At 33.1% G+C, this 144,179-nt stretch overlaps 3 protein-coding genes and 1 pseudogene across 5 annotated transcripts; 2 read left to right on the forward strand and 2 right to left on the reverse strand.

The window, feature by feature from the left end:
* Positions 1-4,179: 4,179 nt before the first annotated feature.
* On the reverse strand, positions 4,180-56,327 carry SH3YL1 (SH3 and SYLF domain containing 1). 2 transcript variants are annotated; one of them, XM_012539908.3, is made up of 10 exons: positions 56,255-56,327; positions 34,322-34,432; positions 32,239-32,352; positions 25,969-26,033; positions 15,776-15,888; positions 14,953-15,081; positions 10,518-10,680; positions 9,844-9,922; positions 8,713-8,769; positions 4,180-5,274 (listed from the first exon to the last, which is right to left on the reverse strand). In XM_012539908.3, exons 1-10 carry the CDS (start codon positions 56,271-56,273, stop codon positions 5,084-5,086), a joined length of 1,041 nt encoding a protein of 346 aa, XP_012395362.1. In that variant the 5' UTR covers positions 56,274-56,327; the 3' UTR covers positions 4,180-5,083. The 2 variants fall into 2 exon arrangements, with proteins under 2 accessions (XP_012395362.1, XP_012395363.1); XM_012539909.3 differs by lacking the exon at positions 56,255-56,327 and adding an exon at positions 55,726-55,855 and having other exon boundaries at positions 4,181-5,274.
* Positions 56,328-62,626: 6,299 nt separating this feature from the next.
* Positions 62,627-98,829, forward strand: ACP1 (acid phosphatase 1). Of its 2 annotated transcripts, none has more exons than XM_012539912.2 (6): positions 62,627-62,730; positions 78,690-78,763; positions 78,885-78,998; positions 93,362-93,423; positions 97,181-97,286; positions 97,437-98,829. In XM_012539912.2, the coding sequence occupies exons 1-6, from the start codon at positions 62,688-62,690 to the stop codon at positions 97,512-97,514; spliced, it is 477 nt and encodes a 158-aa protein (XP_012395366.1). In that variant the 5' UTR covers positions 62,627-62,687; the 3' UTR covers positions 97,515-98,829. The 2 variants fall into 2 exon arrangements, with proteins under 2 accessions (XP_012395366.1, XP_012395367.1); XM_012539913.2 differs by lacking the exon at positions 78,885-78,998 and adding an exon at positions 79,046-79,159.
* Positions 69,518-73,680, forward strand: LOC111718623 (annotated as a pseudogene).
* Positions 98,830-104,465: 5,636 nt separating the features above from the next.
* ALKAL2 (ALK and LTK ligand 2) lies at positions 104,466-117,360 on the reverse strand. Its single transcript, XM_003757908.3, has 5 exons — positions 116,844-117,360; positions 114,810-114,863; positions 114,640-114,720; positions 109,753-109,818; positions 104,466-104,595 (listed from the first exon to the last, which is right to left on the reverse strand). Exons 1-4 carry the CDS (start codon positions 117,100-117,102, stop codon positions 109,754-109,756), a joined length of 459 nt encoding a protein of 152 aa, XP_003757956.1. The 5' UTR covers positions 117,103-117,360; the 3' UTR covers positions 104,466-104,595; position 109,753.
* Positions 117,361-144,179: the final 26,819 nt, after the last annotated feature.

A 144,179-nucleotide genomic window follows, 5' to 3' on the forward strand; every position in this document is an offset into this window, starting at 1 on the left:
CAATTTGCATAATGTGCAGATAAAATGTCCAAGTTAATTTGATTTCCATTCCCCTTGTTATTAGTTATGTGAAGTATTTTTCATGTGTTTATGAATGCTTTGCAGTTCTTTTGGAAACTGTTCATAGCCTTTGATCATTTATATATCGTGGAACTTACATATATGGTCACTTGTTTATATATCCAACATACCAAACCCTTTGCAGAGAAATTTGATAAATTATTTTATTATTATTATTTTGCTGAGGCAATTAGGGTTAAGTGACTTGTCTGGGGTCACACAGCTAGGAAGTATTAAATGTCTGAGGCCAGATTTGAATTCAGATCCTTCTGATTTCAGGGCTGGTACTCTATCCACTATGCCATCTAGCTGCCCTGATTAATTTTTTTTTTCCATTTAACCACTTAACTTTTTATTCTAGCTGCATTAATATTGTAGAAACTAATTCTATATAAATATGTGCATATTTACAGTGTTTTTCTTCTATATAGGTAATTGTTGGATTATGCTTTCTAATCCATTTTTTCAGATTCTTCCATTTAACAAATGATATTATCCATTAATTTTATTTTTATGGAATTGATCTGCAACTTTTTTTTAATCCCTTTTTCAAAGCTGCTCTATTTCTTTCCTTTCTTCTTGAAGTTGTAAAGTTAATAGTAGGCATATATATATAGCTTGTAATCAAATTTAATGAGTCTCATTCTTTCCTTTCTCTTTCCAAACTAAATGCAATTCATCAGGTTTGTTGTCTAGTACCTTTTCATAATAAGATTGCAATAGCTGGTTTATTATGCTTGAGTTAATTCTCAACCACCAATCTTGGGCATCTCTTTTATGTCCCTCCCTATATTATCTCTCTCATTGTTTTTCCTTTTTGCTCTGATTTTTCTCTCCCAATATGGTTCATAAAGCAATGTATATTAAAAATAAACTTACTACAATAAACAAACAATTCTTTTTGCTTTTGCTTTGTCTGAGATGATTGCTATCCTTCCTTTTTTTTCTTTTTACTTTAGTTGATGCATAAGAGATATAAGATTGTGAATTCTTTTTTATGCTTACTTTTTAACAATATTTTTCTTGTATTTGAAAGTAAATTTTCCATTCAGTTCTGGTCTTTTCATTAGACATGCTTGAAACTCTTCTCTTTGCTGAAGTATTCTCCCTCTCCCCAAAGGATTATACCCAAGTTTTACCCATTATTTTTTGTTATAACACCAGCTTTTTTTCCTTCTTAAATATTACATTCTAAACCCTCCACTCCCTCAATCTGGTAGCTACTAAATTTTGTGTGATTCTGACTCTGATTCCACAATAACTTAAATTCTTTCTGGCTGCTTGAAATATTTTTCCTTGATGTGGAAGCATTTGAATTTGGATCTAATATTTTTGGGAGTTTCATTTTGGGATCTCTTTCAATTGGTGAGCAGTGGAATTTTTCTATTTTAATTTTATCCTTTAATTTGAGAATACCAGGGCAGTTGTCTTTGACAATTTCTTGAAATATCTAGTCTTTGATCAAGGCTTTCAAGTAATCTAAAAAATTTTAAATGATCTCAACTTATTTCTAGATCAGCTGTTTTTCCTATATTAAAAATTCTTTTGGCTTTGCTTTCTTGTTTCTCTATGTCTCATGGAATTACTAACTTCCACTTGACCAATTCTAATTTTTAATGAATTATTTTTTTCAGTGATCTTTTGTACTCCCTCTCCAAAACTTGATCAATTCTTCTTTTGTAAGGAATTAGTATTTTTAGTGAATTTTTCAACCATTCCCCTAGGTTGTTCAACTTTTCTAAGTTATTAATTTCTTTTGTATTTTTTATGCCTTTTGTACTAAGCTGTTATCTCTTTTTTTTTTTCTTCTCCCTGAGAGATCTGGGGTTAAGTGCCTTGCTCCAGTCACACAGATAGGAAGTATTAAGTGTCTGAGGCTGGATTTAAATTCCGGTCCTCCTGACTTCAGGACCACTGCTCTATCCACCGTGCTATCTAGCTGCCCCAAGCTGTTATCTTCTCAAAATTTTCTTCCATAATTTTCATTTCTTTACCTAATGTTTCCTTTATCCCTCTAACCTGATCCTGAATTTTTCCAAAAATTCTTTTTGGGCTTGTATCCAATTCATATTTTTTCTTGAGTCTTTGCTTGTAGATGTTTAACTTCATTGTATTCTGCTTAATTTGTGTCTTGATCTTCTCTGTCAACACAGCTACTTTGTATTGTCAGGTTCTTTTTTGGTTATTGTTTGCTCATTTTCCTATCACATTTCTTGAATCCAAATTTTATTTTAAAGTTAGGTTCTGTTCCTCCTTGAGGCTCTTGGGGGTGGGGGTGGGGTCTTCAGGCTTTTTTGTACTGCTGTTTTCAGAACTAGTTCTAGACATTTAAAAGTTTTTAGTATTTCCAAGATAGTGTGATATGGGGAGAGCTGTGGTCACTGCTATCTGTTCTGCACTCTAATTCTTACCCAGAAAGGTCCACTAATCACTTGGTATTGCAAATGATACTGCTCCTTTGGTCAGATGCAATACTGTTCCTCAATGTTCCTGACCCCTTGGGACTAGAAGTGTAACTTCTACTCCCTCAAAAGAACTCTTCCTTGTCCTTGTGCTATAACCTAGATGTGGATATAGGTGAGTTATTCCTCATGAATTCTACATTATTCTGACCTGAAAATGTTCTTTTTCACCCTTGAACTATGATGTAGAACAAGGCTTCTTAAACTTTCTCCACTCATGAAATCTTTTTGCCAGAGAAATTTTTATGTCAACCTATCTTGAATCTGAGCAGAGATGTTTCTGGCATTCATCTATATCCAGTGCAAAGTATACATGTGGTATGTTCAGAACCAAGGCTACAGTGAAGTCATGTGATACACCATAGGCAAGCTCTGTCAGAAACACCTCAGCTTCATTATGCATTTGATTTTGAATTAACTTTTGGTTGTTGTGGTTCAGAAACCCTTTATTGTTGTCAAATTTTTTTATGACCTCCCTTACAATCAGTTATATAACCCCCATAGCTTAAGTAATTTTTATGTAAAAAAAATGGGTATAGATAATGGTATTGCCAAACAGCATTTGGTCCTATGTTCTAGCAAAGAGATTTCCTACAGTTTCCTTCTGACCAATTTCTAGGTGTAATGTCTGGGCTAGCTTTCTGAAGGGCCTTGGGACTAGCCTTGGTCTCAGCAGAATAATCACCAGGAGAATATCAGGAATAAAGCCCAAAGTCTTTATTGTCTCCTTCACAGTCTGTCTGTCATAGTCTGACCCAGTCTCCTTTGCCAGTCTGCTGGTTTGTCAGTCTGATCTTACTGCAGGAGGCAGGAGAGCCACCAAGAGGAAGGTCAAAAATAAGAATTTCTATGGCTGACTTTGTCCTCAGTTTAAATACCCTATTACAATTACATAGAACTATTACATTATCATGCTAAGTACTAAGTATATGTAAACTAGATAACCATTGTCTCATCAATTCTACTGAGTTAATATCTTATTTCAAGTATACTTCTCCAAAGTTCCGCCCTCTACAGCAAGGTTCCCATACTCTCTGCCTTGAGAATTGCCAAAGCTACAGAAGTTTCTGTCACCACTTCTTAGTCCCATCATTGGTGTTTTATCCACATGGGCTCTGGGACATCTTCCCTTATGTCAAGGATCTCTCTGAATTCCTGTTTTCTTGGGATTGAAGAATGTTTTACTTTAACCTTTTGTTAGCCCTAGCACTCCACAATTCAAAATATTACTTTAAAGCTGTTTGGAGGAGAATATTGGAAAGATTCAGCTGAGTTCTTTCTCTATCACACCATCCATGCTCCCAGGCAATGTATTTTTTAATTAAATAAGATACAAGAATTACAAAAGATAAACTAAATAACTTTGATTAATTGAAGCTGAAAAAAAAAACTTTTACACTGACAAAATTAATGTATCTAGGATAAAAAAAGAAGTAATGAAATAGGGAAAATAATCTTGGTATCAAATTTCTCTGATAAAAGTTTGGTAACTAAGATATAGAAATACATATAAACATATATACATCACACACACACACACACACACACACACACACACACACACAAAACTAGTACTTATCTCCCAATAACTAAGTCATCAAAGGGTATTAAGAAGCACTTCTCAAAAAAAAAAAAAAAAAAAAAAGAATTGCAAAGTATCCACAATCACATGAAAGAATACTCCAAATCAGTAATAACAGAAGAAATGCAAATCAAAACAAGCCTGAGATTTTTCATAACATCATGAACACTGGCAAAAATGACAGAAAATGGCAACAGTTAATGTTGGGCTACTTGTGGAATCTTAAGCACACGAACACATTTTTAGTAGTGCTGTGAAATGACAACCATTTTGGAAAACAATTTAGAATTAGGACAATAAAATAACTAAAATGCCTATAGCCTTCAAAACAGAAACTCCAAACTCCATTAACTCCATGGAAGTCATCAACACACACACAAAAAAAGTCCCTAATTGAGTAATTATTAAAGTAGCATTGTTTATGATAGATAAGAATTTGAAACAAAGCAGATGCCCATAGATTGAGGAATGACAAAACAGAATAACTATAATTAAGTGGAAAGAACTATATACCCAAAAAAACCAAAAAAGTAAAAAGTAAATGAAAAGATCAAGTAGCAATAAATTGGAGAGATATGAGAAGACATCCCAAACTACCCTTTTTGTAGATAAGAACTCTACAAGTGTTAAATGTGTTTTCAGACTGTTTCAATGTATTGAAATGTACAGATTACCTGTGCTGATCTTTTTTTCCTCTCTAAAAAATACTATTTATTATATGAGATGGCTCTCTGGGAAGGAGGGTGGGGATGAATATTTGGACTAACTATGATGTTGTAAGAAAGAAAACATTTTTTAAAAATCAGTATATATATTTATATAGATAATATACAATTTCACATACTTAAGATTCAAAAGCACATATTTACAGTTTCACCACCTAGTTATAGAATAGTTCATAAATGATTAGTCTTCCTAGCATGATAGTGGCATCATTTTATTTATTAATTTTACTAAAGAAAAGAGAAATGAATAATGCTTAATCCAGTGAAACATAATTGGCTGGAAAAATGCCAGTTTGACCTCGAAGACTTCCTTCCCACCAGTCAAAATGTGATTTTGTTTTGGATATTACTGTGATCCGGTCTCCAGCTTTGAATTTCAAATCCCCTGGTTGCTGCCCTTCAAAAGAATATAGTGCTGTTACTTCTACTGGCTGACTTGAATTACCTAAAATGAGGAGGGAAAAAAGGGTATTTTTGATTTTTGTGAGAAGAAGGAAGAACTAAAATATTCATTTTATTGTCATGGTTTAACATTCTTCTGTTCTGGACTCATCAATTGACTCTGAATTTTTTTAAAAAATAGTACTCTTTGGTTTGAATATCACTTTTTCTTATGATAGCCAAATTTATACTTCTTTGACCACTCAAAGAAAACAATACATTTCCTGGGGGGGATCACAAGTCTGTGGGACAAGACCTCACCCTTCTGGAGCCCCAGAATGTGCCAACAATGCATCACAAAATTAGCTCTAATTAAAATTCTCCTATAACTTAGAAAATAGTCTTTGAGAACTGGTACTGCTGAAAATGCCACTACCAAAAGCTCCAGTGACTTTCCCCTAAATCCTTCACAATCTGACTCAAGCTTTTTATTATACATTATTTTGTTAGTTCTTGTAATAGGTAGTTGAATCAGATAAATTGAAGGAATGTATTCCCCTGCTGAATGTCTTGGGGCTTATAGTTTGTCCCTTCTGCTTAGACCAAACACACACACACACACACACAAATATGCGCGCGCGTGTATTTGAGAATGAATTAAGAAAATTCTGGGGATGATGTCACCAGCTTTTTTTTTTTAATCTAGCTATCTAAGTAACATGTCTCATTTTATTTTATTCTTTTCTGCTTGTAAAAAATTTGAGTGATACTTTGGACAATTTGCCAATCTAACCATTATATTCAAAGTTAATTAAGACAGAGCTTATTTTTCTTTGTCTAAATCATGGCTAGCCTTAATGAGACAGAGAGTCAGATTCTAGTCAGTATATTCTGATTGGCAAGGCTTCCCAGCAGCACAGATTAGGGTTTCTGGGTCTCAAGGTATATTTTACTTTCATTGAATCTTAGAAAGGAATTTGCTTTCTTGAGGGATTCTGCTCATTTTAGAACACATGTAAAACTGGATATTCCTTGTTTAATGGAATCATGTTAGATGAAATACTTCAAGAAATTCTCTAATTGATACAGTGAGGATAGTAGAGAATTACTAGCCTAGACTAATATTCTGATTCACTGTAGTTTAAACTCTTTAAAGTTTTCCAAGGAATAAAACCCACACAGATATCCTTCCTAATACAAATATACTAGTTGAAATCTTAATTGCCCTAATATAACAGAAAAAGATCTCATTAAAAATAACAATAATAAAATTATAGTATCATAATATTTAGAGCTGGGAGTTCTACTTAGAGGTAATCAATTTCCTCCTTTTATAAATAAAGAAACTAAGACCTGAAGACTTGTCTAAGATCACAAAGTAATTGTCAAGGCTAAGATTTGAATCCTATATGTTTTGTACTTGGACACATTTTTGTGAGGAGTTCATAGACTTCACCAGACTACCAAAGAGTCTATAACAACAACAACAACAAAAAAAAAACAAAATATAGTGGGGAGAAAGCCTTTGAAATAGCAATTACAAACCTGGTGTATTGAATCTTAACTATTATTCTATTATATTACTAATATTTAGAATCTTATTTTAACTTACATATAATTCTAATAACCTTTAAAATCCAAATTCCCAGACAACAGAAGATTAAGAAGTAATTTATTCACCAGAAGTGGATAAGGGAAAGTAAATAAATGTACATGTATAACTTAACCAAAATAAAACAAGATCTCTCACTTTCTTAGCAAAATTCTTAAAGTTGAAAGAATTGACTTGCTATGGTAAAATTATGACAAAACAAGATTTTATGCAATAGGACTTTATGTGGAATTTGTTTCTGAATGTGAAAGATACAAAGAAATATTTTCATCTGTGTGTGTTGGTGTATATTTGCATAATGGAATTACTATAACTAAAAACCCAATATCAAATATTTTACACTACATAATTTCAGAGTTAGAAGGGAACTCAGTGGCTATCTAGACTAGTGGTTTCAAAAGAAATGAGGGTCTCAAACTGTACAAAAGGATCTCTATGGGCCCTATATTAACTGAGAAAACCACATATTAAAATTACATGTTTTACTATTGACATATTTGTTTTATTGTTGTTTTGTGGTTTGTAAGATGTTTGACATCTACAATCTAAATCAATCCATATCTACAAAAGAATTTCTACTATAAACTATCTGAAAAATTATCAGTTTAGCCTCTGCTTCAAGAGCAGGAGGAAGAGAATGAGAGGCATCTCACTCCACCTCTGTATACTGTACCTCTTAATTGTTAGCAAGGTTTTCTTCCTAAGAAGATCAAGCTGAAATATGCCTCTTTGCAAAATTTTCAGCTGTTCCCAATTCTCACCTTTGAAGCCAAGTAAAACAAACCTAATCCTTCTGCTATGTGCAGGCCCTTAAGTGCTAAAAGACAAATATCATGTGATTCCCTAAATCTTCTATTCTTTAAATGTTGTCTCTGTTCTTCACCCTATCCTAGCTTGTCTTTATCTTTTGGCTCCATACAGTCCCAGTCATTATCTTCAACACACTTTACCTTATCAATATCCTTTTTAAAATACAGAGTCCACAACTGAACATGGTACTCAAGCTGTGCTTGAATCAGAGCAGAGTGCAAGCAGCGTAATTTTTACTTGTATGCAGGGTAGGACTTACTTAACAGAATACTTGCACATAGGAGGGGATCAATTAATATTTATCGATAACTCTAATTGGTTGCAATGCTTCTCAATATAGCTAGAATAAATTTATTTAATTCTTTTAATTTGCCACAATGTATTTTAATTTTTAATCATCATTTTTTGGTTTGGAAATCTATAGATATCAAGTTTTAAAGCTTAATATCAAGGGAGATAACTTATTAATCCTACAATACCACTTGAGCTCCATTGGAATAAATAACATTTTATCTTTCTGTTCTCCAGAATTTTGGCTCAGATGTTACTGGTACAACAATGTGTATGGGGGCACACATACACACACATGCACTATCCCTAGGTTTTTTAATAGCCATTCTCATTTACCTTAAATAATAAATGTTAGCAGATTAATACAAGTTTTTGTGTTTCATAAGTATGTTCAATGTAAAGTTTCATTTTGAGCTACAGAAAATATGAAGAAAATTACCTGAATCCATTCTTATCACATATAACATGTAATAATAACAATATAACATTTATGTAGTGTTTACTATATACCTGTCACTAGGCTAAATGTTTTATAATTATTACCTCATTTGATCTTCACAACAACCCTGAGAAGAGTTGCTATTATTCTCATTTTACCAATGAGTTTTACCAATAAACAAGGCAACGAGAGTTTAAGGTACTTGCCCAGTTACTAGCTAGTAAACTAGTAAGAGGCCAGATCTGAATTCAGATTCTAATGACTCCAAGTCTAGCACTCCATCCATTGTGCCATCCAACTCCCTGAATAGTTACATTGGCATTATATTAAATGGGAAAGAGTTTAATTACCACCAGTGTCTGGATAACAGGGAAGTTCAGGATAAAGTTTGTGAGCATTTCTGCTACCTATAAAGAAAATAAATGTACAAAGTAGGTTATTATATATACAGTTGTAGGGTAAGAATTTGGCTAGAGGCTCAGTATAAACATTATATGTACAGGTCCCCAAACCTTGTTAAAGCAAATTATTTAAAAGCATACAACCAACATACCAAAAGCATACCATAGGAAAGTGCTGGATATGCTTAAACTTTGAGATTCAATATAAATCTAGTCCCAGTAAATGTCAAATTTTAATGAATTTTTACTTTTTCGGTGGTGAATAAAACCAAGAATATAAGAGGAAGCCTTATGTACTTCTAGGAACATATAAGAATCAGAAAATCATAGTTGGATACATAGAACCATGAAGTAATGATGGTACTGAGGATGAAAATTATCATCTATATCAGCATATATATATACACAATAATGTAAGTATATATTGTATTATATCAAATAAATAATATAATAAAGATATATAATAAATCACAAGAAGTGGCACTGATAGAATAAAGCAAGAATTCCATAAAAAGAAAACTGGAGCCAAAAAAAGGTGACTTTGATGAAGATAAACTTAAGGGAAAGAAACAGAAATAAGAGGAAAGGAGGATAGGGAAAGGAGTCACAATTTCATAGTTGGAAGGAACCTTAGGGATCATCTAGTTTGCTTTATACTTGAATGAAATATCCTCTATAACATTCCTGAAAAGTGATCATCTAGACTTCACTTGAAAATTCCTGTTCAAAGAGGTTGTCCATTTCATTTTAAACCAAGTCTAATTTTTGAGGAAATTCATTCCTAAAAATATAGAATCAGAAAATATGTTCACATCTTTTGTAGACGTTATTACAAAGATAAATGAGAAAAGACATATTAACCAACGTTCTGAGTGAAATGATGACATATCATTTTAATGAGAATAGATACATATTGACATTCATAAATGTGTGTCAAAATATGTGTTAAATTCAGTTTTTTTCCCAGAAACTTTCCAGTGTGATAGTAAGGACTGATCAGAAAATCTTGATTTCTTAGAAGGTTTTTTTTTTTTTTTTTAATGAAATTACCTTTGAACTAATTACAACAAAGTAATTTACCTTGTGAGTCGGAGTTTGACTGGAGGGATGCAGGTGTTTTCTTTGGCCTAGAGGATGGTCTGACAGGTATGTCTTTAGCCTGAGACAGAAAAAAAAAGCACACTATAAAAACTTGGATTTAGCGTGTGAGTATATTAAATCTTTTCATTAAAATGATTATGCAGATTGCCTAGAAGAATGACAAATAATTCATCAATTACTGTCCCTATTTACATTGATAGCTCCAGAGTTTTTGAGTCAGGAGGGGAAAAAAAAACATGCTTTCCTAATTCTAATTCGAAAAGGCAGCTTTTACCAAGTACAATTTTATCATTGAAATTTATAATTTCAAGCAAACTACGTTAGTCTATGCTTATAGCTTTTTCCATTTCAAAATTATGCAAAATACTATATTATTCTTTAAAGATTGAGATGTGTTTCTTAAGTTTCCTTGTCAAAGAAAAGCACTTTCAAAATATGTCTATTCTATGCTTAGATATTTTATTTTTTTAAAGAGGAAATGTCACCGTGGTACAACATTTTTACAAGGAATTTATGTAAATAACATTACGAAAGGAAATTTATTCGGCTGTCAAGAATCAAATGCCAAGGGACAAAAACCTCCAGCAAATAAAAACTTTTAGTTTTTAAACTAGATTAAAGCAGTGAGGGAAAAAAGCAAATTTTATACAGGCCTTCCTCTGTTCCCTTGCTGCTTTCCTTGCATTAATTCGTTGCTCTTCATTTTCATATTTTTCAGTAAATGAGTCAAGAATTTCATAAAGATCTTCTGCTTGAGCCGGCTGTGGCATGTCTCCAAATAAAATGTCACTGGCACGAACATCCTGACAGTAAAACCTAACAAGAAAGATCAGAGAATAAAAGATTTCTTAGACACCCTTAGGATTACAGCAATGGTCAAAACTATCTTTCTTTTGCACCACTCTGCCTAGGAAATCCACAATTTCTTTTAAGAAAGTTTCTGAATTTATAATATATTAATGTATAGAAAACAATTATTATTTCCTCAGATGTAAATGTTTCCTACAGTCTAATTTTATATATTTTAAACAAATAAGCCCTTTCTAATTATGCTTTATCTGTACAGAAAATTTTAAATCCATTAAGGGGAAGGGACTATTTCAGATAAATCTGTACCCTGAATAATCAATTATATCTGACAAATAGAAGGTACTCAAAGGCTGTTTACTGATTTAATTGAGGAGTTAAACACTTCCTTGAACTATTATAATTTAAGGACAAAGAAAGCTTATTTTCTTAAGTATAAAACAAATTCCAATTAGATCATGTTTTCTTATGTTTCTCTATTTTATTTAAAATTTGAAGAAAATCAACATGTATAGATAGGGAATTTCTGGATGAGGAAATTTCCTTTAGAAAAGCAGTCTGCAACTTACAGTTTCAGAAAGTTTCCTAGGGTACCCATAAGTTAAATGATTTACTCAGGATTATGTAGATAGCTGGTATTAGAAGTGGATTTGAACACAGGTCTTCCTGATTATACTATGAGTAAGTATAAATTATCATTTGTTGGTTTGAGGATAAAGACCATATTTGTCTTTTTTGGGGGGGGAAATATAGATTTCTCTTTTCCCTTTCATTTCTAATTTATAGAAAAAATTACTATTTTGAATTTCTGATCTTGTTTCTTTTAAAACAAGAAATCTCAATGATGGCCTGTTCAATGTTTTCCCTTTACATTGGTTTACTCAAATTGACATTTCTTGCTTTGCTAATTTGTTTACTTTTTATTTTATCAAAACAATCATATATTTGTTTTATAATTTTAATTTTGGGAGCAGCTAGGTGGTGCAGTGGATAGAACACCAGCTCTGAAATCAGGAGGACCTGAGTTCAAATCTGGTCTCACACACTTAACACTGCCTAGCTGTGTGACCTTGGGCAAGTCACTTAACCCCAATTGCCTCAGCAAAACAAATAAACAAATAATTTCAATTTTGCTGGAATATTATTGTATCAATATTCAATTAGACGATGTCTTATTTGGGGTTTGTTTCTAGTATATTATCAAATATTAGAATGGCTCACTTTTCCTTGCTGCTAAAAATGTTCAGATGTAAAATTTTACCTGAAAGTGGTTTCAATGGCTTACAACCAATTTTCATATGTGGTATAATATGTTGTACTAACATTGTCACTGATATCAATATAAAAATCATCGTCTATATTATTTTATTTTTGACAATCATTAAACATGATAATTCATTGTTTAAGCTTACAATATGCATATCATTTCCCCTTATTCATCATAATTTTATTATATTATTGTCTAGAAAAACTGTATTTAAAATTTCTGCCTTTCTAAAGTTATTCTGAAATTCTTTCTGCATTAAAACAAGGAATTTTTTAATAAAATTTCCACTTGTATTTGAATAAAAGTAAATTCTCTACTTGTTCCATTTGATTCATTCCAGAGAACCACTAGATGAGGTTATTCCCAATATTCCATTACAATTTATAAATTCTATCTTAATATCTTCATATTGGATTTATCACATTCCATTAGTAAAAGTGAAATTTCTTCTTTTTTCTGCCTAAATTCCACACCCCCACCATTATATCAGTTCATCCTTTAAAAATTTAGTTGATATACCATTAGGTATATATAATTACAACTCTGATATTTTTTCATAATCAATGTATCTTTAAGCATTCTATAGCTTTCATATTCTCTCAATCTTAATTTAAATAAAGCTTTTCTAGATCTCCCAAGAGCAGTTCCCACTTTTCTCTATTTAACTTATACAGAATAGTCCATGTCATTTTAAATCTATATGTATCTCTATTTCAGGTATGTTTCTCATTGGAATATATTTTTGTGTTACATTTTAAAATCTATTCTATAACTCTTTCTCTTTGGATAGCTAAATCTGTGTATAGCTATTATTGTAATAGTTAAATTTATCATTTCTTCTGCCTCTATTTTATGATATAGCATTTTAAATATTTATTATACTCTGTCATACATTATATAAAAGACTATCAGGAATATTATAAAGGGATTTTCATTCTGGTTTTAATTCTTTATAATAAGCGTGTGTGTGTGTGTTAGTGGCTAGATCTGTGATTTTATTGATACAGGAAGCCCTAAATGAAAAAACTTCCTCTATTAATACAAATCAGAAATTTCTTTGAAAAATTACAGTGTTAAAGAAATGTCTAAAGCAGTTGGCCCAAGTTACAAACTTAGTTCATGTCAGATGTGGGATTTGAACCCATGCTTTCTGAATTCTGAGATCAATTCTTTATTCCCTATTCCAAATTGCTTCTAAATATCGAGTTTATGTGGTGATATTTTTGTTTAAGACTGTATATATGTTTGCATAATGATGATGATGATGATAATCAACACCTAAACAATACTTACTATGTGTCAGATACTGTAGTGTGTAATTTACATTTTTTATTTCATTTGACTTTCATAACAACCCCAGAATGTAGATGTTATTATTATTCTTTTTGCAGATGAAGAAATTGAGTCACATAAATATTAAATAACAAGGGCCATACATCTAGTAAGTTCCAGACTTGGTCTACTATTTACCATGCCACTTAGATAAGTGTGTGTGTATGTATGTGTGTGTGCATATACACTCACAAAAATATATATATGTATGTGATTATATAGATATATGAAAGGAGAAAATATATGTGTATACAAATGCATTTAAATTTAAATAAAACCCCTTTGTTTTTGATAGAACATAATGAGGCCAAAATATCAGGTATTAGCAGAATAGAATTTTCCCTTGAATTGGAAATACTTATTAATATATTATCAGGTATAAACTATCTTTTCCACTTCTTTTACAACATTTTGTAGTTCTCCTAAATTAAGTAATATTTTCCACTTTCTTTATAGTATTATGTAATTCTCTTAAATTATCATATTCTATTTTCTATTATAATTATTCTATATACTGGCCCTAGCTGATCTGTGAATGTTTCCTTATAATTCCCTTGGGACAGTAATTTTCATCAAGATCATGGGTCTTAGAGCTAGAAAAGACTTTATAGAGATCATCTATCCTAAATTATTCATTTTATAGATAAGAAAGCTGAAATTTAAAGATCTGAATCAAAACAAGCAATTCTTAAGCTTAGGGCAAATTCATTTGAGACATGGAGGTAAATGGGCTGGCATAGAAGAGCATCTGACTACAGACACCACTGTGTAAAAGAGGGAGTGGTGTCCTCTATAGTCTGGCTCTTTGGTCTCAATGATTTGGAAATGACAGAGAAAGTAAGTGACAGGAGAGGGGCATAATAAGATTAGATACCCGGTGGTACTGATAAGCTTGGGGTTATATTGCACATGGCTGTGTTAGTGGCTAGATCTGTGATTTTATTGATACAGGAATCTCTAAATGAGAAAACTTCCTCTATTAATACAAATCAGAAATTTCTTTGAAAAATTACAGTGTTAAAGAAATGCACATGGCACTGGGGAAAGAAAAATGCCAGCAAATATGACAATGTGTGTGAGTTAAAACATGAAGTAAAAATGAATTCCTTAGAAGGAAATGCAATGACTTTTCCCTAAACCTGACCTGGTCTCGAACCCTACCAGAGAAATTATTGTCTTTCCTGACCTCCTAGCTGTTAGTGCCTTTCCCTCCAATGTTACCTGTAACTACTTTATTTGTGTTGGGTATATATTCATAAACCAATATATATATATATATATACCTATATATTTCTATCGTGGCTCCCTGATTAGTATATAAGCTCTTAGAAAGCAGGAAATATTTGGTCCTGTCTTTCTACACATATTATTGTCTGGCATAAAGTAAGTCCTTTATACATGTCTAATTGATGTGTAAAAGGAACACATTAAACAGGCCATCAATGAGTTTTCTTGTTTTAAAAGAAGTAAACAAGATCAGAAATTCAAAAGTGAATCCTATCAAAAATCTAATAGATAGTCATTAATTTTTCTACAAATTAGGGGCATACCCAATGGTACACTACAAACAGATAACTTTAAAATGTCTATTTGTTTAGGCTTACTAGATTTTTTTCTATGATTTCCATCAGTACTACAAATTTTTTTTCAAATTCATTTAAATTAATTTGACTTGAACTTACTTTCTATTAGTTTCTTTTCTTTCAATCAAGTAGCTTCCTTCTAAAGATACCCCAGCAAACAAACCGCGTGACTTGCAATATGTGTAGACAGCAGCTGAGCTTCGGATTGCAACATTTCCTTCTAAATTCCTAAAAAAGCATAAGATTTTGTATAACAGATCTGACCATGGCTTTGGCCCAAGATTATTAGAATTTGGATACTATTACATTATTTGGCCAGAATGATCTGATTTTGTAATCTGACTGTTTCTATTTATTTTATGTATCTTTATGGTAATTCAACCTAAAGGTTACATCTTTAAAATAATAGTCTGAAAGTCACATAAGGAAAAAGGCTAAGACACACAGAAATAATGAAATTTACTGGTAGGAATTCAATTCAATTAAACAATTGAGACAATTTTAGATAGTATCAAGAAAAATATAAAGTTTATATTTTTAATATTTCTTAATAAACCATATTGCAAATATATAACCCGATTTATATTTTATGGGATTTGAAACTTTGTAAGCTTTTGTATAGCTTCACTAATAATATATACTCTCCTCAAACAAACTGAATTCAGGATGTACTAAAATCACTGATTTTAATAATTTTTAATCATTCTACTTATTCTTCCCCTCCCTTCCTCAGTGTGTACAGTTTAATTTATAAAACCATTCCTTGCTCTTAAGAAAAAGAAAAGATTCTTTAAACCTTATGAAAATCCCTCTCCAAAAGAACTTAGCCATAGTTTCATTTAAATGCTTTCTGAAGTACACAATGATGTATTATATAAGCTTACTCCATCAGGTATTTAAAAGATGTTTTAAAGGTACTTACCTTCCCAAAGGCCCAACAGCCACAGTAAAATTTCCACCAAGTGTAAGGTTACCACCTTTTGCAAAAGCTTCCACTGCTCTATCATAATTTAATATAATGACTAAATCTGACACCTAAGATTAAAAAAAGCACATTCATTTGAAAATTACATAGCAAAGTATAAAATTTTAAAAGCATCATCTAAAATATCTTGACCATATCTCATTAATACAAAATATATATCAGGAATGTTTTCTTTTGGCTAAATGAAAGTAATTAATGAATATTCAATAAATTTTAAAAGCTAGAGGAAGACAATAAGAAAAGAATCATTCTTTAAAGTCAAATGAAATGTCACTTAGTTGATAAATCTTTCTCTAGTCTTTCTATTTTTCTCTCTTTTTCTTATTTGTAATATTCTCCTCCTTTGGACCTCATGTAGCTATGTAGCTCTTTGATTTACAACTCTTCAATGCACTTATCATCTAATATGTATAATAATTATGGTTTCATTTTATCCTCATTCTAGAATGCAAATACTATAAGGTTAGGGACTAAATCTATTTTAGGTTTGGTTTTTGTTTTGTTTTGTTTTGTTTTGCTCCTATGCTCCTATTGCCTAGCATAATGCTCTACATACAAAAACTACTTGCTAAATGTTTATTGAGGAAAGAAGGGAAAAAGAAGAAAATATGGAAGTAGGAATAACTAATAAAATGGGGTAGGATGAAAAGGAAACAAATGGCATTTACAGTAAATCAAGTAGATGAATATTGCAGTTGGAAAAACTAGCTTATATTGATGTAGTACTTTTATCTTCCTCATACGCAATCTCAGTTTATTATAACAACAACTTTGAGAGGTAGGTAAGAGGCATGTTAGTATTCTCATTTTAGAGATGAGAAAAACCAAAGAATAGAGAGGTTAAATAAATTACTTGCTCAAGGTAAAACAGCTTCGAAGCTACTGAATTATTAAGTTTACTTAACTGCATTGCTTTATTAAAGAGACCTCTGACCAAGTAAAAGTAATAAGTGAATGCTTGTAATGTAAAAACAAAACATCAATTAAAAAAATATTGAAATAGACAAATAGAAGACAGATGATAGATAGATATATACAAGACAAAACAGGGCTTTAAATCAAAATCTTATCTCAGCTTTTTTTTTTCTAGAAAGGTATTAATAAACACAAGAGATGCTTCCAAAGAAGAAACAACTTATTTCATATTCTACACAAAAGACTAATTTTTTTAAAATGGTTTATAAGATGCCTTTTTTTAATCACCATAATTTTCTGATATCCTCCTTCCCATCTCCAAGAAAGCCATTCCATAAAACAAACAGAATTTTTAAGACAAAAAAAAAAAAAAAAAAAAAAAAAAAAAAAAAAAAAAAAAAAAAAAAAAAAAAAAAAAAAAAAAAAAAAAGGGAAATCAAAAGAGAAAAATAATCATGACTGGTCAATATGTCAAAAAAAAATGGAAATATGCACAATGTGTAACATTTGTGGACTTCTGCTCTCTTTAAATGGATCAAGTAATTGGGGGTGTACTCTCATATCTTTTATTTCAAACTATGTTTCCACAGTTCTAAATTCCTTTTTTTTCTTTTAAGAATAATTGTATTGATTCATTGCTCCACTAACAATGCATTAGTGTGACTATCTTCCCACAACCCTGCCAAAAATGATTTCCTATTTCTGTCAATTTTTGTTTTTCTTTATTAGTGATGAGAACATTTTTAATGTGATTGTTAACAGTTGCCTATTCTTTTTAAAAATATTAAAAATATCTTTTATAGGTTGTCCTAAAACTGTTACTAAAGTGTTTTTTTTTTTTCCCCTGAGGCAATTGAGGTTAAATGACTTGCCTAGGGTCACACAGCTAGGAAGTGTTAAATGTCTGAGGCCAGATTTGATCTCAAGTCCTCCTGACTTTAGGGCTGGTACTCTATCCACTCCACCTAGCTGCTCCTAGAGAAGTTTTTAAGCTTAAGTTACTTATTTATATAGTTTAGACAGCAAACCTTTATCAAAGAAAGTTGATACATAGGGGTTTTCTGTTCCAAACCCCTTTCCTTCTTATCCTAGGTGCATTAATTTGTTTATGCAGAATAGTGATTTTTTTTTTCATGAAATGAAAGTTATTTATTTTATCTTCAGTAATTTCTTCCATTCCTTGTTTGGTTAAGGATATAAGTTTAATCATGGCTGTGAGAATTATATGAGATCTCCTTCTTTTAATGTTTTAAATAAAGTAACCTTTAATATTAAGGTTACATATTTAGTTATAATGTATTGTAGTATATGGTATATGTAGTATATGGTATAAAGAGTATAATTTCTCCCAGATTGCCTAAGAGTTCTTTCCTGAGTAATTTATGTTTTCTAACTTAATGAAAAATGATTCATTGAATTGATTCTGTTTCTCTCTTGTCTACTCTTTTCCATTGACCTATCTCTTTATTGATTTAACATTTTTAAAGAGGGTTGGACAAATGTTGTCTTATAAAATGAGCTCTTTAGATGCCATTTCTCCTTTATTTATAAATCCTTTAATTATTTCCCTTGATATTCTAGCTTTTTATTTTTTTTAAATGAATTTTGTTATTTTATGGAATTCTTTAAAGCATTAGGGTCAAATGCTCTTCTAAATGGCCGACAGCAATTCCAAGCGCTACTGAAACATAAAAAAGCAATTGGGAAATATTTAACAAAATAATTTAAAATGCAATAGAATATAGAAAATGTTAATATGTGATTTTCTAAGATACTATATGGGAAAGGATCCTGATAGAGAGTTTAGTGATCCATGCTTTTATTTGAGTTTGTCTTCACTGCTGTGAAGTTATTAATCTGATTGAGATAGCATTGAAACTGTAAATTAACTTTGGTAGTACTGTCATTTTTAGTATTTTAGTATGACCCAGCTATAAGTATTAAATTTATTTAAGTTGTTCTTTATTTCTTTAAGGATAATTTTGCAATAAATTCATATAAATTTTTTGTGTACTTTAACAGAACAAAGCCCAGATATTTTGTGCATTTTATAGTTATTTGAAATAGGATTGACCTTTATATTACTGTCTCTTGGATTTTGTTACTATAAAAATGTTATTGAATTTTGAAGGGCTATTTTGTAACCTGCAAATTTGTTGAAGCTTTTAATTATCTCAATCAATATAAACTGCTTCCTTAAGATTTTCTAAATAAACAATTTTATAATTGCCAAATTCTCTATGTAGAGTTATGCTTTTAATTTCTTACTGTAATCTACTGCTAGAATTCCCAGACTATACCATGTGACTATTTTATATTTATTGGGGAAAGTTCCATTGTTTCCCCATTGTATATAATGTTCACTACTAATTTTAGACAGATGGTTTTTATAATATTAAGAAGATCCCTCTATGCCTTTACATTGTAGAATTTTTAGTGTAAATGAGTTTTGCATTTGTTAAAGGATTTTTCTGAATATATTGGGATGATGACTTTGTAATTTCTGTTCTTAATATTATTAATTTTGTAGACTGTTTTCCTAATGCTGAACCATCCATGCATTCCTGGCATACATTCAATTTGATCATAATGAATAATTTCTTGTGGTCTGTTTAACAAGATTTTATTTGAAGCTTTTGAATCAATATGCATTGATGACACTATTTTATAGTTCTCTTTCTGTTTGTCTTCCCTGCTTCAAGTATCAGAACTACATTTATACCATAAAAGGAATTTGGTAGGATAATTTCTTTGTCAGTTGTTGAAAATAATTTATGTAGTATTGGTACTTATTGTTCTTTCAAATTATTATAAAATTGTGAATCTATCATTAGAAACAGGAGTTGTTCTCTTTGCTTTTGGTAGTTCCTTTGCAGAGTGTTCCATTTTCTTTTCTTTGACTGGCTCATTTAAGGTCTCTGTTTCCTGTTTGTTTGAGTATTTTATATTTTTAAAGTATATTCCTCTATTTTTTTGTTTTCTCTATTTTGATGGTATATCAAGTATTACTGTGCACCGTAGATTCTATAATTATTCTTATTTTATTTTTTTCTGATTTTACTTTTTCCTTTTCTTTGTTTATTTTATCCCTTTATTTTAATTAACTAAAGGTTTATCTATTTTTAATAGTTTTCACAAGAGTTTTTAGTTTTATTTGTAACTTCTATAGTTTTATTATGTATTTATATACTTTAATCTATTTCTCTAATTTTTGATATCTCACATTTGTGCTTATTTTAGGCTTTTATAAGATTTATTTTTTAAATACAGAAACATTTTAGTGGTCTATAACTTTAATCACTAAGTCATATCACTAGGCAGACAAATCTAGAATAAAGGTGGCATATTATCAAGATACAGATACACAGAGGTACAGAGATGTTCCAAAAGGGGGACTTAATAGACCCCCAAAGAGGCATATCTTAGTGTAAGACTAAAATTAGACCAGCTTTATATAAGTGTATAATCAAACAGACATCATTCTTCCTGTTTTCAGTCTATCGTTCCTGTTCTGGTTCTTACTTTCCCGCTTTCGCAGTTTTAACTGTGGTTAACTGGTTCAAAAAGTCACTGATTATTACCTTTGAACTGCATTGTTCTCTTTTTCTTCTATTATGGATAACAGAGATCTCCAAAGCTAGCTCATGGCTGTTATTTGCCTTCCCTATTCCTCCTCATGCTGATGGAGAAAGTTACATAATTACACCAAATGGGGATACTCCACAATGAATTTGTCTAACTCAACTGGGTCCTTCTTGTTGTATGACAATAATTTATTATTTCCTTCTCTATAATATTCCTGCCATAACAGTTATTGCAGACTTTCTTCACTTCCCTTAAGATCTCCAATTCTACTTCTATATCTGTGAAGATCGCATATTTTAAAATCAGCCGGAGTCAGGAATTCAGGTTAGGGGAAAATCGTCAGTCTTTATTCTCAGTGAAGAAAGATCGGAGGTGGAAGAGAATAGGCAATAGCAATGTGTGCAGTTGAGTCAAGAAGCTAGCTAGACCAGCAGCCACATGACCAGCAGCTAGGAGTATGGAACCCAGGCCAATCTCTCCCAGCTTCTCTTCCTGTCTCTCTCTGCCTCCACCCACCAAAATCGTCATTTCCTATACAACACATCAGGACTTGCATGGAGAATGGGCAGGGGGCCATTCTTTATCCAATCATGTATATTAATAGAGTATAGCCCAATTACTATTTAGCCTCACGTACTTGGGACCTCAGTGCATCAACTCAAACCTCAGCCCATTACATCTAAGATCTTTTTCTTAGCACATGGATTCCCTTTTTATTTTGCTGAGAAAATTATCATTCTTATTAGTTCTTTCATCTTCCCTACTCTACAAACTCTACATTTTTTCCCTCCTCTATGCCAGTTTCTAACTTCTGTTTCACTAATTCCATTAATTTTGATCTTCTCTGAAAGTTTGGTCCTTTTTGATCATTCATGTTTTCTCCTTTCTTCTTCTCATCAGTGTCTCTTCTCTATTTCTCCTCTCCTTTCTTCTTCCTCTTCCAAATTATTGGCTTTCCTTGTTGTGTATAAAAATGCTGTTTTCCTCCTTCTAGAATCTCACAGAAATTGACAATCAAAATGAACTTTAGCAACCATCTTAACTAACCCATTCTATAAAAAATAAATAAAAGGAAAACCTATACAAAGCTAAAATCCTTGATTTGATCTTGTCTTTTCCAAATTTATCAACTTTCTTCTATTCTGTGTACTACCAAAGTCCCATAGAATTACATATATTCACTGACTCTGCTTAATTCTCAAACAACAAAATCTGGTTTTCAACCCATTCTTCTGAAACCACACTCAATAGTTAACCACTAATTTTCTAACTTTTAAATAAAATCAACATTTTTTAGTCTTCATCACTTTTGCCTTTTCTCTGCAAGTTTTGGCATAAATGATTTTTTTAAATGGACTCTCTTCTCTTGGCCTTCAGAACACCAATCTCTTCCATTTTTCATTCCATTCCAGAACATCATAAATATTCCTTCTCAGGCTTTTTTGTTTTGGTAGGATAATCATCCACCTCATGTTCTTCTACCTGATTATTTCATGAAAATCTGAACCTCAATATTTTTAAAACAGAACACACCATCTTCCTAAGAACACACTTATCCTCCAGAGTTCCTAAATATGTTGAAGGCACAACCAAGCACACTACACAATTTTTTATTCTTCCCTAAGCTTCATTCCTATATAAATCAATTGCTAAATTCTTCTGATGCTACCTTTACAACATCTCTTGAATCCATCTTCTTTGTTCTACTCACCAGGCCATTTTCTCCCTTTCTTCTCCATTCCCTGATCAGTTTGTTTTGCCTTCCATCTGGATTATCATAATTAGCCTTAAAATTATTCTGTTTCAAATCAATTTTCAGCCTTCGACAAAGCAGTTCCCAAAACACAAGTATGACCATACTATTTTCCTGCTCAAGATCCTTCAGAGGTTCTATATCATCTTTAGGATAATATACAAATTCCTTAGCCCAGTAATTATGACTAATTAATTCATAATCTGGTTTGATTCAGGATTATTTCATACTGACTCCTCTTAAACTCTCTACTGGCTAGCCAAATAGTATTTGTAGTATTTCTTTAATTCAGCATGTCATCTGCACCTTTGTGCATTTGCTCAGTATATCTCTAATGTCCTGGATGCATTGTTTATTTCAGCCTTTTAGTTCCATTAAGCAGCTCCAATTGTATAATGTGACATATTCAGCAGATCACAATAAGGGAGGTATGTTTTGAGGAATCCTAGAAACTGATAAAACTAAGTTGTCTGGTTTATGATGAAGTCATGGGATTTGGGTCTGAACCAGACTTGGAAGACCTATTCTGATCTACTCTTGTCAAGTTCAGCCAGAAACCCCAAATTATTTTAGACAATGCCCATTTCCTTTGATCTTTGGAGAGAAGGACATAATTCTATATTTCTTTTATAATTCTATATTATGGAAATACAATTTTATCTTCTCAGGACTACCTTCAGATTTTTCAAATAATGATACCCAAACTCAGAAGACTCAATACCAACTTCCGTGTGCTTTCAATTTTAAAGTAGAGCATAAATTTCGAATTAACTAGGCATCAAACATAACTTCCACAGTCAGATAAGAATCTTTACTTCTTTTGTGAGATAGCACTAAGTTTAATGGGAAAAAAAATATATAAAAGACTGACTTGGTATTTATTGGATCTGATTTCTTATCTCTGCTCTGCCAGGAAGTAGCTGTGTGTAACTTTGGGAAGAAAAACTTTTACTCTAAACCTCAATTTTCCTATCTATAAAAAATGAAGGTTAGACTAGGTGTTATCTAAAGTCCTTTCCAACTCTAACTTTCCCTACTTACATATTTTAAAGTCAAAACAACAATGGCACACAACCCATTATCCTTCCTGTCTAATACCCCTCCCTCACACACAAAAGTACCACAAGTTAAGGACAGTGCCAATGAAATTGAAATTATCTTGAGCTCAGTCCAATAGTGATTGTCTATAAAAGATACCACATTTAGCTATGTAAGGTGCCCTCTTAATAATACTTTCTTGGAATGTTCTCTTTCTATAACCTAAGGCAGCATCAGGACTCTGGAAGGGGGAGAAAGACATCTGAAGGATAATTGTATTCAATATAAAAGTTCTTTAAACCTTTTGGGATCCTTCTAACACATCTGGGTTGCAAATTTACTGCTCAAAAATATTACATTTTTGCTAAAACACTAAACAATACTTCATCCACATTTTGAAAAGTTACACTATCACTTAATTTCATAAGTTAGACATGTATACCCAATGATCACCAAGTTCTGTCTGGTGTTGCCAATTAATTCCAGTGATAGACTAGCAAAATTAGCATAATTTGATTCAACTGAAAAAAAAAATTTACTAAGCCCTTTATTCAAGGCTCAGTGCCAGGCACCAAGGCGAATCTAACTAGGAAAAAAACATGGTCCCTGACTTAAAAGATTTTAGTCTAATGACTATACATTGAGAAATAAAATATCTAGCATTCACAGCATGATTCACAGGTTATAGGGCCTGGCATCTACCCACATGCCTGTAAAATGATTGGTAATGATGATAATTTTCTCTTTAAATCACTCAGCTGAATAAAATTCTTTTAGGGTTTATACCTAAGCTAACATAAATTTTATCAAGTTACTATTAAAATATATCATGATATGACAAAAATAAGTCATAATTGATCATATATATATATATATATATATATATATATATATATTACATAATTAATAACTAGTGAGGTGCCTGGCATACATATGCTTGTCAATTGATCAACTACTGAATCATGACATAAATAAGGCTCAAATTTTCATCTATACATGGATGAGGGAGGAAATCTATACATTTTGGGAACTGAAGTTGGGTGGCTTGCATGAATGCAGAGAGGAAATGAGAGATAGCATTTGGAGATAAGGGAAATGCTCTAAATCATCTATAAGATAAAGAAAGGAGAATAATATTAAATAAGGTAGGAAAAGTACATTGGAATCAGATTGTGGAAGACCTCATATTCTAAGTTAAGTAGTATTATTTTATAAGGAGTAGGTGGCCATAAAAATTTTTGAGCAAGAAAATGACATTATGATACAAAGTCTTGGTACATGATGGTTCAGAAATGCCAGTATAACAATAATAGCAAAGACATATGTAAACCTAAGGACAAATGCTAAAGGATTATCTGCTGAAAAGAAACTGACCACAGGAGGGCAATATTTTCAACTGACTTTAGCTTAGAGAAAAGTATACAAACAAGTTCATTTGAACAAGAGAAGGCAAAAGATTTTTTGACATTTGATTTCTGCAATGACAGCAAGTGAAAGGAATCCCAGTAAGAAAGATAAAAGAGTAAGTGAAATTACTTCCTTTAATAAGGCTTAAAGAATTTAAAACTATGGCAACAGAGAAACCTCATAAATGAATGGATAGCTTAGGAAAAAATTGACTGAAACTTGAGAAGAAAATGAAGATTTTTAATTTGAAAACAGTAAGTATTAGGAGCCTAGGCTGACAAGTGACTTAGATAGCAAGAGGGGAACAGATGACAGATTAATATGATGCATAAGATGTACTATGTGTAGATCTGATGTAATTGATCTTAGTGAACAAGCACATTTTAGAGAAAATAATTCCCAGTCCAGATGCTCAGGCCAACAATCCCATCAGAGGCGTAGCTATGAATGGAAACACCTTGAGGTCAACCTTTATTTATCAAAAGAGGGCATAAATCTTGACCTACTTCTATATCAGGCATCACAAATTCCACATGTTAAGGGCATTTAATTATATTTTAAGATTCTACTTTGTATAGTGGTACCTAGAGTCATGATCTCTCACAGATGGAATCAATTAATGAATAAAATAGTGTTATCTTCTGGTAAACAAACCATCTACATTTTCCTGTCTGTACTCAATAACCTACAGATAATAAAAATAGTTCATGTTTTTAGAGTATTATACAGTCTGCAAAGTGTTTTTCTCAATCTTTTGAGGTAGATAGCACAAATATTTCCCTCCCTATTTCAACTATAAGGAAGCAGAGACTATATTCTCCTATATTCTCTGTGATTAAGGAAATTAAGGATTTAGCATTAAGGAAAAGCCTTGTAGCTCAACTCCAAGTCTCCTGAGCACAGTACTCAACCCTTCATACTATAAACAAATTGAAACAACTATAGATTACTAAGTATAGTTTATAAGAGGCTGAAATGATAATTTAGAATCGATTAGAATTTAGAATGAGAAAAGAACTTAGAGACATATAGTTCAACTCCTATTACCCCATATTTTACAAATGAGTAAACTGAGAAAGGTTAATAAGTTCAATGTTATACAAATATTATGAAGTAAATATGTAGTTTTCTGATTCCAAATCTAATGTTCTTCCTACATTTAGTATCTGCTGTAAAACTATGGGAATCACTGTAATATTTTTTAATGCTTTTTGTATATACTAAAAAAAATTATTTCATTGAAAGAAGTTTAAGAAGGGAAGAAATGAAAAAGGCTCAATTTAAAAAAAAAAAGTAGAAATGATATTAAAACAATGTTAAAGTTTTTGAAAGTCTTCAGAGATGTCAGTAGCAATAAAACAATACTGGGCAGCTAAGTTTCCGGTACTTTTCAAGGATAGAGCAAATATAAAGTAAACCTTAATATACAAACCTCAATCCCAATTTCGAATCCACCACCAAGTCCAGCTATTCCAATGGCAGAAGGGGCAGACCATTCTTAAAAGGGATAAAGAAAGGGGGAAAAAAAATTAGATACAACTTTATTTCCAGCTTAACACTACTAACAACAATAATTTCAATTAGTATCAATTTTCTAGTAATTCATTTGCAGAACTTAGGAAGAAACAGATCCATGAAAAGAAAATACTGATTTTACTGAGGATGAAGAGATGGTACTAACCAGTCCTTTAGACTGCAAAAGAACAAGAAATGCAGATGAAGAATATATCAAATCACTGTGTAGATCCTGGAGGTTTCAGAATTATTAGAAATAATTCACATTAGCTTACTTATGTCTAGTACTTAATAGTGTATTATTTTTTTAAACCATATTCTTTATGAGGTTAGCAGGACAAATATTATTCCCATTTTACAGAAGATGAAATTAAGGTGTTTGAGATTAAATGACTCAGTCCTAGGCCAAAGGTCTAGTAAATATTAGAGCCAGGATTCAAAGGCTTTGAGTATAAAAATCTGGCTCTCCTCACTATACTGCACTGCCTCCAAAACATTTGCCTTTAGTCAGGCTTTCTGCATACTAGAAATATGAAAATGTCAGATTTTAGTTTTAAGAAAGCAAAACATGTTTATAGATTATATTTTTGATATATAGTTCAGATAACATCATATAGAAAAGTTTATACATTTTCTAAGGAAGATAAATGCTTTGGAAATTTTTAGGGGCATTACAAGAAGTATCCTTCTTGTGAAAAGTTAAACATAATCATTTTGTTAACCAAGATAATTACATATTTGAGGATTCATGTTTTGGCATTTTTATGCCAAGCACATGAGGAAGCCAGGTAGCACAGTGGAAAGAATATGACACAAGGAGATCTAATTTTGAAGTGGATTACCTATGAGTTTATAGGCAAGTCACTTAATCCATTCTGGCCTCAATTTTCTCATTTATAAAACATTAGAATTGGACTAAATGACATCTAACACTTCCATCAACAATAAATATAGCATCCTATGGTGATGAGAAACACAGCTAATTTTTCTTTTAGTAAAGACAATATTTTCTGAAATGGTTAATAATTCTTTGATTTTTTGAACCCTCTTTTTCCTTGGCACTCTATGCCCTAGAGAGTAAGAAAATGCTCACAGACTTTCAGAACTGACAGATTTTTGTTATATTTTGTAATGAGAAAAACATGCTTGCTGTTAAACAAATTTTTCTTTTCTTTCTTTTTAAATCCCCTTTTGTATTAGCAATGGTCCTGTTCAGGGACCTGCTCCTGTCCTGTAGGGGTACTATCAGGATACAAATGAAACTATCCAGCCTTAATCCTCATGACCCAATTGTAACTAATTTTGGACTAATTTCAAACAACCCCCTCGTGGCTCAGTTGGGACAGCTGGGCTGCTGCTTAAATTGGGATGAAAGGAGGGGTTTTAGGTTTTCAAAATTAGGAGACAGGTCCCTCCTGGGATTCTTAAGAGAAACTCCAGAGTTCTTACTGCTCTTTAACCTTCCAATTTCAACCAGCCTGACAATGTGGGTCAGCCAGAATGGGGCAGAAGGCCTTGGGAATGGATAACTCACAAATTTTCAAACAAATGTTCTCAGTGTTATTTCACTGAATATTTTTCTTTGAGCAAATCTTTATTTTGGTTGTTTTCATTGCTGAAATATCTACTGGAAAGACCTGTCTTTTATTGAAACAGGATAATTCAGCAACAGGCACATTGTCCCAGTTCTTAATTAGTTGATTTTTTTTTTCATCCATTGTGAATATAACCTTGCTATAAAGTATCAAAAAGCCAAACAAAGAGGCTACTGCAGTTGTAAGTACTACTTCAGCTTCCTATTCTTCCTTTCCATTTCTAGTGTCTTGGATATCAAAGTTCTGTGGGATTTGAGACAATGAAGTTTTCAATCATGTGGCTCGGAAGAGTTGACTGAAGTCAACCTCATACAATTCAAAGAACATACCATTCTTTTTTTTTTTTTTTTAATTATAGCTTTTTATTTACAAGATATATGCATGGGTAATTTTATAGCATTGACAATTGCGAAACCTTTTGTTTCAATTTTCCCTCTCCTTCCCCCCATCCCCTCCCCCAGATGACAGGTTGATCAATACATATTAAATATGTTAAAGTAAAAATTAAATACAATATATACATATCTAAACAGTTATTTTGCTGTACAAAAAGAATCGGACTTTGAAATAGTGTACTATTAGCCTGTGAAGGAATCAAAAATGCAGGCGGACAAAAATAGAGGGATTGGGAATTCTATGTAATGAGAACATGCCATTCTTAACCATTCTGATTACTTAACATTATATAACTGCATGGAGAGCAGATTTGGCACAAGTTTAGAAGAAGACCTCTCTTAATCTTTTTCTTTTTCTTTTTGCTGAGGCAATTGGTCTTAAGTGACTTACCCAGGGTCACACAGCGGGAAAGTGTTAAGTGTCTGAGACCAGATTTGAATTCAGGTCTTCGTGATTTCAGAGCTGGTACTCTATCCACTCACCACCTAGCTGCCCCTCACTTATTCTTCTGAAAGAGGACAAACATATATCTAAGTCCAGACTAAATGAGAAAACAACATACTTTGGAGGAGAGGACCTGAAAAGGAATCAGTGCCTCAATAATTCCCTAATTTCCAGGCTTGCTTCTCTGAAAACTTTAGGGAATTTCCTCATAGGTGAGATCAAAAACTTTCTCTCAGGTAAGCTGAATTGAGTTATAAATTTTATTCGGCTGGAAATGACATAAAATCATTTGTTCTGCTATACCCCAATTGATTGTAAACTAAGAAATTAACTTTGTCAATAAAAAAAAAGAACTGTTTTACATATATATATATATATGTGTGTGTGTGTGTGTATATAGATATTTTTCCTTTTTTATTTCTTAGAAGTACAGTTGTAATAGTGGTATTTTGGGGTCAAAGGATATGCACTATTTACTGATTTTGGCAGCTTAGTTTTAAATTACAGAATTGCTGTTAATCCATTAATTGTGTCTGTTTTCTCTCAGCAACTCTAACATGTTATCTATTCTAATCTAATGGGTGAGCAACAAAACTTCAGAGTTTCTGTAATTGGTATTTTTCTAATTATTAGTCATTTGATGCATATTTTTCATAAACTTGTTGATAGAGGAGATGGAGAGGAAGAGGAGAAGAAGAGAAGTAATGATAATAACTTCCATTTATTCACTATAACCTTGTAAGGCATTTTCAAGGTATCCCAATTTCAATGTCATTTCATCCCTCATAAAAATCATCATATATATTCTTTCTAGATTTTGGTCAAGATGGCTATTTGAAATGAAGGCAGCACCACATACTTATACAAATAAAACCCTGAACTTTTCAGCAGACTGAATAATGACCAAAGAATCTAGTGACAATTAGTTACTTCTTGAATGTCAGAACTACACAAGATGTCAGCCAGAAGCCCAAATATAACAGTAAAAGCCTGAAAATCCATAGTAGCTCCCAGCATGACCACAGATGTTCCAGGGACACATGTTACTTAAAAAAATACTTGTTCCAGCGGAAGCAAGAGCAGAGGATTATTTCAGCAAAATTTCAGAGTATTCAGAAAGCCTTTGAATGATCAGAAAGCCCTAGTGTATGGATCTTTGGAAGCCCATTGGAGTAACAATGCAGCATTGCAGCAACTCAGACCAAGATTCCTCTTTGTTCTGAGGTTTTGAGTAGGAAAAGATAAAAGTACTAGATTGGTGTAGGAAGGAGGAAGCAGATAGAATTTTCAATTTCTCTTAATTGGGGTACATGAGAGGAAAAATATATATGGAGGAAAAAAGGGAGAAGTAGGCAACAGATAAATCTTTTTTTATCTGAAATGAAAAAAAGTTGGGATGGAGTAAGATTGAAGACAAAGGGTTTTGGGTCAAATTACATGAAATTAAACAGGTAAAAAGTAGAGATAGAACTGTAGAAGGAGGATAATACTGAGGAGATAGTCACAAGCAAAACAAATTTACTGATACCAAAGTGGGGTTTAAAAGAAATATAAAGAATGGCAAGAAAGTATAATCTAAGAGGAAGCCTCAGACTGCCAATTAGGGAATAATTGAAAAAACTGTCATATGTAAATGTAACAATGTTATTTTGTCATAAGAAATTATGAAAAAGATAATTTCAGAGAATTCTGGGTGTTATAAACTGATGAAGAGGCAAAATAAATAGAACCAGGAGAACAATTTAAATGAGGATACCACTACTAAAAAGAAAAACTTTGAAAGACATAAGAGCTCTCATTAATGTAATGGCCAACTATGTCTCCAAAGGAGATATGTAATGGGGCCACATAATGAAGCATGTTACTCATCTCCAAAAAGAGGTGATGGGCAAAATGTATATGTAGAGACATATAATTTGAATAAGGAAAAGAAAAACAAAAATAAATGAGTTTTTTACATAACTCAGTACCAGACCAACTTTTTGAATCAAATGCTAAAAAGAGGTAAAGTAAGATTGTCCTTCTTCCAAAAAAGAAAAATCCCTTCCTTTTTTGAAAGAGTATTATTGACAAGGAAATGAGATATCTAAACCTGTACTCAAAAACAAGATTAGACTTTACATGCCTGTAGCTTCTTACTGAGGTAACTGATGATTAGTCAGATTCCAATTGAGTGATGATAGAAAACTCTAAAAAGAAGGAAGAAGATAAATAGATATGTTTCCTTCCTCTAAAAGTGCTAGAGTCTCTAAATGTGTGATGGAACTCGGCTTTATTTTGCGAGCTTTACTCCTTAACTCAAGCATTATTCTCTTTGGAGAATAGTAAAGACTATTTTGAGTTTATGCTCTTTTATTCTTTCCTTTTTCTCACAAGACATGTTTCAGGACCAGGTGCCAAATGTTGAGGACCTTGAGAAGTTCAGAAAGCAGAATATAACTTTAAAAAATGCTGGATTTGGAGTTAAATTACTTTTATAATATCCTTGTTTGGCTATTGCTACTTATATGATCTTGGAAAAGTCACTTACCCTCATAGATTTTATTTTTCTCAATTGTAAAATGATGGATTCAATATCTTTTCCAGTATTCCATCTGTGATCTTTCTCAATATATGTAGTTTTCTATATTCTTTTTTTTAACTCTTATTTTTCACTTAATAGTATTTATTTTTTCCAAATACACATAAAGATAGTTTTCAACATTCTCTTTTGTAAGATTGTGAGTTTCAACTTTTTTTTCCCCTCCCTTCTTCCATTACCCCTTCTCTCCTCAAGACAGAAAGCAATCTGATATAGGTTATATATGTACAATCATTTTAAACATATTTCCTTATTAGTCATGTTGTGAAAGAAAATCAAAACAAAAGGGAAAAATGACAAGAGAAAACAACAAAAAATTAAAATGGGATGCTTTGATCCTCATTCAGTCTTTATAGTTCATGTGGATGTGGATATGGATGGCATTTTCCATCCCAAGTCTATGGGAACTGTTTTAGATACATGGGATTGCAGAGAAGAGTTAAGTCTGTCATAGTTGATCATCACACAATCTTGCTGTTTGCAATTTTCTATGTTCCACTGACTTTTCATCTTATATTCACATGTATGAAAGTGCCTTGCTCTTCTATCAATCACCAACATCAAGGAAACAATTATGTTGGAAAAGAAATGTTAATGGGAAGAAATATTTATTAAGTATGACACATTCATAGCATTTCTCCTTCTAGAGATTTATGCAAACTATAACATTAAGGCTTTTTCCGCTTAAAAATACAATTGTAGCTTTTCACAATGACACAACTCAGCCTTAGCAAAAAGAAACCAAAATATAATAGTGTTATATTCTTCAATAGAAATGGCAGAAAAATCTACAGATGGTTCCTTATTCTCAACTCTACTTCCAGATAAGAATTATTAGTTTTACTGTGATGCTGGACAATAAGAATGCTCATTTGATAGAAGAAATTCAAAATCTAAATTCTGTTTAAATATTTTCACACTTAGAAGAATGACAACATTTAAAATTTAAAGTAAGATTTATACATGGAATCTCTCCCTAAGGACTTTAATAAATAGAAAACATCATTTTCTTCTTGCTAGGTTTATTCACACAGAAAACTGAGGTGCCTTGAATAATCCAATTGGAGGTTATATAAGGATACCTATTATATTCCTATGAAATCTACCCAAGATAGAAATAGGAAAGAGAAGAGCATACTCTAATTCTCTAAGTAGGCAAATATCAACTTACTTCCATCTGGAAGGCGAGCCAGTACAATCCCACTGCCACCTCGAGCAGTAACCAGAAATCCAGCTTTTATCACTGAGAGGATGGCAAGACCTTTAGCCTTGGCAATTACATGGGCTATAAACATTTAAAGGGTAAGAGGATAAATCATTATCAGTATATACTTTCCATTAAAAAGCACACAATCTAAAATTACAAATAGGATTGTCAACCCCAGCACACACATATTTAAACATTTGAATGACTACTTTTGGGGTTCTAATTAAAAATCTTAATGAAATGTATGTCATGAATTAAAGCTAAAATTAAAAAAAAAAAAAAACAGATGGTCATGAAGACTATACTCCTACCTCTTTTTCCTCTGGTTATTTTTATATAACTAAATTTAACATTGTAAATGTTTTAGAATTCTGCATTTACCATGGAGAGTTGGATATTTTAGATCAGAGTTTTGATGTAGGGATTTGAATCAGGGATTGATTGCTTTACTACATATGCCAATAGAATAAGGTTTTCAAGATATCAATTAATTCAGAAATTAACTCCAAGCAGAAAATTCAAACTAATCCTTCTACCTGCCCTCCCTCCCCCAAAGGTTCTCACAGTATTAATGGAATTTTTCTAGGGGTCTCAGGGAACACACCTGCTCAAGAAGACCAGACAAAGACAAAACTAGATTCAGTGTTGGATTTGCAAATCTTTTAAGCAGAATCAGACTACAAAAATTAGGAAATAGAATATAAATGGATTTGGGAATTATTACTTTACAAAACAACTTTTAAATGTTATGAAAATTAGGAAAAAATAGGCTTTGTGTTTATAAAAGATTTTATGATATGATTCCTTTAAATAATTAACATTTACATTAGGTGATGAACCCTCACTTAAATTTTGTAATCCCTACAATGCCTAACACAGTGCATTCATGAAGTAGGTAGTAATAAATGCTTTTTGAATGAATGAAACTATAATGAAATTTAATGAAAAAAGTTGGCTCACATATATCTTTCTTAATATATCACACAGTCAGGTACATGGCTGTCTGTGTATCTGTGTGTGTGTGTATATATATCATAACATAAATGTTCTGCAGCTTAAGAATGAGATAAAACACAAATTTCCTAAAGAACAAGCTATACTTCTGTTTCATGAATCCTCCATATGCTTCTGGTCAAATGAAGTTCCACAGGTATTTGGATGAATGGGATTTCCAAGGAATAACATGGAAAATTTAGGTCTGAACACATCAGGTAAAATCAACCAACTAGAAAACACATGATTAAGACAAGCTGCTGTTCAATATTCTTTTGAAAATATTTCATTATTATATCTGTCTGAGAATTTTTGTACCACTTTAGTAAAAAAGAAAAAAAAAATCAGCTTTTGAATAACAAAACATAATTGTTACCAAAGAACAATGTGATAAGGATGTCTCCATGTAATAATGAGAGACAAAGGGAGGGGGGGAGGGAAAGAGAGGGAGATATGGGGGGGGGAGGAAGAGAGAGAGGGGGAAGAGGGAGAGAGTAGGGAGGAAGAGGGGGGGAAGGGAGACAGAGAGGAGGGGAGGGAGGGGGAGACAGGGGAGAAAGAAAGAGAGAGGGGAGAAGGAGAGGGGGGAGAGAGAGGGAAAGGGAGAGGGAGAAGAGAGATCAGAGGAGAGAAAGAAAAGGAAAAAAGGAAAAAGAGAGGGAAAGAAGAAATGAAAATAAAAGAAATGAGAAGGAAGAGAAGAGGAGAGAAAAGAAGAGAGGGATGAAGAAGGAAGGAGAAAATGGGAAAGGAAGGGAAGAAAGGGGAAGGGAAAGAAACTCCATAGTCCCTCTTGGGTTATTTCAAAAGTCAATGATCAGTATTTCCAAATTATCAAAGAGATTTTCTATATAACTCCCAAATTATTGGTGTCAACTTCAGTAAAAATGATTAAATTGCTTCCCTTATTTATATATGTTCATTAATCTAACAGAATAGGTACAAAAACCAAATAACTCATTACATAGAATCACAAAGGTTAAAGCAAATTTGCAAAGGAAAACACATTTTTAAGGAAAATATGGAAATTACTAGAAGGACTTTATTTACTAACCAGGAATGATCTTATCAGGTCCATTTCTGGAAGTTATTTCTGTGAATTCTCTCAATATTTTGGCAGCTTTTTTTGCTTCTGATTTCAAGTTGGATGGTATAGGGTTATTCACTAAAAGGCAAAAAATAATTTTAATTTATAAAAGGCAACCAATAAAATCAAGCAAAAGACTTAATGGAAATTTTTTTTCTTTTGTATAAAATAAGATTTTGTATAATTTTCTAGAAGAATGAGCAAAAGTATAAATGTTTTTCCAGTAATTGACTACTTAATTCCCAGCTTCACTTTTAATAAGCTGATGCCACTGAGACATAGTTATTGACAAGTTTTAAGCATGAAGTTATCAGAGTACTGAATTATTACAAAAATTACAAAATCATAATTCATGATTTGTTTAAAAGACTCAAAAACTAACAATCTTTAGTCAAAACTGACTGACATATACAGTCTAAATTTTTTAAAATAACATAGTAGGCACATAAATCATTCCTGGGAGTTTTCATTCTGGGATCTCTTTCAGGAGGTGACTGAATATCAGGATAGTTTTCTTTGATAATTTCTTGAAAAATAATGCTCAGGCTCTTTTTCTGATCATGACTTTCAGGTAGACCAATAATTTTTAAATTGTCTCTCTTGGATCTATTTTCTAGGTTGTTTGTTTTTCTAATGAGATAGTTCATATTTTTCTAATTTTTTTTTTCATTTTGGAGTTTTGCTTTATTGTATTTTGATTTCTTACAAAGTCATTAACTTCCATTTGCTCAATTCTAATTTTTAAGGAATTATTTTCCTCAGTGAACTTTTGAACTTCCTTTCCCACTTGGCCACTTTTACTTTTTTAAGGTATTCTTCATCATTTTTTTTTTCTTTTGTATTTCCTTCTGTCTTACTCTCAATTCTTTTCCTAATTTTTCCTCTATCTCTCATACTTGACTTCCAAAATCCCTTTTGAGCTCTTCCATGATCTGAGCCCAATTCTTATTTTTCTTGGAGGCTTTGGATGCAGGAACTTTGATTATCATTTTCTGTTTTGATATTGCTTGTCACCATAACAATTTTCTAATGTCAGAAACTTTTTTGTCTGCTCATTTTTAGTAGGTACATAAATCAAATGGTCACTCAAATAGCATCATGGAACTTCCAGAAAAGACTGATAAGCCTCTATTCCTCTAATTTTACCATTATATTTCCATGCGCCTTAGATTTCATCAACATGGATATTCTTTATGATCTTTTAGATCACAATCTACATGATAACTCTCATCTTGGGCAACTTGTCATTGTCATCCTCGAAATACTTAAAAAAAAATTATATTGTGAAGTTAATCATAACAATACAATCATTTCTATATACAATGAGAAAGAAGAAAGAGGATAGAACTTTGAATAACATGTACAATTAAAAAAAAGAAATATATGTATATCAAATAGAACAAGTTTCAGCTAGATTCTCATTAGTATGAATAATGAATTCTCTGAAATGGCCACATTATTTAAATTTCTACCACATATTTACATTGGGCTGAAACCACTGATTATATTTTACAAAGTTATAACCTCCAAACAATGTTAACTTGAAAACACTTTAGGGCATTCATTAATTTTGCTAATTGAGAAGAAACTATAGTAAGAAATTTGTTTTAATTGTGTTCCCTTCTGTACACGTAAATATATTCTTATGTAATCAAATATTTTGTTATTTTTCTGTATATTTGTTTCAATTAATTGATATAACAGCCTCATTTCAAAGTTGACATACTTCCTCACAACAAATATGTATAACCAAGTAAAAGAAATCAATATATTGACCTTATATAAGATTGCAATCTGTTAACAGAAAAGTCCATTATCCCTCTATCAAGGAAATGAATATTTCATTATCAAACTTTGGAAGTTTGGAACTTACCAAAATAAGGACTTAAAAATTAAGGAAATCATAATTGTATGAGTAGAACATACCATTGTAATGCAAATGATTTTAGTATTTGTTAATTTATAGATTTGGTGATAAAATACTCAAACTACCAAAGAACTAGGAAAAAAAATAAAATTTATCTGAAATATCATAAGATCAAAAATCTCAAGGGGGAAAAGATGGATTGGGGAAATAGAGAAAAAAAAAAGGTATATTTTGAGTCAGGGGACCTGGCCTCAACTACCATTTCTACCACTTAGAAGCTACGTAACTTTGAGCAGGTTACTCTCCTTGAGCTTCAGTTTCTTCATTTATGAAACTGACAGGGTTGGTTTTCATAAGATGATCTCTAAGGTCTTGTCTAGCTCAAAACTTTGGAAACTTGCATACTTAGGATTTCTTACAGAAAAAAAATGGGATTGTTCTTTTGATTTTGAGTTTCTTGTTCTCTTTTTATCTTGCCTTGTGTTACATAATTTTTAAAATTTCATATTCTGCTACTGGTCAAGTAAAAGGTTTAGTAAAAAGCAATGAGAAGATACTTTCTAACATACAATCAATTCATTCTTAATGTTCAAATTAGGGAATAAATACTCAGGCAAGAGGGCAAGTTTCATTTCCACCACAAATATTTCCACCTAACTGCTAGGGAGGAAAGAAGGCCAGAATTCATGGAAATCTCTAACACCTACCAAAAAGAGATTCTTATAGTAAATGGAATAAGTACTTAATTTGTAAGTCTATAAGGCTCATATTTTATTGTACATCTGCTGATGTACAAATACATCAAAAGTCCAAAATTTGCATTGACTAACATATTTTGTTTTATGAGTTTTAGATGAAATTAAAGTGGTATGACCTATATTTTCACAGACTGAGCAAGATATGCACAATTGTTTTTTTTTTTTAAACAAAACTGTGTGATTTAATTGTGTTCCTTGTTGTAGAAAAAAAGATTAAATAATGTACTTTTTGCCTCATTGCTTAGGTTAAAGACTAAAATTTCCTTGTAAAAAATGTTTTTAAGTTAACAAGCCTTTATTTTTTTTTGCCATCCCATTCCACCCATCATTGAAAAAAAGTCAAACAACAAAAAAAAAAGATCCCTTGTATATATATATATCCCTCTACATCTATATATCCACCAATTTGAAAATGACTGAAGAAATTGTGATATGACTAGAGTTGTTTCATGTCAGATTCAAGGGAGTGTTTTACAATCCCAATCCAAATTAATGTTATGATCAAGATACTCTACATCCTGATGCCTTTCTCAGGTAAGAATGCCTACTTAACCAGGTTTGTTTTATTTTTAAATTATTCATCTACATTTAATTACTCAATCAAAAAGTAAACAACTGTTTCTAGAATTTGGATTAAATTTGATGATGAAATAAATTGGGATTGGCTGAAAGAATCAGACATACATCTGTTATCTTTCTAAAGAAGAAAGTTCTAACAAAATTACTGTTCCATATAGTGATTTGCAAATTAAATTTCCATAGTGTTTTGAATAGATACTCCAAATCTGTGCACTTATACCCCAACTCTTCACCATGACTGTTCTATAAGGTTACAAGGGATTGAGAAAGAGGGTCACCTCAGAATATCAATTTCTCCTTTCACCTTTCCTTCTTCATTAACACTGGCCTAGTAACTAACAATGCATCTATAATATAGTAACGGAGAGAAGATAAACTAAATATACAAAAAGAAGTACAACTTCAGGGTTCTGCAAGGGTTTCAACTTTGTGTACCAGCACAGAACTACATACAACCCAAGAATTACTTCATTTAAGTAGAGTTATCCCTATATTATGTCTGCTCTCAAAGATTGAATCAACTTTCCTTTGGACTTTATATGTTCTTATGAGAGAATATACCTAAGTATTTTTGAAGAAAATTTTTGTACCAATTATTCTTACTTTACTTTCTTACTAAATAAACATTTCCAAAAATTAATTAACTATGACTGGTTAATTGTTATCAATTTATAGTTACTATTATAATATGTAAGTAGGGAATCAGGAACTATAGTACTAGAAAATATACCAAGCCCTTCAGGATGACCCCTACCAACTGAAGGGAGTAGTAATCAGCTACATTGTCGAGTTGAGAGAAGTTTGAAAGTAGCTCTGGAGGATATGTTTCCATTTTTGTATAACTGTCTTTGGAAGTAATACTCTCCTCCCCCTCCCCCCTCCCCAAAGTGAAAGGAACAGTTCTTAAGGGGAGGATATCAAGGATATGGCATTTTGTATTTGATGAAGTTACTGTTTCTTTTTTGGTTACAAGGAAAGACTTCTGTGGGGATAAGGTATATCTGGAAATGACAGTGGCATAACAGAACTCAACAAGAAATTGGTTAAAAATTATAACTCCCTTTTTTAATGTTCTTCTATACAAGAGCTCAAAGGTTTTTCAGATGACATATAGGTCTTGATGCCCATTAAAATATACAAAAATGTCATTTTATTTAACATTATATGGAGGACTACATTAGTCAGTCAGACAAAGGATTTTTCTACTTTTCAAAGCTATTTAACTACAGATGTATTATACTTAGAGAGGAAGCAAATTCCACATTTGAGAACCCCCCACTGCAAACATCCTGCTGTAGCTAAGGTCATAGCCTCTTTCATAAACAAGGATGGAGGAAAAAAAACAAAAATACAAAAAAATTTCCATTTGGAAATTCAGATCCATACTTAGATACTTGTAGATCATAAAGCATGGAGCTAAAGGCTAAGTACATTTATCTGCTTGACTTAGAAAGACTACCTTAGATAACCTCTGAGGTCTTTTACAACTTTATATCTATGATATAAAAAATTCTCCTATCTACTACTCTCTGATACAATGCTCTTGGGCTATTACATAATTGTTTGACTTACCAGATTAGTATTATCTTAAGTATGTTTGGCAAGCTTTCCAGTAAGTACAATTAAAAAAAAAATCCAATTCTTAAAAATATTTCAGGCAGCTCAATGACTGAATTACACTTCTGGTTAAATCATATCTATATCTATCTATCTGTTTATCTGCCTATCTATGTATCTATTCATCTAGTGATATATGATATGTTTTTTTTTCTAAATAGAGAAAGCCTTTAATGTGATTCTAATACTTGTCCCCAGTTCTTAGATGTTAATAAGATTATGCCATATTTATTTTACTCTACACCAAAAGTTCTATGTTAGGTAGATATAGTGAAGTCAGTAGCAGTCTTGCTATTGTAATCTATTATGTTTTTTTTTGGCCTGGGGCGGAGCCAAGATGGCGGAGAAGACACACGCGTCTTTCTAAGCTCTTCTCTTACCCTCTTTATCAATATTATATCGAGCCTCAAAAATAGTCTTGACTGCTACAATTCGTAAAGATAAGAAGTAGAACAACTCACTCAGCGAAAAATCTGCAGTCTCGCCAAAAAGGTTGGTCTCGGGGCCAGGGGAGATCAGGCAGACTGGGAGAGAATTAGGTTCCGAGGAGAGTCTCAAACCGAGGGTGAAGGCACAGATCTTAGCACTGCCGCAGCCCCAACCCGCAGTAAGGGGCTTTTCCTTGGGCAGTTTGATCCTGCACGCAGGAGGACAGCCGGTTAGCCTCCAATCTGGGCAGGGGGAGCTCGGCTTGGGGCCAAGAGCTTTTCCAGGGCCGATTTGCATCAGGTCAGAGACACTGGGCAGAGTTTGTGGCTGTTCATGCTCTGCAGTCAGCTGCTAATACTCACAGTCCCACAAGAGGCTCCGCCTGGCAGTGACACTTTCACCACTTAGTCTCTAGCCGAGGGCAATCGATAATCCACTCAGCCCTACTAAGCAGTTTGATAGTCGGCCAGTGCTGAATCCACCTCCTGTTGGGGAAGGGAAAACTCACACAGAGCACTCATACCTTGGAGCCGAAATCGGTTTACATCTCCCTATTCTGCAGAGGAAGCTGGTAACCTTGCCTAGGAGACCTACCCTAAAGGCTTTAAAACATGAATAAAAGATGAAAAGAACAATCGACAGCTTCTATGCAGAAAAGAGCAGGTCAGCAAACCTGAAGAGACCTCAAACAGCAAAATGCATCAGACTGTCCTCCTTTACAGAATGCTCTACAAGAAGAGGCCATTAAAAGTCTCAAAAGAGAGTTAGAAGATAAATGGGAAAGGAAGAGAAGCCTTACAAGAGAGCAACAACTTCCTGAAATACGTAATTGGAAAAATAAAGAATTCACTACAAAGTAGGATTTGTGATTTGAAAAGACAAAGAACTCGCAAGAAAGTAGGATCTGTGAATTGAAAAGAAAATCAATTCACTAAAAAAAAAAATTAGTGAAATGGAAAAAATTCCACAGACCAAAACAATACATTCAAAAACCTCAATTGGACATATACAGAAAGAAGTAAAAAGCTATTGAAGAAAATAATTCTTTAAAAAATTAGAACTGAACAAATTGAAACTAATGATTCATTGAGACAGCAAGAATCAGTCAAGCAAAACAAAAAATGACAAACTGGAAAAACCACGATTATCTACTTGCAAAACGACAGACTTGGAAAATAGATCGGAGAGATAATCTGAGGATTATTGGACTTTCTGAAAACTATGATGAAAAAAAGAGCCTAGATACTATTTTCACAAGAAATCATCAAAGAGAACTGCCCAGATGTAATAGAATCAGAAGGTAAAATAGGCATTGAAAGAATTCATCAACACCTTCTGAAAGAAACCCTAAAATAAAACCCCTAAGGAATATTGTGGCAAAATTTCAGAACTATAAGATTAAGGAAAAAATTTTACAAGCAGCCAAAAAACATTTAAATACGAGGTGCCACAATAAGGATCACCCAAGATCTGGCTGCCTCTACATTAAAGGAAAGAAGGGCCTGAATATGATATTCAAAGGCACAAGAACTTGAGATGCAGCCAAGAATAAACTACCCAGCTAAGTGAGCATTTTCTTCAGGAAGAAGATGGACATATTAATGAAACAAATGAATTCCATTTGTTTCTGAAGAAAACCAGAACTAAACAAAAAATTTGATCTCCAAGAATAGAACTAAGAGATGCAGAAAAGGTAAAAATAACTCTGAGAATTGTATTTCTGTTGTGGATATACAAAAGAATACATGTATAATTTGATTGTACTGATATAACATAAAAAGGAAGTAGATATGGAAAAGGGATGATGGCAGAATAAGGTGGGAAGGAGGGATAAAGAGGGGAACCACATCCCACAAAGAGGCTAAGAAACTTATCATATCTGAGGGAATTTAGAGAGGAGGAACATTGTGAATCTTACCTCATCAGAGTTGACTCAAAGAAAAATAATTGACATTTGTTTTAGAGAAAATTCTCTCACCTATTAAAAACAGGGAGAGGAAAAGGAAAAGAAAAGAGTAATAAGGGAAGGAAGGGGAAAGACCTCAAAGGGGGAGGGAGGGATTATAAAGAGGATAAGTATCGTGATACAAGAGGGTACATAAGTTTAAAAGGGGAAAGAGGGTTGGGGAGGCAAAGAATAAGTAAAGCACAATCTGAGGGTTATTAGGATGGCAGGAAATACAGATTTAGTAATTCTAACCGTAAATGTAAATGGATGAACTCCCCATAAAGAGGAGGCAGATAGCAGACTGGATCAAAAGTCAGAACCCTACAATATGTTGTTTACAAGAAACACATTTAAAGCAGGGGGATGCATATAGAGTAAAAGTAAAAGGCTGGAGCAAAATCTATTATGCTTCAGGTGAAGTCAAAAAGTAGGTAGCCATCCTTATCTCAGATCAAGCAAAAGTAAAAATTGATCTAATTAAAAGAGATAAGGAAGGTAACTACATCCTGCCAAAGGGTAATAAAACAACGAAGCAATATCAATATTAAACATATATGCACCAAGTGGTATGGCACCAACTCCTAAAGGAGAAGTTAAGAGAGTTGCAAGAAGAAACAGACAACAAAACTGTATAAGTAGGAGATCTCAACCTTGCACTCTCAGAATTAGACAAATCAAACCACAAAACAAATAAGAAAGAAATTAAAGAAGTAAATAGAATATTAGAAAAATTAGGTATGTTGGATCTTGGAAAAATTGAATGGAGATAGAAGGGATATACTTTCTTCCAGCAGTTCATGGAACCTATTCAAAATTGACCATATATTAGACATAAAGACCTCAAAATTAAATGCAAGAAAGCAGAAATAGTAAATGCTTTCTTTCAGATCATGATGCAAATAAAACTACATTCAACAAAAGTTAGGGAAATAGACCAAAAAGTAATTGAAACTAAACAATCTCATCTTAAAGAATGATTGGGTGAAGCAGCAAATTATAGATACAATTAATAATTTCCACTAAGATAATGACAATGATGAGACATCATACCAAAATTTGTGGGATGCAGCCAAAGGTAATAAGAGGGAATTTTATATCCTTAGAAGCTTACTTGAATAAAACAGAGAAAAAAAGATTAATGAATTGGCTTGCAACATAAAAAAACTAAAAAGACCAAATTAAAACCCCAATCAAATACTAAATTGAAATTCTAAAATTAAAAGGAGAAATTAAAAATATTGAAAGTAAAAACTATTGAACTAATTAATAAAACTAAGAGTTGGTTCTATGAAAAGCCAATAAAATAGATAAGCCTTTGGTAAATCTGATTAGAAAAAGGAGGAGGAAAATGAAATTAGTAGTCTTAAAATGAAAATGGAGAACTTTCCACCAATGAAGAGGAAATTAGAGAAATAATAAGAGTTATTTTGCTCAACTTATGCCAATAAATTTGATAACCTAAGTGAAATGGATGACTACTCCAAAATACAGACTTCCTAGACTAACAGAGGAAGAAGTAAATTGCTTGAATAGTCCCATTTCAGAAAAAGAAATAGAACAGGCAATTAAACAACTCCCTAAGAAAAATCCCCAGGACCAGATGGATTTACATGTGAATTTTACCAAACATTTAAAGAACAATTGGCTCAATGCTATATAAATTATTTGATAAAATAGGAATGAAGGAGTCCTACCAAATTCCTTCTATGACACAGACATGGTATTGATACCTAAACCAGGTAGGCTGAAAACAGAGAAAGAAAATTATAGACCAATCTCCCTAATGAATATTGATGCTAAAATCTTAAATAAGATATTAGCAAAAAGACTCAGAAAATCATCTCAAGATAATACACTATGATCAAGTAGGATTTATACCAGGAATGCAGAGCTGGTTCAATATTAGAAAACTATCAATATAATTGGCCATGTCAATAACAAATTAACAAAAACCATATGATCATCTCAATAGATGCAGAAAAAGCATTTGATAAAATCCAACATCCATTCCTATTAAAAACACTTGAGAGTATAGGAATAAATGGACTTTTCCTTAAAATAATCAGCAGCATCTATTTAAAACCATCAGTAAGCATCATATGTAATGGAGACAAACACAACCATTCCCAATAAGATCTGAGTGAAACAAGGTTTGCCCACTATCACCGTTACTATTTAATATTGTATTAGAAACGCTAGCTATAGCAATAAGAGCTGAGAAAGAGATTAAAGGAATAAGAATAGGCAATGAGGAAACCAAATTATCACTCTTTGCCGATGACATGATGGTATATTAGAGAACCCCAGAGATTCTGCTAAAAAGTTATTAGAAATAATCCACAACTTTAGCAAAGTTGCTGGTTATAAAATAAACCCACATAAGTCATCAGCATTCTTATATATCACTAACAAATCCAACAGTCAGAGTTACAAAGAGAAATTCATTTAAAGTAACTACTGATAATATAAAATATTTAGGAATCTATCTGCCAAGGGAAAATCAGAAACTTTATGAGCAAAATTACAGACCACTTTTCACACAAATTAAGTCTGATCTAACCAATTGAAAATATTAAATGCTCTTGATAGGGCGAGCAAATATAATAAAGATGACAATATTACCTAAACTAATCTATTTATTTAGCGCTATACCAATCAGACTCCCAAAAAACTATTTTAATGACCTAGAAAAATAACAACAAAGTTCATATGGAAAAACAAAAGGTCAAGAATTTCAAGGGAATTAATGAAAAAAATCAAATGATGGTGGCTTAGCTGTACCAGATCAAAACTATACTATAGAGCAGCAGTTACCAAAACTATTTGGTATTGGCTAAGGAATAGATTAGTTGATCAGTGGAATAGATTAGGTTCAAGGATAAAACAGTCAACAAATATAGCAACCTAGTCTTTGACAAACCCAAAGATCCCAAGCTTTTGGGATAAGAACTTACTGTTTGATAAAAATTGCTGGGAAAATTGGAAACTAATAGCAGAAACTAGGCATTGATCCATACTTAACGCAGATACCAAGATAAGGTCAAAATGGGTTCATGACCTAGGCATAAAGAATGAAATTATTAATAAATTAGAGAACATAGGATAGTTTACCTCTCAGACCTGTGGAAGGGAAGGTTTTATGACCAAGCAGAACTAGAGATCATTACTGATCACAAAATAGAAAATTTCGATTATACCAAACTGAAAGTTTTGTACAAACAAAACTAATGCAGACAAGATTAGAAGGAAGCAATAAACTGGGAAAATATTTTTACAGTCAAAGGTTCTGATAAAGGCCTCATTTCCAAAATATATAGAGAATTAACTCTAATTTATAAAAATCAAGCCATTCTCCAATTGAAAATGGTCAAAGGATATGAACAGACAATTCTCAGATGAAGAAATTGAAACTATTTCTAGTCATATGAAAAGATGCTCCAAGTCATTATTAATCAGAGAAATGCAAATTAAGACAACTCTAAGATACTACTACACACCTGTCAGATTGGCTAAGATGACAGGAAAAAATAATGATGATTGTTGAGGGATGGGAAAACTGGGACATTGATTCATTGTTGGTGGAGTTGTAGAACGAATCCAACCATTTTGGAAGTAGTTTGGAACTATGCTCAAAAAGTTATCAAACTGCATACCCTTTGATCCAGCAGTGTTACTACTGGGATTATATCCCAAAGAGATTATAAAGAAGGAAAGGGACCTGTATGTGCACGAATGTTTGTGGCAGCCCTTTTGTAGTGGCTAGAAACTGGAAACTGAATGGATGTCCATCAGTTGGAGAATGGCTGAATAAATTGTGGTATATGAAAATTATGGAATATTACTGTTCTGTAAGAAATGACCAACAGGATGATTTCAGAAAGGCCTGAGAGACTTACAACGAACTGATGCTGAGTGAAATGAGCAGGACCAGGAGATCATTATATACTTCAACAACAATACTAGATGATGACTAGTCCTGATGGATCAGGCCATCCTCAGCAACAAGATCAACCAAATCATTTCTAATGGAGCAGTAATGAACTGAACTAACTATACCCAGAAAAAGAACTCTGGGAGATGACTAAAAACCATTACATTGAATTCCCAGTCCCTATATTTATGCACACCTGCATCTTTGATTTCCTTCACAAGCTAATTGTACAATAATTCAGAGTCTGATTCTTTTTGTACAGCAAAATAATGTTTTGTCATGTATACTTATTGTGTATCTAAGTTATATTTTAATATATTTAACATCTACTGGTCATCCTGCCATCTAGGGAGGGGTGGGGTAAGAGGTGAAAATTGGAACAAGAGGTTTGGCAATTGTTAATGCTGTAAAGTTACCCATGTATATATCGTTAAATTAAAGGCTATTAAATAAAAAAAAAAAAAAAAAAAAAAAAAAAAAAGTAATCTATTATGACCTCTTCAGAAAAATATGGGAGATTTCAATGAAACTGCACTTATTTGAAGGCATGAACAGCATCTGAACATAGAAATTTTCTAAGAATCTTCATGTCAAAGATCAAGCAAATGATCCATAAATATTTGGTTTCTTTTTTAATGGGGAGGATAACTGCCAAACCTCAAACTAAGTAACATGAACTTGTAAAGTATTCCTAGGAAGGCCCCTATCAAGCATACAGAGCAGAAAAATGTACTTTTAAAACCTCAAAACTTTATCAGTGAATACAATGAAATGACTTGAATTCTGTCTCCAGATTAGCTCAATTAACTGTGCTATTTTTAATGTTTTGATAACAATATATCAAAATTGGGCAGTTAGGTGGTACCGGAGGAAGACTCCTAGCAGTTTCTGAATTCAATCTGGTCTCAGACTCTTAGATTTGTATGATCCTGAACAAGTAACTTAATCCTGTTTGCCTCAGTCCTCACTTATAAAATGAGCTTGAGAAGGATATGATTTTAACCATTACTTTAGGTTAAAATCATTCACTCACCTTGAGAAATTAATTTTTAAAACATGTCTATGGAGCCTATGGTTAAAGTTAGCTCATTGATTTTTAGAACAGTTCTAATCTCCAATGTATCCTTGGTCTTTTTCCTTTGAATAATTTGTATCTGATTAAGTGTCAATGTGAGATAACAGAGAAAACCGGCAAAGATTTCCATGACACTAGAATATAAAAGGGAGAACAACAGACTTGAAGTCCAGAGACCAGGTTTCTCACTAAGGACCTAGCCAACTGTTAGAACTCAAGTAAACTATTTAGTGTCCCGTCTCCCACGCTCTTTTATTTATCTATTTTGTAAACATATGTATTTAATAACTTTATATTTATGCTGTATTTTATGTGCAATTGTTCTCCCCTTCTCATTTTAATATAAATTCACTGTTAAGTAGGTATTATTTTATTTTTTGTAGTCACAGTGTCTGGTATGTAATAGACATTTAATAAATATTTGTTGACTGATAGATTTAATCTTTTGAACCACCATTTCTTAACTGTAAAATGGGAATGGTTTATTCCTGAAGGTTGTCATGAGGTTCAAATGAGATTATAAATGTACAAACACATAGGAAAATATAAAAGAAGATTACAAATATGCAAACACATAGGAGAATATAAAAGAGAGGAAATAATATGATTAAATACAGTCTTCATATTAGCCTGTTGAATTAGTTGGTATACTGATGTAGTAACTTATCCTGTCTGGAAAAAGACATCACAATGTCATTTAAATTTGTTATTGAATAAACCAAAGTCATATAGAATCTTTTCTTTTTTTAAAGCAAATATATGTGATTGATACTTTTCCCATCAATACTGTAAATTACACAATACTTATTAATAGATCAAGTGGCCAGGTGTTTTATGACACTTAAGTTATGGAGACCATATCTCTATAATCTCTAAAGAATTAAAAAATGAATACAATTTAGGGCAGTTGAAAAGCTTATGATACAGTTTGTAATATGTAACAAATAAGGAATTACAAAGAAAAGCTGAGACTAAAAATGTAGCAAAAGACATGTAGGATTAATAATGATGAGACTGGCATGTACTGACAGTAAGGGGATAACTGATATGTCTGTAGTTCATGTACTCCATTCATATCTTGCAATGTTAAGGGAAAGCAAGAGTGGCCACAAGCAGGTTGATTGGATACAAATAATGGAAGACCATAACAAAGAGTGTCTTAGAATGAATGGGTATAGATGCACTATGAGCTGCATCACTGGAAGGAACATCAGCATCCATGCATTCATAGATCCATTTGAGTATTTGGGTTGACTTTTATAATAAATAAACATGAAAACAGGTATCCCAGGCAATAGATTTTTAATTTACTTTTTTTTTCATGAATAGTATGGGTAAGGAGAAAAAATAATCACTTTCTGTTTAGGAAAGGTATTGCTATAGCTCATAATTTTATTCTTTGGTGAAATAGCCCAATTTGGAGCAATTATCTTGTGCTAAGGATAAGAAGAAATATGTTTTTCTTTCACTTAATTTATTCATACTAACTGCAGTAAATGTAGCATGTGGGATTCACTCTGAGATTGAATAGGAACTGAAATCATCCAACTGTTTTTGCAAAGTCTTCCCCCCACCAGAACACATTCTGTTAGAAGCCATCCCTTCACATTCATCTGAGCAATTTTTTGAGCTGTTAGAGCTGAGTAACAACTAAATGATGTAGTCAGTGTTTGAAAAGGCTGTTTTCTTTCTTTTTTTGAGTTTAGCACAGGAGCACAAAAATATAGATTTCAAGGGATGCTAAATGGAAATAGCTTGGGGAAAATTAATCTTAGAAATAAAAAGCACATTGCATGTTTACGTAGTTTGTACTTAAGCAAGAGCAGCTGCATGATATGACTGGATTTCACATTTATTTATATCATATACTGAAGTCATTGGGGGAAAAAATCAAAAATATTTCAAAATGCTGTGGAAAGTACAAAGGTAGTTAAATAATAAAATATGCAGAGAGAGACTTGGAGAAGGGGGGATTTTACTTCAAAAATTATTTCTAAATGATATATTTCATCATTTACAGTATATTTTCCATAGAAGAATTATCTAAAGAAGGTCCAATGAGGAACATGCTAGGACTTGTACTTTCCAGTGAGTTGAACATATGAAATATTCCATGTCTGTTTTCAATTGATAATGTGGTGTCTTGATTAACACTCTGGTTATGAACTGTGGAGTGATAAAAAGTCTTCTATTTGGCTGAGGAGTAGGGAATACTTATAAGCTGAGCAAGAATTGAGTGTGAATACAAATTTTAGGATGGATTATCTTACTTGCTCTTATCTGGTGGCTTCTCAGAGAACTTGGTACAGTTTGCATCAAGAAGAAAAGAATGGCCAGGGTTTACTATTGAGAAACCCTTCTGCCCCAAGTTTTCTCTAGATATGTATCTCACTTGGAAATCTAAGCTCATTAACCCCAATGATCTTGTGTGTACAAGAAAAGTATTCAACCTTTGGTTTGGGGGAATAGTTTTGTACCTCGTATCCTTTCTACTCCTTCTCAGTAAATACCCTTTCTATTAAAAGAAAACAAACTAAATACCCTGGATGTAAAATGGTTAATCAACATTGGGAAATACATTGAATAAGGACTTCTGAGTCCCTCAAGAATACTCAGTATAGAATCCTAAGATGAGAAGTAAATTTCCTTCTGATATCTAGCCTACCCATGGGAGTGGGAATTGTGGCTCAGTGCTATTGAAGTACTATTGAGTAGTTTCTATCCTGTCCATCTATTTGTGTCTTTATTTGTGTGTGTGGTTTTTTTCTTTTTTTTGACAAAAATAATAGAGTGGTTTGCAATTTCCTTCTCTAGCTCATTTTATAGATGAGGAAACTGAGGCAAACAAATTAAGTGACTTTCCTGGGTCACACTGCTACTAAATATCTGAAATCAGATTTGAATTCAGGAAAATGAGTCTTCCTGACTGTAGGCTTAGCATTATATTATGTTACCTAGCTACTCTACTGAGGTAGTACATATATATTTTATGTACTGTGTTACTGATATATAAAAATGAGTATCTCAACCTATTCATGCATTTTCATCCCATTTCATGGGATGGCTAAATTTATTTCCTCATAGTTTCAGCAAAATTAGCTGTGTCAAAGAGGTACAATTATTTAATTGTCTCTTTACAAGAAATAGAATACTGTAGAAGAAATAAACTTTAACCTAGAATGAAATACCTGGGTTAGAACCTTGGGTCCAATACTTACTAGCTATCTGGCAATAGTTATGGTTACAATTCTTTTGGGCCTTAGACTTCATCTATAAAATAGGGTGTTGGATGAGACAATCTCTAAAGAATCTTTCAACTTTAAATCATATTATGATCTGGTTTAGAAAGAAGAACTTAAAAACAAGCAGTTAGAAAGAATAACACAGCAAAGATCAAATTTTTTGACAACCTGAAACAGCTCATATCCAGAAATGATAAAAGACAAAAGAGAAAGAAAAAAAAAAAATCAATAGACTGCAGAAGAAGTAGTAGAGATTAGGAGTAGAAGTTAAGTGAGTAGCCAGCACTTTGATAAGAGAATCACATGTTTGACCTAGAAGGAACTATAGAGATCATCTAATCTTCATTTTACACAGAATAAAAAACAAAGCTCAGAAAGGTCATGATTTTCCAAGATCATAGTGTTGGAGTCAGTATTTGACCCCAGATATTCTACTTCAGGCCCAGAATTATTTCCACTCTTGCAAGCTTGTTTTATTATTATTATTATTTACTTTTTAAATCAAAAAGAGATCTATTTTTTTAAAGGCAGAACAAAGTGCAAATTTGTGATAAAGAAACCATCATGTCCCTATTATGGCCGGCTTGCAAACAAAGAAATACTAAATATAACTTAGTTTAAACATTAGGAAGAAATAACTGTTATGTATTTTAATTTAAAAAACCCTAAAGGTCTCACTAAGGTACAATACTTTATATTAGTAATAATGACCCTGAATCATAAAAAAAGCTCACCCTATTATATTCAGTACACCATTTAAGAAGGCAAAGAATTATAAAACACCTTTTACAAAGATTTTCATGGGATTGTAGATTCAGAGTTGGAAGAGATCTTAATAATCTCTGACCCTTAATTTTATAAAAGAGGATCTGAGCTCCAGAGAAATTAAGTGACTTGACCAGAGTTAGGGTGGTATTAAGTGGAAGAATTTGGATTCAAACTTAGGTCCATTGATTCCAAATTCTGTGCTTTTTATTGTGCCCAGCTCATCTCCATTCTATTTTTAATTGAGTCCAATCCAAACCATGCAGTTAAGTTGCCTAAGTGGAAAAGAAAATGACACCATTGGTTAACCCCTACAGGTTCAGCACCAGCACTTCTTCAAGATTTACCAATTCATAAGAGAATCATCACAATATAGTAGAAAGAACTCTGGATTTGAAGTCATATTCTAATATCAGTTTTCTCCTTATAATACCTGTAGTATTGAGTGAGTTGTCCTCTTTACCCTTTTTAGATTACCACCCTATATAAAATGAGAGTTGGGCAAGATTATCTTAAAGGTCTCTTTTCAGTTTTAAATCCCATGATTGAAAATAAAGGCTTACAGGAGCTGGAAATGGTAAATTGGTGTAGTGGTTAGAAACGAATCAAATAAAGCTTCATTGGAATAAAATAAGAAGAGCATGCTTGGAGCCAAGAACAAATCTCACAAATCCATTCTAGAAAATAACTAGTTACTTGTAAATATAAATGAAAATAATATAAATAGAAACAGTGTACAAAATGAATACAAATGATCAGTCATACGACTTAGATTAGAAAGGGCTTTAGATATTATCTAGTCAATCCTCATTTTTCTGATGAAGAAAATGAAACCTAGAGATGTGAAACCACTCATCCAGTCTTATGAATAGCAAATAAGTGTTAAAATTTGAATCCCCATGTCCTAATCCCAGTTTCCTGTAATTTCCACTCCACTTCCATCACATCCAGCAATGTTGTATAAAAAAGAAAAAAAGAAACATAAGGATATGCAAAAAGAAGTGTTCTATAAGCCTCTTATAATAATCAAGACAGGATCTAAGCAGGATTCTTAGGATTCCATCTCAGGAAGACTAAAGCAAATTAGATAGATTTGAGAGGAAATACATGTAATTACTAATGGTTTGAAAACAAAGAATTAGGAGAAATTTTAGACTACAGGGAAAAGGAACCTGAGAGATGAGTAATATTCTTCAAATAGGACAATTATCTTGCATTTGCTTAGTTTTTCAAAGTATTTTTTGAGCATCATTTTCATTTGATCCTTTTAAGAACCCTATAAAATAGGAAAAGCAGTACAAAGCAGATACTACCTAAAATACATATGTACTGTGTGAATGAGGGCAAGTCACTTGGACTTCTATTTGCTACAGTTTTTTCAACTGTAATAGCACCTACTTCTCAGGGTTGTTATATCAAAGATGAGATAATATTTGTAAAGCACTTTACTGTCTGACATATAACAGATGCTAAATAAATGATAGTTATCATTTTCATCATGACCATTACCTATTTACCAGATGAAGAAACTGAGTCAGAAAGAACACGTAACTGGCTTAGATTCTTGTGCTACATAAGAACAGAACAAGGAATAAAATCTACGATGTCTAAGTTCCAGTCCAAGATTTTCTAGTATGTCATGTTGCCACCGTTTTTGTCCAGAAAATGTCATGACCACAAAATGGGTTCATGACCTAGGCATAAAGAATGAAATTATTAATAAATTAGAGGAACATAGGATAGTTTACCTCTCAGACCTGTGGAAGGGGAAGGTTTTTATGACCAAAGCAGAACTAGAGATCATTACTGATCACAAAATAGAAAATTTCGATTATACCAAACTGAAAAGTTTTTGTACAAACAAAACTAATGCAGACAAGATTAGAAGGGAAGCAATAAACTGGGAAAATATTTTTACAGTCAAAGGTTCTGATAAAGGCCTCATTTCCAAAATATATAGAGAATTAACTCTAATTTATAAAAAATCAAGCCATTCTCCAATTGAAAAATGGTCAAAGGATATGAACAGACAATTCTCAGATGAAGAAATTGAAACTATTTCTAGTCATATGAAAAGATGCTCCAAGTCATTATTAATCAGAGAAATGCAAATTAAGACAACTCTAAGATACCACTACACACCTGTCAGATTGGCTAAGATGACAGGAAAAAATAATGATGATTGTTGGAGGATGTGGAAAACTGGGACATTGATTCATTGTTGGTGGAGTTGTGAACAATCCAACCATTTTGGAGAGTAGTTTGGAACTATGCTCAAAAAGTTATCAAACTGTGCATACCCTTTGATCCAGCAGTGTTACTACTGGGATTATATCCCAAAGAGATTATAAAGAAGGAAAGGGACCTGTATGTGCACGAATGTTTGTGGCAGCCCTTTTTGTAGTGGCTAGAAACTGGAAACTGAATGAATGTCCATCAGTTGGAGAATGGCTGAATAAATTGTGGTATATGAAAATTATGGAATATTACTGTTCTGTAAGAAATGACCAACAGGATGATTTCAGAAAGGCCTGGAGAGACTTACACGAACTGATGCTGAGTGAAATGAGCAGGACCAGGAGATCATTATATACTTCAACAACAATACTAGATGATGACTAGTCCTGATGGATCAGGCCATCCTCAGCAACAAGATCAACCAAATCATTTCTAATGGAGCAGTAATGAACTGAACTAACTATACCCAGAAAAAGAACTCTGGGAGATGACTAAAAACCATTACATTGAATTCCCAGTCCCTATATTTATGCACACCTGCATCTTTGATTTCCTTCACAAGCTAATTGTACAATAATTCAGAGTCTGATTCTTTTTGTACAGCAAAATAATGTTTTGGTCATGTATACTTATTGTGTATCTAAGTTATATTTTAATATATTTAACATCTACTGGTCATCCTGCCATTTAGGGAGGGTGGGGTAAGAGGTGAAAAATTGGAACAAGAGGTTTGGCAATTGTTAATGCTGTAAAGTTACCCATGTATATATCCTGTAAATTAAAGGCTATTAAATTAAAAAAAAAAAAAAAAAAAAAGAAAATGTCATGACCAGCTGTACTCCATCTCTACAGAGGACCAAACAAGAACTGGATCTAAATTTCAATAGCATTTAAAAAGAAGAATTTCCAAACAGTTGAAGATTGTGAAACATTCAGATGGTCAATTAAGGAGGGTTACATAATTATCTTCTTGGGGAAAATGATAACATAATCTATTTTAAATGGATAAATTCTTACCTATTTAGAATGTTCTGGGTATGATACTGGTTTATAAGAATATAAAGTTTTACAACATAGAATCCTTCCCAAGGTAATTAATGAATCTGTAGGAGAACTAGAGTGTTCTCTAAGAAAGTAATATTATCAAACACCCTGTTTATGTAATTAAGAATTTAACATACTTTGGTTTTGAGTTACAGGAACTATTTCCATGATCATGGTTCATGATTTTACCATCTAAAAGATGAGTTGCATATGTTTGTAATAGCAATTTTGTTTCTCTTATTTTTTTTTCAAGAACAGTTGAGAGGTAAAGAATATGAAAATTTAATTTAAAACAGATATACAGCTAAGACTCTCTATGGACATAAACAAAGTGAACAACTTCTATGGACAAAGCATGGTTCATGGAACTAAAGGAATTAGAACCAGTATCTCAGAGCTAGAAGGAGCCTTAACAGTTCTTTTAGTCCAAAAATCAGAGGGGCTTGCCCAAGGTCATATAGCCAGCACAGAAAAAAAAAAGATTTTAAATCAAATCTTTGAAACAAATCTGTTTGTCTTCCCATTACACCAACCAACTAAACTCCAGCTAAGTTCCCTTTCAACCTATTATCATCTCTTCCACATTGAGAAACCAAAGCTTTATTTCTATTTAGTGGGATCTCTTGTATAAGTGAAAACTGCTTTAAATAGATTCAGAAGGCCAGATCATTGTAGGGAAGAGTTTGTTTTCCTTTTCAATCTTCATTCAGAAAAAAGGGATAGTGTATAAGTTGCTCTTACTGAAAAGTTCCTTAAATATAGTATTAACTCACTGTCACCAAGATGTCCTTCCTATTTAATAAATTTAAACATTACAACAGGATGGAAGCTATTACTTGCTTTGGTTGTTCTAACCTCCAACACAGTAATTTGAAAATATTTTAGCAATTAGTCACCCTCCCAGACATTTCAATAAAGGACAAAATAGCAAAGTAAATAACACTTTAAACTAGTAACCTGTGATTTTCCTGAACTATATAAGCACATTGAGTAAGTCATTATTAATGCAAGTATTTTCTTATTTATCAGCCCAATGCATATAAAAGCAAGCTTGTAGAATGGCAATATCACAAGGCAAAAGAAAAAAAAAAAACCAAAAACAAAAATATCCTTATTCTCTTGCTTCAACAAAATTAGCATAAAATAATTATGACAACAGAGTAAATCCAACTAGAATAAGCATTTTCAGTTCATCCTGATAAAAGAAATCATAATTCCTTAATCAAAAGAACCATTAACTATAGAACATTGGAAGATAGGCATTGTATTTAGTTAGACCATGATATGCAATATGATCAACACCATGTACTTTATTGCTACTATCTTCTTGGCTCAAAGACAGAATTACAACATGTCACCTCTGAGCTCAGGAAGATCCTAAACTAAAATTAACAAAACCCTGCTCCTAAGAAGCTTACAAACTATTGGGAGGAAGGACCTCCCAGCTTTAAAAACCTAGAGTTCTGTGAAATTTTTGAAATATGCAGGCCAATGATCATAATGGTGGTGATAATTATGATGAGAACAATAATATAGGAGGGAACTGTAACTAAGGGAGTTATCACAGCCAACATTTTATGAAGATATCAAAAAGCAGACTCTCATAGAAACTCATTGAAAATGAATCATTAGTGTCCAAAATATCAATTACCTTCTCCCCAAGAAATTAAGCCCCTCACGAATTCAGGAATTCTGCATTGTTTAGGAAGCATTTTACCTGAGCAAAGTCTGCAGTTTGAAAATGACTTCAAAAGACTGAGAAACAATATCGTAATTATAAGTATCTCCAAAACCCCACTCTAGTGCACACAATACTCAAAGGAGTCAAGTTAATATTCTAATATTCACTACAAACTTTGCCCAATGACCTATACTTACTTGTGTCTCCCAGAACCCCTTTTACAGCCCCAAAACAAGCAGAAAGGAAGAGGAAGAAGTTTTCTCCACTCTAGCTGAGGCTCCGCTCAACTCCGCCTCCCAAAATAAGGGAAGGGCCCCTGAGATCTGCATACCTGGAGCAGGTAAAATCACTGGGACACACCTGATCTCAGTCTAAACTTCCTGGCCAGTAAATAATCCTGGGTGAAAGAGGCATTTGTTACACTGGTCACATACTCCGCTCAATTTCTCATAACTCTTCCTTCCAGCTCTAAATCTAGGGAGCTAAAATCTTTCGCTCCCCACCTCCTTTTTTTTTTTTTTTTTTTTTTTTAATCGGGCAAATCTCATAGACAGACCACAGATTCCTATTATAATTCGGAGGGCTGATCTACCTCTCCATTGCAGGGTTTTGCCACTATTTTGCAAAGAGAGAACTGGGAATAAGGGAACCAGTGGCAAAATCTTCCTTAAAAATAAAACAAAACCCAATAACTATGACGTGTCCCGATTGAGTTCGTATACCTACTTGGACTTAGAGCTTCCATTTCTCTGTTCCTTCAGAACTCCACTTCCTGAAAGGACATAGAAAAAAAAGGAAAACTAAGAGCTAGGTAGGATGGGCTAATGAAGGGAGGAGCAATGGGATGAAAGAAAGGGAAAGAATTTGGGCCAATGGGTAGGTGTCTTAAGGGTCAATTGAAAATTTAAGTAGTTACTAGGAGAAGCCATAGACAACAATCTGGCTATGTCTGGACTCTGATCGGTAGAAATCCATTACTTTTTTTTCCTTTTTTTTTTTTTTTTTATTATAGCTTTTTATTTACAAGATATATGCATGGGTAATTTTTCAGCATTGACAATTGCAAAATCTTTTGTTCCAACTTTTATCCTCCTTTCCCCCACCCTTTCCCCCCAGATGGCAGGCTGACCAATACATGTTAAATATGTTAAGGCATAAGTTAAATACAATATATGTATACATGTCCAAACAGTTATTTTGCTGTACAAAAAGAATTGGACTATGAAATAGTGTACAATTAGCCTGTGAAGGAAATAAAAAATACAGGTGGACAAAAAAAGAGGGATTGGGAATTCTATGTGGTTCATAGTCATTTCCCAGAGTTCTTTTGCTGGGTGAAGCTGGTTCAATTCATTACTGATCTATTGGAACTGATTTGGTTCATCTCATTGTTGAAGAGGGCCACGTCCATCAGAATTGATCATCATATAGTATTGATACTGAAGTATATGATCCTGTTCATTTCACTCAGCATCAGTTCATGTAAGTCTCTCCAGGCCTTTCTGAAATCATCCTGTTGGTCATTTCTTACAGAACAATAATATTCCATAATATTCATATACCATAATTTATTCAGCCATTCTCCAATTTATGGACATCCACTTAGTTTCCAATTTCTGGCCACTACAAAGAGAGCTGCCACAAACATTCTTGCACATACAGGTCCCTTTCTCTTCTTTAGTATTTCTTTGGGGTATAAGCCCAGTAGAAATACTGCTGGATCAAAGAGTATACACAGTTTGATAACTTTTTGAGCATAGTTCCAAATTGCTCTCCAGAATGGCTGGATGTGTTCACAATTCCACCAACAATGTATCAGTGTCCCAGTTTTCCCACATCCCTTCCAATATTCTATATTATCTTTCTCTGTTATTCTAGCCAATCTGACAGGTGTGTAGTGGTATCTCAGAGTTGTCTTAATTTGCATTTCTCTGATTAATAATGACTTGGAACATCTTTTCATATGGCTAGAAATAGATTCAATTTCTTCATCTGAGAATTGTCTGTTCCTATCCTTTGACCATTTATCAATTGGAGAATGGCTTGATTTCTTATAAATTAGAGTCAATTCTCTATATATTTTGAAAATGAGGCCTTTATTAGAACCTTTGACTGTAAAAATGTTTTCCCAGTTTATTGCTTCCCTTCTAATCTTGTTTGCATTAGTTTTGTTTGTACAAAAACTTTTCAATTTGATATAATCAAAATTGTCTATTTTATGATCAATAATGATCTCTAGTTCTTCTTTGGTCCTAAATTCCTTCCTTTTCCACAGGTCTGAGGGGTAAACTATTCTATGTTCTTCAAATTTATTTATAATCTCATTCTTTATGCCTAGGTCATGAACCCATTTTGACCTTATTTTGGTGTACGGTGTTAAGTGTGGGTCAATGCCTAGTTTCTGCCATACTAATTTCCAATTTTCCCAGCAATTTTTGTCAAACAGTGAGTTCTTATCCCAAAAGCTGGGGTCTTTGGATTTGTCAAACACTAGATTATTAAAGTTATTGGATGTTTTGTCCTTTGAATCTTACCTTTTCCACTGATCAACTAGTCTATTTCTTAGCCAATACCAAATGGTTTTGGTAACTGCTGCTTTATAATATAATTTTAGATCTGGTACAGCTAGGCCACTTTCATTTGATTTTTTTTTCATTAATTCCCTTGAAATTCTTGACCTTTTATTTTTCCATATGAACTTTGTTGTTATTTTTTCTAGGTCATCAAAATAGTTTTTTGGGAGTTTGATTGGTATAGTTCTAAATAAATAGATTAGATTAGGTAATAAAATAAATTTATTATATTTGCTCCCCCTATCCAAGAGCATTTAATATTTTTCAAATTGGTTAGATCCGACTTTATTTGTGTGGAAAGTGTTTTGTAATTTTGCTCATATAATTCCTGATTTTCCCTTGGCAGATAGATTCCTAATTATTTTATACTATCAGTAGTTACTTTAAGTGGAATTTCTCTTTGTAACTCTAACTGTTGGATTTTGTTAGGGATATATAAGAATGCTGATGACTTATGTGGGTTTATTTTGTATCCTGCAACTTTGCTAAAGATGTGGATTATTTCTAATAGCTTTTTAGTAGAATCTCTGGGATTCTCTAAGTATACCATCATATCATCAGCAAAGAGTGATAGTTTGGTTTCCTCATTACCTACTCTAATTCCTTTAATCTCTTTCTCAACTCTTACTGCCAAAGCTAGCATTTCTAATATAATATCGAATAATAATGGTGATAGTGGGCAACATTGTTGTCACTCCTGATCTTATTGGGAATGGTTCCAATTTATCCCCATCCATATGATACTTACTGATGGTTTTAAATAGATGCTACTGATTGAAATCCATTATGCTGATTGTGTTCCCTAGGTTGAAAGCTTGGATTATCCTCTGTATATATTTCAATAGTTGGATATTTATATTGAGACTTTAAAGCAAAAATTGAAAAGGTTAAAAAGTATGTTTTCTCTAAATGGCCTTCCCTAATTCTCTTATTTGAGAACATCTTTTAAAAATCTCCCTTCTTTTGTATCCCTCTCAAGAATTTACCCAAAGACAAAGAAGTTATACTCATTTAATCTTTGTTTCCACCAAAACACCTAACAAACTTAAGCAATAAAATATGATTACTTTCTTCATTTTTGCCTTTCCTCTGAGACAATATGTGTAAGCACATTTAAATTAAGAATAATAAAAATTTAAGCTACTATTAAACAATAACCACCAGTAACTTGGACAATAGTAGAATTTTTGTCAGGGAAATGGCGACAAATATGGAAGCTTCCTGCTTAGAGTGCAAATGCTCAATATGTTTGTTGAATAAATGAATAAATATTGAGATGATTGATAGAAAACTGGTTTTAAATGAGGAATCCTGATTTCAATCCTGACTATAAGATATATTACCTATATGACCATGAGGATCACTTTCATTCTCTGGGCTTGTTAAATGGACACAAAAATATTTTAACTATTTACCTCACAGGATTGTTCAATTCAGTTCAATAAATATTTATTGCCCATCACATGAAAGTCACAGAGTTAGACAGTAGGGCAGCTTGGTAATTCAGGGGATGCAATGTGGGGCCTGAAGATGGGAAGACTTATCTTTCTGAGTTCAAACTTGGACTCAGACATTTGCTAGCTATGTGACTCTAGGCAATTACTTCACCCTGTTTTTCTTAGCTTCCTTGTCCCAAAACGAACAGGAGAAGGAAATAGTAAACTTATCTAGTATCTTTACTAAGAAAACCCCAAATGAAGTCATAAAGTCAGATATAACTGAACAACATTTTGGCTTGGGCTATCATGTGTTAAAAACAAAACAAAACAATCCATTGTAAACCTTAAATGTCCTGTATTCAAGGATACAATGGAAAACACACTGGAAGGGAATTAAGAGAACTTGGGTTTAAATTCCTCCCTAATAATATGTAGCCTCTCTCTAGCCAGTCATTCCATTTTCTTTGGCCCTCAGTTTCTTCATGGCAGGGCAGGCGAAGTGGAAGATTGGACTGGTTAGCATCTAAATTTCACTCCTGGTCTAGGTCTCGAATGGACTGTATAGAAGGGTCTTATTGGTTTGGTTAAAGTTGTCCAGGTGTGTGTGTGTGTGTGTGTGTGTGTGTGTGTGTGTGTGTGTAACAGCTTCAACATCTCAGGTATTATATAATTCTTTTGATACATATTCTTATTTATTGGGGAAGCACCTTCAATCAATCAACAAGTAGTAATTAATTGAAGTCTCTGGCACTTGTTTTAGGTATTGGTAATATACAATGAATAAAATACACCTACTTAAAAAGAGATTATATTCTAAAAAGCTGCAAAGACAAATATACCTAACTATAAAATAAACAGAGAAGAGCATATATAAGTATATATATATATATATATATATATATATATATATATATATATATATAATCAATAAAAAGAAAACTGAGACTAGTGACTTTGCATTGCCCTCCCTCACTTAAATCCAATTCATTTTCAAGTCCTGGCATCACTTCCTGAAGTCATGGTCTTCTTTGAGCACATGTTTGATTTACATACCTATTTTATGTATCTATATGCCCAGGGTCACATAAAAATTTATTGGGCAAAAAAAGATCTCTCCAATGGGTAAAGTTTAAGAAATCCTGCTCTAGAATCTACAGGACCCAAGCTAATACATACATTTAACTTCCTTACTCTCCCCAGAGATTAAAATGGTACAAGATGTAAGGACTATTTTGTTTTCCATGTTTTGGGGGGTATGTTTGTATATTTTTATTATACCTTTTGAAATAAATATTTCTGTTTAAAAGTTAATCTGATGGTTTGTGGTAAAATGAACTGGGGTGCTGTTCATAAATCATAATATTGCCACCCCCACATTCAGTTAGGTGATCCCATATGATGTTGAGAACCACAGTTTAAGAAGCTAGGCTCTGGGACACTTTCCCAGTTTCTAATCAATAACCCTCAGGATTGAGTTTCAAGCAACCTGATTTCTTAGGGCTTTCTTTCCCAGTTGGTTGTCTGCCCCATCTTTCCTTATTTCAAATTCATCCTGCCTTGAATTCCAAAGTTTTGTAAGGATACCTTTTGGCCTAAAACTGAGGAGGACGGATGATGCAGAACAGAAAAAAACAACCCCTTCTTTAGCCAGATGTCTTGGGAGCAAAAACTGAGACTGGTGACTTTGCATTGCCCTTCCTCACTTAAATCCAATTCATTTTCAAGTCCTGGCCTCACTTCCCAAAGTCATGGTCTTCTTTGAGAACAAAGAACAAGACAACCACCACCAGCACATCTGGTCCCAGATATTAAGGTGATCTTCTAGGCTGAAGGCCAAATAATATTTAGCCTGTATACATTTTTTTTTTTTTTTGTATGTATTTGTTTGCTTGTTGTCTCGCCCATTAGATTGTAAGCTTCTTGGGCTGGTAGTGTTTTTGAAATTCTTTTTGTATCCCCAGTTTAGCACAATACCTTATACAATAGTGCTTAATTCATGCCGAGGAGATAATTAGTTTGTAATGAAAGCAAGATTGGTAATTTTGGAGATAAGAGTTTTGGTCTAGTGATGAGGTATTGTTGAGGTGTGGACCAAATGTTGAGGTGTAGACTACATGTTGAGGTCTAGATTTGGGGTACCTAAATGAAATTAGGGTTTAGTTAAGGTCTAGTGGCAGGTTTGGGGTACAGGGAGTCAGAATTGGATTCGGCGCAAGGATACGGTGGTAAATGAGGTCTAGTAGTGGCACTTAGTCCCCAATAAAAGCATTTATTAGCCCGAGAGCTAGATTGATAAAAGAGGTTTATTACTGAGTTTAGAAGTAGGAGATAGGTGAAGGTAGAGATAAGGAGGGCACTGGACAGAGGGTCCAGTGGACAGAGGGTCCTCACATGGCGACCATGTTTGGAATCTCTGCAAAGAGGGGTTCCCAGTGAGGCCCTTTTAAGTCGGAGACTTAGCTCCAGGGGCTTTGGGGTGTAGCCCCAAAGTTGGCTCAGATCCGGGTGGGGCTGGGACAGGTCCGGATCTTCTATTGGAATTCAAAGGGAGCAGGATTTGAGTCAAAGGGTAATTTACATTAACTGGGCGGGGATGGGGGGGTGAGGGGGTGAGGGGGTCGGGGGGTGAGGGAGTGGGGGGGTGGGAATCAAAGATTGGAATCTTTCCCTAATCAGTATGACTGGCCTGCAAGTAATGCTTTAGATCCTGGTTCTAAAAACAAGGGATAGTGCCCACAAGTTGTCCTCCTCCAGGGTGAGCTTCCCCATTTCCCTGTTGGCAAACTTATTTTAAAACATAAAGGCTCCTAACTTCCCGGGACACCAAGCCTAGAGGTCCAGAAGGAGAGGAAGAGTAGGCTCCAAAGTCAGATCAGCATCCCGTATGGAGCAGTAATCAGGTTGTCTGTATCCTTCACCAACGCAGCATCCCAGTCACCTATAGGGGACTGTATGAATCCTTCCTCTCTCTTACGCTCCCTCGCGGGGCAGAGAGGGAAAACACGGACCAATGGGCAACCTTGGCGCGTCCATGGGGCGGAGTCTGCAAAAGCTACCCTATTGCTAAGCACTGCGCATGTTCAGTACTCCTGAGTCGGTTCCGTTCAGTGGACCGGAAGTCAGGAAATCCAGCCGCAGGAAATAAAAATGGCTGCAGAGGGAATTCGTTCTGTGCTGTTCGTGTGTCTGGGTAAGAAAGTGTTGCTGCTCCATCCCCTCTCTCCCGCTCCATCTTGGGGTTCCGCCGGATAACGAGGAAGGTGGCTTAGACTTAGAGATCTCCGTATTCTGGATTCTTTGGGTCCAAGAAATGGATTTGGAAAGGGCTAACACGGCGCACCCTCCCCTCCCCCAACTCTGTCTTTCGGGGCTTTCTCTCCCTGCTCGCCCCTCAGCCACCTGGCCCGACTCCTTGCCCTTTTCATTGGTTCTCATTCCTTCCCCCTTGTAGCTGCTGAAGGTTATCTTGGTCATGCTGTCATATTAACAATAGCCGGCATCTGTATGGTATTTTTTAAAGTTGCAAATTGACTTCCATTGTTTGATTTAGATCGTCAGAAATAACAAATCATCAGGCTGTACGCGTCCCACTAGAAAAAAGAGGCACAGAGAAATTCAAAACATATGACTACGCCATTACCCTACTGAAAAATCTTCAGTTTCTGTATTCTAGGGTGAAAATAAATTTTCAGCTTGTCATCTAAAGCCTTCCATCATCCTCTATATCTGTTTTATTTCATTATTCCTCTTTGTATTATTCCTCATTTTCCCTCTTTCCCTTCTTTCTTTCTCCCCCAACCTATTCTCTCCTGTTTGCCATTCGCTCACTTAAGAAAACTAGTTTGCTTTTGCCAGTACATGACATTGCTAGTACAAGGCAAAAACTAGGGAGTTTTTTCACAGGTTTAATACAGTTTTTATAATAAACTTCCACTCCGTCTCTATTATAGAAACACTCCTACATAGGTCTTTATTTCAGTAATTAGCATGCTTTCTTGATTCTACTCTTAGGTACTTTATATTTACTTAGTACTTGTGTGTATCCATCCACTTCCCTGTATAAGCTTCTGGAGGATAAAGATATTTTTTTCTTTGTATTTCCATCAACTATAGCAATTATATGTCACCACCTGGTAGTTGTTGTCACTTCGTAAATTTTTATGAGGAATCCCAAATCACTGTCTAAAGGAGAATTGCAACCTGGATCAGCCTAATTTCAATAAAAGTGCATTATTATATTTTTCCATAGGAGAACAGATAGCTTTACTATTGCCATAGCAAGATATTGTAATTTCCCTCTTTTTGTTTTGCCTTACTCTGTGGTAGTGCAAAGTAATAACCCTTGCCTCTTAGGCCAGAGGGCTGTGGGACCTTTAAAAAAATTCAAAGGATTCTTTAAGACATCTCCAAAAGTAGAGCCAGAAGATGGTAGATAATATGTTATCAAGTTGTTATTGTAAAGATTAAGGTTACTGATGAAATAATTCAATTCCACTGAGTTTATTACTTTGGTAGTTTCAGTAACTACTTTGCTTTGACAAAAATATTACATGGTCTTCTGTTTGTGCAAGATAAATGTCAATCTAAAAAAGACATCTGTTACTTATATTCTCCAAAACTACAGAGATATCTTTGTTTTGGAATTCTTCCCAGTTTTTTATTTTGAAGCCCAGAGGTAAATTAATGCATTAAAACATTTCAGGAAAATATTGACAGTATTGATATTTCAGAGCATTTTAGAGGTACACAAAAATAATATTTGAAGAAAATACTTATAGTGCCTTATAAGTATGTTTTCCTCATATAAGCCTTGTGAAATAGGTTGTACAAATTAAGGATAAGGACAATAAAACTTAAAAGAAGTTAATCAAGTTGATCACATTTATCCCATAGCAGAAGCCAGACTCGAACCTATTTATACTACACTATACTTCCCTTACAGTTTACAAAATTTCATAAAACTTTTATTGATAACATACACTTATTTAAATATATGTAGATATATGCACATGGGGTCGCGTGTGTCACACACACACTATGAGAAAGAGAGAGAGAGAGATGGTTGAAGGTAAATGAAGATCAGAAGATAGTAGCAGATTAGGAAATAGGAGGACCAGAAAAGGCCTTCTTCAGAAATTGTTCTTACGAGTGCATGTCATATAGACAATCAGAGGTATGAGGTAATCATCAGAGGTAAGGAGAAAACATCCCCTTTATGGAGGACAGTTGACTCAAAAGCACAGAAATGGAAATGTGGGAGTGTGCCTGAAATCATAAGTATATGGAAAGGAATAAGGTATCATAAAATGGGAGAAATAAAAAAAGGATTTATTTGTGAAGCATTGTAAAAGCCAAATAGAAGACATACTTGATTTTGGGGGTAATAAGGAGCCACTGATACTGAATGTGGATGTGTAGTAAAGGATGACAAGATCTGATTTGATCTTTAGGAAAATCTCTTTGGCAATTCAGATGAAGATGGTTTGAAATGGCAAGATACTTGAGGCAGGGAAACCAATCTGAAAACTCTTAAAGTTGTCCAGGTTAGAGGTCATGATGGTTTGAGACATAGGATAGTGACTGTTAAGAGACAAATTCCTGTCAAGATAGAAAAAACTGCTTAGCAACAGATTAATTATATAGGGTAAATGGGAGTAAAAAGTCAAGCATATGTTCAAGAGGCATTATCAAGAAAGAAAAGGAGTAAAAGAATTAGCTATGTGACGTGAATGAAGAGTTGCAAGTTTGTAATTGAGGACTAGGAGATGGTCTTTACTTGGACAGTGGTAATTAAGTTTGGAAGAGAGAATGATTTCAGGAGAATAATAATTTTTTGAACATGTTGATTTCAAAATGCCTGTGGGATATACAGTTTGATATATAAAAGTCAGTTGATAATTCAGGATAGTAGCTCAGAGATAGGCTGGACATAGATATTTGGGAATCATTTTCTTAGAGATGATAATTAAATTCGTGGAGCTAATATATCATTAAGTGAGGTAGTATAAAGGGAAAAGAGAAGAAGAATTTGGACCACTGTGGGGTGCCTGAAGGCTCAGAGAAGTTAATTAATTTGGTCAGCATCATTGATACTTGGTAGCAAAACTGAATCTTGAACCTAGTCATTTCAGCTGACAAGTGTTATCTAAACTCTGCAGCTGTTTGTTTAGGAAATTGTAATGGGCTGAGGTTTGAGTTGATGCACTGAGGTCCCAAGTACTTGAGGCTAAATAGTAATTGGGCTATACTCTATTAATATACATGATTGGATAAAGAATGGTCCCTGCCCACTTGTGCAAGTCCTGATGTGTTGTACAGGAAATGACGATTTTGGTGGGTGGAGGCAGAGAGAGACAGGAAGAGAAGCTGGGAGAGATTGGGCCTGGGTTCCATTCTCCTAGCTGCTGGTCCTGTGGCTGCTGATCTAGCTAGCTTCTTGACTCAGCTGCACAATTGCTATCGCCGATTATCTTCCACCTCTGATCCTTTTTCACTGAGAATAAAGACTGACGATTTTCCCCTAACCTGAATTCCTGACTCCTGCTGATTTAAAAATACATGGTCTTCACGGGAAATCTTTAGAGATAGTACCTTGGGTGAAAGCTAAAGAATTATATATAATATATTTTTAGTTGTATTAATTTTTAAAAATATATTTTCAGATGAAAGTTTTTCAAACCAGGGCTTTGATATTTTACATTGGAAGGTTCTTTAGTGCAGGAATCCCAAATATGTGTGCCCATGTTGTGTTATACGCAGTTTTTCATGCACCCCTAGTTAAAAACTCTGATTTACAGTGTATTTGTGCCTTTTAAAGACATCCAAATAAATCCACTATTTTATAGTGCTCTTTTTCTGTTTTGCAAAGAGAATATGTAAATAAATCCTTACTCTGAAATAGAAAAAAATATTAGCTTATTTCACTCAGGGACTGTCATCTTCATGAAGTTAGATGAAGTTAGTTTGGAAACTACTGACTGATTCATAGTAAAAAGTTTACATGCAGTAGTAAACTACATAATGGGAGTAGAAGTGTCAATATTTATGTTAGGACAAACCAATTTTTGTTTAAATTTCAAACAGTTTGGAGGTTATTTGCAATTTTTCTTTAAAGGCAATATTTAATATGATAAAAATCATAACTGTGTCAATTTCTGGGAGAAGAACTATCTCTCCAGAGTTTTATATTTGTGGTTTCTGTAATATACCAGATTGCTTCTATATAATGAGAGATAATTTCTCTCATGACCCTTATTCACAGGTGAGCCTTTCCTTTACTTGTAATTCATTCAACAAACCTCTAATACAGTATCTGTTTTGTGTGGAGCTCTTTTGGGATCTGAAAGAGGAACAAAACTTAGATATGTTCAGTTCAATTCAACTTAACATTTTGAAATGTCTACTAAATGTCAGACATTGTTCTGGGCAATAGCACATGGAATCTATAAGCTAGTTTAAAAAAATCATTTTGATAACTATATTTTAGTTATAATTTGTTTGCTTTTGTAATCACTTTTTTAGTTAAAAAAAAAAAAAAAAGATTTAAGGATCTCTGCTCTAGAGCTAAAGATGAAATAGACCATAATCCCAAACATCTTTTATTTTATTGGACAAATAAAAACATGCACAGAGAAGCAAGTAGAAAATAAAATAATAATGTGGTAGGGAAGAGGGGCATACTAATAACTGGAAGAATCTGAATGGACCTCAAAGAGGAGGTGATACTTGACTTAGCCTGGAGAAAAGCTTGTGATTCTAAGGGCAAAAAACATCCAGTTATGGGTAGCTTGTACAAAAGTGTCAAGGATGAAATGATATGCAAAATTTAAGGTGTTGCAAAATAAAATGCTATGTTATATCTGAGCACCAGGGATATTACCAACAGGGAATTTGAAAAGTATTCAAGGAGGTATAATGTAGTCGAAAAATTTGTCGGATCCAAGGATTTCTTTTTCATTCTGACTCTATATTTTACCAGTGTGACCTTGGATAAATTACTTAAGTTTTCTGGGCCTCAGTTTCCTTATTTATGAAATGGAGAGGTTGGGCCAAGTGATCTTGAAAGTCCCTTTCAGCCCTAAACCTATGATCTATATATCAAGATAAATAATCATGAAATAAAGAAGTACCTAGAAGGCTTCTAGTTTGTAAGTAGAACTTGTGAGATTTATGAACAGATAGGGATAGGAAATGACCAGATATAAAAGGCATGGGTGAGTTATGACTTGTAGTTGATAGAGAAGTTCCCACACTGATGAGATCACTAAATCTATAAATATTTTGTCCATCCAGATAGCCCTTTCAAGCATATAAAGCACTTTATTCACTATCCTATGGGATAGGTAAGATAAGTTATTTGATAGATTGATGTTTAAGTATTAATATTGAAAATGGCTTTATTGCTCTCCAAAGTTACTTCTTGTTCGTCATAGACAACTTGGTTGCTAAGAGATATGAGTTTTTTTTTTTTTAGTATATAATTTTTAGTATTATATGAGCATATAAATAAGTATTTTGTATGCAATGTATCTGTCCAAAACTTTTGATACAAGTACCAGACCAGAAAGTTTGGAAAACTTTACACGAGGCTTGTAAGCTTCATGAGGGCAAAAACCTTTGTCTTAACCTCTGAATATGTCTTCTCCAGCACAGTGCATTGTGTTTTCTATTCTGTTGGCACTTAATAAATGTTTGTTGAATTGAATCTGATATGTTCCATAAACTTCCCTCCTGTATGTTTCAGGTCCTTATGAGCATCAGATATTGCAACCTAATGGAATAACTCCTTTTTTTTTTTTTTTTTTTTTTAAATGACACATTAGTGTTTATTTTTTTATGGTAGCTTTTTACTTTTTAAAATATATGCATTTTTTAACGGTCACTCTTGCAAAACCTTGTCTTCCAATTTTTTTTCCCTCCTTTCCTCCCCCACCCCCAAAATGGAAGTAATCCAACAGAGGTTAAACATGTGCATTTCTTCTAAACATATTTCCACATTTATCATGCTGCACAAGAAAAATCAAATGAGAAAAGGGGGAAAAATGAGAAAGAAAAAAACAAGAAAGTCCGCAACACCACAAAAGGTGAACACAAAACACAAAACTAATGCTAATACAAAAAAGGTGAAAATATTATATTTTGATTCCCTCTACAGTCCCCATAGTTCTGTCTCTGGATGCAGATATTCTCTCTATCACAAGTCTATTGGAATTGGTCTGAATCATTTCATTGTTTAAAAGAGTCATGTTCATCACGGTTGATCATCACATAATTTTGTTGTTGCTATATATAATGTTCTCCCTTGGTTCCACTCACTTCACTTAGCAACAGTTCATGTAAGTCTCTCCAGGTCTCTCTGAAATCATCCTGCTGGTCGTTTCTTACAAAACAATAATATTCCATAACATTCATATATCATAACACATTCAGCCATTCTCCAACTGATGGGCATCCACTCAGTTTTCAATTCCTTGCTACTACAAAAAGAGCTTCTACAAGATTTTGGCACATGTGAGTCCTTTTCCCTTTTTTATTATCTGTTTGAGATGTAAACCTTGCCTTGTAGAGACACTACTAAATCAAAGAATATTCATAGTTTGATAGCCCTTTGGGTATAATTGCTCTCCAAAATAGTTGGTATAAACAAGGTTTTCTATTTGCCAGTTTGAACTCGGGGCAAAGCACATTTTATTGCATTCCAAAAACTTATTATTTGTGAATTTTGGATTTTCTCTTCTTTGGCAACCATCTCTGTGCCCTAGTTTACTATTTCTGCAATTCTCCTTTGAGACCTCAGACTAGCACTGATTGATAATTAAGGTATGAATATATTATCAGATTTTAAAAGTAATTTGTCTTTATGTCATCATTGTGAAGTACCATTTCAGTATTACCAACAAATTACAAGAATTTTTACTTTTCTTCATATGTTATCCCTAAAAAAAAACCCTAAACTTTTAATCAAATTCAAATATTGATTTCATTGGCATTGAAAAAGAGAATTTTAATTATATTTCCCCCCTCCTTTCTGAAACCAAGAGGTGTGAATGAATGAAGCAAAGCAATGGGCTTCACATTTTTATTTATTATTATTATTATTTTCTTAACGATTTCATGTGAATTAATGTGCATTTCTTCCTTTTTTTTCTTTTTTAATTAAATCATACTTCTCGCAGTCATCAAGCACTTATTTATTTCATCCTGCTCCATCTCTATTTCCATCTGGAGGAAAAGGAACAACAAAACCATTACAACAATTAGGATAGTTAAGAAAAAATAAATTTATGCATTAACCATGTCAAAAAATATGTTACATTCTGCATATCTGGTCCATCACTTTTGATTCATCATTAGGCTTCTTGAATTGTGATTGATTGTTACATTAATCACATTTTTAAGTCTTTGAAAATAGTTTTTGCCTTGTTAAGAGTCCAAATGGTTTTCTTGGTTCTGCTAATTTTACTCAGAATCAATTCATTCAAGTTTTCCCTAGGTCTCTCTGAAGCACTGTTTCTCATAGTACAATAGTATACTATTACATTCATATGCCTTAATTTGTTCAATTATTTTTCAAATAGTGTTCACCACCTAAGTTTATAGTTCTTTGCTGCCACAGAAAGAGTTGCTATAAGAATTTTTACATATATTTATGTAGAGGATCTTTTCTTCTGTCTTTGATCCTTTTTGGATTATAGGCCTAGTAGTAGTAGTAGATTAAGTGATATTCAAAATTTAGTAATTTTGACATAATTCTGGATTACTTTTCAAAAGGATTGTGCCAATTCACAGTTTTACTAATATGCTATAACAGTTCACAGTGTTACCATCACTCTCTTTCCTTAGTCTCTCCAATACTTAGCATTTTTCTTTCCTATACTTTTATCTCCTCTCACTTCTTGATACTTTACAATCTGGTTTTTGACTTCAGACTTGTATCTAAACTGCTGTCTCCCAAATTTCCAATTTTGCTCTCTTAATTGTCAAATTCAGTAGCCTTTCTCAATTCTTCTTGAACTCTTTGCAGTCTTTGACACTGTTGATGGTCCTCTTCTCCATGACACTTTTCTTTAGGTTTTTGGGACACCAACCCTTCCTGATTCAGTTTTATTTGCTAGTTCCTCTACCAGGTCACTTTCACTAACCATGCATACATTGGACCTTCTTTTCCTCTACACTTGGTATTGTTATCAGCTCCCATAGATTTAATTATTTCTGTGCTGATTTCAAATTTTCTTAATTTTCAAATTTACTTAACAGCCCTTACATTCTGTTGAGTTCTAGTATTTAATCTCCAGTTGCCTTTTAAACATCTTAAACTGGATATCCAGTAGACATATTAAACACAACAAATCCCAAACTGAACTTGTTATAATTTCCCCCACCACAAACTCTTCTCTATTCCTCCCTTCTCTTCCTTCACATTTTAGTTATCTCTGGGGTCTATGGTGAAATTTAAAATTGCTTAAATTTGCATTTTTCTATTGATTTAGAAGTTTTTTTATATGACTATAAATATCTTGGAACTATTATCTTTTGACAATTTAGATTTTAGAGATGGAGTTGGGTACATGTCTCATTCTTATAATTTTTTTTTTTTTTAATATATTGTAAAAATGAGACTTTTACCAAAGAAACAGTCTGGGGTAAAGTTTCATTTGGATTTTTTCCCCCTAGTTAAATAGTCCCCTTTTAATCCTGGCAGCATTGCATTTGTTTGTGCAAAAACTTTTAAATTTTATGTGTTCACTATTGTCCATTTTATCTTCTGTGATTGTCTTATTCCTTATTTGATCATGTACTCTTGTTCTTCCCATAGATCTGAAGAGGTTATTTCTTCATTGTTTCTCTAATTTGTTTATGATGTGACTTTTAAAAATCTAGGTCATTTGTAGTTTATTTTGTGGTATGTGGTATGAAGAATAATTTTAACTTAAAAACAAATAAACATGATCTTTTAGAATGATATAATTTAAAACTTGTGGGAGAGGGAAAGTGAGAAAAATAGTGAAAGTTTCCTTAACAATAGGTCAGTAAACTTTGGGAAGAAAATAAATGTTATATAAAGATATTAAATATTATCTGCAAAATAAGCTTAAAATTACTTTTTAAGTAACTAAATGAGTTATCTACCTATACATTTTTATGTTAGTAACTCTTTGTAATATGCCCTAGTTATCTATATGTTCCACTAACTAAAGCTTAGTTTTATTTCTTCAAATTTTCAAAAGAACCAGAATGAAATATTGATTTTAAAAAATCTGTTAACTGCTGGAAAAGTTGAAGAAGTAGTGTGTTTACATAGCAACCTAACTATATCCCTGAAGATGAAATTAGTAATACAAAATCTGTTTAATTTAGAAGGAAAATTTATTACTGAAATTGTCAAATTCTAGTTCAAAATCTACTTACATGTTCATTTTGAGCTTTCCCTTCAGTTGTGACAAATTCTTACATGGCAATTTCCAAATTTTGTATGATGATAGATTCCTTTAAAAAAAAAAAAAAAAAAGTATGTGAAGAGTGAGGCTCATGCTGTCTCAAAATGGATTACCATTGGCAAATGAGCAGAGCACAGCAGCAAAGCTGGGGCTGCCACCTCTCACAGTTGAACACAGCATGAAGCCCTCCAGAAGGCCAGGAAGTATGCCATGAAACAGAGCATCAAGAGTGTGTTGGTGAAGCAAAACATTGCTGGCCAGCAACAGTAGTTCACCAACCTCTAGGTGCAGCAGTGATAATGGGCTTTGGATATCCTTTCTCACCTTTGTAATTGATGACAGCTCAAAGGCAGAAGGCACTGGCAATCGTGTCAGGTGTCTGTGGGCTCCATCTACTATAAGTTGGGAGAAGACATCATCTGCCAGGCTTTTGCCCCTTTTGAACCTATAAAGAACATAAACATGTCCTGGAATTCAGACACCATGAAACACAAAGCATTGGCCTTTGTGGAGTGTGAGGTTCCAGAGAAGTAGCCCAGTTGGCCTTGTAGTAGATGAACTCTGTGAGGCTAGGAGTAAGAATTACTAAGATGGATAGTATACAGGCCCATTACTGAAGAAGTTAGAGCTTTCAACTGCATCTACATGGCTTCAGTGCACAAGGACCTCTCAGGTGATGATATCGCATGTGTTTGAGGCATTTGAGAAGATCAAGTCATGTATTTTGACCTGGGATCCAAACACAAAGACTATGATGGCTTCTGCTAATATGAAAAGGCTCAGTCAACTCAAGACGCAATCTCATTCATGAATGATTAATCTGGGAAGCTAATAATTTCAGACAAACAAGGCAGTTTTACCTACCACTCCTGGGGATCTTCTACCTGCAGGTGCTGTGGCAGCTAATGCCATCATAGCTAAGGTCATTGCTTAGGAAGCAGTGCTGGTACAGCTTTGCTGGGAACTCTGGCCACTCCTGGGTTCGTGTCACCAGCACTGACTCTGGCCCAGCCACAAGGGGCTCTCCCACAAGATGTCTTGACAGCTCAGGCTCCTGGAGTCCTCACAGGTGTGACCCTCTGCAACATCCTATTGTCCTCTTTCTTCTGTGGGTACAATGAACTCCATCTTAACTAACTCTCCAACACTAGGCCTCTTGGAGCCCAAAAGGGAAAAGAAAGAGGAGGAATTGTTCCATGAGTCAGAGTTGTCAGAGATATGTGCAGGATCACATGAATATATCAAGCAGTAGTGCCCACTACGTTGTCATGCAAAAGCTGTTTCAGAAGCACAGGTGATGGTTCTACAAAACATGGTGGACCCCAAAAGGCATTGAAAGACCCTTAAGACCTGAGGGGGAAGTGATAAAAGTGTGTAGCAAGTTTGGCGCTGTCAATTGTGTAAGCATTTGTCAGGAAAAGCAAGGTGAAGAGGATGCTGAAATTATAGTCAAGATCTTTGTATATTTCTGTATAAGATAGATAGGCCCTCACAGCGAGTATTGGTTTGCTGACCAAAAGGTGGTGGCTGAGGTCTATAACCAAAAGCGCTTTGACAGTAGTGACTTATCTTTGTGATTTCAGCTCAGCTTTTCCCCAACCTCTCACAGACTTGAATTTTATTCTTGTCTTTCTCCTTCAGTTTAGAAACATATGTAGAACTGATTTCAATCCTCACATGACTTTTTTTTTTTTTTTTTTTTTTTTTTTAGTTAATTTTTGCAGTTCAGCAAGTGTTTGCTCTGCTGGAGAAAACCAGTAGAAGATACAGACTTCCTCTTAAGGATTCCCTATCTGGGTAAATAATGCACACATAATGAAATAGAAGGATACAAAATAGTATATGTCTGCCTTCTGATTTCTGCAGATAAGGGAGTATCCATTTGAGACTAGGCCCAACCCTACCAGCCCTGTCTGGTTTGAATAAAAGCATGAAGGTCATACTTTAAAAAAAAATCAGTATTTTAATTCAAATAACACTTTTTTTTTCCCTTAGATATAAAACACATATAAAAATATGCATATGCAACATGGGTAATACATACATATATAATATTTTGTGTTTGTTCATATGACATGTATATAGAACACTCTGTACATGTAGCATGTATATGTATGAATATACACAAACATGTATATAAACTATATTTCTTTTTTTTTTTTTTTTTTTTTTTTTAAATAACTTTTTATTGCCAGAATCCATGCCAGGGTAATTTTTTACAACATTATCCCTTGCACTCACTTCTGTTCCGATTTTTCCCCTCCCTCCCTCCACCCCCTCCCCCAGATGGCAAGCAGTCCTATATATGTTAAAGAGGTTACAGTATATCTTAGACACAATATATGTGTGCAGAACCCTAGAGTTCTCTTGTTGCTCAGGGAGAATTGGATTCAGAAGGTATAAATAACCTGGGAGGAAAAACAAAAATGCAAACAGTTTACATTCATTTCCTAGTGTTGTTTCTTTGGGTGTAGCTGCTTCTGTCCATCCTTGATCAGTAGAAACTGAGTTAGATCTTCTCTTTGTTAAAGAAATCCACTTCCATCAGAATACATTCTCATACAGTATCGTTGTTGAAGTACATAATGATCTTCTGGTTTTGCTCATTTCACTTAGCATCAGTTCATGTAAGTCTCACCAATCCTCTCTGTATTCATCCTGCTGGTCATTTCTTACAGAACAATAATATTCCATAACATTCATATACCACAATTTACTCAACCATTCTCCAATTGATGGGCATCCATTCATTTTCAGCTTCTAGCCACTACAAACAGGGCTGCCACAAACATTCTTGCACATACAGATCCCTTTCCCTTCTTTAGTATCTCTTTGGGGTATAAGGCCAGTAGTAGCACTGCTGTATCAAAGGGTATGCACAGTTTGATAACTTTTTGGGCATAGTTCCAAATTGCTTTCCAGAATGGCTGGATGTATTCACAGTTCTACCAACAATGTATCAGTGTCGCTGTTTTCCCACATCCCTTCCAACATTCTGCATTATCTTTCCCTATCATTCTAGCCAATCTGACAGATGTGTAGTGGTATCTCAGAGTTGTCTTAATTTGCATTTCTCTGATTAATAGTGATTTGGAGCATATTTTCATATGGCTAGAAATAGTTTCAATTTCTTTGTCTGAGAATTGTCTGTTCATATCCTTTGACCATTTATCAATTGGAGAATGGGTTGATTTATTATAAATTAGAGTCAATTCTCTATATATTTTGGAATTGAAGCCTTTATCAGAACCTTTGACTGTAAAAATGTTTTCCCAGTTTATTGTTTCCCTTCTAATCTTGCCTGCATTAGTTTTGTTTGTACAAAAACTTTTCAATTTGATATAATCAAAATTTTCTATTTTGTAATCAGTAGTGATCTCTAGTTCTTCTTTGGTCCTAAATTCCTTCCGTTTCCACAGGTCTGAGAGGTAAACTATCCTATGCTCTTCCAATTTATTTATAATCTCATTCTTTATGCCTAGATCATGAACCCATTTTGACCTTATCTTGGTGTATGGTGTTAAGTGTGGGTCAATGCCTACTTTCTGCCATACTAATTTCCAATTTTCCCCGCAGTTTTTGTCAAATAATGCATTTTTATCCCAAAAGCTGGGGTCTTTGGGTTTGTCAAACACTAGATAATTAAAGTTATTGGCTGTTTTGTCCTTTGAACCTAACCTATTCCTTTGATCAACTAGTTTATTCAAATAACACTTAAGAATTTTTAAAATTTTTTATAATAAAACATTGATGCAAAATAAAAACAATTTATAAAAATATTGATAAAATCCTTTATAGATAGTTTTCTCATTTACTGTTTCTATAAGTTACCATAATAAAAATATTATTAGTGTTGTTAAGTCTTTTCTGTATAACATTTCTCAAAACCTACACAAATGAAGACTACTAATTTGACTTTGTAGTAACTAGAGAGGAAAAAAAAAACCCTATTTTATGCAAACAAAATGTTGAAATAGCAAAGTTATTCTTGCTTTTACTAAAAGATGAAATATAAAATGATTCTTAGGTTCAAGTGCTTATTACAACTTGCTTCCATTAGGCAAGCCTTTGAACCATACTTGTTCAGAGAGCTTAAGATTACATGTATCATTTGTGTTTATCTGTTCACATTTGCAAATACCTACTTTAAAACTAGAGTTGTTTGTGAAGCCCAGCAAATGATTAATAAATAGATCTTTACTTGTATTTATTTTTAGGAGAGCTATTTTTTAATTTGGGAAAGATAAAATACTATGTTATAAATATATTTTTGTAGTTCTTTACCAAAAATAATCATTAGACACAAGTTTCAAAAGAAAATTTGCATGATAAAAGAATTTTGTTTGGATTTTAAAAAAAAAAATTGCATCCATAATAGCAATTTCTTTTGTCAAACATATTTTAAACCTTGTCAAAAGACTAGTGTCCTTTTATGAGAATAAAAATGCCCAATTTAAATATGCATGTGTTATATATATGTGTGTATATATATACACACACACACACACACACACACACACACACATTATATACGGAGTATTAATGTAGATATATATGTGTGTGTATGTAAAATCTAGTAATTTATCTAATTCTTATGTAAAATTGTTAGGCTTTTCAAATAATTGAAAATGAAAGTCTCCAGACATATGAACGGTTATCCTTTCTACTACATCTCCATATGGAACCATGCAAAGCTGCTTTGATATATGATTTGAAAAACACTCTTTAGTTCATTATCAATAACTTCAGGTAATATGATTTTTCTGTTTAATGAGGCTTTTTGTCACTTTACAGTTTGTTGTCTGACAAGACAGAAGAACATTTGATGTCACAGAAATGGTTTTGAAAAATATTTGCTTTTACCAAAAAAAAAACTTAATTTTCTTTCTAATTGTCCTATTAATGAATGTATTTTACATATAGCCAGTTTTCATTCAATTTAATAGATTTCATTTTGTCTGCATCTAGAATATTTCTACAAAATAAACAGTCATAAATCCTAGGATTTATGAATATCAATGATAAACATAATTGTGTGAATCTGAGCTTTTATTTTGTCTTTCTGTATTTTCACCATTTAAAATGAGTCTCTTGTTTTTGCATGCACTAACTTTAGTTATCTTAGTGTTTTTCCCTCTTCACACTCATTATGTATTTATCTTCAGCAAAAGAATATTTCACTTCTCAAAAACTTAGAACATTAAAAATTTGACAATTCATTTGTTAAAATTAATATTTTAACTGTTTCTTTAAATTTAGTTTCTTAAATTGTAGCACTTTTTTTTAAACCAATTTATTTGTTACATATAGTTTTACAAAATGAATGAGATTAAGGAATATGACAGATTCTATGAATAGTACAATTATGGAAATGTTTCTGGATTTCACAGGATTTGTATTAGATTCTTGTTCCTTTCAGTTATTACCAGCATGGCATTTATTTAGTCAGTTAACTTCTCTAAAAATCAATTTCCTTATCTGTAAAATACTGAGATTAAACTAGGTGGTTCAAAGGTCCCTTAAATTAATTTAAATTAAAGATCCCTCTACTTTTGGAACGTTTCACTTCTACACAGAGATTGTAATTTTAAGTTTGCCTAGTTCACATTCAATAAGCCATTACCAGTTTATGGCAAATTTCACTAGAATTATAGGCTCAAAATTTCTCTCTCACATATTGTCTTAAACTGTGTTGCATTTGCTGCATAGAAGTTCAGTATGTTGATCTTGTTTATTTAAACTTTTATTTGAACTATTTTCATCTTAAAACTATTATATATTTGTGCGATATTTAGCAAAACATGCCAAGTGATTTTGACACTTTATTTGTACCTTTCCTCCTTTTTTTCTCCCCTCACTCCTACTGATCAAGGAGTTATGTATCCTTTCTTCCCTTGGGGGTAACACTTAATAGTTTGGAAAAATAATAGAAGATAAGTGGGAGAGAGTTTTGAAATATAGACTGAGAGTTGGAGAAGTACAAACCTTTGCAAAGCAGAATTCCATTTCATTTATTCATTAAAGGAAAAGAGAACCAGAATAAATGGTTTAGATTATATAGATAACCTGCAACCTGAAAGTATGTGACTTCATTAGTAAAGTACTTAATATTTGGTTTTTCAGTGTTAATTATAGGTCAAAAAATATGGGTGGATTTATATGCCAAAAATCTAGCCAATAACATGTAAATTTAGGATTTTTCAGGGTCATTATGGTAATTGATAATAGTCATAGATTAATGTGGTCCAGGAGCCAAGAGAGCTGGGTTTTAATCTTGGCTCAAGTACTGGGTAGCTTTGTGATCTCTAATTTCATCTATAACTTTTTAGAGTATAAAAATATCAGGAAACCAAAAAATTAGATATCTATTCTCCTAAATGATCTTTAAAGGTCCTTTCTAACTCTAAAATTTTGCGTCACTGATTACATATTTATCATTGTATCATTGCTAATGTGAAATGTGGTTTATTTAATGACTAGTTCTTAGGAAAAAAACGTTCTCCAATTATCACTTTTTCTCAGTGGAAAAGACATTCATGTGTAGCCCTTAAAGCTTTGCAAAATCTTTACATACTTGTCTTGTTTAAACCTTATAACAACTCTTCTTCATTTTTGTAACCTGGTTTCCAGGAATAATAGGGAATAGTAGCAAGGGATATTTAGACTTAGTACACCTCCAAATCTTTTTCATTCTGTCTTTTTGTTTTTGAAGGTAATATTTGTCGCTCACCTATAGCAGAAGCAGTTTTTAGGAAACTTATAGCTGATCAAAATATTTCAGATAAGGTAAGTTTGTTACTTGTGTCTTTTAGTATCTTTCATTGGTCATCCCATACAATACATCTTTTGGGGGAGGAATATGTCAAATGTTCTTTTGTTTTTGTTTTTGTTTTTTTCTCCCCTATAGTGGAGGATAGACAGTGCAGCAACATCTACCTATGAAATAGGAAATCCCCCTGATTATCGAGGCCAGAATTGCATGAAGAAACATGGCATTACCATGAATCACATTGCCAGGCAGGTACTGTACCTTAACTTCGTTCAAAATGCATATGTTTTGTGTTACAGTGGATCACTGACAGTGCTGCTGTCTCTGACTGGAATGTGGGGCGTTCCCCAGATGCAAGAGCAATAAACTGCCTAAGAAATCATGGCACTAATACAACTCATAAAGCAAGACAGGTAGAAAAGATCTTGTTTAATTTTCAATGTGTGGCTTGCTCTCTATTTACATATGTTGCATAATGTTCCTTCAAAGTCATACATTATTTAAGGGCCATTTAACTTTTAACAAAAAAAATCAGACTAAATATAGCTATTGGGATGATTATATGAACTGATTATTTATAGCAATATGTAATGTATAAATTGCATAAATATTAGGTAAAACATAAGTTATGTATGGTTAATATTTTGGAAGTTTGTCATCTTATTATCCCTAAGTTCAGAGATAACTGGAGAGTTTCAGTTAAACCTATGTATATCAATATTTGAGGAGTCTTTCCTAAATTTTCATTGTACATAAAGTTTCATTGTCCAAAGAAATACTTTGACAATGAAACTTTATGTACAATGAAAAAAAAGAAATACTTTTCCATTTTTATTGTGTTGCTGTGTGCTGTGTGTGTGCTGTTTTTTCCTAACGCTCTCTTGTTTTCATTAATTTTTTATGACTTCATAATATCTGGAAGAAACATGGGAGTATTATTTATGTCTAGTTTTTATTGAGTCTAACTTAGGAGAAATTCTAATAATCCTTTTGACAAAGGGGTACAAGATATGAAGATAGTAATCTTTTTGACAGAGGGTACAAGATATGAAGATAGTTCAATCAGTGAGAGGTTAGCATAGGATTGGTGGCTGGGAGTGTGGTAGTGCTATGTGAGCTAGTCGGCTGAATCCTTTATAATTTTTGAGATCCTAAGAAGTATGTTGAAATTTAAATCTGCCAACTTTCTCCGATTAGCTAGCTTTCTAGTAAATTCAATCAACATGTATTCTGTGTCTCCTTTATAGTTGTTTCTATAAGCCTTGTTTAGAATTGTAATTTGAGAATGATGATTTTAGAAATAAATTATTAGCATTCAAGTTTGGTTTTGAATTAAATTTATATTTCCTATGTAGGTCTATTTTTACACAAATGAATTTTTGGATATGGAAAATATGTAAAACAATATTTTTCCTTAGATCATCTGATCATTTTTCTTTTTCTCCTATAGTTAGTATTATTATACTCTGAAACAGAGTCCTTACCCTTTTTTGATAGTCTAGTGGAGCCAGTGTACTTTTTTGGAGTAACATTTTTAAATGCATAGAAATACAAATAAAACCAAATATATTGAACCAAAATCAGGCTCTCTCTCTTCTCTCTCTCTCTCTCTCTCTCTCTCTCTCTCTCTCTATCTTCTCTCTCTCTCGTAAGTTCATCCCATTAATATCTCTCTCAAGTTAAGAGATCCTAACTTACGAAGCTTTGTTTGAAAACAAATAGCTTTAAAGGGTACTATAGACAATGAAGCAATATCAGTATTAAACATGTATGCACCAAGTGGTATTGCATCTAACTTCCTAAAGGAGAAGTTAAGAGAGTTGCGAGAAGAAATAGATAGCAAAATTATAATAGTGGGAGATCTCAATCTTGCACTCTCAGAATTAGATAAATCAAATCACAAAACAAATAAGAAAGAAATTAAAGAGGTAAATAGAATATTAGAAAAATTAGATATGATAAGTCTTTGGAGAAAATTGAATGGAGACAGAAAGGAATATACTTTCTTCTCAGCAGTTCATGAAATCTATACAAAAACTGACCATATATTAGGACATAAAGACCTCAAAATTAAATGCAGGAAGGCAGAAATAGTAAATGCTTTCTTTTCAGATCACGATGCAATAAAAACTGTATTCAACAAATTGTTAGGGGTAAATAGACCAAAAAGTAATTGGAAACTAAATAATCTCATCTTAAAGAATGATTGGGTGAAACAGCAAATTGTAAACACAATTAATAATTTCACTCAAGATAATGACAACAATGAGACATCATACCAAATTTTATGGGATGCAGCCGAAGCGGTAATAAGGGGAAATTTTATATCCTTAGAGGCTTACTTAAATAAAATAGAGAAAGAGAAGATCAATGAATTGGGCTTGCAACTTAAAAAACTAGAAAAAGACCAAATTAAAAATCCTCAGTCAATTATTAAACTTTAAATTCTAAAATTAAAAGGAGAAATTAATAATATTGAAAGTAAAAAAAAAAAAAACAAACTATTGAACTAATAAATAAAACTAAGAGTTGGTTTTATGAAAAAACCAATAAAATTGGCAAACCTTTGGTAAATTTGATTAGAAAAAGGAGAGAGGAAAATCAAATTAGTAGTCTTACAAATGAAAAGGGAGAACTTTCCACCAATGAAGAGGAAATTAAAGAAATAATAAGAGGTTATTTTGCCCAACTTTATGCCAATAAATTTGATAACCTAAGTGAAATGGATGACTACCTCCAAAAATATAGGCTTCCCAGATTAACAGAGGAGGAAGTAAATTGCTAAAATAGTCCCATTTCAGAAAAAGAAATAGAACAAGCTATTAATCAACTCCCTAAAAAAAAAAATCCCCAGGACCATATAGAGTTACATGTGAATTCTACCAAACATTTAAAGAACAATTAGACCCGATGCTTTATAAACTATTTGAAAAAATAGGAAAAGGAGTACTACCAAATTCCTTTTATGGCACAGATGTGGTACTGATACCTAAACCAGGTAGGTTGAAAACAGAGAAAGAAAATTATAGACCAATCTCCCTAATGAATATTGATGCTAAAATCTTAAATAAAATATTAGCAAAAAGACAACAGAAAATCATCCCCATGATAATACACCACAATCAAGTAGGATTTATACCAGGAATGCAGGGCTGGTTCAATATTAGGAAAACTATCAGTATAATTGGCCATATTAATAACCAAAGTAACAAAAACCATATGATCATCTCAATAGATGCAGAAAAAGCATTTGATAAAATCCAACATCCGTTCCTATTAAAAACACTTGAGAGTAGAGGAATAAATGGACTTTTCCTTAAAATAATCAGTAGCATCTATTTAAAACCATCAGTAAGCATCATATATAATGGGGACAAACTGCAACCATTCCCAGTAAGATCAGGAGTGAAACAAGGTTGCCCACTATCACCGTTACTATTTAATATTGTATTAGAAACGCTAGCTTTGGCAATAAGAGTTGAGAAAGAGATTAAAGGAATAAGAATAGGCAATGAGGAAACCAGATTATCACTCTTTGCTGATGATATGATGGTATACCTAGAGAACCCCAGAGACTCTACTAAAAAGTTATTAGAAACAATCTACACCTTTAGCAAAATTGCAGGATACAAAATAAACCCACAAAAGTCATCAGCATTCTTATATATCACTAACAAACCCCCAACACTTAAAGTTAAAAAGAGAAATTCCATTTAAAGTAACTACTGACTGTATAAAATATTTAGGACTCTATCTGCCAAGGGAAAATCAGAAACTTTATGAGCAAAACTAAAACAGTTTCCACACAAATTAAGTCTGATCTAACTAATTGGAAAAATATTAAATGCTCTTAGATTGAGCGAGCAAATATAATAAAGATGACAATACTACCGAAACTAATCTATTTATTTAGCACTATACCAATCAGACTCCCAAAAAACTATTTTGATGATCTAGAAAAAATAACAATGAAGTTCATATGGAAAAACAAAAGGTCAAGAATTTCAAGGGAATTAATAAAAAAAAAAAAAATCAAATGAAGGTGGCCTAGCTGTACGAGATCTAAAATTATATTATAAAGCAGCGGTTACTAAAACCATCTGGTATTGGCTAAGAAATAAACTAGTTGATCAAAGGAATAGGTTAGGTTCAAAGGACAAAACAGCCAATAAGTTTAATAATCTAGTGTTTGACAAACCCAAAGACCCTAGTCTTTGGGATAAAAATGCATTATTTGACAAAAATTGCTGGGAAAATTGGAAATTAGTATGGCAGAAAGTAGGCATTGATCCACACTTAACACCGTACACCAAGATAAGGTCAAAATGGGTTCATGACCTAGGCATAAAGAATGAGATTATAAATAAATTAGAGAAACATAGGATAGTTTACCTCTCAGACCTGTGGAAGAGGAAGGAATTTATGACCAAAGAAGAACTAGAGATCACTATTGATCACAAAATAGAAAATTTAATTATATCAAATTGAAAAGTTTTTGTACAAAGAAAACTAATGGAAGATTGGAAGGGAAACAATAAACTGGGAAAATATTTTTATAGTCAAAGGTTCTGATAAAAACCTCATTTTCAAAATATGTAGAGAATTGACTCTAATTTATAAGAAATCAAGCCATTCTCCAATTGACAAATTGTGAAAGGATATGAATAGACAATTCTCAGACAAAGAAATTGAAACTATTTCTAGCCATATGAAAATATGCTCCAAATCATTATTAATCAGAGAAATGGAAATTAAGACAGCTCTGAGATACCACTACACACCTGTCAGATTGGCTAAGATGACAGGAAAAGTAATGACGAATGTTGGAGGGGATGTGGGAAAACAAGGACACTGATACATTGTTGGTGGAATTGTGAACACATCCAGCAATTCTGGAGAGCAATTTGGAACTATGCTCAAAAAGTTACCAAACTGTGTATACCCTTTGATCCAGCAGTATTTCTACTGGGGTTATACCCCAAAGAGATACTAAAGAAGAGAAAGGGACCTGTAGGTGCCAAAATGTTTGTGACAGCCCTGTTTGTAGTGGCTAGACGTTGGAAAATGAATGGATGCCCATTATTTGGAGAGTGGTTGAGTAAATTGTGGTATATGAATGTTATGGAATATTATTGTTCTGTAAGAAATGACCAGCAGGATGAATACAGAGAGTCTTGGAAAGACTTACATGAACTCTGATGCTAAGTGAAATGAGCAGAACCAGGAGATCATTATATTCTTCAACAACGATACTATATCAGGATTTCTGATGGGAAGTGGATTTCTTTGACAAAGAGATCTAACTCGGTTTCAATTGATCAAGGATGGACAGAAGCAGCTACACCCAAAGAAAGAACACTGGGAAATAAATGTAAACTGCTTGCATTTTTGTTTTTTTTTTCCTGGGTTATTTATACCTTCTGAATCCAATTCTCCCTGAGCAACAAGAGAACTGTTAGGTTCTGCACACATATATTGTATCTAGGATATACTGTAACCTATTTAACATGTATAGGACTGCTTGCCATCTGGGGGAGGGGGTGGAGGGAGGGAGGGGAAAAATCGGAACAAAAGTGAGTGCCAAGGGATAATGTTATAAAAAATTACCCTGGCATGGGTTCTGGCAATGAAAAGTAATTAGAAAAAAAAAAAAAAGAAAAGAAAACAAGTTATCTTTTTGTTTATACCTTCAAGGTAAGTGTTTAATACTGAGCCTTAGAAATGAAAATGTCAGATAATTAACATGGTATCTCTACATGTTATCTTTCTGTTGTCATGGTCTTCTTTGAAAGCTAATGACAACAATTTTTGTGAGGCAGAGTAGGAATTGTCCCCTGAAACTGTCCAGTTCCCCTGCTCTTCACTCCTTTCCCCTCCCTCTTTCCAGGTAGGATATCATAGTCTTATGTATAGATGCTCTATCCAAAGGAACGCAGTTTTTGATTGCTGAAACCTTTCTAGGTATATTGGAATTTTATTGACCAATTATAGGTTCCCAACCAAACCCCACTTAGTCTTTCTTTCGGCCCTGATTGGGTCAGAGTTAAAGTAAATAGCATTTGTTTCTGTTTTGGCCAGAAATCCTTCCAGATTGATTTTTTTTTTTCTTTTTTGGACTAGATAGAAGTGGCCATTCTCTGCCATTATAGCCTTACCTCAGTCCAACTGAAACCTATTAAAGACCTTACCCCAAGATTGCTCACTGTATTCAGAACCATCTCTAGCTTCCTGATCTCTGTCTTGCTTCTGAACCCAGATAGTTGTTAAGGAGAAAGTAAGACAGGTATCTTTTTACTGCCCTCTTTCACTTAAATCCAGTTCATTTGTATGTTAAGATATCACCTTTCTAATGTCATGATCCAATTTTAGAGATAGCATGAATTTAAGTACTAGGAATTTTAATAATATCCAGCATATTTACTAGAAAAAGCTTTTATTGAACATAGTTTTATTTTGAATATCTTTGCTCAGATTCTTCCTTAGTATTTTTACCTTAAATTCTGCCTTAGGAAAATGGAGAAACCTAATTTCCCTCATCCCTTCCAACATTTGTCATTTTTCATAGGTATGAGGTGATACTTTAGAGTTGTTTCAATTTGCATTTCTCTAATCAATAATTTAGAGCATTTTTGATATGATAATAGGTAGCTTTGATTTCTTCTGAAGAGTACCTGTTCACATCCTTTGTTTATCAATTGTGGATTGGATCCTATAAATTTGACTTACTCCTCTTTATATTTGAGAAATAAGGGCCTTTATCAGCAAAATTTGCTTTAAAATTTTTTGATATTCATTGTTTTACTAAAATTTAGTTTCTCTGATTATCTCTTTTAATTAGGTTTGTTTTAATCGTCTGATTTTCTTTCAAGTGTGTTTCTTGTAAAAATCATGTTATTTGATTCTGCTTTCTAATTCATTCTGCTACCAGCTTCCCATTAACATTCACAGTTGTAATTGCTAGCTATATTTTTCTCCATCTTATTTTCTTCAGTTTAACTTTATTTCTCTTTATCTTTTTTTCAAAAGTCTTTTTTGTTTCTGACTACTGACTTTCTTAATATACCCTTCCTTCTATCATCTTCCCCTCTTCCCTTTTGAGTAAGAGATTTCTCTACTCAATTTTATGTATGTTAGTCATATATGTGTACATATGTATATGTGTACACATATGTGTATGTATGTTTATAGATGTGTGTATATATTTTCTTCTTGCTTTGAACCAGTTCTGATGAGAATGAGGTTCAAATATTGACTCTACTTCTCCCTATTCCCATTTTCTCTTCTACTATAAAAGCTCTTTATTATTATTCTTTTACGTGTGAACAATTTTTGTCATTCTACCTCGTCATTTCCCCTACTCCCGGTACATCTCTCTTTCTCATCCCTTTATTTTTTTTTTTTAGAAATAATTCCCACATAAATGACTCATTCATGCCCTCTGTGTAGAATCTTTCCAACTGCCGAAATAATGATAAGCTTCTTAGCAGTTATATGTTATTATCTTCACATATAGGAAGGTAAATAGTTTAATTTTATTGAACCCTCTATGATTACTCTTTTCATATTTACCTCTATGATCCTGACTGTGACTCCACAATGTTTTATTTCTTTCTGATTGCTTATGACATTTTCTGCTTGATCTGGGAGCTCTGGAATTTGGCTGTAATCTTGGGGATTTTTATTTTGGAATCTCTTTCAGGTGGTAATTGATGGATTCTTTTAGTTTCTATTTTATCCTATAGATCTAAGCTATCAGGACAGTTTAAAATTTTTTTCCAGATTAGCTGTTTTTTTCAATGAGGTATTTCATATTTTCTTCCATTTTTTCATTCATTTTACCTTGTTTTGTTGTTTCTTAATGTATCATAGTTATTAATTTTCACTTGCCCAATTCTAATAAGCAATTAGTTTCTTTAATGAGCTTTTGAACCTTTTTTCTTTCTCCTATTTGACCAATTCTGTTCTTTTAAGGTATTTTCTTGATAACTTTGTCAAATATGTTGCCTTTGTACTCTGAAGTGTCTCCTACTGTAATGTAACAGACCTTTCCTGCTGACTTCCTAAGTGGTCTTAAACTGCAAAAATGTCTCACTTTGACTTCTTTTTGATTCTACTGCTCCAAAATTTGATTTGAGTAGTTCTTTTAAAGTTGTTTGGAGAGATACATTGGGAGAATTTCCTGTAATTGACCATCTTGCCTCGGTCTTCATACATTATATACATATATATATATATATATATATATACACACACACACATACATACATACATACATACATACAACACACACATTTATATATATATGTTTTATTTTTTATCTACTTTAGGTTCTAACTTTTTCCATTGGAGTTTTATTTTTTCCTCTACTTTATATATATTTGGCGTAGTTTTACCTTTTCCATTATGGTTTTTTTGAGCTTCTGTAACCCAGGTTTAGTGATCAACCTTCTGGTGATAAGCTTTTCTGAACTTAGCCAAAGTTGTACTGTGATATTTGCAGTTGTTGTTAGAACTGTATTTGAAGCTTACTCACCAAAGCTTGGACTTTACCACTGTAGCTTTCAGAAACTCAAGGTTACCTTTAGTATGGGATGATCTATCTGAAAAAGACTTCAGTAATGTTTCTAGAATATTCCTAGGCTGATTATCCTAAGATGAAAGTGATACAGTCATATTTTCTTTCAGCTATTGTTACACTTAAAATCTTTCATGGTTTTATGGCTGTCTGCCAGTTTCCAGATCTTTTCTTAAAGAAAATGCACAACTATAATTAACCAAAAATTGAAATCATTGGGTTATTTGTAGAACAGATGGAATGGAAATTTAAAGTTTTGAGCTCTCATGTCAAGTGGAAAGTATTTAGAAATTTACATGGAACCTCCAAAGTATTTTGAAATTAGGTGCAATCTTAGGGGGGTATTTTTTAATTTATTATTTTTTTTATTAAAGTTTCTCTCCACCCCCCCTCCCCTCAAGGCAATTGACTTGTGCAGGGTCACATAGTTAGGAATTGTTAAGTGTCTGAGTTCAGATTTGAACTCAGGTCTTCCTAGCTTCAGGACTGGTACTGTAACCACTATGCCTCTTAGCTGCCCCAAAGCTTTTTATTTTCAAAACATAAGCCTGGATAATTTTTCAGCATTGTTCCTTGCATAGCCTTGTGTTCCAGATTTTTCCTTCCTTCCCTCCATCCCCTTCCCTAGATGGCAAGTAATCCAATATATGTTATACATGTTAAAATATACATTAAATCCAATATATGTAAACATATTTGTACAATTATCTTGCTGCACAAGAAAGATCAGATCAAAAAGGAAAGAAAATGAATAAGAAAACAAAATGCAAATGAACAACAACAAAAAGAGTGAGAATGTTATGTTATGATGCACACTCAGTTCCTGAAGACCTCTTTTTGGGTGTAGATAACTTTCTTCATCATGAGATCATTGAAATTGGCCTCAGTCATCTTATTGTTGGAAAGAGTCACATCCATCAGAATTGATGGTTGCATAATATTGTTGTTGCCATGTATGATGATGTCCTGGTTCTGCTCATTTATTTCACTTAGCATCATTTTGTATAAGTCCAGGTTTCTCTAAAATCATCCTGCTGATCATTTCTTAAACAACTGTATTATTCCATAGCATTCATATACCATAACTTATTCAGCCATTCTCCAATTGATGGGCATCCACTCAGTTTCCAGTTTCTGGCCACTGCAAAGAGACCTGCCACAAACCTTTTTGCACACACAGGTCCCTTTCCCTCCTTTAAGATCTCTGAGATATATCTAGTGGAAATGCTGCTTGATCAAAGGCTATGTACAATTAGATAATTTTTTGAGCCTAGTTCCCAATTGCTCTCCAGAATGACTGGATGCATTCACTGTTCCACCAACAATGTATCAGTGTCCCAGTTTTCCCACATACCCTCCAACATTCGTCATTATCGTTTCCTGTCATTTTAGCTAATTTGACAGGTGTGTAGTGGTGTCTCAGAGTTGTCTTAATTTGCATTTCTCTGATCAAGAGTAATTTAGAGTACCTTTTCATATGATTAGAAATGGTTTTAATTTCTTCATCTGAAAATTTTTCATATCCTTTGATCATTTATCAATTGGAGAATGGCTTGAATTCTTATAAATTTGAGTCAATTCTCTCTATATTTTTAAAATGTAGCTGCAGTCTTAGGAACATGAGGTAACAAATTTTCTTTTGTTTTGATTACTTGCTGAATGACCCTTAAAGTTTTTTTGAAAGTCTTTATAACAAAATATAGAATACTTAAATAATTTTAGATAGTAAGAAGATCCTGTGATCGCTACCATATGAAGATTTACTCAAATGAAAAAGATCATCATTCATCAAGCTAATCCATGCTTGTTTATCTTGTTCAGCTTTTCTGCATATTTTCCTATGAGCTTCTTATGAGTGCTCTAGTCATACTAAGATCTCTCATTCTCTTTTCCTATGACACAGTTGTCAGTGTGTTTTATTTTTCATTTCATTTAAGGTGATTATTGCCCAGCTGTGTCTTGCCAAGTTTTCTTTAAAATGGTTTTTCCCTTCAGTATTGACTGTTCTGGGGTCATATGACCTATTATCTTTTAATATTTTCCCCATGACATTTTTCAGATATGTTTCTGTTTTTAAACCAGAATTGCTCTTTTCTGTTATATCTTTTTACTTGGTAAACAAGTCATATGTTTGCTAAGTTTAACAGTTTTTTCTTTTTGGTCTCCTTTTTATGCAATTTGTTTATGCTAGTTAAACTAATGTATAAAATTATTGTAATTGGTATTGATGTTTTTTATGATATCCAGTTACTATTTTTCATCTTAACTAGGTTTAAATAGGTCAAGTTAGAATTAGTTCTTTTGTGTGCCATTTTCTTTTTCTAATTTTTATTCTTTCAAGCTTTATTAATTTAATCTTTGCTTCAATAAATTGTTGACCTGGCTTTAAAAGATAGCTGATTGAGATATGGTTCACATCAGTAAAAAATTCTTTTCTGTTCATTAGTCTTATTTTTTGTTTGTTATGCAGTGCTCTCCATGTCTATTGCTTATAATCTTTTGCTCAAAAGATGTGTTTTATAGGTCTGAGGTTTCTGCATATTCAGTAAGATTTTGATGCTTTTCATTCTTTACTTCTGAACTATATTTTACAACATATGTTTATGTTGTCCTTACTATTTTCTGCATTGAAGGCATTGAATTCAAAATGTATGTGTTTAATTTAGAGGTTCTCATTGATTTCTTTCTAGAATTTCTCTCCCTTAGTATCCTTGTAAGAGATATTACATAAGCCAGAATTGTAGGTAGTATAGTCTTTTTTTTTTTTTTTTGAGAATACTTCTCATAGTATTTTAATATGAAATGTTCAGATGTTCCATGAAATAATATATCTTGTTGCCACATAATAAAAGCAATGTTTTTGCATTCTTTAGTTCCATCTCTAAGGAGAACCCATGAGCTGCATCTTCTTTCTGTTTTCTGCTTTTGTTTTTAGTGAGAATATCAAGATTCATATAAATCAGTTTCACTAGTGGTATATATAGTAAATATATGTATACCAATAAACTTTAATTTTTATACATAACATAAAAACTGATCCTTTGTACCATGTGCTTCTTTCCCCCCCTCCCCCCCGATTATTACAGAATAAGTAGGTTCATGAGAATAAAGACCATTATATGTGTCTTTTTGCTTAATAGGCACATGGGACAAAAGGCTTTTCTAGTTTTCAACTTCTCTATACTTCACTTAGTCCTAGAAAGCCAGTACAGCCTGTTCCATGACTCCAGTCTCAAGCATGACATAGCTTGACAGACCCCATAATACAATGAGCCATCAGAATACTATTTTATGAAGATAGTATTAATATATTTAGTGTAATGATGATAAAGATGCCAAAATTAAAAAAAAAAAATAGTTGAAAGAAGTTAATATTGGACCTATGGATTTTTTTCCTTTTAAAAATATTTTAATTATATTTAAATATAATTGCTTATTCTGAGGAGTCCATAGGTTTCTCTAGGTCAGGACTTCTTAAACTTTTTCCACTTAAGACTTCTTTTCACCCAAGAAATTATTACATGATCCTGTTTCAAATCTGAGCTGAGGTGTTTCTGGCCATGTAAAGTTCATGCTGTGTATTCAGACCAAGGCTAAAATGAAGTTATGCAATGTAACATGGGCAAGCACTGCCAGAAACACTTCTTACTAACTATATGTTTGATTTTGAATTAAGTTTTGGTTGTTGCATTCAGAAACCTTTTTCTGTTGCCAGATTTTTCATGACCTGTATATTCAGTTATGTGACCCCATATAGGATCATGACCCACAGTTTAAGAAGCTTTGCTCTAGACTACTAAAGGCAACCATGACCTAATAAAGTTATAAACGTCTGGTATTAATTAGCAGTTACAAAAATGTATTCATTATTTTGTTCAAATGAGAAATATGACTGAAATTCTATCATCAGCACTTTATAGTCTAATAGGTTTTCATTCACTAGATTATCTTCTTTGCACCTATATCTTTCATACAGTGTTATTGGCTGACTTCATTGGTTTAGAAAATTCTAGGTAAGAAATCTGCTAATGTACATACTAATGTGCCTTCTCTACAACTTACAGTCTTAAAAGAATTGCCTAGAATACTTAGATCTTATATTGACTGCTTGGCATATGTCAGAGGTAGTACTTGAACCTCAGGTTTTCTCAGCTTTGAGATTAGTTTTTATATAGTATTACGCATTACATTTCAGTAAGAAATAAGTGTAATCAAACAAAACAGATTCATACATTTCTTGTGTTTGAAAATCTGTTTCCTGTTAAAGTATCTCTAGTTGTTTATATTACTGCTTAAAGTAAAAATTATGCTTCTTGTCTTCTAGAATCATAATTGACTGTTATATTGACCAGAGTATCTTAAGTCTGGAAATTATATAGACTCTTTTCTAATGACTGGAGCTTTAAGATAATGTTATGCCATCTCAGAAGTGATTTTCATGTGACTTTGTGTTCGTGTACCCATACTATTTTGATGTAATGATCTATCACATACATGATATATATATATATATTTCACTTATATTTCATATTTCAAGTAATCTTATCCACAGTCCTTTAAAAAAAACAAAATACAACAAAAACCTTGAATTTCAAAAGGTTTGTATTAACATTATTATTGTTATTGACGATAATAGTAGCATTTCATTTATATAGCACTACTTTTTATGAGGCCTTATAAAAAGGCTAATTAAGGATCTTATAAATATCACTTTAGCCTCATGACAAACCTGGGAAGATGAGTGCTAGTATTGCACCCACTTTGCAGTTGAAGAATGCAAGATAAACAAAGATTTATTAACTTGCTAAAGATTACATAGCTAATAAGTTTCTGAGGCTAGATTTACTGTGCTATGTAGCTACATCCTGCTATATTACTTTAGAATATGCATTCATTGGTAAATAATTGAATGGATATAATTGTTAGGAAACAAATTAATATAGGAAATGAAGAAAAAAATTTTATATTTTTCTATACATATTGAATAGGCAATATAAGGTAGTAAAAGGAAAACTGAATTCAGAACACTTGGTTTGAAGGTCTAAACTATCTTTTTCTGGCCTTATGACTGGCTAAGTCTAATTTGCTAATATCAGCCGCAATTTCCTCTTATGTAAATAATTATACTACTTAACATATTTGATGCTATATCATTTTTGAGGAAAATATTGAGAGTTGCAATGGGCTAAATAGATAAGATCAATTATTATTATACTTATAAATTGGACTCCTATAAATTGGACTCCTGACTTCTAGTCAGTCCTATCAGCATTCTGTTCTCAATTTCAGCTACCCAGTTGATATTCCTAAAAACAGATCTGACAGTTTAATTCGGTATTTATTAAACTCCTTGGATCCAAAGGTATTAAATATAAATTTGTATCTCATATGTAATGATTCAATGATAAAAGTAAAACAGCCCTACCATCATAGAATTTATAATATGATAGAGTATTATTCCTTTACTCCAACATTTTCTCTGGATCTTAGTTGATACAATATGAAATCTTCTAGCTAGACATTTTAAGTCCCTTACTTCTATGAATTTAATTTTTATTACTGTTCATTATGCACTTGATGTTCAATTCAACTTGTGGGCTATTCATTATTTATTTTTCTCTCTGTACCTTTGCACAGGGGGACCATCGATGTGTAGAATCTATTTCATGATCTCTACCTCATACTAACTTGTCTTCAAAACACAGCTCAAGGGGCACTTCTTATTCCAAGTTCTTCTTGCTTTCACCATAGCAGTATGAATGCATATATATATATTTACATTTATTTATTTATATATATTTACATTTAACTTTTCCACTCCAGGGGAATATGGCCACTTTTACAGTCCTCAAGAAAATTGTCACATTTCTAGTATTATTTAAGCCCTTTCATTTATTGTACTCTGATTTCTTAGAGCTATTTATTCATTACTATGTTAATGAGTAATTCATGTAGATGATAATATGCATACTGAGGAACAAGTCCACTAGATAGAATTAATTGCTAAACCTTGTATTTTTTACTTTTTGCTTAACTCTAGATTACCAAAGAAGATTTCCTGACTTTTGATTATATACTATGTATGGATGAAAGCAATCTGAGGTAATCACATTTTCTAACAATGATGTTTTAAAAGTATTTCCACTTATGTTTAACACCAGTAAATAGGTCAGATGATACACTGCCAACAATGACTTTTAATCTTTGTTTTCCAGTAAGATGGGGTCATAATGTACAGAGTATGATTTTCAAATCGTAACAAGCCGAGAATAATTAAAAATTGGCAGATAAGCATATTTATAAGAAGATGCATGCTTTAAGATAAGGAAAAGTTCAATTAGTCTGATTTAATTTGAAGAAAGGCAGGTTGTGTTTCACTGCTTTATATAAGAAGATTTATGCTTTCTGTATTGGAGTTGTATGATGTTGATAAAATGAGTCATGGGCATTGCAGTTTCCCTTCTCTTCCTTTTTCCCATCTTGTAACATGATTTGTCTTAGTTGATAAAAGGAGAATTGACAACTGCATTAACTTCACATTAAATAATGAATCATTAGACATTCTTGAAATCCTTACCATTATACTGATTATGTTATCAAGCAATATTTGCTTAAAAAAATAATTCTGTTCTTTTATTATTAAGAATTTTAAGGTATAGAGGGAACAGAACTGTTGAAATCTGTCTTAAAATATAATGGGTTTTTATAACATTTATGAACATTGTAGTTAAACATCATGGCAACACAAGTCAATATTTACAGTAGAGACCATGATATTTCATTTTTCTTAAGTTGTATTCTGTCTGTATATTTGGTTAAATGACATTTAAACTGATTTCTCTGATTTTTTTCCTTATTAACTTTAAATTATAGTTCTAAATTAGATAGTAAGACTTTGGGAATTCTCTGTTGTCTAAAGTTAACCCAGTTTGTAGAGGAAAGTCCATCATCAAAGCCTGCTAAGATCCTATATTAAGCTTAGAAAGGCTTTAAGAATGAACTTGATGATTGATTATCTCATTCTAAGTATAGATAAATTTGGAAAGGCTTATCATCAAATTTACTGCAAATTGAATTTCCCAGTTTTACAACTCTCAAAGTTTACTATATGATAGATTGCGTGTGTCAATCAGTTGGGAATTCACTACAATAAATTGCTGCAGAAAAGTGCAAAAGTACATTATGTTACATTGAGATGATTTGTATATATACTCTTAAGTACTGCTATTATTATTTGGAAATACTAACTTTATTCTTGGCTAATTAATATAAATTTTCAAATTTTTATTTATCTTTTCTTTTTTTGCTGAGATAATTGAGATTAAATGACTTGGCTAGGATCAAGCTAGAAAGTATTAGGTGTCTGCGATCAGATTTGAACTTGGGTCCTCCTGACTTTAGGACTGGTACTGTATTCACTGCACCATCTAGCTGCCCTTATTCAGCTTTCAAAAGGAATATATATAATTCGTAGAGTATTCAATGATAATTTTAATATTTACTAAATAAAACAATAAACACTTCTAATAACAAACCCCATTTCATATTAAACATGTAACATTTTTTTTAAAGTAGTTTGATGTCAGTGACAGCTAAGTAGTACAGGGAATAGAGTGCTGGACTTCAAGTCAAAGAGCATTTGAGTTTAAATCTGTCTTCACATATTTATTAACTGTGTGACTATGGGCAAGTCAGTTGACCTCTGTTTACTTCCTCAGTTTCTTCATCTATAAAATGAGACTACTAGTAGCATTTAGCTTCCAGGGTTGTTGTGACAATCAAATGCAGTAATATTTGTAAAGTACTTATTTAGAGTGTTAGTTCTTATTATCCATATATACTTATTTCCTTTGTATTCAGACTTAACTCCATAGTCTCCTATGCATTTGACAAGAAAATGTAGATCTGAATAATTTCAAGTATTTATTGCAGGGGAATGTTTGTTGTGTGAAATCACTCCTATGACGTACATAAAAGCAGTAAGGCAAACCAAAAATGTTACATATTATGTATTCTCATTTTAAATTTTATTTTGTTCCTTTAAAATCATACTGTAAACTGAGAATGTTCTTTACTTAGCCTCCAGTTTATCACTACTTAGGTAGAAGTTATTTTGTTTTCTCTTTTTCGTAATTGCTTTAAAATAATGGGATTTTTTTTGGTCTTTTGTTCTTATATGTGGAGTACATATCAATATCCTCAAAAATATATTTGAGATTATTAAGATATCTTCAGGAAAGTGAAGTGTTCTTAAATGCCAGATATTTTACGATTTGAGAAGGGAAAGGCTTCATTATGTCTTATACTGCAAAGAAAAATAATTAAAATAAAAGCTAAATATTCCTCCTCAAAAAATAGTTTATCTTCCTGCAAACCACCTAATTCCTGCTTATCTTCCTAGAGCATTTTGTATACTAGAAGAAAATAAAACAAGACAAGCACATTAATAATAGAGAGACATTGCCACATAAAATACATTGGGCAAGATAGGTGAAAAGGATCATGAGGTAAGAGAGATCTAGAACTCATGTACTCAAATCCTTTGATTTGAAAAAGGAGAAAACCAAGGGCCCCAGAGAGTGACAGAATGACTTCACATTGGTAGTTCCTCAAAGCTTTTCAATCAAGGAAAATACTTTTTAACTTACAAGGGGTGATTTTTTTTTTTTTTAAAGGGCTATTTGCTATCTTGAATTATAATGATGCCTTTTATCAGCTAAGTTTTTTTCATCAACTGTAGTTTCAGTTTGTGTAGAAAAACTTGACTTTTGTAATGTAGTTCTTGCAGAGATTGATTTGTTTTCCTAAAAGAAACTGAAAAAATTAGAATTGATGAACTTCAAGATTTCTAGATTTCTTTATTATTTAAATAGAGTAAAAGAATTAGTGGTGAAATCTAGGAATTCTGAAATAGTCCTAAATTAACTTCCTTAAATAAATATTGAAAATTGTATTAAAGAACAATTTGGAAAAAGTATAATAAAGAAGCTATAGAGTTTACAGTTGATGCAAAAGTCAGGGAATAGTCACCATAATTTCTTTAATTGGGTTAGAATATGATTGAAAAAAAACCTAAAGATAATTATTTTTAGCACCCAAGTTAACAGAAAAGAAGAGCTAGAGATGTTCAAAATTTTATTGGATATTAAATGCCAAACAAAAGAAAGCAAAGAGATGAAAACAGTATAAGAAAGATGCGAATATAATTGTAGTCTACTGAAAAAAAAAAATTAGTTGATGCTCATTTAATTGGGTGACGTGATGATCCTCCTTTCATGGTTATACTACTTTGAGTTGAGGATATCCTACTAGATATCAGAAATTAGAAAAATGAGATGATAAAAAGTAGCAAAGAATATATTGAGATACTCTTTAAAAATATTCAAAAATAATATTGATAGCCATCTTTATGAATGGTTTAGTTACAGATCCCAGAAGCAAGAGCTGAATCAGATGATCTCTTAACATTGTTTGAAGTTAACTTGTTTCAGTCTTTGCAATTTTTTTTTCTCATTGTGCCATCTGCTTGACACAAAAGAAAGGGGGAATAGTTTATGCCTTTCTGTCTTCTTGAATATCATTGCCAATGTTTGATATTAAGGATCACAACTTTTTAAATGTTTTATATAAAATCTATTTTTTAGATGGAATGCCAGTAAAAATGCAATGAGTTATTACAAGTTACACAGTAGTTTTTGTATTTCCTTTAAAGATACAGTTTTCTTAAATATTTACTTGGCTTTAAAACCAGATCACTTTGCTAGATTTTTATATGCTAGATTGACTATATCCTAGCAGATATCCATGTTTAATTTGAAACCGTAGCTTTAAAAACTAAGTTGAGATTTTAATTTTACAGAGATTTGAATAGAAAAGTTAATCAAGTTAAAAACTGCAAAGCTAAAATTGAACTTCTTGGAAGCTATGATCCACAGAAACAACTTATCATTGAAGATCCATATTATGTAAGTATCATTTGTACTTCCTAACTTCACTTTTTCTTTTTCTGGGCTTTAAGAAAGCAAACATACCTTTTTATTCTTCCTTATAGAATGACAACTTTCAAATAACTGTACTTTAAACAATACTTTTTTTTTTCCTTTTTATGTTTTTAGGGAAAAGACTCAGACTTTGAGACTGTATACGAGCAATGTTTGAGGTGCTGCAAAGCATTTTTGGAAAAATCTCATTAAGGCTCACTCTCATTTATTGCTAAAGGACAATAGTGATTGACATCGACTTAAAAATGATGTATGTATATTGGTGGATGTATTATTAAAAATAATAATGTATTGCATTGGATACTATCATTGTTTTCTTCAATTTATTTAAATCTCACATATGTTCTAATTTTAAAAGGTAATGAAAATTATTTTTGAAGGAAGATTATTTGATGAAATCAATTATAGTTGTCAAACTAAGAAGAACTCCCAATCTGTGCCTCCAGTTTTTAAAATGAATTAATTATATAGTGAAACAAACTAAATTTGCATATGAAAACTAAGAAACCTCAACAAATCATTGTTCAATAGCTTTTTACTTTGTGACAGCTTCATTTATGTCAAATTGAAATCTTTAACAGATAATGAAACCATTTACCTTTTTATCCCTAGACAATAGAAAACAATTGATGTCATTGTGAAAGGTTAAAGAAAAATGTATTTTAATGTCTCAGCAGTTGTTTGATGGCAATACTTTAATGATGAATAAATATTTTTCCATTCACCTTTACCATCTTTTAATTTTTTGGCTGTCTTTTAAAATAAACATGGGAATTTGTAATGTGAATTTTATACAATTACACTTTAAGGTGAGGGAATAAGAGGAAATTATTATGTAATCTCTAAGACCTGATTAGTCTCCTGATCTTTTTACAGAGTATCCCAAAAGTGATAATACAGTTTTAAGTCATTAAATCTTTTGGGACGCCATGTATATAAGAATTTTATTTTAAAGAAAAGTCATTTTATTTTTTCTTTGACTTCCATTGTCTTCCTCAAATTTTTGGTTTCTAGAAAATGAAGCACAACGTTTTGCTATGTTTTATGTCATGTGGATGCTTATATTATCAATTTGAGATGAGTTATTTTGCTTTCAACATTATCTGAAACTTCAACTATACACAGGCATGAATAATGAAATAAACTGAATAATTGGGATCAAAAGGAGCAATAATAATAATAATAACACAATATAGTTAAAATATAGTACTTAAGAGTGTCTTAGATTTTCTTTCATCAGTGTTTAGTAAATTTGTACGATGTGTATAATATCACATTGAAGGCATTGCACTTTTAAATTCATTTGGATGCTTCATGAAATTTAATTGTTTTAAAAATAAATAAAAATTTACAAAAGGATCTTGAGATAGGTCTTATCCCTAACTTTTTATGTTGCTGAAGAAATGAAAAAAAAAATGTAATAGTGATTTTAAGAAAATTTTGTTGATGTGAATTGTAATGTATATGTAGTGACCTCTGAAACTAGGGAATAAAAATTATAAACAAATTGCTTTCACATAGTTGAAGAAGTCTCTGAAAGTCTCTCACTTTTAAAGGAAGAGGTTAAGATGGTTTTCATTTGACAAAAAGTAATTTTCTGAAACTAGCTAATGAGAAGAAAAAAAAGGATTAAACAAGAGAGCAGGGATAATAAAACTAGCAAATGCTGCTGATGGCTTGTCCATGTATGGCAGTAATTCTCACTGGGATATGAAAGAGATTAGGAGAGCTATGTTGGCCTTCCTCATTGATTCCTTTTTCTTCTCTTCTTTGTCTTTTTTTAGATCTGACCTTCTTATCTCTGTAACCCTACTCATAGCTACTATATTTCTTTTCACTACTGTTTGATCAATCTGTAGCCTTTATCTTAAAATTATCGTGTTCTCTGATGTGCTACAATGAGACATTATTTAGAGTATCTTAATGAAAAAAATAATAAAAATATGTCTTGGGATTGCTAAAAAGTGTTGTTCAATTCCCAAATGGCTTTTTTCTTTTCATATTAAATTATAAACCCAGATCATTATACACCTTCACCAACTATTTAAACTCTTGAGTATTGATATAATAATTTAGTCTGGTGTCTAACTGCATGTATTACCTTAGCAATATATGTTCTTTGTTCACTTGTGGATAACATTGAGTAGTCCTTATGGAGTTCCAGGAATCCATATAATTACCTAATGTCATTTACAGTCAGGTTGAGAACCTCATTATCATTAAGAAATTTTTCGCCCCTATGGACTTCCTGTGAGATCTCCTTAATAGTGACAGAGCATCACTGTTGACTCTGTGTCTCCCTATTTTATCCCTCTATTAAATATTAATAGAGAATGACTGATCATTATCTCCTTATATGATTTTTATATGCATGGAGAAATTTGAAGAGATCTTGACTGAAAATGTGCTATATAGAATCATTTGTGAAAACCCTTAAACAGATTTTTATTGAAGTCTTATATCACCAAGTTTGTCCAGTTATCTCTTCCTCATTCTCTCCGACTTTTCCAATATGTAATAGTTTTTTTAAAAATAAAAATGAAAAAAATCATAATTGATACATTGAAAAAAAGATCTGAAATTCCCTTCTCATTTTCTTTTTATTATTTATTTTTTTAGACTCATTTGAAAAAAAAATTTTGAGTTTTTGATTCATGTTTAAAAAATGCAAGCAAAAGAAAGTAAAAAAAATTATACTTTAATCTTAACTCACAATCTTTCAGGTTTTTTCGGGAGGGGGAATAGCATTTTTCATTAAGTTCTTAAAGAATTGTCTTAGTTGTATTGCTCAAAATAGTGAAATCATTTACAGTTGAGTATCATACAATATTGCTATTACTATATACAGTCCTCTCTTGTTCTGCTCACTTCATTTTGTTTTAATTCATTTAAGTCTTCCAAGGTTTTGTTGGAAAGCATTCTGTTCCTTATTTCTTATAGCACAACAGTATTTCTTCATTACAATCATGTTATTATAATTTGTTCATCAAGTCCACATTTGGTGGGCCATCCCCTCAATTTCTTAATTCTTTTCCCTTGCAAAAAGGGGTGCTAAAAATATTTTTGTATATATAGGTCCTTTTCCTTTTTCTTTGATTTCTTTATACAGACCTGTGAACGGTACTGATTATTCAAAGGATGGGCATAGTTTTAGAGTCCTTGAGGCAGAGTTTCAAATTAGTTTCCAGAATGCTTGGCTCAGTTCATATCTCTACCAACAGTATATTAATCATTTTTCAGTTGAGGAATGACTCATATTTTAAAATTTTTTTTTCTGGTTATACAGGGAAATTAATTTTTTTATGTACAAATTTCTTTATGAATCATGTTGGGAGGGAAACATCAGAAGAAAAGGGAAAAATCAAGAGAGAAAAAAAAAACAAGAAAAAGGGGAAAAAAAAAAAGTAAACATAGTATGTGTTGATTTACATTCAGTCTCCATAGTTCTCCCTCTGGATGCAGATGGCATTTTCTATCCAGAGTCTATTGGGATTGCCTTGGATCACCGAATCACTGAGAAGAATCAAGTCATTCATAGTTGACTATAGCACATTTTTGTTACTGTGTAAAATGTATTTCTAGTTCTGCTTGTTTCACTCAGCATCAGTTCATATAAATCTTTCCAGATCTTTCTAAAATTAGCTTGGTCATCATTTTTTATAGAACAATAATATTCTATTACTTTCATATACCATAGTTTATTCAGCTACTCCCCAATTGATGGGCAGCTACTTATTTTCCAGTTCTTTGCCACCATAAAAAGTGCTTCTACAAACATTTTTACATGTGTGGGACCTTTCTCCTCTTATAATTTCCTTAGGATGCAGACCCAATACTGCTGGGTCAAAGAGTATGCAGAGTTTTTAGCCCTTTGGGCATAGTTGGAGAGTGTTCTCTAGGATGATTGGATCATTTTATAACTCCACCAACAGTGCATTAGTATCTCAGCTTTCCCACGTCCCCTACAACATTTATCATTTATCTTTTTGTGTCATCTTAGCCAATCTGAGGGGTGTAAGGTGGTACCTCCTCAGAATTGTTTTGATTTGGATTTCTTTAATAAGTAGTGATTAAGAGAATTTTTTCATATGATTATAGAAAAAATTGTTTCAACTCATTTTCAGTTGATTCTCTAGGGTTCTCTAAGTGTACCATTATTTCATCTATAAAGGGTGAAAGTTTTGTTTCCTCATTGTTAGTTACATACAATTCCTTCAGTTTCTTTTTCTTGTCTTAAAGCTATAGTTAGCATATCTAATTCAATATTGAATAGTACTAATATAATGAACATCCTTGCCTCACCCCCTGATAATATTTGAAAGACTTCTACCTTATCCCTGTTACAGATAGTACTTGCTGATGCTTTTTGATCAATTTCAGGAATTCTTGTTAGACGTGTTCAATTCATATATTTCTTTGTAGTTTTGCTGGTGGCTGTTGACATCAATGTCTTCTAAATTTGTATTTTGATTCTTCCTATTTCTACTTTTTTATTCTTTTTCTGATTCTATCTTAGTAACTTTTTATGATCAAGTACTTTTATTATTGTTATCATTATTTTTGCTCATTTTCCCAGACTATTTCTTAACATTGTTAAAGTTCAATCTGCTCCTGGACTAGAAGTATCACTTTCCAAGTTTCAAGTTTTTATGTTTCTGTTATCAGAGCTGGTAATAGGAGTCTGTAGTTTCATTGCTTTAAAGGCGGTTTGATCTAACAAGAAATATATTAATTGTTCTCCTTGACTGTGCTCTGGTCTTTACCCAATAAAGAACTTTGCTCTCATCCAGCTGCCAGTGTTTAGTGCTCTCCTTGATCTCTCCTGTCAACCTTCTGAGATGGAAAAATGTCTCATCTACCCTTCTGTTGGCTCTTACTCCAGAGTTTGATTTGAGGTGTTATTTTAAGGTTGCTTGGATGGAAAATTTGAGAGAATTGTGCTGAGTTGCTTCCTATTTTCCACCATCGTGGTTCCTTCCCAATCTCTTTTTCATTTTTAACTGGATTACCCAGGTTGTGTATATTAGGCTGTTTAAAGGAATGATAAAATAGGCATGTAGATTGATAATTAATTACAAATTATTAGTTGATTTTTTTTTTTTCATTCTTTGGACATTTTCCCCACTTAAAGATGCTTTGAAAGTTTATTTTTGAAACTCTTGTTTCATTATTGCTTTCCTTGATATGTATTTGTTTAGGTATAAATATTCTTCTGGACAGTTTTCTTAAGGACAGTTCCCACATGGGTAGTAAAGTGTAAATTCAAAATGTTATTCCATTGTCATAGATGTAGAACAGGAATGGGGAATCTCTGGCTTGTGGTCAGGATAAGGCCTGTATAATTAACCATATTCATAAATAATGAATATAAGGTTTGAGCTGAAAGCTAAATAGAACAACCTCCCACCACTTGAACTCTATAAGTTGATAGTTTTGTATGGCTTATGAATGATGTTTATAAATATTCAAATGGCCCTTGGCAGAAAAATGGTCTCCCCGTCTTGATGTAGAAAGTAGATCCTATAGAACCACTCCTAGGCAAACTTATCTGTTTTGGTTAGAATATTAAAATCATAAACTTAATATGATAAAGTTTAAAGCTATAAATTGGAGTACATAGATTGCCATAGATTGATACAGATAGATCGTTTCTTAAACAAAGTTTCTAGATTTTGGTTTTTTATTTGGTTTATTCGTACTCACAAATAAGTGTATTTCTTTTTTTTTTTTTTTTAGGTTCAACTAAGTGTCATAGTGAATAGAATGTTGGAATGGAGTCAAGAAATTTTCTGTTCAAATCCAATTTCAAATACTAGGTGTAGGGTCTTGGGAAAGCTACTTGATGGCTCTTAATGTTAAATGGGGAGAATATCATCTGCCTCTCAGGCTTGTTGTAAGGATAAAATGAAATAATATTTGTAAATTGCTTTATAAACCTTAAAACAATCTATATTAATGTTAACTCTTATTTTATTTTCTTAGTCTCCTCTTAAAAAACTTCAAATTCTAGCCAGGGGAACTGGATTTAAGTCTTAGCTTTGAAATGACTCACATTGTGACTTAGCTAAGTCTCTTTATCTGTAAATTAAAAGGGTTAGGATTGATGACCTCAGAACTTTCCCTCCTCTCTGAAATGGTGTTGTGTTACTGACCTTTCTTTCCTCTTGAATCTTATGGCTGACTGACTTTAGTCATATTGGTTTTTGCATGTTGACATGGCACAACTTGAACTTTGCAAAAACCTTTGGGAAGAGAATTTATTCTCATCATTTGGAAAGGTTTAGATGGAGTGTGTTCAAATTGATGGTCTCAGAGGTTGTTTATATTCTTTTGAGGACTGATAAATCATCTGTGAAGAGTGGTAAATGCTGTAGCACTTGCTGTATTTGCTACTATATTAATCTCATTCATATCCTCTATTAAATATTTTATTTTTCTTTACTGGGAAATTAAGAATTCCACTTGTTAATTTTGTTACTTGTAGTTAAAGATTCTTAGAAATCATTTCCTTTTTTTCTATTTTTTACTTAATCAACGGTATAGTTATTATCATTAAGATTATTTGATGGTAAAATTCTTGAATTTTCACTATATTGAGCACAAGGAAGCTGAAAAGAAAACTCATAATAAGGACAGTATACTATACCAAACATGTCATTTATTACTTATGCTTATTTACATTATTTACATATTGCACATTAGCTGGAATGTTTTATACAGGTATTATACAAAAAAAAAAAAAAAAAAGGAATTAGCTTAGATGGAATTTCCTTCCCACATACAAATTCATACTCCACTTGCCTCCAAAAGAATTTTTTTAGTTTACTTTTGTATTTTTCATGCAATTTTAAATTAGGTTTTAGGAGAATTAGAAAAATGTTAAATTGTCATGAAACCTCACCATATATTATTGTAAGAGATTATTTTGTAAATTCTTATATTTCAAAAGAATGCTCCTTGAAATTTCCTCAGTAAAGAAAATGTTATTCTTCTGGCCAAACTCTATATTCATTATTTAGAAGGACAACATGTAGAAAGTGGAGTGTTACTATTCTTTTAAAAGAAAAAATTAAGTAGAACTAGTAGATATAACAGTATTGACAATATTCAAAACACAAGTTGAAGGAATTATGGAAGAGTCTGTCAGTTTGCAAAAATAAATCTCTTGTTCACAATGGAATATGTTTATAAAGGTATGAAGTTAGATTTCCCTGTTAGGTTCCAAGGCACTTCTCATGGTTCTTGACATTCTGCTACTTTATGGCTCTGCTTCCTATAGGGAATAGAAAATATATTTCATTGGATATTTTCTGTGTTTCATGAAACTATGTTTGCATCTTTGCATATATTTATACATTTATTTCAACGTATTCCTCCAAGATTTCTTAGAAATGTTTAGTAGAATTCATATTGTTACAGTAACAAAAAATATTTTACCACTTTCTTTTAGGAAAACAACTTTGGCTGCTATTAAAAACTTTTTCCTTTGTTCTTTTTCAGAGAAATTGGTGAAAAATAGATTTTAGGAAAAGTGCTTTTAAATAATTTTAAATAAAAGTAATTGAATCCTTAACTAAATTCAATTTGAAGAATAATAATGCCTTTGAATAGCAAAATATTGCAGTGGAACATTTAATTTGGGAGTCGGAAGATGCAGGTTTAAATTCAGACTGCTGTTAACTCTTGGTATGAGTGACAAGTAAATCACTTAATTTCTTTGGACCTCAGTTTGCTCATCTGCAAAGTGAAGGAGTTGGACCAATGATCACTAAAGATCCTTCCAACTCTAATTTTATACTCACTCAACAAATATGTATCATGTGTCTACTATATTTCATTCTGTGTGGTAAACACTGGGTCATGAGTCTTGATCAGTGATATCAAATGCAAATAGAAATGGGAGCCACTAAAGAAAGGATCTTTATGGGACATACTGATGTAGAAAATCACTTCTTAACATTATCTATGTTCTATTGTATTTTATTTATTTTCTTAAATATTTCCCCATTACATTTTTATTTAGTTCAGAAGCACTAGAATATTACTGTTATGTATTTAATACCTATTGTTTAGGTATTTATTTTGCTACATAAATAAGTCATTAAATCAGGTTTCATTGATTGATTTTTTTTTTTTTTTTTTGGTAATTTCAAAGCTGTGGAAAGGAAACAGGTCCCAAAGGGTTGCTTGTTTTTGAAAGTCATTTCTGTGCCAAAATTCGAAACCAAGTCCTCTGACTCCAAATACAGCACTTTTCCCCATGTTTATCTATGAGTGAACAATTTGGTAAGCAATCTAATAATTAAAACAATTTGATAAATAAATTTTTTGAACTATATAAAAAAGGGACCTTAGAGAGCATCCAGTTTAATCTTCTAAATCTACAGATGAACAAATTGAGGCCTATAGTAGTTGAAATGACTTATGTTGTCATTCAATTAGGAAATTAAACTGTTTTCCCTTTCAGTGATGCAACATAAAGTGGGTAGAGGGAATATTTCAAGATTTAAAAAAAAAAAAAAGTTTTCAGGCACTAAAAGGGACCCTCGTATTGCATAAGTTGTTATCTTAGATAATAGTGAATTTACTGAAGAATAACAAGCTGGAATTGCTATATGTAAATGAAAGAGAGGAAACTGTTTCTTACCAATACTCAATAATTTAGATTTTTCATTAATTCATATTTACTTCTTCCAGGTAATTAAAATGAGCAACATTTGACTATTTAATTTTATAAAACTCTATTAGTTTTAAATTTGAATCATAATTTGATTATTGTGGTTTACTACTAAGAGTTCCTTGCCAAAAATTTGAGCCCAGATATTAAAAACAAATAAACCAACAACAGCAACAAAAAAACCCCAACAAACACAAAAATCCAAATTCAGCTATCTACTCAATCAATTTCTCATTTAAAAAAATAATCACTTAAAGCAAAGGGTTAGAGTTTAACAAAAATTTGAAATGAAAAGAAAAGAAAGCCAGCATATTTGGCTATTTGTGTTTGTATATAGTATTGGATCTATATTCATTATATCAACCTGACTTCATGTAACTACACAGCAATCTTAAAGTCCATTTGATATCATATTTTATGTAAACACAGATTTTTCATCAATTAACTGGATGAATAATGGATATGTTGAAAATGTAGATATGTTTTTTTTCTGCTTAACTACAAACACAACATCCCAAATACAAATGGTTCATGCAGCTAATTAGCCATAGGTCAGATTGTATATGTCCTTACTGTCACAGGAACATTTTTCAGGATTTTGTGTCATGTTTCCTGTAAATGGAAACATCTTGATTGTTGTGCACAGTGAAACCCAGAGATCAGAAAATTTCTTTGGTGGAATGGAAAAATGAAAGTTCCAGGCAAGCCAAGGAAATTTTGAGAGTTCAAAATTGTTGAATGTGGAAAGAAAAGAGCCATGAATATCAGAACAGATTGAAGTAGAATTGATGGAAATCTTAATCAGATGAACACATTTATTAAACATGTAATCCTAACCTTGCCTCTTCCTAACTGTTATCTTGAGATCAAGTGATTTAATTTTTTCAGGGCTTCAGATATATGATCTCTTAAATCCTTTCCAGATGAAAGGTGTATGAATTTTCTGAAACTAATTGATCCTAGACCTCAATTTCTAAAGAGAAGCTTTTGAGTCCATCTATAATTGTCACAAAAGAGGTCCCCCTCTAAAAAGTATCAATAATACTGATTACTGATACTATTATCACCTTAACTACTTGGTGAAATACTATTTTTCTTATAATTTTCATCCCATTCTAAATAATTAGAAACATTTTTCTACACCATGTAGCACTCTTGTCGAAGAAAAACATTAACTCCCATTGATCATAGGGTAAAACATTTACTTTTCTGAGATCATGACAAGGTATGATAGCAGGTTGAAACTTTTTACTCTCTAACTCTTCAAATACTATATTTATTCCAGTTAAACAGTTTTAAATACCTCTGTACTAATATAAAAAATATCTATAGGTAATAGCACTATCTCCTTCAATCCTTCTAGTTATATACCCAAGTGCAGTTAAGTGAGGAAAAATGTCCACTTCAGTGATTATAGGTTTGTGGATCATAGGTGAAAATTACTTTTTACTATGTGAGGCTTCTTTGTCCATTTCCAAAAGCATAAGTTATTTAAAAATCTATTTAGTAACACTTAGAAAAAATGTCATTAGATGGCTTATACATTTTTAAGAACCTAGATCAACTGTCATTTCTACCAACGAATCCTTCCTTGATCACCCCTAGCTAGAAAGGACATTTTATTTAATTCAGTAATCGTTTGCCTTTATGAATTTTGGTTAGACCTGTGATTTATCATTAGAAGCTTGGATAAAAAATTTCTTCTACAATTATAGATCAACATCTGTCCTGTAATGTATGGGTTTATTGGGTTTCCTGGGACTCGGGTTATATAGCCAATATGTGTCAGAACAAGCCTTGAATCTGGATATTTCAAGGTCAGCTTTTGAGCCATTATTATATGCTTTTTATAAAATAACTTGTATTTTGTCTCCCATGTCATGGTATGCTTAAGAGCTAACCAGTATATTATAATGAGTTCTGAACCAGTAGAGATCTAGATTATCTTACTCTGTAACACTGAATATGTAACTTAATTTACTTAGGATTCAGTTTCTTCATCTAAAAACTGAGGACAATAATTGTTATTTTTACCAGTGAGGATCAAATAACTGCATAAAGCATTTAACAAATCTTAAAATGCTACATGAATAACCATTATTTCTAGAAAAATTGTAGAATGCTGAAGGGAAAGAATCTTTTTTTAAAAATTTCTCCTGGGTTCTCCCCATTGCCTGGTGTAAAGAATTATATATAATACGCTACTAGTGAGAAATCAGTAAACAAATTGCTAGTAATCACTATTTTCTACCCTCTCCTGATTTATGTATGTGTGTGTGTGTGTGTGTGAGAGAGAGAGAGAGAGAGAGAGAGAGAGAGAGAGAGAGAGAGAGAGAGAGAGAGAGAGAAAGCACGCAGCAGTTTCTCCTAGGCACAAATGCATTGATCATTTCTGAAGTTGAATGACAAAGCTTTGAATGAAATTTAAGTAATTTGCTTTAGTTTTCATTTAAGAAAGCTACATGGTATAGTAAAAAGAATCCTGGATAGGAGTCAGGAAATCTTGATCCTTGATATCTTTATCTGTAAATTGAGGTTAGGCTAAATTATAGATTTCGTGCAGCTCTAATATGTACATCTATGAAAATAACACTGAAGAGGTGGGTTCCTGTTCTGCCACTAAGGGATTTTGTGATTTTATGCAAATGATTTAACCTCCTCTGAATTACATTTCTCATTAGTAAAGTGAAATGACAATAACTGTCAGGCTCTTTGTGGTTTAAATTCATTTAGCAATGTCTGACTGACCCCATGGACCATTTTCTTGGCAGAAATTCCAAAGCTGTCTCATATTTCCTTCTCTAGTGGATCACTATTTTGTTTTGTAGGTGATCCAGTGAAGCAAACAGGTTAGGTGAGTAACTAGCAAGTGCTTAAGGTGTTTGGAGTTGGGTCTTCCTGATAGAAAGGGAAACAAGTTAGAAACAAATTGGTTTCAAGCCAATGCTCTAACCTAACAGCTGCTCAAATGGACTCTTACTATTCTAATAATCTTTATTTCTATGATAAATTAAAAAATATATATATTTCAAAAATAAATTTCCAGTGCATTTGGTGTACAGGAAAATTAGGAAGAATTGGTGGGCATTACATAAGTTGTTTTTAAGAGATCAGTGTAAAATTTTTAAAATGTAACTTGATTAAAAACACATCAAAATTTCAATTTTTTTAATTGCTATTACAGGTTAAGCAAAGACTAGTTGCCTCCTCAGAAACTTGGGAAAGCACAGTCTTTACTTTTAGTAAATTAAAAATATGGTAGCTGCATTAAAAAAGAGGATAATGGTAGAATTCATTTGCCAGTTCCTTTTATCTAGCTTGCATGGGTACAGTTATTTATATGCTCATTCATGTATACAAATAAATGAATAAGAGCTTGGAAGTGAATAGGCACCAAGTTTTGAACACAAATATGTAATCAGCATTACCCTCAATTATACACTAAGTCAACTGCTCAAATTATGCAGCTAATGGGCTTTGTTTTATATTAACACATCTTCTGTGCCAAATGAATTGTCCTATCAATAATTCATAGCAGCTGCCTGGGGGGGGTTTATAATGTGGACCAATAGAGGGGGTACCTTGTATGTATGACCAATATTTGGAAAGATTAAGGTATTTCCATCAACCTTATTGAAAAGAAGCCAACTAAGAATGATTGTTTTCACATTCCCATGAATTTTTCATGTCCCAAAGACAGGATTCACAGCTTTGATAAGCAGTCCAGTGTTGTTATCCTGTCAGAGTACTTACCTTATCCTTCCATGCACACCGGACTGACAGCTAACCGAGTAAGAAGCCTGGCACATCTTTTATAGTCTACAGTGAAAATAAATCATAAATGGATCTATTAGTAGAGTATGGCTCCGAGACATGAATTGTCTTGATAAAATGTTTTCTAGCACAATTATATAATAACTGTAGTATCTGTCTTTAAAGTATAATTTCTCTAGGAACAACAAGGATATACTATCATCTTCAGTCATGGGTGCTAAGTTGTTTATTTAATAATTGATAGTACTTGAGGGGCTTCTGCCTCATTGGCAGAAGTGAAGAAATGACATAGTTTGAAGCAAGGACAAAAAATCTATACGAAGCTATTCATTCTGTCTGTCTGTCTCTCAGATGATCTAGATTCTATACTGTATCACATTCTTCGATTTTATCTATTGAGAAATAATTTTATTTCTATCAAGTACCAAATTAGCCCTATTTCAAGACAAATGATAATGATTATGAATAGTGTTTTTTAAATCCTTTCATGCTTTGGGCTCCAGAAATAAGGTACTTGCCTTATTAATGCAAAATTTTAAAATAATTTTATCTTTATTAGATCTAATTCATATTTCTCTGATGCTTTAAGATTTCCAGTGTTTTCCTCACAATAGTCTTGTGTTGATTGGACAATTATGATTACTTTAATTTTGTGCACTTAATATTTATTGAATTAGTGTATGAACATTACAAATTTGAAACCAGTTGGAGGTTCTATGACTTTGCCAGGATCATACAACTTTTAAATATCAAAACCAGGATTTTCATTTAAACTTTACTTCTATTATTTTCCAAGAATCACATATTCCTCACAAATACTTGCTGATTTTATCTTGCATTTTACTTTGAACTGTCTTTGAAAATGCCATATGCTATAGTGATATTGGATCATTTCTTATTTTCAATTTCTCAGAGGCGAGATATCAGCATTTCTTGAGTGATACTTCTAGCAGCTTAAATTTTTGTCTTCTCTGGCAGTTTTAACAGACCTTTTGTACCCAAGGTTGCTTCTAAGAAGAGCTAGTTTATCCACATGCCATTGGACAATTCCCTTAGGTGAGCTGTGATTATCAGGAAGAGTTGTAATAGAAAGAACATTAAACTTGTCATCAGGAGACCAAATTTTGGTCTTAAGTTTGGCCACTAGCTTTGTGTTTGGCCTTGAAAAAGACTCTTTACTTCCTTATTTTATGCCTGTAAAATGATAGGGCTGGGGCTGGAATAAATGTTCAAGGTCACTTTTAGCTTTAGTTCTTAATGGCTGCACAATTTCTCTTGAATTTGTACTTTTATATACTTATATATGACTATATTTGTATATGTGTGTGTATATACATACGTGTGTATATATATATGTATATCTATACACACGTATGAATACATGTGTATATATATACACACGTATGTATATCTATATTTAACTGTGAACATATGCATATCCTTATAATGTAAATTCCCTGAGAACAGAAACTATCATGCTTTTGGTTTGTATCCCCAGTGTCTAGAAGAATGCTTGATACATAGTGTTTAATAAAAACTGCATTAATTGATTGATTAATGACAGAACTTAGCTGTGCTTCTATCCATTTGGGCCTGCAAAAATGTAATTTCCTATATTGGGTTACTTGCTGTCTCAGGGAGGGGATTAGGTGGGGAGGGTGGGAGAAGAAACTTAAAATATAAGGTTTTGCAAAGATAAATGTTGATAACTATCTTTGCATGTGTTTTGAAAAATGAAAAGCTGTGTGTGTGTGTGTGTGTGTGTGTGTGTGTGTGTGACACAGAGAGAGAGAGACAGATAGCCAGACAGACACACAGAGAGGGAGAAAGGGAGAGAGTTTCTAATCCTGGCTTCATCACTTACTTATGTGACCCTGAATAAGTCACTTCTCTCAGGCTCAATTTCCTCATTTGTAATGAGAATAATACTTCTCTCCCTTCCTCACTGGGTTGTGAATAATTACTCTGTGATCTAATCTAAAAGAGAAATGTGTGATATTATTACTAATTCAGGCCTGTTATGAAGACCTAATAATTGTGGAAGAATAACTGATAAAGGCTACATTATTAAAATTTTTTTTTTTTTTATAAACAAACCTACACACGCTAAAGCTTATCACTAAGGCTTTTGGTGCACTATGTGTATGCATGACCATGGGGTCTGAGATTTTACAGTAAAATTGGAGGACAGTCTTTGTTTATTACCTTTCACTTCCCTTATGTATAGTAGGCAGGAGGGTTGATCATAAGGTTATGTGCCAACCAGCTGTGAGCTGATGCTCATACATTGAGAAACCCAATCATTTCATGTAATTCATATCATCAAGAGAACCTTGCTTACTCAATAAAGGTTTAATGGAGTCTAGTCACTGTATATATAATGGGAGATTTTGTTATGATGAATAATCACTGTAAATGGATGGTGGTGACATGACTCAGCTAAATAATTGCATGAAAATTTCAAGCTCCAAATTCTGGTGATATAATGTATAGTAGAATTTAGCATCCCACTTTGCCTTTAAAAAAATATTAAATCCTCAAGATCAGCCTACAATAAGGTGGTTCCAAGAAGCAAAAAAGGGGAGACAGGATCTAAGTTCAGTGAAACTCAAGCCTCCTTCTATAGATCAGCTAATATTGTATTTCACATCAGTTAAATTCTTATTCCAACCTGATCACTACCATACTCTGCCTAAAGATATTTGCATCCTGATATCTGTATTGCGAGCAAAATGGGAACATCATGGTTTTGGAGCTAGCCTATTGGATTGGAAATCAGTAGATCCAGATTCTGGTCTTAGCTTTACCCTTAATCAATTCTGGGACTGTAGGCAAATCGGTTACCTCTCTGGGTCTCAGTTTCCTTCTGTGGGAAATAAAGTGGTTGACTCGATGATCTCTTTTTAAGTTTTATCCCAGCTGGAACATTTTACAAACCAATTATTGCCAGGTACTTTTCACATAATGTATTTTTCAGCTTGTGTTCTAGAATTTTGATTTCATTAGGGGTAGGCAGTATATCCTAATAATACATATTAGCAACTTCTCTCTGATATAAGGCCTTACAAAGCTGCACTGAAGGTGAAGTGATTTGCTTAAAATTTACACAATTAGTATGTATCTTTTCAAGAGGTAGGTCTTGAGCTTAGTTTTTCCTCATTCCAAAACTGGCTTTCTATCCATGACTTCACACTGCTTTGGAAGTAGATGGATAGTGTAGTAGATAGAGCTAAAAAGCCCCAAGGTCATATCTGGTCTCATAAACTTAACTAGCTTGTAACTCTGGGCAAGTTAATCCCTGTTTGCCTCATTTCTTACATATAAGAGATGGGGATAATAAAAGTACCTATTTTCTAGGCTTGTTCTGAGGATTATATGAGATAATAATTGTAAAGTGTTCAGCACTGCCTGGCACATGATAAATACTACATTATTATTATTGTTTTATTATTACTTTACTAATATAAATAATAAGAGTGGGATGGCCAAACAAAGTAGAAAGTGCCAGCATGAAGAAAGAAAAATTATGCCAGGAAATAAATATTCCTACAGTATATCTTATTTTGGCCACTTGGACATGCATCCTGAATTGCTTTATAAGTGTTATATATGCTGTGCAAAATAAATGCTTTTACTTTTCATGAACTGGCTGCTTTGGCAGAAATATTGCTAAGATTACCTCCAGGGTAGTAGTCTGCTCAGCTAATCAGACCATCTGACCACTTTCTCTGAAAACAGAAAAGTGTTTAATACTCTAGTGTTTACATTTGTGATTGTGTTTAGGTTTCCTATACCTTAAATGTTGTTCCTTCCTTCATAAGATTGTAGACACAAGTCTAGAATTGGAATAGCTCTTACATGTCTAATCTTCCCCTGTTCATCCCTCACACTTCTTATTTTTCATATGAGGTGATTAGAAAGCTTAAGTCATCTGTTTGTCCAGAGTTATACAAGTAGTGTTACACAGATAATTAAAGCAGTCATAGGGTTGAAGCTCAAGCCTTTTACTCCAGAACCAATATTTTTCCTCCCATTCTATATGTTTCAGCAGGTTTTGTTCACCATTGACTGTGAATACTAATAATCCTAATGTGATATTTTGAATCAAGAAAAGGAAATTGATTTGCTAAAACATGGCAAACTAGAAAAGGATGTACATTGGGGTGAGAATAAAGAAAAGAGTGTATAAAGAAATCTCTGGAGAAAGTTCATGAGACAGAGATGTTTATGTACTTAAGCAATGAAAAGGAACCAATAAGATCGAGATGCAGTTTAGAATTGGACCAATGAAGAGAGTGACCTAGGGTTGAAGGCAAGCAGGAAACCAAGAATTCCAAAAAGCATAAAGGTTCTAGGAAGTAGGGGTCTGACTAACTCTGGGAGAAGTTCCTGGACCAGGCAGTGAGGGTGGCCATTGCAAGGTTCAAATGGAATGGTTCAGTTCAGTTACTCTGGTATTTACACCCTAGAGTCCAGCTCTTGGCAGCCACCCCTTCAGTAATTCATTCTTCACGTTTGTTTGGTTTTCGTATTCAAGCAGATACAAATATAGGCAAGAGGCCAGTATTCATAAACAAATGGATAATGAATCAGAGATTCATCCCATTCCTAAATGCCGCCCATAAATTTTTCCAAATGTCAATTTCTATATAAACTATTACTTGCTCCAATATTTAACTATCTTTATCAATATAATCCATTTTTAAGCAAATCATCTTCTAATATGTCCAATTCTATCACAACAAAGCAACATTTCACAGTAAAAATGAAGAAACAGGTCCATTTCAGTTGAAAAATGTACTCCATTTCATAGATCTAAACTTTATACTATATATGTCTCTATGTAAATAGCATCATGATACTTACATGCTGGAATGGTGCAGTCCCTAGTGTTGTGATAAAGTCTATGAAAGTGTTTGCTGCATTTGGGGCTAAAATATAGAGGACCTGGAAGAGAGAAATAGAAGATCATCTACTACTGTTCATCCAGACAACAATTCCAGTCAATGGATAGAAGAAATTCAATTAAAACTCACCTGTAAGATGTTTTAAAAACTTGTCTTTCATCCGCAAATCTCGAGGAACTATTTCTGTTTGAGAAGATGAAAATCATTAGCCTATTATCTAAGAAGAGCATTTGTTTCAGATTTAAGTTGCTAAGATTTCTTAAAAGTGGGCAAATTTATACATCTTCATCAACTTTTTTGATGTTTAATTAAAAAAAAAAGACGGTAGCCTTCCTTAATGTATGCAAGTTGTTAAAAAACATTAAGACCAATCTAGTGCACAGATTTGTTTTTAAGCAGCCTCAATCACCCATGTGGTGGTGTGGTCCAAAACACTAGATTAAAGATGGATATCAAGAAGCCACAGTATAAGAAAAATTTGTAGGTAATGTTTGCTCTTCTATAAATAGGATTGACTAGCTCTACTTTTTAGGCAGTTAGATCTTGGTATGGATACTTCCCTCAAACTAAAAACTGGAAAGTAAACAAGGAAGCATGCTGTAGGAAATTTGTAGTCAGGATGACTTGGATTAAAACACATTTTCAAGACACTAACTGGTGATCACAAGTCACTTAACTTTTCTATGCCTTAGTTTTCTCATCATCAAACTGAAGAGAGTGTATTCAATGGACTCTCTGGTTCCTTTGAATCCTTAAATTTATGGCTCCAAGGTAATTATAACAGTAATTATAGTAATTAAGGCAGAAGCAAAACCTGGGAATAACACTAATAACAATAGTAATAATTATATAGTGTTTGAAGGTTTGCATAGCACTTTATAGAAATTTTCATCTTATCCTCATAATAATCCTAGGAGTTAAATGCTATCATTATCCCTGTTTTGCAGATGAGGAAATTGGGTCAGACAATAGTTAAGTGATTTCCTCATGATCCCACAGCTAATAAGTATCTGAAGCTAGATTTGAACTCAGATATTCTCTATACTTAACTACCTAGTTGCCATTTTTGTTATCTATGAATAGCCCATTTAGTAAAAGACCCAAATGTACTCAAAGATATCTGTTGTCTGATATGAATAAATGGAAGTGTAATTTGATTCAGAAGATGAGATTCCCAGGAAACAAAACTGCCAATTGAATTACTCCTTGCACTCCTGTATTTATTTTATTTGCTTGCATTTGGTCTTCAGCAGATGGTAAAAGAAAAACTACCTTATTGATATCCAGCCTCATTCCCAGGCTTTGTTTGTGTTTTATTTATTTGGTCAACTTGAATCATTTTCATTTATTGGCTCTAAACTGGTAACTTAGTGATGATTGCATGTTTTTTGTTACACTTTCTGCCACAAGTGCTGTTCAGTTCCTGCCTCATTCCATCAAAGGAGACAATATTTCTATCTGAATCCTATTGGCTTTTGAGCTTAGAACTCTCTCAGGTGTCAGTCTTCATTTATTCCTAACTTTAGTGAGTCTAAAATTGACCTTATCATATTTGACCTAATTGTGTCATAAAGAACATTAAAAGCTTATATACTTTCCTCAGAGGTTCTCCCATGGGATAGGCTCTCTGGAGAGTGCCATGAAGAGAACTCTACATTTTCTTCTTAGTGGCAGCTGCCTTTCTAGAAAGATGCCCATTATAACTAAAGGCAGAAGTAGCAATTCAGGCCAGAAATTAATGATGCTGATAACTTGCAAGGAAGTGAGGAAATTATCACTACCTGTAACTGTTTTCTACTAATCTTATTTTTAAAGGTTTCTGTCTCCAAGAATTGTGCTTCTCTCTGGTTCAGTACAGAAGTGATTAAAAAAAAAAAAAAGAGTCAAAACACTGAACTTTACAATTCAACAGTAAAGCTTGCAAGCAAATGAAGAAAGAGTTGTGGGTGGTGGGATGGGTGGGTAAATTGAGTCTACTTGGGTACTTAGAAATTTAAAAACAAAAAAAAATTGACAAATTTATCAAAATGAAATTTTACAAATATAATCTTCCTTGCTATATTCTGCTATACAAAGCTCAATTTTTTTTTTCCCTTAAGGAGAAAACTTATTGGGGGTGCTTATATATGTATATAGTAATTATAAATGGAGAGGCTGACTTACCAACTCTTTGTTCATCAGGATAAATTCCATAGTCAGTGATTTCTCTCCTGCCCAAAGTATAGTCATGCTTGCTAAAAAATTGCAATCTGTTGTCCTCCCCCGAATGATATTTTTTAAGTTCCTGGATGATCTCCATGATTAAGTTTAAGAGAGTCTGCCTATCCTTGAGTTCTCGAGGTTCAGTCCTCCCTTGGCAAGATCCCACTGTCAATAATAACAGTGCCAGCCCCAGAACAACAGGACACCTCAGTCCACTCATTTCAATCAGCACAAAGATGGGAAAGGAGGTGCGTTAAGCAAGCAGTCAATCAGGAAAGAAATCCTCCACCTTCTCAGGACTTCTATTTCACTGAAAGAAAAGGAAGAAAGTCATTGGGTGGGGATAAGGGGACAAATAAAAGGGTGAGGGGCAAAAAAAAAAAATGCTACGGAAAGATGGGGGGAGGGTTGGAGGATGGCGCAAATGACCTAGTTTGTTTATTCACTCCCCCTTCCACTTTCCTCTTAGGGCTCACATAAAATCTGTTCACCTAGTGGGGAAAGCAGTCACTGGTTTCCGAGCTTCAGCAGGGATATGGGGGCTCGACTAACTAGGAGCTGCACTTTTCCAGAATCCAGTCCCACTTTAACGGGGAGGGAACCACACTCTGAAAAGTGGTCTCAGGCACCAAGAATGCTTGGACTAGATAGAGGGAGCCACATTCTGTAGGCATTGGGAGGGGGAAAAGGGAAGGGCATCCTTTAAAGACTAGCAGCTAACGAGCGCATGCACACACACACACACACACACACACACACACACACACACACACCCCTGAGTTCCCTAGAAGGCTACGGGTGCCTTCTAGACAAGACTCCCAACTTGGCAGCCTTTTCTGGGAGGCAGAATTGGGAGAATTGATCATATATTAGTATTGATCAGACCCCAACAAATCAGTGTTATAAATAGCATAGTTTTTTAGTTTCTCCTGGAAATCTCTATCTATCTGTCCATCTGTCTCTCTATTCTATAAAACATCTACCTGGGTAGCCTCTTCAAACGCCTGAACGCTCAATTACTTTCAAATCTTCTGGCCTTAATTTCCTCAGTAAACTTTCAATTTCGTCAGTAAAACGAAGGACTCTTACTAGTAACTTCTTCATCCTAAATTCCTGACACACGTCTATGTCATATCAAGATTTACAAAGAGCTTTCTGAGAACACCGTGAACTGATACTGTATTATTATGCCCGCGTTAGCTAGAGATAGAACAGCGTTGGCTGGGTGCCTTGCGCATAGTCACACAAATAGCAGAATCATAATTCGAACTTCAATGCTCCTCTCTATTCCACGCCAATCTACCTTTCTCCAGGTGTCTACGGATAGTTTATATGGACTTCTATAAATAACGTATATACCTGGTATGACTTCCCATTCTGAGCACAAAGTAACATCGGCTTCCACTCCCCAGCACCCTATGTCAAAGCAGACCAATACAGGTAGTTTTGAACAAAGTAGCCTTTCTCCCAGTACCTGAAAGTCGCGGAACATGCCGCCAAATCAACATTTTTCCTAGTTAGGTCACGCTCTTGGGGCTGACATTGCGCCCTACGCGCAACTGACTATCCGTCTCCAGTGCTCCCTGGTGCCCAATACTAGATCAGCTAAATTTGAATGGGGATCGAAGAGCGAATATATCGATCTCGTTTGAAAAACCAGGAAAGCGGGTGAAACAAAACCGAATCTGTGCCCACCCCAAGCACCCATGGTAGTCGGTGCTGACAGGAAAACTCCGCCTCAGTAGGCTGATGCCGCCACAGTGACTAGAGACTACAGTGTTCAGCTCTGGACCCACCAACTGATGCTGAAGGGGAGGGGGTGCTGGTATTGATGATGAAGACAAGCACAGATAAAAGGAAAGGATGGTAGAAGCGACTGAGAAGGTGGTAGATGCGACGGAAAAGGGTGGGGGTGAAAGGATATTCTATCCCCACCCTCTCCCCAAAGTCTCCCTTTGGGCAATTCCATCAAGCATCCACATGCCTGTGCCTTGGAGTTGCCATCGCACACCCGCTTTGATCCCCCAGGTTCTCTCCTATGCTATAATTCACACCCTAGAGCGGTAGAGGGTATGAAGGGTGAGAGGGAGCCTAAAAAGACACTTTGCCAATGATCGCTTGTTCCCCTGAAAAGCGGTTGGTTTCTTGGGAATCGGAACTCTGCCAAAGCAGAGGGGAGTTCTAGCTGAGACATGGTGTGTTTGTTACCTGCCTCTTCTTTCCCGAGAGTCGCTGCAGGAAACCGGACCACTGTATTCTGTTCTAGCGAGACAGGACAAAAGCAGACCAAGTACCGGCAGCCAAACTTTCCCGGTGGCCCCCCCTGTGCACGCGCCGGATTCTCAAACTACTCCATTCCAGCTTCGGTGCCGTCTCTGCTTATATAGGCTATAGGATGTGCATGAGGTGCCTGCGTTCAGGCTGATATTATCGACTTGAAAGTGGGTGGAAAACAATAAAAGTCCACTTGGCAACCTTGGGAGTGTTGTTGCCTGAAGTTTTCCCCCTTAGATCCTTTTGGCAGGGTCTCAGCCACTTCTTATTCTTCCTCCTGCAGACGTAAGGCTCAAGTCCCAAGTGGGTTAAAAAGCCTAAGTCTTTAATTAGAAACGCGTTAAGAAGCCTCTGAAATATTCATCCCCCTTTGTGTATCTTCCGTCAGATCTCCAACTCCCCCTTCCATCTCTCTCTCTCTCTCTCTCTCTCTCTCTCTCTCTCTCTCTTTCTCTCTCTCTCTCTCTCTCTCTCTCTCTCTTTTTCCCTCTCTCTCTCTCTTTTTCTCTCGACTATGTCACTGCTTTCCTGTCACTGTAATAAGATGAGAAGAGTGTTTACCAGGAACCTGGATCTGTTTATGTCTAAATGTGGATCTTAGGGCTATTAAATAAAGAGCTCATCGATTACTTCCACGTTTAATAAGTCGATTAAAATTTCTCTATTTAGGAGGGTGAGGTGGGACTCAGGGGACTTGCTCTTTAGAAGACCGAAAGCAGTTTTAGTTAGTGACCAAATCCCTAGTTTGTCAGCTTTTCAAGATTCATTAAGGATTTTCAACTCTTAACTACCTGACAAGAGCTGACAGAGACTAAAGAGGTGTGAGTAGATTAAACAATTATATTGGGACTTAAGCTGAATCCTGCTGAGAAGGGTGTGGGGTAATGCCCAGAGTGAAAATAAAGAGGAGAGGATAAAGATAACAAAGGAGTGCAGGGATATTCATTCAAGTGTCTATTCCCAACCGTTGCTGAAAATCTACTGGGTGACAGGCAAATAGTTTTTAGTGGAGAGCAGTGGTTTTAGAGTCAGACATTGCTGTCCTGCCTTAGTTCCTTTCTACTTGTGTAACCTTGAGCAAACTATTTCTCTCTGTGCCTCAATGTGTCTAAGAGATCATTGTATTTACCTCTTTACACAAGAGTGTTTTGAGGGACAAACTTTACAATCATTAAATAATTATGTAAAGGTGAATCATTATTTCACAATTAATCCCCCATTCACTCAATGTACTCATTTTGTGGAAAGGGGGAATGTAAGAGAGTTTTCATCAGAGTCTTGTTCGTGGAAAAAGATAAATATCACTGTAAAAACGTGGAAAGAGCATTCAACAAGCATTTATTAAACACCTATTGTGTTTTAGGCACTGGACTAGATAGTAGGAGACCTGCATTCCAAGTCCAAACCAGCTATTTGCTAGCAGTATTACTTTAGGCTAGTTATTTTTCCTCCCTAAGCCTTAATTTCCCTGCTTGTAAAATAAGAAAACTGGGCATGATGATTTCTAAGGGCTCTTCCAAATGATTATCTATAAACAGAATCAAAAGCATCCTCATTGAACTCCCCACCCAGAGCCTTCCTTCTTATAACTTTCTTTCCCTGTCACCCTGCCCTGCCCTTTTTAGTTTCAATTCCTTTCCTGAACCCTCTAATCAAATTGACTCAGTAACGATCCTCTTCCCTATTTCTGGGTTCCTGATAAAAGTCCTAAAAGACATACTTTTCCAAAGGAAACTCCTGAGGGACACTGGTCAAGTGCCTAGTAAATGCCTTGAAATGGAAAGAAAGCTGGTGATTATTTGAACTAGACATATTTTTGAGAATCTGGCATTTGCCTCAAATTTATTTTCTTGTAAAGTGAAATCTCAATCAATTGAGCAGTTTCCTATTTTATTGGAGCTTTCTGGGCAAAGGCTGGAAGTTCTCCAAGTCAGAGAATCTAATTGGGATAGGTGTTGTAAGTACAGTACCAGAAAGGGAGGGAATTGGCAAGAATTAAAAGCCTTCACCAGGAACTGAGGCTGTCACAAAAGTCAATAAGGTTGAAGATATGTGTGTGTGTATGTGTGTGTGTCTAGGGAATAAAATATTTAAATGTATCTTCACTTTAGCTTTATTTGGTGTGTGTGTGTGTGTGTGTGTGTGTGTGTGTGTGTGTGTATAATCCACTCCCTTTAAAAGCAAATAGTGAGATTCAACACTGAAAATATTTTCCAGACCATATAAATGAAACATTAAAGCTTAAAAAAAAAAGTCATTCAGAAAAAACAAAGTGAAAATGTACATAAGTAAATAGGATTTGAGCTGGAAAAAAAGACACAATGGATACTTTTTCTCCCTCATTGCTTCCTTCCTCTGTAATATATTTAAAAAAAAAACATTAAAAATCAAAATATAAAACAGTAAGCCCTTCCCATCTGTCAGACAGGGATGACAGTGACCCCTAGCGACAACAACCATCTTGTTTCATTCAGCCTTTAATTGCCCTGTGTTCTTGTCTGAACTGGAAGTCAAAGTATTGGGGGAAACTGCTGTCTTCATTTCCACTCTTTAAACTTAGATCTTTACATTCATTGTTCTCATTCTGTGTGTAACTTAGCTTTCACATCCATAATGAATGTGTGAGACTTCTTTTGACAAGGAAATATTTGAGCACACTGAGGATCAGAAGAGAATCTAGCTTTTAATTGACAAGCTACTTATTGCACTGACTCAAATTTCAATTAATTTTCATTAATCCTTTCATTTTTTTTTGCCAGAGTGCTTTACAAAACTAAATATCAAGCTTCTTAAAACTATACCAGTGGCCAACCTTCTCTGCACAATATACACATTTCTCTCCCCAAACTAACATTAGCCAAGAAGCTCTTGTCAGTCATTTTAAATACTTTCTCTTCTGTATAGCATAAAACTTATTGGCCAAGTTCAACTCTTGGCTTGGCCATATTCAACACCGGTTTAACTTGGAGCAATTAACTTTTCTAGGTTCCAGTGTTCATCTGTAAAGGGACTTTTGGATTTACATTTTCATCCAACTCTAAATCTAGATTGCTGTTATTCTTTTGGAGTAGTTAGAAAGTACAGTAGATAGAACAATACCCCTGGAGTTGTAAGGATCTGAGTTCAAATGTAACCTCAGACATTATCTATATGACCCTAAGCAAATCGTTTAACCCAGCAAATCATCTGTGAAATGAGTTGGAAAAGGAAATCGCAATCTACTCAAGTCTCTTTGTCAAGAAAACCCCAAATGGGGTCCTGAAGAGTTGGACAATACAGAAGTGACTTAATGACAATAAAAATGATTCTTTTGTTGCCAAATCTCAGAGCTTCTTTCTAGTTATGTTTCCCTCTACCCCAAACCTTGTAGAATACTGAAACTCTTATTTACCACCTACTTTATAGGACTGTTGTGATGAAAATACTCTGCAATTTTTAAAATGAAACTGACCTGTAAATTATTTTCTTTGTGTCAAATTTATTCCACGTACCTTTAATATTCTCAATCAAAGGAAGGTCTCTAGCATATTAGATAAATTTATGGGAAGACCTAGATAGGAATCACACAGGATAAGCAAGTAGGTAGGGAAAGAGAACAAATATGGAAAAAACTGAATCCATCAAAATAGTATATCAATAATATTTAATGCATTTATTAAGAGTTCACATTTGCCCAAAAGAAAACTTCAACAAGTAGATAATATTACAACAGCAGACTTCTAATGACCCATCTACTTAGGGCTCTATACTTCCTGGGATGTCTGATCCTTAAAGTGAGCATCTTCTAGTGTGCTCCAGGGTGACTGAAATGTAAAAAGAAAATTGGATTGGGAATTAGGATACTTGAATTTCAGTGGGAGCTCCCAAATCTACTTATTATGTTACTGTGGACAAATCATCTTTTTGAGATCTAGTTTTTTTCATTTTAAAATGGAAACAACAATATTTGGGGTACTTTACAAGCTTATCATTAGAAAAAAAGTTTTGTGAATCTCAAAGTACATAGAAATGGGAACTCCCATTACTTCTGTGTAGAAGGACAGAATCAAAGGAAGACAGAGGAGGTACTCCAAAGTTGGGTAAGTTAAGTTAGACAAAGTCCTGAACTTTTCAGTTTCTATAAACATTCACAAGTGTATTCAACTCTCTCTCTCTCTCTCTCTCTCTCTCTCTCTCTTTCTCTCTCTCTCACCTAATCTTACATCTCCTTCCTTTATCTCTATCTTTCTTTAAACCTGTCAAAAAATTTCAGTTCTCTATATTGAACTTTAATTTTATCATGTTTCCAAATATTTCTCCTTCTAATGGTGAAGTTGGTTCCACCCACAGTATTATACTAGTCCTCGGGCTCTTCTCTAGAAGCTATGTGGCCCATGGCCATAAGATTAGGCTCTATGAGTCTTTTTCCTGTGTCAGAATCTTATAACAAATAATTAGAGGTATGATAACATAATTCCAATTTTAGAATGTAAGATAATGGGAAAATATGAGTCATTTCATAAATTTGCTGAAAAATATGTTTTAAAAGGCGAGAGATAGTAGCATTCTGATATATCATATAAAATAGTATATTTTTAAAAAGCCTTTTTATATGTAAGCAAATGTGACTATTCATTTCCAGTGCAGTAGGTCACAAAATCTAACAAATATATCACTGAACTTCTCTCTGTCCTTTTGTCTACCAGTAAACCCTAGAATAGGCTCACTGTCACTTTTATAATTGGGTTTAGATGTTTCTTTTTAACTTGTGTCCCTTTTACATATTACCAAACTTAAAAAAGTTGGCTCTGATCTTTATTTTTTATTCCTTTGCTCAATTCTGTCAGTAACACTACACCTCTTTAATTTGTTTTAAAAGTTATTTAGCATTTTCCCTCAATTACCTATAAAAATAATTTTCAAAATTCATTTTTTTAAAATTTTGATTCATCCCCCTCCTTACTTTCCTTATTGAGAAGGCAAGCAATTTGATATAGGTTATACATATGTAGTCATATACAACAGATTTCCATATTGTTCATGTTGTAAAAGAAAACAAACAAAAGCAAAACCCAAGAAAAATAAAGAAAGCAAAAAAGTGTGCTTTGATCTGTATCCAGACTTCATCAGTTCTTTCTCTAGGAATGGATAGCATTTTTCATGATAAGTTTTATAGAATTGTTTTAGTTCATTTTATTGGTGAAAACTCACAGTTGATCATCTTACGATATTGCCTTTACTATGTACGGTATTTTCCTGGTTCTACTTATCTCATTTCACTTTGTATCAGTATACATAAGTTTTTCCAGGTTTATCTGAGAACAACTTTCTCATCATTTCTTAAATCACAATAGTATTCCACTGCAATCATATGCTGCAACTGTTTAGTCATTCCCCAGTAGATGGGCATCCCTTCAATTTCCAATTCTTTGCCACTAGAAAAGAGCTACTATATATATTTTTGAATATATAGGTCCCTTTCCTTTTTGTTTTTTTTATCTGTTTGTATCTATTTTGGTATACAGAACCAGTATGCATGGTATTGAACTTTGAGCATAGTTTCAAATTGTTATACATAATGGTTGAATCAGTTCACAACTGCACCAAGAATGCGTCAGTGTCTCAATTTTCCCACATCTACTCTAACATTGATCATTTTCCTTTTCTAAACTATTAAACAATCTAATATATGTGAGAGAGTACCTTAGCATTGTTTTAATTTGCATTTCTCTAATCAATAATGTTTTAGAGTGTTTTTTCATCTGGCTATAGATAGTTTTGATTAATTCATTGAAAATTGAATCATATATTTTGATTATTTACCAATTGGAGAGTGGTTCTTATTTTTATAAATTTGAGTCATTTTCTCTAAATTTGAGAAATGAGGTCTTTATCAGAGAAACTTACTTCAAACTTTTTTTTTTCATAATTATGATTTCTAACCATATTACTCTCAATCCTATTTCCCTTCTCTTTTTATTGTACTCTCTCTTTTCTTTCACCTGGTCCCTTCTCAAAAGTATTTTGTTTCTATCATCTCCTTCCCCTCCACTTTTATTCTCCTACTTGCTTGAAGGACAGGATAGATTTCTATATGCTATTGAGTATATATGTTGTTTCGTCTTTCAGCCAATTCCGAAGAGAGTAAGGTTCACATGCTCCACCCTGTTTCCTCTAAGTTCCCCTGCATTATAAAAGCATTTTCTTGCCCATTTTATGGGAGATAATTTACCCCATTTTGCTTTTTCCTTTCTCCCAATGCATTCTTCTTTTTTCCTACTTAATTTTATTTTTTTAGTTATCATACCAACATATTCAATTCATACCTGTACTCTCTATCTGTAAACATTCCAACTTCCCTAATAATAAGAAAATTCTTATGAGTTACAAGTACTGTCATCTCATTTATTAATATAAATAGTTTAATTTTATTAAGTCCCTTCTGATTTCCTTTCCTATTTACCTTGTTATATTTCTCTTGGGTATTGTATCTGAAAATCAAATTTTTTATTCAAGTCCAGTCTTTTCACAAGTAATAGTTGGAAGTCTTCATTTTATGAAATATCTATTTTTCCCCTTGAAGGATTATATTTCGTTTTACTGGATTGATGATTATTGGTTGTAATCTTACCTTTAATGTAGAAGCTGCTAAATCTTGTGTTATCTTGATGGTGGCTCCAGCATATTTGAATTGTTTCCTTCTGGAGACTTTCAATGTTTTCCTCTTGATCTGGGTGGTCTGGAATTTGTTGGGGGTTTTCATTTTTAGAATCTCTTTCAGGAGGTGATCAGTGGATTCTTTCAGTTTCTATTTTACCCTCTGGTTCTAGAGTTTCAGCTTAGTTTTATCTGATAATTTCTTCATTGATGTCTAGGTTCATTTTTTTCCTCCTTTTTTTGATCATTACTTTCAGGTACTCCAATAATTTCCCCTTTTTATATATTAATACATATTTGTGGAATAAAACAAGCACTTCCACAACCAAATATAATAAAAAAGGTAATTGTATATGAAATTGCAACTACTAAGGACAACTTACTATTCCTTTCAGATATATAACAAAATCCATATATATTTCCCTTTTTTCTTTCCTCCCCTCATTCCACCTTAGAGAAACCTACCATTAGACAGAATAGGTATACACACACACACACACACACACACGCACGCATGCATATATTTATGTAAGATTATTCTGTATATTTATCAGTTCTTTTTCTGGATGCATCTTTATATGTCTTTTATATTTAATTTGAGTATTTGTAATAGTTAAGATAATATTCACTCAAAGTCATTTTAAAAACAATGTTGCTACTGTGTAAAATGTTCTCTTGATTCTGCTCATTTCGTTCTTCATTTCTTTATGCAAATCTTTACATGTTTTTCTGAGATGGCTGAGCTCATCATTTCTTATAGTACAGTAGTATTCCACCGCTATCATATTGCAACATGTTCAGCCATTTCACAATTGATGGGCATCTCTACAATTTCTAGCTTTTTCTACCACAAAGAGAGTTTTAGAACATATAGGTTTTTTTTCCTTTTCCCCTAATCATCCTTGGAAATAGATATAGTAGTGGTATTGCTGGACTAAATAGTATAGGTAATTTAATAGTTCTTAAAGCTATTATTAAATTTCAGATTGATCTCCAAGGTGATTGGATCAATGCATAATTCCACTTACAATGATGCAATAAATTTTAAATTATTTTCCCTGGATCTATTTTCAAGGTTAGTTCTTTTTCCAATGAGACATTTCACATTTTGTTTTCTTTTTGTTTTTGTTATTTTGATTTTGTTTGATTGTTTTTTGATGTTTCAAAGTTATTAGCTTCCACTTGCTCAATTCTAATTTTTGAGGAATTATTTTCTTCAATGAGCTTTTACACCTCCTTTTCCATTTGAACAAGTATGCTTTTCAAGATATTTTTTTCCTCATTGGGACTTTTGAATCTCTTTTATCATTTGGCTTGATATGTTTTTGAAGGTGTTATTTTCTTCAGTTGTGTGTGTGTGTGTGTGTGTGTGTGTGTGTGTGTGCCTTCTTTGCCAAGATATTGACCTTTTCCATGATTTTCTTGTATCACTCTCATTTCTCTTCCCGAGTTTTCTTCTACATATATTATCTTATTTTTAAAATCCTTTTTGAGCTCTTCCATGGCCTGAGACCAATTCATATTTTATTTTGAGACTTTGGATGTAAGAGTTTTGACTTTATTGTGTTCTTTGAACATGTGTTTTGAACTTCTTTGTCACCATAGCAACTTTCTATATTTAGAAATTATTCCCCATTGTTTCCTTATTTTTCTAGCCTATTTCTTGACTTTTATCTCTTTACTAAAGTGCGTCTCTGTTTCCATTGTCCTAAGCTTCAGGAGCTTTGTGTAGTTGTTTTCAGAGATATTTCTAGGAACCTGTAAGTTTTCAGTTCTTCCAAGGTAGTATGTTCTGCCTATGCTCTGATCTCTGAATGATCACAAGCACCCTTTTTTGGAACTGTGATGAGGGTCCTTCCTCAATGAAGCTGCAAGACACAAGTGTGCTATTGTTCCTAGTAACCCTGAACCTGCCATCCAGGATTGTGATCCAGATTCAAATATTGGCAATGCAACAGAATCCTCCTCTCAGTTCCAGCAAAGAGATCCCTATAACATCCTTCTGACTAGTTGTTCAATGCCCTTAAACTGTTTATGGGCTGAGATTCTGGAAGCATTGGCTGCCAATACTGATTCAAACACTAGCACAACTTGTTCCTGGTTTGTTGGGGCTAGGGCTAGTGCTCCTGGTCTGTATTAACTAGGCCTTCACTGGACTGCTCTCCCCTTCCATCCCAGTGTGAAATCCTAAGTTGTCTTAGACTAGAATATTGTTTCACCTCATCTTTTTTTGTGAGCTTGGCTACTCCAGAATTTGTTTTGAGGTATTATTTAAAATTATTTGTAGGTTTTGATTAGACTCAAATGAGTCCCTGCCTTTTCTCTGTCATCTTGGTTCCATTTCTCTGTAATGTTTTTAAAGGCTCCCAACTAATCAGTACAGAAAGAAGCAAAAGTCAATATAGGGGGGAGTTGACAAAGGTCTGATCAGTTAATCCTATTGATAGTACCAGGAAACAGTCTCCATTTCTTCTAATTTTACTCATGTCTAATGTGATCTCTTCCAGTTATTTCTTCTAAGTCAGCTAGTCCACATATAGGGAGGTTAGATGTCAAATCAATTTAAGATTTCTATCTAATAGATGCATATTAGCAAAAATTTTGTAAGCTTTCTCAGTCCTTCTACACTCTGCTTATCTATCACCCTTACCTCTATGTGCAGGGATTCAGAGTCAACCTCATGCTATGTAGAGCTAAGAAGGATTTTAGACATCATCTAACAATTCTTTCATTTTACACATGAGGAAACTAAAGTCAATAGAAGCTAAATGTGATATTGCTAGTAAGTATGGAAGACAGAATTTGGTCAAAGTCTTCTGACCTCAAATCAATAGAATAGGACTTCAGAAAAGAATCTTAGAACACAAAATGTAGGAGTTGAAAAGGACCTAAGAATATAGGGCTGGAAACAACTTTAGAACAAAAATTGTCATATCTGTAAGGAACCTTGCAATAGAAAATTAGAACTGGAAAGGATTTTAGATAGTCACTAAACTAAGCCTCTTGCCAACCCTCATTTTACAAGAACTCAATGGGTTTATTTACTTTTGATCATAGAGATAGAGCAGTAAGGTTAGACAACTCTGAGGTACCTCTTTATACCTCTCAGATTGGCTAAAATGATAGGAAAAATAATGATGAATATTGGAGGGGATATGGAAAAACTAGGACACTAATGCATTGTTAGTGAAATTGTGAAGTGATCAAACAATTCTGGAGAGCAATTTGGAAATATGGTCAAAGTGCTATCAAACTGTGTATACCCTTTAATTCAGAAGGATTTCTACTGGGCTTATATCCCAAAGAGATCATAAAAGAGGGAAGAAGCCCCACATCTGTAAAAATATTTATAGCAGTTCTTTACATAGTGGCAAGGAAGTGGAAATTGAGTGGATGGGGAATGGCTTAATAAGTGATGATATATGAACATAATAGAATATTTTTAGTCTATAAGAAATGATGAGCAGCAACTTTATGCCAATAAATTTGATAACCTAAGTGAAATGGATGACTACCTCCAAAAATACAGACTTCCCAGACTAACAGAGGAAGAAGTAAATTGCTTGAATAGTCCCATTTCAAAAAGAAATAGAACAGGCAATTAAACAACTCCCTAAGAAAAAATCCCCAGGACCAGATGGATTTACATGTGAATTTTACCAAACATTTAAAGAACAATTGGCCCCAATGCTATATAAATTATTTGATAAAATAGGGAATGAAGGAGTCCTACCAAATTCCTTCTATGACACAGACATGGTACTGATACCTAAACCAGGTAGGCTGAAAACAGAGAAAGAAAATTATAGACCAATCTCCCTAATGAATATTGATGCTAAAATCTTAAATAAGATATTAGCAAAAAGACTACAGAAAATCATCTCCAAGATAATACACTATGATCAAGTAGGATTTATACCAGGAATGCAGGGCTGGTTCAATATTAGGAAAACTATCAATATAATTGGCCATGTTAATAACCAAATTAACAAAAACCATATGATCATCTCAATAGATGCAGAAAAAGCATTTGATAAAATCCAACATCCATTCCTATTAAAAACTTGAGAGTATAGGAATAAATGGACTTTTCCTTAAAATAATCAGCAGCATCTATTTAAAACCATCAGTAAGCATCATATGTAATGGAGACAAACTGCAACCATTCCCAATAAGATCTGGAGTGAAACAAGGTTGCCCACTATCACCGTTACTATTTAATATTGTATTAGAAACGCTAGCTATAGCAATAAGAGCTGAGAAAGAGATTAAAGGAATAAGAATAGGCAATGAGGAAGCCAAATTATCACTCTTTGCCGATGACATGATGGTATACTTAGAGAACCCCAGAGATTCTGCTAAAAAGTTATTAGAAATAATCCACAACTTTAGCAAAGTTGCTGGTTATAAAATAAACCCACATAAGTCATCAGCATTCTTATATATCACTAACAAAATCCAACAGTCAGAGTTACAAAGAGAAATTCCATTTAAAGTAACTACTGATAATATAAAATATTTAGGAATCTATCTGCCAAGGGAAAATCAGAAACTTTATGAGCAAAATTACAGACCACTTTTCACACAAATTAAGTCTGATCTAACCAATTGGAAAAATATTAAATGCTCTTGGATAGGGCGAGCAAATATAATAAAGATGACAATATTACCTAAACTAATCTATTTATTTAGCGCTATACCAATCAGACTCCCAAAAAACTATTTTAATGACCTAGAAAAAATAACAACAAAGTTCATATGGAAAAACAAAAGGTCAAGAATTTCAAGGGAATTAATGAAAAAAAAATCAAATGATGGTGGCTTAGCTGTACCAGATCTAAAATTATATTATAGAGCAGCAGTTACCAAAACTATTTGGTATTGGCTAAGGAATAGATTAGTTGATCAGTGGAATAGATTAGGTTCAAGGGATAAAACAGTCAACAAATATAGCAACCTAGTCTTTGACAAACCCAAAGATCCCAGCTTTTGGGATAAGAACTTACTGTTTGATAAAAATTGCTGGGAAAATTGGAAACTAATATGGCAGAAACTAGGCATTGATCCATACTTAACGCCGTACACCAAGATAAGGTCAAAATGGGTTCATGACCTAGGCATAAAGAATGAAATTATTAATAAATTAGAGGAACATAGGATAGTTTACCTCTCAGACCTGTGGAAGGGGAAGGTCTTTATGACCAAAGCAGAACTAGAGATCATTACTGATCACAAAATAGAAAATTTCGATTATACCAAACTGAAAAGTTTTTGTACAAACAAAACTAATGCAGACAAGATTAGAAGGGAAGCAATAAACTGGGAAAATATTTTTACAGTCAAAGGTTCTGATAAAGGCCTCATTTCCAAAATATATAGAGAATTAACTCTAATTTATAAAAAATCAAGCCATTCTCCAATTGAAAAATGGTCAAAGGATATGAACAGACAATTCTCAGATGAAGAAATTGAAACTATTTCTAGTCATATGAAAAGATGCTCCAAGTCATTATTAATCAGAGAAATGCAAATTAAGACAACTCTAAGATACCACTACACACCTGTCAGATTGGCTAAGATGACAGGAAAAAATAATGATGATTGTTGGAGGGGATGCGGGAAAACTGGGACATTGATGCATTGTTGGTGGAGTTGTGAACGAATCCAACCATTTTGGAGAGTAGTTTGGAACTATGCTCAAAAAGTTATCAAACTGTGCATACCCTTTGATCCAGCAGTGTTACTACTGGGATTATATCCCAAAGAGATTATAAAGAAGGGAAAGGGACCTGTATGTGCACGAATGTTTGTGGCAGCCCTTTTTGTAGTGGCTAGAAACTGGAAACTGAATGGATGTCCATCAGTTGGAGAATGGCTGAATAAATTGTGGTATATGAAAATTATGGAAATATTACTGTTCTGTAAGAAATGACCAACAGGATGATTTCAGAAAGGCCTGGAGAGACTTACACGAACTGATGCTGAGTGAAATGAGCAGGACCAGGAGATCATTATATACTTCAACAACAATACTAGATGATGACCAGTTCTGATGGATCAGGCCATCCTCAGCAACGAGATCAACCAAATCATTTCTAATGGAGCAATAATGAACTGAGCTAGCTATGCCCAGAAAAATAACTCTGGGAGATGACTAAAAACCATTACATTAAATCCCCAATCCATATATTTATGCACACATGCATTTTTGATTTCCTTCACAAGCTAATTGTACAATAATTCAGAGTCTGATTCTTTTTGTACAGCAAAATAATGTTTTGGTCATGTATACTTATTGTGTATCTAAGTTATATTTTAATATATTTAACATCTACTGGTCATCCTGCCATTTAGGGGAGGGGGTGGGGGGGGTAAGAGGTGAAAAATTGGAACAAGAGGTTTGGCAATTGTTAATGCTGTAAAGTTACCCATGTATATATCCTGTAAATAAAAGGCTATTAAATTAAAAAAAAAAAAAAAAAAAAAAGAAATGATGAGCAGGCTGAACTGATAGTAAATGAAGTGAGGAGAAATAAGAGAGCATTGTACATAGTAACAATAAAATTATGTGATGATCAATTGTGATGGACTTAGTTCTTTTTTTAAAAAAAGGTGATTCAAGGCAATTCCAATAGATTTATGATGGAAAGTGTCATCCACAACCACAGAGAGCACTCTGGAGACAAACAGGGATCAAAGTATAGCATTCTCACCTTTGTGTTGTTCAACTTGTTTTGTTGTTATTTGTTTGCTTATTATTTTTTTTTGCTTTCTATTTTTTCCCCTTTTGATCTTATTTTTCTTGTGCAGCATGATGAATATGGAAATATGTTTAGAAAAATTGCACATATTTAATCTATATTGGGTTGCTTGCTGTATTGGGGAATGGGTGGATAAAGGAGTGGAAAAAATTTGAAGCACAAAGTTTTGCAAAGGTAAATGTGGAAAACTATTTTTGCATGGATTTAGAAAAATAAAATAATATTATAAAAGTAAAATATTGATTTTTATCACCTATTGTATCATATAGTTCTCCATATAGTTTGTATTATCTGCTTATCATTGAGCATCTTTTCTATTTCTTCCTTCAAATCATTGATAGCATATTAATTCTTTTTTTCAAGCTAATTTAGGGACTCTAAGGGAAGCTACTTCACATTCATCCAAAAAAAAAACTGAAATCTTTTGATCATCACCCTGAATCAAAGCTTAAGAGACCATTTCAAATTCCAGATCTGACATCACTAGTTGTATAATTTTAGACATATCATTTAAGAAGTCTTTGAGTCTGAGCATAAATTATTCTTATAAATAGCTATCTCACTTTACAAACGTTAAAACACTATATAATTGTGAGTTATTCTTAATTGGCTTCTCTGTTTTCAGTATTTTCCTCTTTATATCCATTCTTCAGACAGATGGAAAAATAATTTTCTTAAGGTACATGTCTGACGGTATCATATTCCATTTCAGAATTCTTCATTGTTTCCCTGTTTTCTTTAGGATGAAATACAGACTCTTCAATCTGACATTTAAGGTCTGTCATTATTTCCTTCTTGCTCTGACTTCAACTATTTTTTTTCAATTTATCTTTTATACATTTGCTTTTATACATTCTAGGTCTAGTGAAACTGGACTATTAACAGTTTGGAGAACTTGAATTCTATGCCCTAGTTGTATATTCACTTGTATAAGCTATTGGTTAAAATAGCTTAGAATGTAAGTCCCTCCTAATCTCCATTTCTATTTCTTACCTTCCTCCAAAGTTTAGCTTTGTCTCCAACTTCTTATGAAATCTTTCCTGTTCTCCAAGTTTGTTAGTGCTTTCTGTCATGTCAAATTTTTCAGAGCACTATATTTAATCTAGTATTCCCATCTTTCTCAACCTTTCCTTATGTTTATCGTGTATACCACATAGAATGTAAGTTTCGAAGAAATGGAGACTGCTTCATTCTTATCTTTTTACCCTAATTGTCATGCATAGAGAAACCATTTTATAAATTGGATTAAACAACTTATCCTATATCGCACGTATAGAAATAGAATTTTCATTTATGTCTTGAAATATAGCTTTGCAAAAACAGGCTTTGATAAAGCCCACTGAGATTCAAATGGAACTACTCGACTATGCCTTTAAACCCAAATCACTCTAGCTCTCTGGCCAATATTAGACTTCTCTCAAGTCTCACTTGGTTGTTTCAATGATTCACAGTAAATGTAAATAGCAATTATTTCTCTTTTGGTTTGAAACTTTGGGGGTCTTCTACTCCATTACTGATTCTTTTGTGAAGGCAAATTAGACCATCTTTTACCTAAATTCTTACTTAGGCTTTGACTCCTGAATAGGTGTTGCTTTGGTTAAACTAAGACCTGTGAAAGACTTTAGCTTTAAAAGGCCAAAGTCTCCCATTGCATCTTGGTCCATTGTCAGTTGTCCTGAAAGAGCATGTAAGAATCCCACAGGGAGCAAAATTACTTAGAGGTAGGGATGGGGAAGTGGGAGATAAAGAACTAAAGATATGTGACCTTAGGACTTAAAGGGTGGCCAAACAGAACAGAAAGGTCCACGTTTTATGACTTAGGAAACAGAGTGACTCCTATCACATAAGACTGCTTCCAAACAATATTACTTTCTTCACAAATTGATAATTTCTAAAAGTGAGGAAGAGGAAAAAATAGGGATGATGCAACTTAAGACACAGGCCTATCTTCTAAATCAACAAGAAACCAGAAAGCTCTTGGAAAGAATTTCTTACTAAAACCTTGATATTGTTTGAGCCATAAGTAAGCTAAGAATATGAGGAAGTCATTCCATACAAATAGTTTTCTTTCCACAACCCTTATAAGCTTTTTAAAAAATCACTACTTCATAGTTTTCTAGGAAAAGATATTGGCAATGTACTTTTAAAAAATATTCTTCTTTAACAGAAAGTTTTTGAGTTCCAAATTTTTCTCCTCCCTTTGGTTCTTCCTCTACTCATTTAGAAGGTAAGCAATATCTCATTAATTTTACACTAGGGCCAATATATTAAATGTTTTTATGTGTGACTATATGTTTTAAGTGTACAGTTTTTCTGTATTTCTTTGCTATAGCATCTAAAGCTTTTCTGGGTTCTCCTCTTTCTCTATACTCTTTTACTTGGTGACCTCATCAGCTTCCATGGTTTCAATTAGTTTCTCTGTGCAGATGACTTTCCAATCTACTTGAGAAGCCTAAACTTCTATCCTGAGCTTTAGTTTTATATCTACAATCTTGAACTATAAGTCCTACCTTAAACTAAACATGTCCAAAACTGAGCCCATTATCTTTTCCCCAAAATCCTTCCCTGTTTCTATTGCTATCAAGGATATCATCATCCTTTCAGTCATTTAGGCTCACAACCTAAATATCTCCTCAATTTCTCACTCTCACCCACATATTCAATGAATGGTTAAGTCTTGTCATTCCTACCATTGTAACATATCTCCTCTTTCCTTTGATATTACAGACATCCTAATGCAAGTCTTCAACATCTCCTCCCTGAACTATCACAAAAAACTGTTGGTTGGTATGTTATGTTAGTTCCCACTGCAAATTACTTTCAACTTAGCTGTCTAATTGATCTTGCTAAAACACAGTCTGACAATGTCACCCTCTAACCTCACTCTTTTAAATCAGCTTTAATGCTAACTTTCAGACTCAAATATACAACCTTGTATAGCTTTCAAAAGTTATATATATATATATATATATATATATATATATATATATATATATATATATAAAACATGTTCCCTTTCTACATTTCTTGTACTTGACTCCTCTCAAAATATATTCTGCAATTCAGTGACACTGGACTCTTTTCTGTATCTCATTCAAGATATTACATCTCTCAAATCCAAACATTTCATTGGCTGTGCTCCAAAAATGCTTATAATAGAAATAGAGATGACACAAACACAAAGCATAGACTGAGCAATGGGGAATTTATGCTTGGGAAACAGAATTATATCTGTTTTTGCTAGAATTCTATGTTGAGAGTAATTCTCATGAGTGAGCCAATATTCTTATATTAAACAAAAAGTACAATGACAAAAAAACAACGTTAAGATGTTTTAAATAGGAGTCTTTTGCCTTCTCTCCTTTCCATTTGCATGTTGGCAGACCCCAAAGGATGTTCTGATTGCTAGTTATGGTTAGAAAATTGTTCAAAGGAACAATATGATATAATGGAAAGAATACTAACTGAATTGAAAAGAGCTGGGTTCAATTCCTGCTTTTGATGTTTATGACCTGTGTAGTAAACATTGCCTTGAAGTATTAATCAATAAGAATTAAGCATTTATTATATTCTAGGCACTGTACTAAGTGCTTGGAATAAAAAAAAAATCAGAAACAGCCCTTGTCCTTAATGAAGTTATATTCCAATGTGGAACACCATACATGCATTTAAAGGGATCATCTAATTCAACCACTTCATTTAGGGATGTGGAAACTGAGTGATTTGCTCATGGCTAACTAGAGATATAGCAAAAAGTTGCCTTCTAGTCCAAGTATTTCTCTACCATACCACTACACTTCTCTCATTTAAGATCAGTATTATTTGTCTTCAACTCCACTTATAGACTATGAAACTAGAGAAGGAAAAAAAATCATATTATTATATCAGCTTGGAAGAAATGTTGGTCATTGTTATTAAATTGATACTTTAGCATTCTAAACGCTTCATAAACTAGAATTCTTCTACATTTTCAGTCACTCACACCTTACTCTTTAACACATAAACTTTAATTCAGTGATACTGGGTCCCAGCTGTTTTATGAACAATACATTCCATTTCTTGACTTCAGGTATTTTCTCTGGCTGTCTCAGCTTGTCTACTATGTATCTCAAACATAATAAGCACTTGGTAAATGATCGATTACATTCAATAATGTGTTGAAAATAAAAACAATAAGTAATCATGTTTAATATCAAGAGCTAAAATATAAAAAGTCATGATTTTTCTTGATGCTGATGTTAAACAACACTGAAACACTTGAGATATTCCAAGTTTTCCTTAATCACACTTGCAGTTTTCTTCCTTAACTGCATCAATATTCTCTTCACCCCTATATTTCTCAGCTCACTGAGTGAATTCCTTGTTGGAGTGTTTATAGGAAGAGATAGACAAGTTACAGGATCACAGGGACACATATTTAGATTTGAAAGGGAACTTAGATGCTATATAATCCAAATACTCAATTTATAGATGAGGAACCCAAGGCAAAGATATTTTAATTTTAATTTAATTAATTAATTTAATTTAATTTACTTTTGGATTTACTCACTTCACAGCATCAGCTCATGAAAATCTTTCAAGGCTTTTCTGAAATCAAACTACTCATCATTTCTTATAGAACAATAACTTTCCATTACATTCACATACCATAATCTATTCAGCCATTTCCCAACTGATGGGAATCCACTCAATTTCCAATTCCTTGACCCTACAAAAAGTACTGCAACAAACATTTTTGCACTTGTGGGTCCTTTTCCCTCTTTTATGATTTGTCAAAAGACATTTAGTATCTATATAGATTTAATTGCAAATGCTCCATAAATAATAAAGAGCAACTTAATTAGTTGGAGGGTTATTGAATTGTAGGGCTTGATTGTGTAATATCATAGAAACTGAGACAAGATAGAGATTAGAGAGTCTTTAATATTTTATTTGAAAGGGAGAGATTTACTGGGACTAAATGGATCCATGGTTTGGTCCCAGGGCTGAATGAGACTATGGTCTCCAAGAATCCAGCCAACAATGTGAGTTCTCAATGACATATATATATATATATATATATATATATATATATATATGAATAAGAGTGGGAACTAACAATTCAGTTCTGACAGGGGACTAACAATCCGGTTCTGATAGGGTTGGGGGAGGCATGGGATAAATTGGGATTACAGAATGGGGAGAGGCACCCAATATTCTAATGATGTCTAAGATAGAAGGTCTTTCTCCTTCTCTGGATCATCATGATTAGGAGGGAGGGATGGAACAGAACAATTAGGAACTGAAGCAGAATAATTCAGGGAAACTGAGGCAGGACAATTAGGGAAACTGAGTCATAATAATAAAAGAGAACTGTGACACAACAATTGGATGATTTTTAAATAAAAAAATGCAATACTACTAAAGTTAATTTTCAGATTTAATGCCATACTAATCTAATTTCCAGAAAGATAATTTATCAAGACAGATTAAATTAATGACAGCTTCATTTAGAGAAACAAAATATTAAAAGAAAGAAAAGGGATGAAAGAGAAGAGCCTTTCAAATCTCAAATTATGCATATTATAAAGTTTCAGTCATCAAAATCTTTTGGTACTTGTTAAAAAAAATAGAGAAGTAGATCAATGAAACTAGAGAAGAAAAAATCAGAAATAAAATCAATTACTCGGTGTCTAATAAACCTCTAGGCATAAATTACTTAGTTGAAAACTCCCTATTTGATAAGAAATGCTGAGAAAATTGGAAAGCAATCTGGCAAAAATTAGGCTTATGCTAATATATTACATCCTATTCCATAATAAATTCTAAATGGATATATATCTTGAATATTTAATATGATGCCACAAAAAATAGAAGAGATCAAATCACTTATATCCTTCATAGCTGTGGGTAATAGTTGAACTCTCAATCAAACAAGGGAAAGAGGCAATTACAAAATATTAAAAAATAAGTATTTATGATTACACAAGAAATACCAAAAGGAAATGGATGACGTAGGCAAAAATCTTTGCATCAGACTTTTTAGGAAAGTCTATATATCCAAGATATATACACAGCTAACAGAAATATATGAACTTAAAAGCCATTCTTCAAGAGAGAAGTGAACCAAGCATATGAACAAACAGTTCTCAAAAGAATACTGAACTATCAACAAAGATAAGAAAAAATGTTGCAAATCACTAATTATAAAAGAAATGCAAATCACCTTTTACTTTGAAAATTCACAAAGATAACAATAGATGGAAATAGGTATTATGGGGGTATAAAAAGACATACGTACTAAAGCAGTACTGTTGCAGCTATGAATTGTTCTTACTATTCTGGAAAACATCTTATAATTTTGCAAATAAAGTGATTAAAATATTCATACCCTTTGCTTCTGAGATTTCACTCTAGGCACATATTTCAAGGTCATTGACAAGATGGTTCCGTGTTTATTAAAATATTTATAGCAGCACTTTTTGTAGTAAGCAATGAACAAGAAACAAATCAACAAGGGAATGACTAAAATTATGAAATGTGAAGGAAATGGAATATTATTGTGCTGTAAGAAATGACAAATATCATGAATATAGAGAAGCATGGAAAGACCTGTTCATTGATGAAGGAAACAGAGCCAGTAAAACAATATATAAAATAATTACAACAATGTAAATGGAAAGAACTACCAAAAACCAATGAAGACTTAGTGTCAAAACAATTTAAGCTTAATGTTGTGACATTTATTAAAAAACAAACCTGTCTCCAAAGGACAGATGAGAGAATATTTCTTTCACTAGCCCCTTGCAGAGGTAGAGAGTGGGGTGGACAGGAAGGAACATGGCATACAGAATCAGATCTTTTTGATGTGTTGATTGGTTCTACTGAACTTTTTTTCTCTTATTCTATTAAAAATACAATAAAGAGTAACTTTTTTGAAAACAAGGAAGAATAATACTGGGGAAATATAGCTCGTTTAAAAATAGAAGGAAACAAGGAATATCTTTTAAAAAAATAGTCAGATATGATTTTTCAATTCAAAATTGATGGCATCTTGAGAGGGCAGCACAGGGTAGGAGCAAGAACATTGGACTACTAGTTAGAAGAATGAGATTTTTTCCTAACTTCAACATTTACTAATTGCATGACACTTGGATTCATTTTTTTCATCAATAAAATTTGCATAATATTACTCTACACACCTCATTGACTCTTGGCAAAGAAAATAGTTTGCAAACTTTACAATTCCACATAAATGAAAATTTATAATCTTAATATTTAACATTATTTATTATAGAAATGTTATGGTTTTCTCTAATTTTTATTCATAATTTTATTTATTTTTTATCTTAGTGCTACATGTTATTAAAATATAAAAATGTCCAGTTAAAAATCTATTTAAGTGAAAGTATCTGGTTGAAAACATTTATTTAGCAATAGTTCAGATAAAAGTACACATATTTGTTGTTTGACAAAATAACTTTAAAAAGAGCATCTTTATACTATTGTAAGTCAGATGTTTGCTTTATGGGGTTTAAATTAAATAATAGTTTTGAAGAGCAAATTGAATTATCTCTAAAGTCTCTTTTATCTCTCACATTCAGTGATCCTCTTGGTGCTCTAGTTTTTAGCCCATGGTTGTAAATTCCAATAACTTCATAGCTCCACAAACAATTACTTTGGCAATAGTTTAGGATGTATAATGACAAGGTGATTTTATCCTAAAATATCCTCTAGCTATCTCAGAAGAGAAAAAAAAGCCTGCTTTATTTAATGACTCTTTGTTCTCCTATATGATAGCTGCTTCAGATTCTACTGTAATTTAATATTAGAAATATAGAAACAGGGATTCAGATGCAAATTTGAACTTAGTTCTTCTCATTCCAGAGCTATTGATCTTTTTATTACTTATACCATGCTTAAGTAGGAATCCTCATTATACTATCCCTGACAAGTATCATATAGCCTCTCATTTCTACCTCTTTTATTCTCTTCCTTCTGGGAGACTCTTGGAACTAGGAACTGGGTGAGTAGGAACTAAGAGGAAGATCTACACTCCTATCTTCTGGCAGGTGGTAAGGGTAGAGAAGAGAAGCTTTTGATCCTGCCTTAAAGTTTGGGTAAAATATATTAACTGTATAATGCCATCACAACTTTTTTATGTCCAAGGAATATCTAAAATTTTTAATTACAGATGGATTGCCAACTTACATCAGTGGAAGGAAGTTCTACCAATATAATTCCTTATGTCATGAAAGCACACATCTGGACCAACCAACTACCCTAAGAAACAAAATTAAATTTTGATTTAGTTATTAATATCTATTATAGCAACATTTGGCTTAATAATCATTTATAATATTGTTTTTGTGACACATGTATATTGTGCTATTTTTTAAGAGTTTTATTTTTTTTTTTTTTTTTTTTTTTTTTTTTTTTTTTGCTGAGGCAATTGGGGTTAAGTAACTTGCCCAGGGTCACACAGTTAGGAAGTTAAGTGTTTGAGGTCAGCTTTGAATTCAGGTCTTCCTAACTTCCGGGTTGGTGCTCTATCCACTGGGCCACCTAATTGCCCCATTGTACTATTTTTTGTGGAACAAATTTAGCATGTGTCTATAGTTTTGGAAGCACAAAGTAAGGCTGTAACTGGGAATGGCTTCAAAAAGTCTCTTCTAGGAAAATTTTAATCAGGATGATGAGGTAATTCGATGCCATAAAATTTGAGGATAGACAGGAGAAATTGGGAATGTTGTCTGAAGAAGGTTTAGAGATGACACTCACTAACTTTCAAATATTTGAAGGGATTATATTTGATTGGCTTGGTCTTAGAGGGCAGGAGTAGGAGCCAAAGAAAAGAGGAACAGATTTCAGTTTCCTGTAGGAAAAATGAATTAGCAATATATAATCTTCTCAAGGTAGAATGGTTTAACTTGGGAAAAATTAGCTCCCTTTTATCAGAGAGAAATGTTCCAAGGTTGAGATAGTGGTTGGATTAATTGACTTCTAAACTCTCTTTCTAACTTCAAATTCATGACTGTCAACTACATGCTATAAGAGATTACTGAAGCCAAATAAATTTGCTGTTAAAATTTTTGAAAGTAGGGTTCATATTACTGTCAGGACAGCTGAAATGCCAGTTTATTTAAGAAGTTCTATATGTACCTTGAGGCTTAATTAAATCAACAAACATTGGGGTCTATGGGAAGTTCAAGGAGGACTTAATACATCTGCTGTGAGGGCTTGTTGAGCTGTTTTTAGGGGATGCTTCTCCAACTTTGGAATCTATTTGCCACTCAACTCTAATTTGTGGCTCCAAGAAGCTAATAAAAGGGAATAAATTAGGGGATATATGACCACATCCCATTAAATTTTTTTGCAGATTGGCTAAATCATGTAGAGAATAACTGGTGGACTTCAAACCCATTGATAAAATTGGGGAATGTGTCCCCTAGAGATGTAAAAGTGGACATCTCATGGAATTACTGGAAGACAAGAACAACTTGTTCTAATGAAATGAAATTGGCTGAAGCTGGCATTGTGGAGAGCTTGGTTAGACATTGAAGACACCAAAAGTCCTCAATTGTAACTCAGATCATGACCAATCATCTTGACTTTTGTCTTGCCGCTGGATTTCAATGTCTCTGGAAAATGGAGTGAGGCTAAGGACTTGTAATGCTACTTCACTTAAATCCAATGCAGGTATGAGTCGAGGCACCATTCCATGATTTCATAAGTCTTCTGTGAAAACAAAGAAGAAACAGCATATATCTTGAATATTATATCTCTCTTACTAGAAGTTAAGCCCTTTGAAGGCAGGAACTGGTTTTACTTTTTGTTTTTTCCTAGTGCTTACTACCATATCTAACACATAGTAAATAAATATTGACATTTTTTTTTCACTGATGGTTGTGCCCTTATTATTTTTTTAAAGTTAGATAAATATGATGGCATACTCATTTTAGCATGCATGTTCAATATGGTTTTATATTTATTTGTTCATTTATATTCATATAGTTGTATATTCATCCTATTCTATAGTCAAAATCTAAATCATGAACAAAAACTTCTACAAATACTATTCCACTCACCAGCAATACATGGAAAGTGCACATACTTATGGATAACACAAAATCTAGTAGTCCTGTAAGCAAAGAGCTTTTATTCTGAGAGAACTCAGCAGGTATTACATTTAAATACAAGTAGTGCTGAGTGAAACAAGGCTAGCAAATGAAGGCGGTTTACTGAAGTTGAAGCTGGATATATATATTCTTTTGGAGTGGCCACATTGTAAAGCTGGTATAGGTTTTTCAATCAAAACTAATTTAGTCAACAAGCTTGTATGCCTACCAAAAAGAGTGAATGACAGGCTCATGACAATGCAATTGCCACTTGTAGGAAAGTGCCATGCCATCATCATTAGTGCCTAACCTTCCACCACGACAAACCCTGATGAAATCAAATATAGATTTTATGAAGATCTCAAGACCCTCCTTTTCAAGGTGCCAATAGAAGACATGCTTATAATTTTGGGTGACTTTAATGCTATGGTAGGCTCATGGCAGTGAGATCATAGGAGTAATGGAGTTTGAAATAACAACAACAGTGGCCATTTATTACTAAAGATTAAAGCATCTCATAATCTTCTCATCACCAATACTGTCTTCCATTTACCTAAATGCAATAAAACTTTATGGATGCAGTCTCACAGCAAACATAGATTTAATAGATTATATGATTATAAAAAGAAGAGACAATGTAAGAGTGACAAAGGCAATATGTGGTGCAGAGTGCTGGACTGATCATAAACTTATCCTCTCCAATTTAAATATTCACATTCAGCAAAAGCAATGGCCCCAAGACAAGATGATTACAAAAAGACTTAATGTCAACAAATTAAAGGACTTCTTTTAGCAGGAACGATTTGTTGCTATCTTGGAAAGAACATTGAGCCGATATGCAGTGGAGCAAAAAAGGAGTATGAAGCTTTCAGATATTTGATGTAAAGCTCTGCATTTACTCATATGGATCAGAACACTCACAAATATCAAGACTAGTTTGATGAAAATGATGGGGAAATTAAAAAACTACTAAATCTGTCTCTCAAAGAAATCAGATAAAATTCAGTGATGTCATATAGGCCATTTATGAGCCAAAGAAGTTCAGTGTCCCTTAACTAGTTGGTGTTGATAAAGCCACATTGATTAATGATAAGAACATGATCCTGGAGAGATTAAACAAATACTTCAATAGTCTATTCTCCATAGACTATCATCAATATCCCCTATATAGCAAGCAATCCAATATAGATTAAATATGTGTAATTTTTTAAAATATATTTTCACATTTCTCATGCTGTACAAGAAAAAATAAGACCAAAAAGGCAAAAAAAAAAAAAAAAAAAAAAAAGAAAAAGAAAAAAAAAGCAAGCAAACAAAACCAAAAAAGGTTAAAATACTATACGGTGATCCATATTCAGCCCCCCTAGTCCTCTTTCTATATGCAAATGGATCTCTCCATCACAAGTCTTTTGGAATTGACCTGAATTACCTCATTATTCAAAACAGCCAAGGAGAGCCAATGTTCTCTTGGCTCTACAGTGCCCTTAATAGGCTGATCCTTTATCTGGAAGATGGTTATCTACCTGAGA

The sequence above is a fragment of the Sarcophilus harrisii genome, chromosome 2 (assembly GCF_902635505.1).
Source record: "Sarcophilus harrisii chromosome 2, mSarHar1.11, whole genome shotgun sequence".
In the NCBI taxonomy this organism is placed as follows: Eukaryota; Metazoa; Chordata; class Mammalia; order Dasyuromorphia; family Dasyuridae; genus Sarcophilus; species Sarcophilus harrisii.

Excerpts from the sequence above, each read along its gene's own strand:
- SH3YL1 (XM_012539908.3), bottom strand. Across the intron at positions 32,353-34,321 it reads ACCTGATAAGATCATTCCTG|CCCATGTAATTGCCAAGGCT; the intron begins GTTAGTAAATAA and ends AAATGTTTATAG. Across the intron at positions 26,034-32,238 it reads GGCTCGCCTTCCAGATGGAA|AATGGTCTGCCCCTTCTGCC; the intron begins GTAAGTTGATAT and ends ATCCCTTTTAAG.
- ACP1 (XM_012539912.2), top strand. The coding sequence starts at position 62,688 with ATGGCTGCAGAGGGAATTCGTTCTGTGCTGTTCGTGTGTCTGG. Across the intron at positions 62,731-78,689 it reads TGTGCTGTTCGTGTGTCTGG|GTAATATTTGTCGCTCACCT; the intron begins GTAAGAAAGTGT and ends TTGTTTTTGAAG. Across the intron at positions 97,287-97,436 it reads TCATTGAAGATCCATATTAT|GGAAAAGACTCAGACTTTGA; the intron begins GTAAGTATCATT and ends TTATGTTTTTAG.
- ALKAL2 (XM_003757908.3), bottom strand. The coding sequence starts at position 117,102 with ATGAGTGGACTGAGGTGTCCTGTTGTTCTGGGGCTGGCACTGTTATTA. Across the intron at positions 114,864-116,843 it reads TCCTGATGAACAAAGAGTTG|AAATAGTTCCTCGAGATTTG; the intron begins GTAAGTCAGCCT and ends CTTCTCAAACAG. Across the intron at positions 109,819-114,639 it reads GGACTGCACCATTCCAGCAT|ACTATAAAAGATGTGCCAGG; the intron begins GTAAGTATCATG and ends TTTTCACTGTAG.